Genomic DNA, 127139 nt, shown 5'->3' on the forward strand with positions numbered 1-127139 from the left:
TTACACTGGTTTTGAGTAAACAAGTACTGCTTATGTTTCCTTGTTGGATTATGTTCCCTAAACAGGAATACCTTTCATGTTGTGGGAAAGCACATATGTATAAGGAAAAATAATTGCAGAAACAGAGGCACAGCAGCAAAAGAAAAACCCCAAAACATCTATTTTCAAAATTATTTTTACAAAGTGGATTTTTGTTGCATTTTCTTTGAAATGAAAGAAAAATTTTATAGAATATGGCCAATAGGGAATTTTAAAATTGAACCAGAGATTAGCATCCTTTTCTTCAAATGAATATTCTTCATGATTTATTTATAGTGAACATAATTACATTCAGAACCTGACCTTCAATCTGCTCATTCTCAGATTTTCATTACAGAAGTAATATACCAAAACCTGTGTTCAGAAATGAGCATTTCTTCTTGAATATATCTTCTTGATTTAAATGCTTGAATTCCATTAATTGAGGTGTTGCATACTTATATAATCCAGCTACATACTAAATCAACCTGCCACAAATGAACATTAATGTGAAAGTTACACTGCACAACATAGAGGTGGATGGTTCTGTTTTAAAATTTGGTAGAAGCTGGACTCCTTTGAATATGCTATATACCTAAAAATGGGGATAGGCATCTATTGAGATTTTTGAAAAGCCCACCTTCTCTTAAATTTCCATTAATTAAAAACACAATATGTTTAAAGCAAAGGACATAGCTACATGCTTTACTGAGTTTAAGCAACAGACAAGTGGCCTGAGGCATTTTTTGTTCTCATAAGTATTGAGACCCATAACACTCCATTGAGATCCATTTGAAATTACACTTAAACATAAGTAAAGCTTTTTTACTGTGAGCACTGGCAGAAGGAGTCTCCCTCCTTGGAGACATTAAAGTCTGAGTGGACTCCAGCCAACCCCAATCTGAGCAGGGGTTGAACTAGATAGTCTCCAGAGGTCCCTTCCAAACTCAACCATTCCATGATACTTCTTGGCAAAGGTCACCAAGGGGCCAGACTTAATCACCTCTGGATAAGGTACAGGTTATCCAAATGAGTCTGGCATTCAAATGACTGTTTGAATACACTCTGCTCCAGCTGGTTTTAAGAGAAATGTCTGCAGGTGCTTTCACTTGTGATAGCTTGCCTCAGGTTCAGAGAACAGGCAACTGGAAGCATAGGAATACTATTACACTGGTACAGAACTTCAAGAAGCATTTGTTAACAAAATAGGCATATCTATTTGCTCTTCTTAGGCTAGCCTCATACTTACTATCTGCTTTAATAAATATAGAAACATTAACAAAACTAACCCCTGCCTGCACTGCCTAGATAATGACAATAAAGTGACAATTACAGCTGACTTTTGGAGTTTAAACTTATCTCAAGAAACAACACAGTATACATGCATAGGAAATAATTCTGACTAATATCTGTTGAAAAAGGTGACAGAAGTATTTACAAGGCAGTAAGAGATCATAGAGTTTAATCAGTTTATAATCACAGAGTACGCTGTGAATTAGAAGTGTCATTTGATAGGTTTTTAAGCACTGCAAATTAGCAGAATGGCAAATTAAGTACAGCTGTTGATGAACCAGCCAGAGTCCTTGAAAGTTATTACTTTTTCCGGTATGTTAATGGTACTGCAAGAAATGCAAAAGCTGTTTCATCCCTTCATTTTTATCAGATCATCACTGGCATTGCTGTTTTGAGACAAGACTACAAATAAAATTTTCTACTAGAGATATATGTAAATATTTTAAACTTTGTTTAAATGCATTATAAGAGTAACAGAAAACATAGGTATTCATATTTGAGTCTAATGTAGACAAAGTGAGCATCATAGGATGAATGATTACATTATAACACCCGTGTACAAGAGAAGACATAATCATATTTCTAAAATCTGAGAGATTTTAGAATAGTGATAGTAATATATAAATGATAGTCTTTTTTTAAAATCCCAATTTCTATTCATAGATGTTTTCATGAAGATTTAATGAAATTTTATATGAGTATGGAGTTTCTTCCTTAGTTTAAGATACTTAGGAGAGCTATGTATATTTCACTTTAAAAACTACTAGCTAGCTGCTTCAGAAATCCCAGTATTTCTTTTGACTTTGACATTGACAAAGTAATAAAATGTTATTATATGAATGGGTACTTAGATTGCACTTTTATAAAAGCATTATCCTGAGAAACAATATTAAAAGAACATTAAGATTACAGAGAGCAGAACTCACAATGTAAGAATGTCAGAATAAATGCTGCCCTTACAACCTTATTTCAATATTTTGTGCATGTTGTACAGTGTGTGATGCCATTCCTTGTTGACTACATGTTGTTAAAACACTCTCCTAAGGGAGAATTGGGAATTTATTCAGATGTTCTCCCCTATTACCATAGTGGTGCAGCTAATTCACTGTGGAATTTTGTGTATGGAGACAAGGATTATATCAATTCCATGATACAGATGCAGGTCCTAAGGCATCCAGACTGGATCTATCTGCAAGTGCAGTGCAGAAGCTGCCTGAAGATTGTCTTGAAGACAAATATACTAGCTTCAGATCCACAAACCTGCTGGAATCTTCTGGGGACTGACCTGTATGTGTGATGGGAATACTCAGAGAAAACAAAAGTGGGATCCAGTTGCCCAGAGTAAGTTGGCTGTCTGAAGTATGAGACCATCTTTTGTATTCCCATGTAATTCTTTCTTTCCAAACTCTGCAACAAGTAAAAATCTTGCAAGCAGGCTCCTTCAGCACACATCTTTGATTCATCCTTAGAGCAGGCCTACTTTCTGCCCTGATTAAGATGCCTCATGGATAAATATAGTGTGTGATCTTGCAGTTAATGACTTTTGCATTACTTAAATGGCTAAATTCTGGTTGCACGAACCACCCTACTTCTGAGACCTTGACTTTTCAAATTTAAGAATAATCTTCTAGGACAGGACATGTTATTTTCTAGGAACTGGAGGTGGGGCTTGGGTGTCCTTTCCAGCCTTGCTTGTCTGCAGTACCAAATGTCCCTGGTGATACTTGATCCATGAAGAGAGGGCAAGAGACACAGTGCTTGAGCTGACAGATCATTGGTGGTGAACAAATGTTTTGCCCGTGGATTTGACAAACTCTTTAGCAATGCCAAAAGAATGGTAAGGCTGAGGAGTCTTGGATTTACTTCTAAATTCTGGAGGCAAACATGGAGTAATAGCTGCCAACTTTTCTGTCACTTCTCCTTCTAAGTTGCTTTCTTGGCTCAGACTCTTACATCAGCCCACGATTCCATCAAGGACCTTTTTCTCTGGCCCAGTATTATGGCCAGCCTCCTAACTCTAAACATTTGCAACCTTTCTTCTTTGCAGATCTAGTTTAGGCTGTTCTCTGATGCTTCACATCTCTTTGATCCAGTCTTCTTATGCTTTCCCCACACATACTACACTACACACGCCATCCTTTAGAAGCCTAGTCTGGTGCTCTCAAGGCAAAATTAGCTTCTAACACTCTGGTCAGGGAGAAATTTTCTTAAATGAAACAATGCCAGATTATTAAAGGATGCAAATGTTGTTTCAGCCTGCTCCTTTGGGTGGTTGTCTGACTTCTTAGCACTTAGTAATGCCAAAATGTTTCCAACAGTAGTGCATATTTCCTGCAGTTTGTCCTTTTAAGAAAATGAGTTAATGTATTTGATTTTAAAAGTCTATTTAACCATAATTAAAATAGTATCATATTTGTTAACCACCATAATTAAAAGTTATCATATGTTTTAGTATTCTTACATTTTGAACTATATAGATTATGTTTCAATTTATTGAAATTCTTGATATTAAATGATGGGTTTAAGTCCTTGTGTACAGCAGAACAGTTTATAGAGCAAATTCTCCTCTATGCATGTCATCCTGCGAACAGGACATGCAAGAGATTTTTTACTGGGAAAGAGATAGCTTGACAGGTAAGTGTAAATTCATTTTACTCAAAAAATATATCTTGAAATCTGATACATTATACCATTTGACAAAAGGTATAAACTAGAACAGAAACCAGGTCAGAAAGAATATTCATCACTCTACGGATCCTGAATTGGGTTAAACAAGCCAATCAGTTTTATTCTTACTGCTGATTCATATCATTGTACATTTAAAAGAAATCAGATGAATGGCAAATTTTTGCTGAGATATTGTCTCTATTAAGAAGATAAAATTCAAAGTAGTACATATCACTGTGGATATGCATTTTAAAGAGATACTTTCATATATCCTATGCTATTCTTTGAGTTCTCTAAGCATCACCTAGTTCTGCTTTTAAGCAATGAAATCAAAGGAAGTGTGTAATTCACAGTCTTTGTTGCTTTCAATTTCACCTCATAATAGTGAATGACTTTAATGTGCATGATATTGTTTCCCATCTTGATTCATATCTAGCAGCATTTTAGCAGATGCTTTGGATTTCTCTGGAAACCAAAGAAATAGGAGAACTATCTGTATGAAAAGAAAACTATTTAATAAACTGGTGCTGTTGCTATCCACCCAAACATACTGTCAGAACTGGTTTTCCCCACAACAGACATTAGCATAATGTTTATGGCCAGTGAGATTGTTTAAGAGCACTAAAATCATGAAGTACTGTATGTGCTCTTTAATTAGGAATGTAATATACTCCATCTGGAGTGACTCATTTTTGCAGTCTTCTGTGGAGCTTGAATTTCCCACTTCCCCTTACAATAAAAGGAACTGAAGCTCTTTTACTGATTTCATTTTCAGTTAAAGAATTGAAGCTCTTTTACTGACTTAATTTTCAGTTTGATCCCAGTTATCTGAGTAGTTTGTAGGATTTGTTCATGGACTGTAACCTGAGTTTCCTGTACAACAACCCATGGTTATCACTTCCAATGTCATAATGAATGACAATGTCAGCATTTCAGTGCTAGTGGAACTCTGTAGATTCAATTCTCTCTGTATTGACATGGGGGCATTTGAACACATAATGTAAATAATCTCATCTCACAGACCATATATTCATCCCAGTTGTATTTAAGGAGATAAACAGGGTTGTCTAAGATTTTGTTTGCTTATGTCAATTTTTTTCCCCAAATCGTGCCTATCTAGAGCCTAATCTCATCTCACTGAAATCAATGTGACTCTTAATAGTCTAACGAATAGTTTATTTAAAATCCAGACTTATTTTTGCTTATGCATGCAGAGGGATGAATATTTGCTTTACTTAACATAAAGTCCTTCAGTGAGGAGCAGACTGGGGACCCCAGCCTTCAGGTGTCACATTAATGAAAAAGTGCCTCTGCAAAGACAGACTCAGAGAGGGATGTATTCCCCTCTTGTCACTGGTGACTAGGGAGAGATTCCTGGTTACAACACCACAAACTGGAAAACTGAACACAAATGTGCTTCATCCTAACTCTGATGCATCTGGGAAGTTCTGCTCACTGAGTAGCACCCTTGTTTTATGTCTCCCTGTCCTAGACTGCGTGTACTCAGAATGGCACACAGAAATTTCATCCTTCTAGGTGTTCAGCTGGACAGCAATGACCAACGCACACAGATCTGCCCCTTTTCTTGAATTAGCTCCAAATGGAAATGGAGTACAAAGCAAAGGTTCCTGTTCATACTGCCTTACTCCTTTAGTAATGCTCCATTCTCCAAAACTGACTGACTACATCTGTCTATATGGTCAGTAGGTTTAAACTTTTTGGTAGTATCTGATGACTTTAACTGCTGATTAAGAATTCTAAAATTCTTCACTTCATGTAAGTTTTTAATGTACCTGTAATAACAGACACTATAGATGGGGAGAGAGGGCCATTGCTTTGTATAACCTATCTCTATGTCCTAGTATTAGTTTATGGAACTAAGCTGATTTTCATTCTAGCTGAGAACTTGTCTAAAATGTGCACACATACAGACATTTATTTTTGATTTGTCTGCTTTGAACCCACTATGACTCTTCCTTTTAGTATCAGCTCTCTCTTCACATTTTAATATTTTAAGCAGAAGAAAATGGTGAGAGGAAGGAAGTGGAATAAGAAAGTATTTAAAACCTCTAGTTCTGCCAGAACTGAATTACAGTTCTGAATCAGAGAATTTGGAAGTTCATTGGCATGAATTATGCATCACATTGGCATTTTCAATTAAAAAGATTTTGAAAGTGATTAAGTAGTTATGAAGTTTTCTATTAGCTTTAGCTAACAGTCAAAACCATTGCTCAGGTAGGGATGAAGTGAGGTGTAAGAGGTTGGTGGTGATCCTCTTACTTTTCTAGTAAGAGATCACAAGCAGACACAATCTTGTCCTCATATTTTAAGGGAGGAATTATAGGAAATAGTTCACTGGAAAGCAAGGCAGAGCAAAAGAGAAAAGATGAGGAGCAAAGTGAAAAGGTCAGCTACTCTTCCACAATCCAAACAAACAATTCAAATAGAAAAATCTTTCAGAACTTTGCGAGAAATAACAAGACATGTAGGTTAACAATACCAGCATAAAGCCAGATCTGGTTATAAATGTAAAGTTTTGTTGTCAAAGTGCTCTTCCACAGGTGTACAGAATGTCACTGCACTGGCCCTGAAATGAAACTCACCTTTATAGAAAAGGTCAGGAAGGAAGTTTCACCATCATTTATGTCCTTTTGATGATTCTTTGTACACCAGGGGTTTCATTCTTAAAGCATGTGTTTCTAGGTCAATTTATGTAATCTATAAATCTTCTGTTGAAGAGTAATCATGCATTTCTACAGCTTTCTTTGATGCCTTGTTTTTTTTTTTTTTTTTTTTTTTTTTTTTTTTTTTTGATGGGATTCTTGTTTCCTTTGCAGATTCTGAGAGCTTCAAAACAGGATTTGGGTCACAGAGTGAAAGTGGTTCTATCAGGACACATGTGATAAAGATGGGGCAATAATTGTTCAATTAACAGATCAATAAGTTGCCTCTCACACAAGCTGTTGTCAATGATAAATGCCCAAAGGTTGGTTAAACTGCATTTCCAAATGCTTCAATGTAAAAATCAATGTCCACAGCAGACAGTACTAAGCAGATAAAACAGCCTCTCAAATCTGTACCGTGAAAATGATATGAGCCCAGCAATCATAAAAATATGTCTTGATCCTATTTGTAACTCTCATATGTTGCCATGGGCCATTCCTGTTTATCCATCCGCATGAACTGCAGAACATTGACTGTGCTGAGTAAACAGCAATGATCTGGATGAAGAAACAAAATAGTCTTTCAAATTTCTGATTTTCTTTTATGTTGCCAGTGCAGTGACTGCTGAAAAGGCAAAGAAAATTGTGTTGAATGTTCATTGAGGAGTGAGTGAGACCTGCAGTTGTGTTATTTAAATGCAAAGGATGTTGGTGGGCGCTTAACATGAAAGAAAGGAGAGAGAAAGGAGAAGGATGCCCAGCACCTCCCATCACTGCAGTCTATTAAAAACGTGCTCACCCAAGGAATGGGAAAGTTTTGCACAGGGAAGGGACCATGGGTGATCATTGTTCCTGGAATTTGCTATACATGTAATAAGTGTGTCAACAAGTACACTGTGGAAGGTTTGCCTCCATATTGTGTTGCTGTCTGAATGTAACCATGACAATTGTCTTTTCAATTTTAAACTGCAATACAAAAAACACCATCTCCCTATACACCTATAAATTTAAGGATAGGTGAACTTATTTTAATTAGTTTACATTTACCTATTTCTGTCCTTTTATTCTTTTGGAATAACATTTTGCAACCTACGACTTACTGAAAGAGTTTGGGGGATGTTTCACAGTCCTAAAGAAATGTTGAGTATACTTAAAAGCTATATTAATACATATAATTTCCAAAAACTTCTTTCAGCAAAAACATTCTCTGGCAGCTACATCTTAGTGCCAGCGCAAATGCATCACATGGGCATCTTTCTAATGAAAGATCCTACATGCAATTTTTTTTCTCCATTCAACAAAACATTTGAATGGATGGGAAAATTCCTGCATTTGAAGAAGCCTAATTTTCTTCAGCTAATTCCTTCAAGACGAGAGTTTCATGGATTTTAATATCTTTGCCAAGGGTATCAGCTGTCTTGTCTTCAAGAACATACTGAGCTGGTCTGGCCTACAATTCTTCTAAACACTGCAATGAAGACATAACAATGGAATGACAAAAGACATCTGTCCTGTCTGTCTTTCTCAAAAATGTATTTTTTACTGTAATTTCTATTATTTGGTTTGTTGAGGCTTTTTTGGCTAAAATTAAGCTTGACTTGCTACTCTAACATTGAAATGTTCCAGAATGGTCTGGGGCACTTCCAATACTATTTCCTCTATGAGAATAATTAATGTGCATGTGATTCAAAAGTATGTGGACTAAAGTCTAGAAAACCTTTGGGAGCTGACATAGATAGACAGGAAAAATATAGTTTTACAGAAAAAAAAAACCAACTGCATGAAGATTACCCTTAAGATGTTCTTCAGTAAATAAATAAGCAAGTTTTCAGTAAGCAAACAATGCTTATGAATTAAAATCAGGATTGTGAATGATAGATATTAGGTAATTTCCTGTTGTAACTATCACTCTTAGACATGAAATATTTAATAAGATTACAGTTTGTATACTTTGTAATGAGAGGAAAAGTCCAAGTTCACTTTATTCCTTCAACAGGCTCTCTTGATGTGATGCAACATGAATATCTTTTTGATCTTCAGAAAAGGAGGGGAAATGGCTTTATGTAACAAACTTGAGAAACAGGGCGTTTAAATCAGACTACTGAGGCCACTTACCATTCTGATATATGCAACAGTCTCTGTTGCTATTTTATGGTAACTAGAGAAACACGATGACAAACATAAAAACCAAAGCTCTTAAGAAAAGTGCATGCATTGATTTATTTAGTTTGATGCTGTGAAAGATATTAGCCTACATGTCCCATTGCATCCCAACACATTGATACAGGTTTATATTTCATTTTTCATTTAATTCAAAAATTTATTTATACCTATCAAAAATACACCTCTTCTTGCAGTGAGGGCACTCCAAATGGCTCTATAAAAATGTTCCTACCAGGTAGTTCCTACTCTAAAAGCTGATTTATGTGTAGTTAGTTCAGTGGAAGGGACTTCTCACACAGTCAGTTTTACCTTCTATGGGAAGGAAACTTGCAATGTTTTGGTCTAAATTAATAATAAATTTCAAATCAAAGCTAAAAGGTGAACTTTAAATTTCATTATTATGAGCATACCCTACATTTAATTAAGCTGCAAAAATATAGGGATTTGCCTATACTTTCAAAGGTTGCTGTAGTAAAAATAAGTAGAAATCAGAGAAATGTTATTGCTATAACAAATTATGGCTTACATACACAAATGAAATTTACATTAAAGATACCCATTTACATGTGATGTTATTTATGCTTAAGGAATTTTATTAAGTGTTCCTAGAAAAACATTAAGCATGAAGAATAATTAATTGAACTAAATTAAATTCCTATTAAAAACAGGAGACCCATTTAAAACTGATTCTTTAGGCAATATTCTGTTCTAGAACCACATATGAAACTGAAAACAAAGTAGAAGATGGGGAAAACCTTAAATAAGCAAAGAAACTGATTCTAAATATGTATTGCTAAATCCTCTTAGTTGAGAACAATAAGACACTTTTGCTGAAAGTTAAGCAATTTATTGTCAATTTCTAGTATTGGTAATAATCCATTGATTCAAGTAATAACCTTAGTACTACATTGTTTGCAAAAGGAGTTGGGACTGTAGCAGAAATATATTATTGAATTTGCTTCAAGCAGAAGCATAAGAATTTTTTTAGTGTTTCTTTTAATGCAGCTTTCCTCATCTGCCCCAATAAATATACATGTCTTCTGTCCAGCTCCTACCAATCCTCAGTTATTTAGGATCTGGATGTAGGCAGAAGACTGAACTGAAGGCAGGAGAGTAAGTGGAACTTTCCAAAATCTTAAGATTTTTTAAATGTAGGTTTTTAATTCTATCAATAATAATGATTCTTTTTACATATGTGTAGTAAGTTTTTTCTTATGTCTGTTGGAAATGCATTTCCAAAGACTATATATGTCACCTGGACATAAAAGAAACCTTGCAGTGAGATAATAACAATTCTACTTAAATTAACTAAGAGAATTTTTTTCTGACCTCTGTTGGTTGGAAAACTATGATTTAAAACTATATGATTACTTCCAAATATAATGCCCTAGTAAAAATAAATTTCTTTAGCTTCTTTTATTTATCTCAGTCCAGAGAACAAATTAAAAATTAGTATTAATATATATATTTTTTTTTAGTTTAGCTTGACAGCAATGATTTAAACTGTCATTTCAGCTGTGGTTTAAAAGAAATAATCAGCATTTCTCATACAGTTTCTCTGTGACACTTCTATTTGACAAAAATATCAGTATGTCCAAATGATTTCTTTTTGCTCTCCTCTCTATCAGAAAAGTTGTATCTCAGTCCATTTATCATGGCATTTCTGCTGAGGCGAAACAATGTGCCCACACTAGGATCAGAGTTGGGATTTGTAGATGGGGAAGCTACATCTTGAAACACATTGAATCTTAAAAATTTGGCTATTATGCAAATATCCTTAGTATTAGAGTAAATTGCTCAGAAACTTTGGGAGTAATCAGTTTCTGATTTGAATAACTGAAAAACCCAGCACTCATGTTCTTCTCTTAATGATGAGGTTCCTCATGGTTAATGTTCCTCACAATTAGTGGTAGTATCCCACTATAAGTCATAGAGCAAGACTTTAAGAAGGCCTCCCAACAGGAATTTTACTCTTATGTTAATTTTTCCATTTAAAACATTTGTCGAATCACTTAGATTTCCTTGCAGTGGCTTCTTAGGTACTTTCTAGTTACAGTGGGGATTTTGCTGATTTTTTTTCTCATTACCTAAATATTTATATTTTTCTCAACAATACTTAAATAAACAGCATATTAAAAATATTACACTTGCATTGAAATAAAGTTGTATAAAGAGCAACTGGGTCATGCCATGAAACAGAAGAGATTGTTTAAAGGGTGTGAAAAGTGACATCCTAGATTTCAAACTGTTGAAGAGAATGCTCAAGAGAATCTCCTTAAATTGCTGCAGATTTTTTCCAGCTACTGTAGGGCTCCTTTGAAACCAGGGCAGACAAATTTAAGAGAGATTTTATCACCATAAGCCTCCAACATAAAGCTCTCAGCCCTTCTGCAGTACTGTGGAGCTCCAGACTCAGGCAGTGGAATTGCTAGACATAGCACAGGAAGTAGATTTCTGTGATTAGCAAGCAATTACTGCATAGAACTAGGACATAGCATAGTCTATTAACTAATTAAGGTTCTGATAATGTGATGCTGGACCATCTCCTTGAGTCCCATCTTTCCATCCCACTCATCTTTCCCATTCCATACCAGCAATTTTGTGAAGGAAAATACTCAACTAGATGCTTAGTCTGTATCTTAGCTAATTACAGAAGAAATAAAAAATTACCTAGAGAAATGAGTGTCCTTTGCAGCTACAAGCACCAATTTATTTCTACTACATTCCAAGAGTACCCACATTATCTCTTAAAGCCTGGGATATGTCTTGATTTTTTTGTTCAATCTAAAATATTATTGCTGATATCACCTGGCTTTTTGGTATACCCTGGTAAAAGCTTATGGGAGATGGTTGTCAGCAAGGTGCTATAACCATAGTCAGCATCTTGGCGCTTTTCCCCATTTTCTCTCCTAGTTTGTCCTGAGGAGTATTTAGATTTCTTATGTAATGGCTTTGAAAAAATCACAGCTGTGGAAAGAAATTTTTTTTTTTTTTAAATTCAAACCAGTATTTGGTTGATAGTAAATTAGCATCACTGGCAGGGAGCAGTTTATAAAATAATTAAGAAGATGCTGCTTCACCCGGTCTTATAATTTTTAGACTCTCAAAATAAGATCAGTGGTTTTTAAACCAAAAATTCAATCTAGTGTTTGAGGTAACCTCTGATGAGCCATATACTGGTTTCTGAGCTGAATTTGAAACATTCAACCCAAAGTAGACCTATCTAGAAGGCTGAATTTCTTTAATGTCCCCCCTGTATAGAAAAAATGGAAATTTTTCAAAGCTGATGTGTAGTCAATAAAACAATTCAAAACAAACAGGAAACTGCAATTATGTGCAGTTTAACTTCTTTGCATTTCCTAAGAGTACATTTATTTTTAAATGCTTTTATACATAAAATGGATATGCACTGTATATTTTTCTTCCTTCTCAAATTGATGTATAAAACATGCAAAGTTACAAGGCAGAGAAGTTCTACGTATGTTGATCATGAAGCTAAGGTCTCTATTGGATCAAAGGTAGCTTACATAATTTTCTTCTTCCAGTTTTTTTTAGTGACTCAGTGTGAGCTCTAGGAGTCAAGCTGACTCCTTTCCATCTTGTTCATCCTCACCATTACTAGAAGCCAAATTAGAGCACCAGTGACAGCTGTGCAACAAACTCTCTGTTATTAATCCATTCTCTGATAGCAGATCTAAGCGATTAGGTGCAGGGAAAAAATCCTCTTGAAGATGCACAAAAATTTAGTTCAGTCTTCTCACTGTGATGCTGTTGTAGGGCAAATGAGATCACAAAACATCAAACAGCTATTTTTATTTCCAGACTCAGCATATTCAGAATATGCATAGAGACAGGTTTGGTTTTGGTTGTTTATTTTTTTTTTTAAAGGAGATCCAATTTTTATCAAAGCGCCTTGCAGAACAGGACATTTCTTTAAAATTTCTTCAAATATTGCTTTGAGGAATTTTTGCCCTTTCTGCTTGCATTCAGAGTTACTGACAAACATGTCCAAGTTGCTGCATCGTCAAGTGAAGCCATTTCAGAGCTGTCAGCCCCAGCCTCTATCTTTGGCTCCATGGCCCATCCGATCTCCCCGACTGTCAATCAGGCTGGCAAGAAAGCAACCCTGCTGGGATGGAGGCTGGGGAAATGCACATTGCAGTGACTACCGGGCCAGCGCACCATTGGCATGGGTGTCAGTCAAGCTGGGCAGCCTGAGCCTCCTCATCTGGCTGTGAGGAGGTACTGAGGGCCATGGAAGTGTCCTGATGCAGCAGGGTGCAGGGGGCTCCCCGGGAAGGACAGCAGCACAGGGACACCAGCCCCAGCCCAGGGCAGCAGGGCAGTCTGCAGCGAAGAGGAGGGGCCCAGGTCAATCCACCGGTCAGGATCTGACCCAGTGAGGAAGCCCAGTGTCAGATGGAACCTGCTGATAAACAGAGGGCTTCACAGGGATAAGGTCAAGCTAGGATACCAGTTGTCAGAGCTGCAGACTCTCATTCTGTGCTATCACTGGAGATAATGTATTAAGTAGACTGGGCACGTATCATTAGATAGCATTTATGCCACTGAAATGATTCCTGAGAGAAGATGCTAGGTCCTGCAATATAGTTTTTGTTTGCTGGACCTGTGAGAAGTTTCTTTGAAAAATCTTTATTGATCTGGATGTTTACTTTTTTCCTTCTTATGTGCTTCAGCCCTCTAAAATATATATTAATGCAGTCACATAATACACAAAAATGAACCTATTTCTTTTACATAGTATCTGTTAAGTAAAAGTACTTAGAACTCAATACTAACAACAACACTTTTATGTGTTTAGTTAATGGAATGATTTTACTGGATTCATAGAAAAAACAAGTTAAAAGGCATTTTAAAAAACCAGACAGCTATAAAATGAATACCTGTCATGCCTAATCTTGCATTTAGTTAAACTATTTTCATGTACCAAAATATCATTATTATGCATTTTTTTAAAATGTGTTTGCTTTTGTGTTCCTATTTACTTCTGAACTACTGTTCACATCCATACACCTCCTAATAAAGTGCATATGAATGCACTTTAATGGAGGTGAAATCATACAATATTTTATATTCATGTGTTCTGGACATCTTTATACTCAGCAGATGGAGGTCAGGTTTTGGTAGATACATAAAATCCATGGTGGAGCCATGTAGATTATTTTTTTTAGAGGCAATAATATGACTACACAAATACAAAATTATGTTTATAGGACTTGTAAGTCTTTAGCCTTCTAATTTCTGAATTTTACACCATTTTTATTTTTGGAACTTTAAATACACTTGAAGATTTCTCTAGTTTCTTTTACTCCTTGCCTTGCAGGATTTTTTTTTCACATTTTTTTCTAATAAATGTCTACATTCTTTTCATCATTAATTAATATGCAATCAAGTAGCCATGATAGCATTGACTATTGAATATGTTACATATTCATTGAATATGAATATATACATTGCGTATGTTAAGAGGTTCCACCTATATTCTGAGTAAATCTATTTTTTTAATGCATTTGGTGATGGTAAACCTCTTCCACACCGCAACACTGCCTGAGAGGGAGAAGTGTGAGATGCCCATGTGCTACACCACGAGGAGCGGAGGTTCTGGGTTTAAGAGCGCTGGCAGGTAGAATGCAATCAGCCCTTAGCATTTTCTGCAGTCTCTGCAGTGTTGTTACTTTGCTGTTCCTACATCCAAAAGGTCAGAAATAGTTATGCTTCTTAGGTTAAAAGCTCAAGCAAAAGCAGTTAAAAGTTTTTGTGTGATTAGAGACCATGCCCCACTCACATATAAAAACTGAAACAAGAATGACATAAATGAGTCTTAAAGTGCAAAATTTATTTTTGAAATCACTAATTTGATAAACCAACACTTTGACAACATTAAAGATGTTGGGGATTTTTTTCAAAAAATTAATATATGTTCAGTAGTCACCAGGATAGTTTGTCACAGACCCTTTTTTGCAAAGGTGGCAGACAGACATCTTTCAACAGCAGTCTAGACACAAAATGTGCTTTACAGGATTCTTCATCCATCCGTGAATTGAATAAAAGGAAAAGTAAGAAGTGGGGGGGAGACAGTAATACTAAGGACATATGACAGGCACTTTTGATACATAATTGCTGGATAGCTATTTTCTCTGTTCTATGGTAAAAACTTCTGAAAGTAAAATATTTATTCCAACTAGACAGGCAGGCTGCTTTTTTTTCAATCCATGTTGCAGTGGATCTGCTCTGAATCATCAATCTTATGCTGGGAAATGAACGAGACAAATAAATTAAGAGACTAAAGGTATTTTATTGTTATACCTGAATTTGTTGTTATTCCTGAAGCTGTAGTGTATTCACCCCAGAGTGTTTTCTGAGGAAGGACAGCAAGGTATACAGCAATCAGAGCTTTCTGACAAACCAAGGAAAAAGGCTGATGTAAATTCTGAAATGGTGCCTTCAAACTTGAAATGAGGAATATATAACCAATGCATTTTAAGGTTGTTTACAAGCTGCTTTTAGCAGTGAGCATGATTAATTCCCAGTAAGGACTGAAGTGCATCCTCTATAGCTGGTAACTATCAGGAATATAATGTGCTGAACAGGAGAGGTGCATTAATTATTTTTTCTTTTTCTATTCAGTTGAATACTAAAAGAGATTTTTTATATATTGAAAGCTGAGAAAAATTAAGAGGGTTAGGTGCACTTTGTGGGTCTATGTTACTCTGATATCAGTATTGCCTTCAAGAATGAAAGAATTCTGTATGCCATTATTTTGTTTTTAATAGTCTAAGTGGCAGATTGTGTTCACCCTTAATTTCCATATGTTTAGAATGGTAAGACTCTAGTGGGAAATTCTGTGAGGCTGAAAAGGAATCTCCATGAGATATATTTCTTTTCAAGCACTCAAAGGTTTGTATGGGATTCTTTGAGATGAAACTTTGAATTAAGCCCCAAGGCAGCTCATGAAGGTCAATAGTAAGACTGATGTACACCAACATATTTTCAAAGATACAACAAAAGAAGTGTTTACAGTCCCTGTTCAGTATTTGGAACACTAAAGAATACTGCCAAACAATTCTGCTGTACCTAGTAATTTTTAATATACTCTGAAATTTGTCCTTTTATGTGGCTGTTTATACTTGTTTTGTAACATTTGCAGTGTTCTATTTCTTTGCAAAGACACAAATGTATTTAAAGATGTCACCTCTTGAAGTATAAATGCAAATACCATTTAGAAATGCCCATTTGTTTCATTAGTAAAATGAAGCAAATGGGTGTTTGTCATGCCTCCCTCTTTGGTGAGGTAGGATGAAAAGTGTGTTCTTGTACAAATAACTTAAAATTTAAGAGCTTGAATTCCTCCTTTTTCCAGTGGGCTGTGGGGTACCTGCATCCTCAATGAATTTCTCCTGAGTTTAGTGTTTTGCCTATGATCTGTGCACTGGCTGCATGTGTTATGTATTCTACTTGATGTAAAACTACCAGGCTCTTAGGTTGTCTTCCAGTCAGGCACAATGGCTTTATGGGTGATTTATGAAACTGACCTTGTTTAAAAGGGTGCCATTAGAAGAGAGCAACAGAAAGATCTACCCGCTATTCTGGGAGTCTACAACATGCTATTTTTGGCCCAGGAATGTGCTGGAGTCTGAAAAACAAGAGATTCTGAGTTCTCCCCTGTCACAGATAATTTATTACTAACTGGAGGTGGTGGCTAAAGCAGTACCAGATAGCTTGTAAGGCCTCAGATGCTGTCAGGGAAATGGGATTAGTGGTTTTAGCAATTAAGGCATCAGACTCCTAGAGAAGTGATGTGATTTATACTGTAAACTTGTAGCCAAAAGTTACATCTCCAGCAAAAACTCCAAATCCAGGGCTACTTTCTCTTAATGTGATTCCTCTTATAAGAATTTATTTGTCAAATTTTTAAGTAACTGTGTTTGAGGAAAGAATGAGTGCAATGTAACCCATTCTGGGGGGCTGTGCAGTCTGATGGATGTCCCAGGAATTTAGATTTTTAGACAAGTGGGCTTGGGTGTTCTCATTGAAACTTTGTTGTGCAGTTTTGGTCTTGCTATATCTTGCTAGCTACTTTGCAGCAGTATGTCCAGGAGGCACTCCAATAATACCTGCATTATAAAGAATGCTGGCCTAAGAACAGAGCTTTCAATCTATCTTTTTCCATTTTCAAATGGTTCCTTAGGTTACTTTGTCTCATCATATTGTATTTTAATTTATTATAGATTTTAACTCGCATTCTATATGATGAGGAACTCATTGCTTCCATTTGATACAATACTTTTCAAGCGAAGTCAAAATAGTCACATATGGAGTCCTGCAAGTTGCAGGAATAATTAATGGTCCACATTAATCAGATATTTGTGCCAACCAACCGAGCAGAATGAACAAATAGATGAGAGCAGACGCTTTAATTTCCTCATAAATTGATAATTTATTGTGAAATTTAAAAATCAAATTGAGAAAAATGGGATCCATTTGGTATATCTATCCATCTTTTCTTTAGTCTCTCTAGAAGACTGCAGGACTGTGGAGTCAGTCAGAGAGAAACAGATAAATTATTTACCTAGACTTTGGGAAACTTACTCTTGAATGTATTACTTTTGCCTGTAGTGATGTCATTTTAATAATGACATAGTTCTTCATTGTTGTTTCTGCTGACTTCATCTTTATTTCACTCTGGTCCTTCTAATATTTGCTCCTTTACAGTGTCTTTACTTCTCTATCTGCCTTTCCTTCCATTTAGTTAATTTCCCCTAAGAATCTCCTACTCCTACTTTATATCTGACTTGGATATTCTTTCGCTCTTCCTTTCCAAGAGAAAATCAGCTTGAGAATAAATTGCCTGCCTTTCAGCATCTGTGGATGAAGTAGGTGATTAAGTTCTTAATTGCAATGTCATGCCTGTTCTGTACTGAGTGCAAGATCACAAAGATAACACTTGCACATTAGTATAAATCAATAGTAGGTTTAATAAACTGAAGAATTTGATACTGTTGCCTCCTGAAAGATTAGAATATTTGTACTGGGATTTCATTCATATAGCAAAAGTAGCAGAAACATACTGAATTGGGCAAAAATTACTTAAGGAAGCCAGGCATCCAATAGTATGGTCTCATAGTCATGCCTTTTTCAAATAACTTTAATTTCAACTGCTCTGTTAAATATTCACCATTTCCTCCTGCTAATTTATATGAACAGTTATCTTGGCTTTACCATTTTTTATTCAGCTCCACAGAAGTATCTACTACTGAGCTCTTATTAACTCTCTAGATTTAAAGCTAACAAGCAATTAAAATTAATATGTTGTCCTATATATTTTTTAGGAGTACATTTCTACCATTAATTTGATCCTGATTCTAATATTTTTTCACTCAGATGTAGTAAATGATTTTTAGATATACCATTATTATGAACAACTAAAACTGCATATATAATAGTAGGAGAACAAACCCCCATTAATTTAGAGCTATATTTATCTGTTAAAACCCTTCCCATTGCATCATTAATTGATAAGGAAGTTATAAAAACCTAAACAATTTTAATGTCACATCTTAGAACAATATTCATATTGCTCATTAAATTATGTACATTAGTAACATAAAGAAGGTAAAAATCTCTACATCAGCCTGGTATAAACCTGAGAGAGTAGCTTTTACAGAGCCACAGATCTTGAGCAATTTTAGGTATATTTAAGTCTCTTTCAAGTAGAGATATTTTCCAATTCTGTTTTAGTACAGTACTTTTATTTTTAAAAAATGTACTTTTGGATCAGCCATATGCAATTTACTTTTTTTTTTTTTATGGAATTCAAAAGGTGATTTTTCTCCCCTTGATGTCTTTAAATAAACATTTTTAAATTAAATTAAAATGGATAGATAGGTTTTAGGGCATAAAATACTGAAATGTCTCTAAGCAGAAATTAGGTAGGTATTCATTCAGCTGGAAAAAGCACAGGTACAAGAGTTCTGTTGATATGCATTTATCATTAAATAATAATTACTAATGGGTAAGTATATGAAATACTATACTTATGAAGAGCTACAAATGTTAGTAATAAGCCTAGATGTTATTGAATACCTCCATCATTCAGTCCCTGGTTAAATGGTAAAAAAGACAATCACTGGAGCATTGGAATATTCTTTTTCAGGCTAACAGTGAAAGACAAAATGCAAATAGAGAGCTATTATTAACCTAAATTAAGCAATGATTTCCGAACATCAACCAGAGTTGAATTAATGCAAGGGGAATAATTTTGTGGCAGAAAGCTAAGAAGTTATCCCCTGTATCATACATCTATTTACTATGACCCTTATCCTCCCACTGAAAAATATGACCAAAATTTAAAAAAAATTATGAAGTTACATGGATTTCTATTGATGGGTTTTGCTTCTCAGTGTGGCTAATAGCCAATACATATGGGAGAACAAAGTAACTAGATTTGCTGGACATTTAGAGTTGACAAATGCATTCAGTTGGTCTTTAGTTCTGTATGCAGTAGAGCTGAACAAATAGTTCCTTTCTTTGCCTCTAAATTCTGCAAAGATAATTTTATTTCTTTGGAGTTGTGCAATGGTCCCTAAATATTTTCACAGAAAAATAAAATAACTCCCTGGTGACAATTTTTTCCCCCATTATACATTGTAAGATTGGGGTTTTTTTGAGTATTACCTTATTTTATAGTCTCTGTAGTAGGTTCAGGTATGTGTTCAAGTAAAGAGCTTTAGTTTATTAGTTTAATATGATTAATACTTAACTTTTCAATTCTATTACTGCAATTGATTCTGAACTTTACAAATAGATTGCAAGGCAGGTTTTCTGATGATGTGTCTTCAGCCTTATAATCAATATAGGTTTTTCTAGAGAAGGAAAGTCATGATCATAGGATAATTTAATTTATATTAGTTTGGATATATTTTTGCGTGGCTAATTTATCTGAATGTTGGTGTCAATTCATCTGGAAGCCACATTTCCCTCGAAGGAGGTGGAGACAACTCATGCTTTTCAAACTTTTAACTTTATTACAAGTTATATTATTCCTTTAATAATTTTTTTTGTTTTCTTCTGTCTCTGTGTAGATTTCAAAATGCAATTCTTTTCATGTTAAAGTACAGTGACCCTCTACCTTCTGGGAATTTCCATTTGTAGTTTGCTGTTACAATGCTAAAACCTCTGTAGAACCTGGATAGAAAAAGATGTGTTGAAATGGCAAGACATCTGTAGGCATGGGGTAGAATGCTCTCTGTAAATATTTTTGTCAATCAAAGGCCTCTTTAATGTTTAGAGATATGGAATCTCAGAGAAAGACAGGTGTGGAAGAACTGACAAGCAGGTGTATACTGCCAGAAGCTGTTGCACATAAAAATGTTCACATTCAGCTTTTGGTCAGAGTCTCTCTCTTGATTTTTTTCATTCTTTTCTCTGGATTAGTCTAGGTAGAGCAGTCTCACAAAGAACAGACATTAAATACTGAAAAGGGAAGAAGAAAATTATAACTGTCAAATGAAGATATAAATTTGGGGAATGTTCTTATCAGAAAGGATATGAAATTGCAGCATTCCTTCACAGATATGTAACTTTCTTTTCAAGGCTCTACTGATGTGTGCATTTAATTCTTCCTCCTTTATGTAACACTTGGAAAATGGCCTCTAAGTACTTTTCAGAGCAAATAAAGTGAGATCTCCCAATGTCAGGTTAGTGCTCTCATTCTTAAACCATGTATCATGTGACTGCAAGGATCCATTTTCCTTCTTTGCGACTGATTTTATTTTACTTTGGTGCACTACAAAGAAGTGGTAAATAATCCTCATCGATAGCTAGATGGGTGTTTAGGACTTTACAGTTCACAGATTATATGGATATGAACCCAGATCTAATCAGTAACTCTTCTGGACAGGAGGATGCTGATTCAGGGGAATACTGATGTACAAGCAACCATATATTGCCATATTTCCTGCTGCTCTTTATTAAAATTGAAGTAGTGGACTTCCAAAGACTTCAGAAATACACTACTCAGTTGCAGTCTGTAATACTAATCCAAAGTAATAAATGTTAATTAAGCATTAAGCTATTCCTTCCTGAAAAGTTACAATCAGTTTGGAGAATGCACAGGGGAAAATGTCTGGTGGAAATACAGCATTTCTTCTTAAATTCAGACTAACTCCTTTGCTGCACGCCTAATTTCTTATGCTGAAAGCTTCAACATCCAATGATTGCTGTGGCTGTAAAGGACATAGCTTAAATACACGTGTGATTTATTTCAATCAAAACCTTAGGAGTTTGAAACAATCTGAGCAATTTTAAAAAAGAATAGTCTCAGAAAAAAACACAATTTCCATTCCCAGCTATTCATCAAGTTGCATCTGTATCAGCTTCCAAACTGATTACCTGCTACCATCCAGGTAAATTATTTATGTGGAAAAAGGAAAAAAAAAAAAGATATTTCAATCTAAATTGCCTCAATTTCTGTGTTGAATGTTATGTACAGCATTATATGATAGTTTCCTCGGTGTGTATGTAGCCCACAGAGTTGTATAATGAGATGTTCTTCACTTTTTCACTGTTCAGTGTCATGCCAATCATAGCTCTGCCAGAAGAAATAATCTTCTTCCTCTGTAACTACTTTGGTGTGGTCTGATTTTGATTTTAAATCCAGGTAAATATTGCCTCAGGACACATGTAGGGTGAGAATGGCTGCATGAGAAGGTAACCAGCTTCACAGCACTGAAACAGCCCAAGTTTTGACAGGCGTTGCCACAATGCAGGGTGATGGGCCACAGGCACATGAAGGACCCACAGACCTGCAGCTGTGGAACAAGACAAGGCAGCAGGGCCACTGGGGAAAATGCTGAATTACAAAGTGGATGGGTCCTTCCAGTTGAAGCTGCAGAAAGGATGGGTAATTCTGGGATTGCCAATTACAAACTTCCTGTTCCAATATAGAATATATAGACATAATGGCAGTTGCAGTCTAACTGCTTTGTCAAATCCTAAACTAATTTAATTTGCTCGTTGTATCAGCTCTTTCTGCCCTCCGCAGCAGACTGCAATGTTGCCAGATTCATGCTAGCTATGCTCCATGCAGCAGGCAAAATAAAGGCAAGCAAAACGTGGATCAAAGTTCTCATTCTTGGAAGTTTACTTGAGTAACACTCTGCTACATTTGCAGCTAAACTGTGGACCAACCCTAAAAGAAGGTTAAGGGTATCGTCTGCAGTGGAGTGAAAATTTCTATTCCACAAAAACACAGAGAGAACAGAGGGTGTCAAAAGGGTTGAGAAAATCTGTTTCAAATTTAGGGAGAATATAGCACCTACAGCACTTTAAGTGAAGGCCTCACAAAGAAACAGGCAGCCAATCAAAACAATGCAGAATAATAGATGTATTCTGACTGAGGTATTAAGTCTTGTTTGCTCTGACTTTACTTTAAAAAAGAGTAACAAAAAGTGGTTGCAGGAGCTCAGTGTACTTGACAGGTAATCAATTTATTTCATGTTTGTAGACAGTAAGTACAACATGATCCTTGTTGAAGATAAGGCTCTTTGTTTTGTGTGCTTAACCAAGAATGATTTGATGATGATGCAGGAAAACATCAGCATATGTGGTACCATCTGGATATTTCACTCTAATTCTCATATGTGGGTCTGTGGCAACTATATTTATTTTTTTAAGTGATGCAAGTGGTGAATTGTACTGAATGTTTATTGTCTCCCATGATCTTTCTAGGTCAGAAAAAAATTATTCTGTTCCCATCTCTGTTTAAAAAAATATGTGTTCTGTAGATAACTGTTAAAAAGTAAATAAAACAGTGCGTGGTTCAGGGTATGGTTTAGTAGTGGCAGAGAGATAAGACCTAGAGAAAAGAACGAAAAGTAGACTTCTGTCACTGGTTGATGACCTGGTCAGGAAAGTAGGATACCTTTCAGCTGTGTGTTTACTTAACTGCTGAATAAATTAGTTTGCTGGGCATAGAGATTAGAGAAGAGCTAGCCGGTTCTCCTGAGCTCTTCATTTGAAAGCAAAATATGAGTAGTTTTGTCTGCGGGTATCTGTGTCCAATACCAATAGAGGTTTTTATGACTTTATAAAATTCTAATATATAAAACCAGGTTTTTACTGTTTTTTTCTTACTTATTTGACTGGCTTGAGAAGACTTTTGATGTTCTTTTCAGTACTTATAATTACAAATTGATGATAGTCATCAGTAGTGGCAGCAGAGAGGTCTTTACTGGTCAGTGTTGTGTCATTGCCATAACACTGAGTGGATGTTCCCAAGAGCCTTTTCATTACCTTTAGACTCACTTTTATTGTTTAAGAAGTTAAGTTAAATTCTTTCCTCTTCTGATCTTACATAGCCAGGAAGAGATAAGACAAATTACACAAATTGTTGCAACACTTACAACTTACAGGAGTATAGACTTTTATGAGTCAAAACCAGAATCAAGTCCTGCATATGTTGACTGAGAAAACAACACTGCATGAGAAGAGTGAGGTATATTGACAGTGTTTTCAGCTCTAAGACACTAGGGTCTGTGCTCAAGCAATGGTATAGCTGCATCATGACTGAGCAGGATGTTATCAATAGGACATCACCTGACATTTGAGCAGTTTTTAGGTGTTCTGTTAGGTGATTAGATTTATGAAATTTACATGTTATCCTTATGGTACAGACCTCTGCTCACAGGAGAAAACCAGAAGATTACTCTGCTTGTTTTCAGAAGTGGTTGCTTCTGATTCATGCTAAAAGGTGACTATCTTGACATTTCTGAGTGGTAGCATAAGGAGCATAGGCATATTTTACTGTGCTTTGGCAGTAGACAGATGGAGACAGGATTTTGAGCCTAAAGTTGCTAGACATATCCTCCAGGCAGCTTCCAAATTACTGAATGTTCTTGAATGCTAATACTTGCCTTCTGACCTTTGCTGGCAAACACAAACAGCATATATGTCCATTCTGTGACTCTACATTCAAAGGGGCTGATATGTCCTTCAAAAAAAAAAAAAAAAAAAAGGAAGAGCCTTTAGCTTGAACCAGCATCATCTGAATTTGTGTTAGGAGCCCAGAATCTGAAATAAGGCATGGTAGATCTAAAAGCAGTATCATTTATCACTTGTTACAATGAAATAAGTAGGTTAGTAATTCAGCTATTGAACTGCAACTCAGAGCAGAAGGGAGATCAATAAAAAACATAAAAATTTCCAAGCCTTGCCAAAAAAGTAATAACTATGGCAGCTGACCTGAACAATGCATAATGTTGCCCTCTTTTTAAGATTGATACTTGTGTTATCTTCTAAATGTGATTTAACCATATGAGAACCCAGAACACCCTTTCAGCGCAAACCTCTGTGGAGTACTAATAGCTTAGGCATAACATCTGTCTAAAAGAATAACTAAGGAACAAAAAGTCTTAGTGAAAATCTTAAGAGCAAGATAATACATTAATATAAAACTGAATTGAATGTCTTACATTTTTGTACACTGAGCACCTGTCAACCTAAGATGAAGATAAACCTAAAAAAAAATTACCTTAACTGGACAAAACGTAGGTTAAATTTTCTTGCATTGTTGCAGTTTTTTAACAATAACTATAATTTCACAGTTTAGTCTGCTCTATTAGGAGGGTGTCCTGTGTAAATTTCAAAGGTGAGAGGACTTTTTCAATTGAAGACATTTATTTTTGCCATCTACAGTCATACAATTGATAGTGCCTGTACAGTAGAGGTGGCAAGGAGTTACCTTTCATCTCTGAATTAGTTTAAGCTCTTTTTTGAAGACAAACCCATGTTCAGACTATAAAAACAACATTTTGGTTGTCTATATAACATGACTTCTTGATTTAAAAAAGAAACATGACAACAAAAACCCAAAATCCCAGACACTTCTTAAGATATCTTTTTTTCATTGGCAGTATTATTTAACTGAACAAGTTTTAGGGCTAATTTACATTCTAGTTAAGATATTTTGATCAAGAATATGTTTTTTGTTGGTAGAATTTGATACTAGCTATGAACAGTTGCTAAATTTTACTGAAAACAGAATTAGATATTAATATTGCTTATTCTTCCTGGATTAATTGTAGGTTTAGAGACTGATTCGGTACTATATTAGGGAGTATTTTTGGAATATGCATGTTTGTTAACATTATTCAAAGTGTATAAGCATACCTGAACATTCTTCTTTCTTTCCTTACCAAGCAATATTTAAAACAATGGTTTTCTCTCTGAGCTTGGTAATGCAGTATTTTGCCTTTGACTGGATAGGCTGCCTTTCTTAGACTGGTGTCACAAGTGTTTGTGACCACTCAAGTCAGCAAGTTCATTATGTTGTTTCCTTTAATTGTTCTTAAAGCACTAAATGTATATGGAAAAGTACAGGAAAAATACAATTATATACAGCATTCCTACTGCCAAAGTAGCACCACATGGAGAAAATCAGAAGTGGCAGTCTTGGAAAATAAAAGGAATAGTTAGAACCTTAAAAATTCCACCCATCAGAAATGTATCTCCAAAGTTTAAGAGCTAATTTATCTCACTTGCATTGGGAAAGTGAAGCAGAAAAAAATCAGGGGATTGAAATGGGCTCAGTAGTGTAGGAGGGTTTGGAGATGTGTGAAATTATTTTGATTAGGAAAGTTAAAATAGGAAGTGCAATATACATCAAAGATCTAGGCAGGAGAAGGACTGGAAATTCAAGAATAGTTATTCAAATGGCAAAGTATGATGAAGAAACAAAGGCATTAAGTGGTGATAATATTTTGGCAGCTAAGCTCATGATAAAATTTCTTGATGTATTGCTAGGGATTGCCAGTGTTTGAGCATTTTTTCCAGTCCAAAATCCACTTATGGCCCTGCCAATTGATAATTTAAGTCAGTTCCCTTTCTTGCTTTAATTTCCTCTCAGAGAATGAGGAAAGAAACACGAACCTGAATAATAGAGGATTTCAGCTCTGAATTAAATTTTCAGGGAATTATGTTTTTTTCTATTTTTTGAGGAAATTCCCATGAAAGGGACTGACAAGAGAAAGTAAAGGTCCTTATATAATTTTCTTCTCACATATTATTGACAACAGCAACATCTTTAGGGGAGGCAGGGTTAGGACACTGACATTCTTCCAGAAGACCTTTAGCCCTGACTTCTCATAAGGACAGCTCAGGCAATTGTAGAAAGAAAGACCCTAGACCTTTATTTTCTTTGCTCAGTGATTTCAAAACTTCCCTTGCCTTGTAGCTGCTTCCTCGGTTTTTTTCAGAGACAAAATACATGGAACTTAGGAAGTGAGGGAAAAAACTTTCAACCTTGCTCACCCCCCTCCATACCACGAGAAACAGAAATCTGATGTGGACTTAGAATAGCCTTGGGAATGGATTTATTTAATAAAAGTAAACTCAATTAAGTCACTAGATAGGAAAATGCATCTTCTATGCAGTTTTTCACTACATATAATCATATAATTAGACAACATTAGGTAAAACAGAAAGGCATACCTATATTTAGGAAACAAATACTGATCCTTTTCAGTAATTAAAAACAGATTACATGACAGATGGAGATATTCTGTATGTGAAATATATATGTATATTGGATTACTGATGGCAATTCCATAATTTTAATGGAAAATATGATGTCTGGAAATGTAATATCATAATTGTTGACTTGTAAACCAAAGAAATTACTTATGTAGGTCTCAGAATTAAATGTAAATAGTCACACCTAACAATGTAATTTTGGATTTTAAAACATTGGGAAACTGCAAAATGAATATGCGTTGGCATAATGAATTCAAGAAATTAACTTTAATTTGGCAAAAAAACCACAGAGACTGTAACTTGCAAGTACAGGTTGATGAAATGCAGTGAATTTATTTCCTGTCCTCATTATTTTCAGGAAATGTTGAATGACAGAACAGCAAGATTTATAGTGGCTTTATTAATATACTCTTCGTGTTTAGTTTTTAATTTTAAAGAATACCTATAAATTAAAGGAGAAATTGTTTAAAATAATATTTTTTTACCTCTTTTTAATGATCATATGGGATAGCAGAACCCTCTTGGTAAAGTAGGATGCATTTTAGACAGAGTCTGTTGAAGAATCCACAGATTGATCAAGGAAGTCTTAAAAGAGATTTGGCAGTCAGGGTGTGCATGCAGAATTTATGGGATCCCTTCTGTTCTCCTCGCCAGTGGGAAGGAGGTGTCTACAGCAATACGTTTTGGAAACTGTGAGCTGAGTTGCAGCGCCTTGCTCAGAGTCAGGAGGATCCCACTGCAGCTCATTTCTCAGTCAAATGGAGCAGCAGCCCTTGGGTTTCACAGAGCTGCCTGGCTCCCAGACGTTCATCAGCACGGCTGTTATTTAGCGCCTTAATGCAATATTTGCCACAGGCTCCCACGGAACGGGAGGTGGGAATGGAGGTTTGCTGTGGCACTGGGACGTGCTTGGGCAGCACAGCCCTGCACGTGTGGGAGAACTGAGCCATGGGGCTGCAGCTTCTGCAGGGCAAACTGCGCTGGAATCCCTGACACTGCTTCCACACATCCCCTCTGGGGCATGGCTGGAGCTTGGGTTTGGTTGGGTACATGAATCCGTCAGCCTGAAACAGAAGGACCATGCCCAAGTGTTCAGTGAAGGAGTCAAAGGTGGACTTTGAGGGGACAGTGGTGTTTTCTCCCCATTTTCTGCATTTGGTTTGCATCCTCCTCTCAGATCATGCTTACAGAGGGTTTAGTAATGTTACAACCATAGCTGGTATCACAGTCTCAACATCTCTGGAGTAGGAGAGACAGGAATCTAATACCTTTCTGTGCTTCATTGTAAAAGCTGCCAAGATATTGCTGCTTTTCACCGGAGAAAGACATTGCTATTCTTTCTTTGTCCTCTCTGCCCATACTTTAAGATCTCACTACTTACAGATTTGATTTTTAACCTAAGATTTATAATAAGGTAGCTCATGACTGTCTATATATTCTGCCTGTAATCTATTAAAAATACTTTAAATTTTGTGACATGACTTTAAATTTATAGAAATTGTATATATGTGCACCTGTGCATTCTTGCTTGTTAAAAGAAATGTGAAAAATTTATTCATCAGTAAAGCTCCCTCTCTTGTGTTCTGAGAACCCAAATTCAGCAATGTCAGGAAAATGCTGAGAGAAAATGCAGCTTTTAATAGCTCTGTCAGTGATTGCATTGTAATAAAATTCACTTTCATCCTTATAAATAAACATTATATATATGCTTACGACAGAAGGAAATGACAGAATAAAGTCAACTTCTATAATTGAGAAATGTGTTTCAGCTACAGACAAACTGAAAGAAAACTTTAATCAGTATAATCACAGAGAATTTAAAAGAGGATAATTATAAATGAGCAGAAAATGTCAGGGTTCCTCCTTATATTCTTCTTGCTTCAGATTAGGTATGAATCAAATGACTGCACAATAAAACTGTATCTCAGGGGCTGTTCCAAATATAGTACATTTATATTGTGGCATTAGATAGTATTTAGTTTCTCATGCTAATGAACTCCAGTGAACCCCCTGTTTCTCTAACAGGATTAGATGTATTAGCCATAATCACTGCAAACTAAAGCCATTTCTGGGCATCTGAATAAAGAACAACCTTCTTTTGAAACATACTAAATACCAGTAAATTTTTTTATTTTAAAAAAGGAGTCAAGGTTGCTTAACCAACATGAAATTGGTCATTTATACGTAGTGTTTAAGAGTGGATTATACACTACCAAGTAACCTAAAGCTAATTTCATGACCCTTTTCTGCCCCCATTGATGCAAAACTGTGTTAAATCAATAGATTCACGCTAGGGTAAATGATGTCCGTATTAAGATTGATTCAGACTTCAGTGCTATAGGGAATATTACTGTGGTGTATAATAATCTATTTGGAACAGGGTCAAAGTAATGCTTTCTTTGGTGTCAAGCTTTGCTGCATCTGATTTACATAACCTATGGCTCTGCATTGCATAAGGGGACCTTCTGCATTGCTTCCCTCAAGTAGCAGCAAAACCCAGACACAGATAGAAGGTCTGGCAACAGCTGCTTTTCCACTCACACACACATTTTTTTTCCATAATGCATTTCCTTGGTGCTCATCACTGCAGTATCTGAACATGGTATATCACATGAAGAAATTAATTTTTACATACAAGATAAGGAAAAGTAACTCAACCTGAGGTAGCGAGGTGCTGGAGGGCTGCCAGACAGGCTGTCTGCTGCTCTGGGCTGTGCACAGCCTGACAGTACATCCCACCTCACAGTGAAGTCAGCACACTTGGAGGATTATTGGCAGAGCTTCGCAGATTTAATTGCTGTCAGCATCAAGTATGTTGCTGGAAGACTCTGTGATTTTGTAGCTCAGGAGAGGCGTGAGAAGAGGAAGCACTCAAAATTAATGTGACTTTTTGCAAAGTGTAGCATCACGAACCTGAGCAAAAGTGACAGGATTTGGTCCTTGAAGTTAGCCCAAGAGTGATGCAAACCAATTTTGCGAAAATATGTGTAGGAGTTATGTAGGAGAACATAAAACATTTCAGTGAAGTGTGGTCATTTGCATCTTGGGATCTAGCTAATCTTGGAATAAGGATGTTTAAGGGTAAATGAATATTAATAGTTTTGGGCAAGTACTTCAATAATTTACTAGAGAGCTCCAGGTAAGCTATTATTCAATAGGTTTTTTTTAAAAAAAATTAAATATTCCTTCTGAATTATGTCACATCTATTTGCAAGGTCTCTTACATTGTCTAAAAAGCATTTTAAAATAATGACTATATTAAAATTAATTTATATGTAACTCATATAACAAGGCTTATGAACCTTATAAAAGATTGGGTCATATCAGAATCTTCTCAGGCAACAACAAGTTATCCCTGCAACACACAGGCTCCAGAGTTACCTCTTGTTCCAAATGTGCATTTTCAGCCCCCTTCTCTGGACACACAGAGGCATTTCAGTTTTGACATTGTTGTGAAACTTTTCTTCCCCACAGTACAGGACAGAATTCAGAGCTCACAGAGAAAAAGGAACACAGCAGAACAGCAGCCTGTAGCTTTTTCTGGGTCTTATATACACACTTTGTTCTGAAACACTGTTTCAGCATTTAATATTGAAGAATAAGTTGCATAAAATGAATGATAGAGCCAAGCTCCTAGAGCCCAACTCTCCTATTCTTTTAAATGAATATCAGGTCAAGTCTGATGCATTTTTTCAGCCCACAGTAACCTGAAATTTTGGCAGTGTTAGATTTTCAGCAGGGGAGGAAAGCAGTACCTCTCAAGTCTCAGAGCAGCCTTTTGCCAAGGGGTAAGACAACTTTCCAAGAAGATAGATATGCACTTAAACTCTCTTAAGGCAAGTGAATCTGAATGTCTTGGTTTTGGGTTGAAAGCTGTGGCCCGGCTAATGAATCCTCTTATAAAATTGTTGCTTACTTCATCATGCATTAGAAAGACAGAATCACTTTTTGGGTTTTATTAAATAAAAGGTGTGCTGTTGTATTCATTACATTGAGCTGTTATTTTCTTGCCTTGGGAGTAATATAGAGTGGGTCAAATCTTACAGCTCAGAATGGGCTTGGATTTATTAAACACACCTTTCATTGTTTCCCTTAGTAGTGGAACACTGGCATGGGTGGATTTTATCCTAACTTACACAATAGATCATGTATCCAGAATTAATAATATGAACTTGGTGTATTTCCTCAGATAAAAATGTCATGGTCCGTATGTAAACGAGACATATAGATGTCAAGACATATAGAATCAAATAATTCAAGAATTTATTATGGAAAAAACATTCAGAAAAAGGAATAAAATTAAGGCTTCCAGAAAGAAGGCATTTTCTTTTTCAAGTACTAAAAAAGTTAAGTGATGTCACAGATAATTCTGATGAATCCTTTCATGTCTCCATCTGTCAATGCTAAACATTTTCCTACTGCACTACTAAAAAAATAAAAAGGGATAGAGGAAAGAACTTGGGTCCCTATTTTTACAATCCTTTGTCCTAAATTTTCTCTTTGCTGCTTTTTACTTGGTGCTTTTTTGCCCTCCATTAAGCTAACTAACCTATTTCCTTCCAGAAGCACAGCTTCAGTGTTTCTTCTGAAAACCCATCTCTTTCATCTCAGATAAACATCTGAGCTGCAATAATTATTCTAAACCTCATAGAATTTTTTCAATAACTTATTTGAGCAGAAAAACATAATTCTTTACATCATTTTTACTGACAGAAGAATTGCAAGCTGAATCTCTTTTAGATAGACCATGGTCTCTCTGGTCCATGTAAGCCAGTCCTAATTTGCTAGACTATACAACTCTGCAAACAACTTTGCCCTGATTTTTTGCAGTTTAGTCATTGAGAACACCATATTCTTCTGCTGAGGAGACCATTAAAAACCTTACCCTCCTAGGTCTGCAGACACAATTGTGTAAAAGCAGATGGTGTGACTTTAGCATAGCTGCACAGTGCCTACAGCACTGAGACAAAACCACATCACTCTGTTACTGATCTGCTCTTCCAGGGAGTGGAAAAAGTGTTCAGTGGTTGTGCAGTTAGGCGGGTTAGAGACCAAAAATATTTCTGTCTACTCCAGAACCTGAGGCTATAACCTCCCATAATATTAGAAAGATAATTTTTCAAAAGCCCAGTTTGTCTGGATTGTCCTTCCTGTGGTAGGACCCCAGGGAGATCAAAGCTCAGTAAATATCAAAGCCCAAATCTTCAAAGGCTATCTGGATTCCTAATAACATTGCAGAAACATAATTTGCCATCATGGACCTAATTTTTAGATTTACCTCTGAAAAAAATCTCTGCAAAATTTGAGAAATTTCCCTTGAAAAATAATGAAAAGCAACATAATTGAAGACAGCAGGTGAAGCCATTAATAGGCAGCATGATGTGGTAGTCTAGAAATTTTTGTTCTGACTATATGCTTTTCTCAATATATATCTCAATAGCTTATTACCTGATGTAGATTGATATGTTGTAGATCAAGAAGCAGGGTACCTGGGGCTGATCCAGAATCTTCACATATAAACAATACTTTGATTTCAACAAAAAATTTAGAATATTTGGACTGGGATTTCTGTGGTGCTGCTGTGACTCAGTTTTAATAACACCATATTAGTAATCTGGATACAGGTGCAAAATATAAGCACTGGGTACAAGAAAGAAAAAATATTTCAATTGCAAGAAAATATATGCAAAGAATAAAAGAAGATGACACACATGGAAAAGCATGGTGACAGAATATCTTAAAAAGAGGCAGAGTGGAACACAATAATATCACAAATAGCTCAAGAGAGATTGGCAAAAATTCATTTTAATTTGTAGCACCTTCTGGCTCATCAGCTTGCATAGGTTCATTGGCCCTGCACTGAACTGGTACTTTTTATGATCCATTTTAATTCAGGACACCACAGGCAAGATCACATATATGTCGAAGGAGTGTCACGTCTGGCAGACAGTGATAAATATAATATTTACAAAGCCTACTAATTTTGCAGGCAGACTTGCATTGTGCCTGTTTGGCTTGCATTACTGTGCTGCTATACAACAAGTGGCAGCACAATTAATCATGAGCATCACAGGGTAATTTGTTATGACAGAGAGCCATGTGCTCGTTAAAGACAGCTTCCCTTTTATCCCTTTATATTATGTCCCTCCCTTTGTGATTTGTGTCCAGAAACTGGATTATAGAACACTATGAAGTATTTCCAGGATACTGAAGATAATGGCTCATGGGTGGCTCAAGGGGTTTAGCCCATCTATCCTGCTTAGTCTGCAGGTGATGGAGGAGCCGGAGAAGTTGTACAGTAGCATGCAAAATGAGGATTAAAACCTCAAACAGTGGTGGGGATCAAGTCCGTGCTGTTTGCTTGCGCAGGATCTGCTGGCACCAAGGAGGAGCCTGTGGTGACTCCCCCAAGAGAGAGCAGAACACCCCCACTTCCCTGCCAACCCCACCTGCCAGATGGAGGCCAGTTTAGCAGATGATCTGTGGGATGTGTTCAAGGAATATGCAATTTCCCATGTCATTACCCTGCTGATCAGCCACTGCAATGATCAAAGCCATTGATCAAATGGCTTTTCTGTCCTCTGTGAGGAAATTTTGTAGCAGTTTTTTTTTTTTCCTGGCAATTTATCACTGCAATTCAAGGCTAATGCAAAGATTTTAGCTTGTGCTTTTTTTCCTTATAACCTTTACAACATAGCTAGGATCGTGCGCTGATTCCCTTCAGCTCTCTAATTACTGACCTCATTTGCTAATTAGGCTAAATATATGTTAGGCATAAACCTTAGCAATCTAACCGCTCACCTCAAGCATCATAGTACTAACAGATAAAAGAAAGCACTTATGCCCCTTCATCCTTCTACAGAAAAGTAATTTTTTGCAAGCTTTTTCAACATTAAAGCTTGAATGCTAAAGAGCAAAATGCTTTTGTCAATAATAAAGATGAGATCTGTGATGCAGTTGCATTCTGTAGGTAGGAAATAGCATAGAGTATTTCCATAAACTTATTTTCTGGCTTCAAAAAAAAAAAAAAAGGCAAAGATCTCTAAAAGAATGCACAGTAATTTGATTTAAGAGTATTCAGTAGCATCTTTTCTCTATAGAACACAAAAGAACAGCCTAAAAGCTTGAGTGAGTCAGTAATAAATTAAATTTATTCTAGTATTGTGAGGGACTAAGCTATGACAGAGACAATAAATAATGCTGTCTAATGTCCACTTTATGTCAAGAACTCACAGACATCATAGGGTTTTCTACTTCTGATTCCCCATTTGTGATTTCTGTAAAGCACTAGAATACTGATAAAAATGTCTCATTTTTATTCACTTTCTAAAGAATTCTTATTTTACTACATATGAATAAACATTTTTAGGGGAAAGCTTGAAAAAAATACAGTGGATCCACTTCAAATATGTACAATTATGTAAGAATTAATTTTTAAAAAATATTCTTGCTATTGGAAAAATCCACTAAAAGTAGGAACATTTAAAATTAGCAGACTTTTTAAGACCCATTTTTACACCTTTTTTTATTGCACTTTTTGTGATACATGACAGAGATCTCCATTTGTCTTTCCATGCACAGCTTTTTATTATTTGTTCTTTCACCACTAACCCACCTCCTCACACCTTATTTTAACATCCAAAATGCCTGACAGAGGAGTTTCAAACAGACATGATAAACATAAAAAAAACTCTCATCAAGCTGACAAAAAAAATAAAGTCCTCTGTTAATCTGCCCTTTCAAAAAAAAATATAGCTTCCACTAGTCTGAGACCTTCAGTGAGTAATACCCAACCCTCTTCCCAGAACAGGATCAGCAGAGTGCAGTACAATACATCATGCTCTGCTGGGCTACCTGTGCAAGAGTCCTCCTATCAGACCATCCTCCTCTTGCCTGCTCAGCCTCTGGGTATTGAAATTCTTGAGATTTTTGACAAGCTCTGCAGCAAAATGCATTTGCAGGTAATTTGGAAAGTGCAAAGCAATATTAGTTGCAATTTTCTTTAGCTAAATTGCTTCTCTGTTACAAGAAAAGGAATGAGATCCTAGTTTTAACCCATTTAGCTTCTGCTGCAGGGCTACTGAAGATGAGGAGGAAAACAAAAAATAGCTTATGTTTCAACCTGATGAGAGTAATTTCACTATTTTGCTGCAAATGCTTGGTGCTGGTAATTATCAGAATACTAAGTATTCCATTGCCATTATATAGCCATATATCTGCAGGGCTGTTCCTGGCATGTATTCTTGCTCCTTTTTTTGGCTACAGCCACATTTTTTATTTCCTTTTCTCCTTAACTGTGTTATCCTAGAGGTGCTACCACTATCACTGATGAGTTCAGCTTTGGCCAGTGGCAAGTCCATCTTGGCATCAGCTGGTGCTGGTTCCATCAGACATTCGGAGAGCTTCTGGCAGCTTCTCACAGGAGCCAACCCTGTGGCCCTCTGTTACCAAACCTTGTCACCCAATACAAGGTTCTGCACACTGAAGTATCAGAAGATCTAGAATTTAAAAGAAGAAATATGAGTATTTATATTTTTAGCATTTCCATATCAGTGTTGCGTGTATTTTCCGTTTCTTACTCTGTTAATCTTACATGAACTGGGTTAATTTACCTGACCCATTAGATTAACTCTCTAATCTCCATATTATTGCTATTAATTCCATCTGCTTTAAGACAGAACCATATTTTAATGAACCTCATGTTCCAAAATAGTAATCTGATAATTTTGACTACAAATAATAGTGTATTAATGTATTGTAACTTACAAGTACCAGAAACATACAAATGTACAAGATGTATGGAAATGACACTGCTTTGTCTTTTCTCATACCAAATTGTAATGAAACACTGTCACAAGAGTAATGAGAGTAATGATCCAATTAGACAGGAGTCTGAGAGAGTAAATCCAATCAGACAGGAAAAAATACTGTTGGAAAATAAGTATCTAGATCTCAAATATTTCATGTATGTTTTTTTCCTGATGCAGTTTTGTGCTGCATGAGACACGGGTATGCTTGCAGATACAGGATCAAAGAACAGAAGTGTTAATTTACACTTTTTCAGCAGCTGAAAAATGGATTAAAATCTGATTATCTAAAAATAAAAATTAATCAAAGTGTGCTTTGCAATTAGTGTGCAGATTTATGAAGGGAAAAGAGAGATATTCTCACTCAACATCTTTCCCCTTGCTTGTGGTGAATCTCCATAACACACCATTGACTAATGACAGGGGAGATGAGTAATGGGGTAGGAGGGAGGTATTTGACTGTGGTAATGAAGAAAAATCAAAGCACCAGTGAATGCAGACAGAAAGCAATGGACTTTGATGTGTGCTAGATGGAAAATAAAATAACTTTCTTCCCCTTTTTTTTATTTATTAATGGGAGATGCAGGGCAGAAGCTTTATAGGTGTGTTCTATGCTCCAAATTTTAATTTTTATTTTCTAATTTATTTGTAACAGCTTACTACACTGCACTTGAAAATCTTTTCTTTTAAAACTATGCATTATTATACAATAGCTGTTTCATGCAGTAGGACTAACTGAAGAAATATTTCAGGCTTTTAGTCAGTGTTTTTATAAAAGTCAGTGTCAAGCAGCCACTTTGGCTGGAAAGTAAGAAATGCAACACTAATGCAGGGAATTAGCAACATACATGTACTGCCTGGTACATATGGCTCAAGATATATCATTAATGGTTTTAGGTTAACATCTACATCTTACTTTCTACAGACATGGAAGTGAAGAGCTACAAAGAGATGCTGCCAGCACTCACCTGAGACTCTGAAGAATATCTTTGTTAGCAGGGAATTAGTGGAAAACCAGAAGTAATCATTCACTCCTATTCTTCCTGTATTTTCAACAGCTTATGGAAGCTTCTCTGAAATAGAGGTACCAAATAACATCTCTAAACTAATTAATATACTACAGCTTTTGTCTGGGTAAAACCAGAGAAAAACCCCATTACCATGCAACCTTCAACATCAGAACCTCTTTTTCCCTGGGAATGTAAACTTGGCAAAACTAGCAAAAGAAAAACTTGTTTTAGCTTATGCAAATCCTTTTAGTTCTTTATCATGACTTAAGTATGTTGCAGGAAATGTACACAGAGCATCCACCTATGACTTAGAATTCTTGATGTTTTTTAATGCATGGCTTTGAAATTAATGATGAAGGCCCCTCAAGACACTCTGTGAAACCTGTGCTGATAATTAGCAACATGAGGAACAACAAGCTTCACCTCTGACAGAAAAGGAGAGGTTCCTTTTTCTTGATAATAGCATTCAAATTTTAATGGGTTAATAAATGGCATGGACTGAAAAAGCAATTTCAGCTGAAATGCTGAGAGAATGTCAGCAAAATTAGTATGCCTGACAGTTTAACCAGCAGCACCTGAGAAGGATTAGTGCCGTGACATGAGCTTGGCTCTCTTCTTCAGTCTGATAGGTTATGTTCGTTAAGCTGCTCTTTCTGGGATCATTACAGATTGGGCTTTCTTGGCTTAAAGAGAGGACCCAGGGCTGTTTAGTGCCAAAAATATGTCCACTTTTTGGTGGTCTCTGCTACTTGATGATGTGACTGACTAATCTGAATTCAGACATTTAAAGGAGGCACGTTTTGGAGGAAATGAGCAAAGGAAGCCCTGCTGTCTTGGAAACACTGATCTTTGGCATATAATTCAGTTTTTTTCCATATGAAGGTATAAAGACAAAAATGAAGTCTAAAGCTCAAGCTGCCAAGTGCTCAGCCCCATCCTCTGCCCCACCTACAGGGCTACCAGTGGCTCCAGGGTACACAGCCATTGTTACAGCTGGCCTTTGAGATAAGGGGCATATCTGCAGCAAGTGCCATCAATCTTCCCCTCGAACTCAAGAAAAAAATTTAAAATAATCTTTCACAAGGTGTAATGCATTTAGAAACAAAATTGGTCATAGTGAATTTTGATATTGAGGATTTTGTTTTAGAAAAAAACTTTAGAAGTTCCTAGTTGTCTGTTTGCTGTTTTGCTGCAAACTTGCTCCATCTCAGCTTCTAAATTCCAGTCACTGAATTATTTTATATTGGAGGTTAACTCTCTAAAGATATGGTTACTAAAGTTCATCGTTCTTCAAGATGGATGTTCCTATTCAGATATAAAATATCTGTGTCCCTTATTGCTCACCTGGTTTTCTTTGATAGCAATAGCTATAGGTAACAAAACATTACAGAGGAAATTGATATTAATTTGTTTTTTATAGCTACTCAGTACACAGGGGTTTTCTGCATGAATATGTTCTTAGTTCAATTTCTATTTAAATGAAAGCTTTAATGGAAATCTTACATGAGTTGTTAACATAAATCATCATACCAATTTTAGCTATACCTTGGTGGGATATTTCAAAAACTCTGAATTTGATTGAAAGGCCTTGTAGAAGTTTAGATTTCCTAACAGGTTCTTTTAAACACAGAACCTGTCTCAATTACATTAGGCATTGAAGACTATCTTTTTATGAGGTAAGATTAAAGATTACTTATGAAAAAGAAATAGACATTAAAAACCCCCATATTTTTCTGGCTTTACTACCAATCAGTATGCTTGAATATTTCACCCCTTTGATTATTCATTAAATAGGAAACTTATTTATATTATAGTATAATATAAATTATATATATTTTTTACTTATATAGCACATAAAGTTAGACATGTAATCACAAGATTATTTTTTACAATGAAAAAAATCTTGCAGGTATATAACTTGAAAACTATTAGAAATTCCTTAGAGAAAATGCAAATATCTACTTATTTTTTCCTAATGGATAAATATGCAGATATAAACTAATTAAATTTTCTGTAAACTTGACATTTTTGGTGAAAAGAGAGAAAAAGAGAGCTCATGTAAGACAAGGCTAACAGGAGCTGTTGAATTCTCATGAGATTTTTTAGGCCTGTGTTATGTCTCAGCATTTCTAAACCCAAACTGCAGTTTAAAATTAATTGTTTGTGTTTTAATCCTTTGAATACTTGAAAACTTTTTCTCATATACACAGACCAAACTTCATTGAAGCAGTCATTGATTTCCAATTGTGCATCAAGACCTGCAAAGTGACTTACCTGGAAATGAATTTTGTAATAGTTTTGGAGACACTGACAAATTTGATGTAAGGATTATTATTGACATGAATAGATTAGAAATTTTTCTTAATAGTGCCATAAGATTAATCATTTTTCCAGATACAATTCATATACTCAGTCAGCTATTTATTATACAAGGCAACCAAACATCTGACTAGTGAATGCTCCATTTCCCTGGTATCCATATGTCCTACTTGCTGTCATTGAATCTTCCAGAGGAACCCTATTTCACTTTTGCACCAGCCAAATATAATGTAAAGTCACTTGAGAACACTCAAAGTTTATTCATTAAAACAAACGAACAAAATCACAGGCCTGTTTAAAAATGAAAACCTCAACTTAGGAATGTCTTGAAGTTGTATATGTATCTAATAATTCTCAACAATAGATATCAGCACCTCCAGCCAGCATGTACCTCATTTTGAACAATGGTTCATTCTCATAAATGACTCTCATTTATATGAATAAGACTTCCACAGTGGACAACAGTTCAGATCTTAACTGTTAATGGAACATGAAAAAGTTGTGGAAAATAGTTTTCTAACCTAGCAATAGAGGAAATAGGTTTGGATCTGACTCCAAGAATATTCACTATGGCTTCCAATTACAACACAACTTGATCCTCCTTTACTTTTTCACTACCTGTCCCTAGCCAGATTAATGGAACAAACTCATAAGATCACTTTGCTAAAACTGCCTGTAAAACCAAAATGCTGAACAAGATGCACTAATCCTCATTTTGAAAATGGAAATCAGCCTATTAAACTAACTTCACTGCTAATTGTTGACTGTGACACGAGCTAGTTAAAAGAACAGTTGGAAGCAATCACATGCAGAGAACAACATTTACAGTTTATACTTCTAAGCTCTGGATCAGCTCACATTTAAGTTACAGGAACAATTTGGTTTAGTGGAACTAGAGCTGAGTCTTAATTGGTCCAAGTTCTGTGTAATTCAATGGATTGTCTCTCCCTGAGGGAGCTGTGAACTTCTTTGTAGGAAAACACTGCAGTCAATCATTTACTGCTTTTAAGGTGAGTTACACCTCGTTGTCCTCTTTTGTCAATGCCAGAATGGGATGCAGAGGAAAGGAAAGGAGTTCAGTGATCCTAAGAAGGAGGTTAGTTTCCAAAATTGGGTAAACACATATAATTCATTATTAAGGTTGATATAAAACTCATTAATTTCAGTGGATGTTGGACCAGGTGTTGTCATTGTCTTTTTTATGTAACTTTTGTTGGGCCAGTTGCTGGATCTTAAAACAATGAATACTGCTGTATGTTTTTCACTGGGATTTGTATACTAAGTCACCTTATGTTGTCCTGCATAGTCATCCAGGTATTTTAATATGAATATTACAAATTGAGGTAATCCCCATTGGCATAGTACCTTTCTAACCACTAAAGTGAGATAAAAACTTTGATTACAGAGAAGAAAAAAGACAAAACCATACTGCTAGATAATGAAATTGTTTAATGCCTGTTATTTGAAAAATAAAATAAAAAGTATCTACTGAGAAACTGGGGATTAATCTTGAAGTAAGCTTTTGCCCTTAGTATTCCTCAAGGATAAGATTAAGTATTTAGGTAGAAATATATTGTTACAGTTATCTTGGAGTATGTATATGCTAAATCTCTCTATAGTGCTAAAAAGCAGAGTTTTCATAAGTTGGACAAAACAAGAGCTTTCTCATTTTAGAATGAGGTGAAAAAAATGGTTTAAGAAAGGTCAAACATCTAAGTGGGAAAAAGAACATATTTCACATTCTAATCTGAATATTTCAAATTACAATTTGAATTAATAATTCAAATACTTCCAGAAAATAGTTGTGTCAGTAGATTATTTTACAGGCATGGTCAATGCAATGAAATGTTTATTTAAATAGTACAGTGTACCATCCCTGAAACCAAATGAAAGTGATTGTCCTGGTCTCTATGCTGCAGCTATCAGAAGGATCAGCATTAACAACTAACATCAAGAGCCAGAACTACCTGCAGATTGATGCATGGAGATGTGTGCTGCACTCTCCCATCAAAGGTGTACTGTTGCACAGGAAGAATGAATACATTTCACCAGGCAGATGAAAAGCAAGCAGAGAGCAGCACAGGAACTGTAGCACTTGCTACTGGCTGACATGTTCTCCTTAAAGGAAGGCAGACAGAAAGCCAACAAAGTTTGGAGAAAAAGGTAAGTAAAAGATGTTTAAAAAGACACCTACATAATACAATTAAACATAGCATTCCAGTTATAAACATTTTTGTTTCTAATTTGCAATGTAAACACAGAAGTAAGGGCCGTCATTTCTAACATGGAAGATAAACATCCTCTCATCAGAGTGGCTGTGGAGCCAGGAATACCCCTGTGCTTTAAATCCTAAACATACTGACTGCAGCATCTCAGGACCAACACACCCCTATTCCCTGCATTTCCTATGGATAAAAATCACAATTTATTTTTTTCCCTGTGGGAAGCCTACACTCCTAGGTTCCTACTCTCATTGCAGGATGAAATTATGTTTTTTTTCCCTCTGCACTTCATAGCTGCTTTTCTACTAAAAAATGATAGTAAGCTTTATTTCTTTTATTCAAAATTCTGTTCTGACATTTCCAGTGTCAAGTGTCAGTATCATCAAAGTGACTACTAATTGTGTTTGAAAGTAGGCAGTGAAAATCACGTTCAGAGTATGACTGCAAGGAATGTATGTCTGGCTGACCTGAACCCTCATTATGATGATCCCCTGCTTTTTAAGTATCAGATAATGAGTATTGCCAAATGGGCTTCACATCTTCCATTGAAAGAACCAGTACACTCACAGTCTGATGCTGATTCACTCTAAAATTTTTGACAAGACCTCTGTGATTTGGGTAATGAATGCACTTCTTTGGACCACAGTGTATGCATTCATGAGCATTTGGGAATTCATCAGTATCTATACATCTACTCTTTGAAAACTAACACACTGTAAGACCTCATCAAAAGTGTTAATACATTTTAGCAAAAATATAAAACCCCAAACAACTGGTCAATGCCCAAAATTTCACCAGAAGTGAGGAACAGATCTGCACAGACAGCTTTGACTTTCTTCATCCCCTAGGTTATATTCTGGGGACCACTTGAGTTTTTTGATTTAGGCAGAGCATATCTAGTTCTCATTGAGTAGGGGGATACACTATGTGTATGTGAGGAAATTATACAGGTAAATATTTTTTCCTTGGATTTACCATGCAAAAATGAATTTATAGGGCAGTGACAAAATGGATGAAGTGTCACCTTTGTTCTCAAAAGATAAAGTTCATTATGTCAGGAATTTAACAATAGCACTTAGGAAAAAATAAGGGGGATTAAAAATAAGAGATTAAGCTATAAAAGTAGACTCACTCTAAATTCACTACTTTTGGAAAACATAGGTGTTTTATACATATATATATATATATATATATATATATATATATATGTTGCTGTTCAGAGCTTAAGTAAGCACTTGGGATTTCAAGTGAAGTGTTACTTGGGTATCTCTCATATCTCTCCTTCTACATGTAAAAGAGAGAGATAAAGTTCTTCAGTCTCAAAATCTCTTAAATTTTTTAGCCACACCTAATGTTTTAATTAAAATGTGAATGTTATCTTTTCCAATCCTACAATTTATTTTTTATTAGCAGAAATTAATTTAAAATAATCTCTGCAAAGAAAGATAGCAAAATCTGCTAAACAATGTATTAAGCAAATCTCACACATCCAGAGTAAACTCCTGTTCTACTCAAGTTGCAGAGTTATTTTTCACTTCTTTGCTTTTGAAGAAAGTCTAAAACTGACTGTCTCTTGCAATTGAATGGAAATCATGAGTTCATCAAAACATCATCTGAACACAAAAAGCACAGGTCTGGGAAACATTATAGGTGCAGAACAATAGAAGAACAAAATTAGATAAAACTTTTAGAGAAACAAAAATAAAGCCAACAGTGACACTTCAGCATAAACAAATATTTTCTCCAACAAATGTTTCCATAAAAATGTTTTTTGTTTTGTAGCAGGAAGAGAGGATTAGAATTTGCACTGAAAAACCTGCCTGTTCAGCTCAAAAGCTCTTGGAAGACTAGGAAGCAGAGAATGGCATAGAAATGAAACTACCAGTTAAAACCAAATTGCTTTTAGACAGCGTGCCAAATAAAAAGCCATTGAATCAAAATAGGATGGCAGAGAATATAGAGCAACAGATATTTCATAAACAACTGTCTGAATTATTAAAAAAATTATATTCAACAAAGATAAATTATTGTAAATTAATCTATGGGAAAAAAACCAGACTAAATATGTTGTTAAAAATATTTATCAGAAATAATTTAACCAGGAAAGATTTCTTTGATCTATGCAGCAAAAATCTTGTTTAAATGAATTAGTGAATGGAGGGAGACTTTCCTCAATAATGCAATCAGTTGCTGCAGCTGGGGCTTTCTGTTCTCAGAGATGCACATTCGATACACTTCAGCAATAAAGGTCCAATCCATCCTACATTTGCTATGATACCAAGTCAATGTAAGCATTACTTATTGCTTCAAATGCATCAGGGTCAAGTGCTGCGTTCATTGTGTATGGAAAATAAGCCATATATTCTTCAGCTGAAGCAGACACAAATATGCAGTAATTCTACTGAAGCATTAAAGAATGCTGTGGACTTGAGACTGTTAAGAACATAGAAGTTAGGCCTGCACCTGTAAAAATTGGTGACTATTCCATTGAAGATTTTTCATTACTTGTTTTAAGATAAGGTTTGACTTGCTATCTTCTTCCTAAAGCAATCATATAAATCTGTACAGTCAAAACTGACTTTGTCTAACATGTTCATTTGTAATCAAGAAATGTTACACTGAATTTTGACTTGAAATATGATTTAATTTAGCACATGTGTCTTAGAGTGTTCTAAAGTTAACCTGACTAATTATCTTCAATAAAGCAATAAACCCTAGTATGTCAAACATTGCATAGTTCAAAAGAAATACTGTGAAACTTTTAGGAGAGATCTCAGTGCAAGTTTGAGGGAAATTTTTAGTCAATCACAGAAATTTAAGACGTATATTTAACTTCTCATTTTTGCAAGTGTATTCTTTATTGCCTTCTCTATGTAATAGGCTGAAGCCTATTCAGAACTGTAGTTTTTGGGCTTCCCTAAACACTGAGTTAGTGTGTACTGGTTATGTTTTAATATCTTAATATTAAGAAAGTGAAAGACTGGAATTTTGATTTCCTTGATTACTGTAAGTTTTTTTTCCTTCCCTTCACTAATTAAATTATTAGCATTTATTTTGCAATCTAGAGAAATTTTAAATAAGATAAGAATAAGATAATGAATAAGAATCATGTTCCTTTGCTAGGACTAGATAGAGGGACATACTTTAACTTATAGCATTCCAGGTATAAACCTGGGATGAAATGGCCATTTTAAAAACCTGAACAAATACGTTATTTCGTATGAAGTATTCTGCAGGGTTCACAACAAATGAGCACACTTAACCACACTAAACTGGCTACAAAAAATGGCTACTCTGGCTTAATTTACTTTTGTTTTGATTTTTTGTTTAATCTCTAATCTGGGAAGGTAAACATGTCTTTCTATGAGTAATGATATCTGAAACATCCCTGGGTGTTGATAAAGATCAATACACTGTTGTTTCTCATGGGTGGTTCACTCTGAGATTGTTTTCATTTGGTATCAGCCGCACTCTTCTCTTTTTTATTTATTTCTCCTGTATTAAAGCAAAAGTAGAGAAAAGCCCTTTGATCTCTCACCACAGCACCCACTAATCAGTCCAATTTAAGAAAAACCCCTTTATCACACATCTTTTCAAACGTGGCTTCTTTACTTGGCTCAGACAGATTAAACTTTACGTGGAGTCTTTTGACTGCTAATAGCAGCATAACTTCCCACCACTTCATGAGCCACGCACACTCTCCATTTGCTTGTTGTTATTCATGTGTTTGTACTTCAATGCTTACAAGGTTAAACAACAGTTTTGCTAAAAATGCCAGACGGTAGTGGTTTGAATTGGTCCACCACAAAACCAAGCTGCCATCACCACTGTGATTGTCTGCTTTTAGTCATGCCCCTCAAAAATGCTCTCCTGAGGATGCCTTAGCCATACCTCAACTTAAATTGCTGGTTGCTTTCTTCTGATAACTTTTCTTAGATGCAAATTCATTACACAGATACTTTCATATATGTGATGGGCCTCCTCAGCCCTTCTGTTAAAGCCTTGAACTGGGCTGGATGGTATTTAAAGAGCAGATTCCTGACCTTTTAATTTATTCTTACTCTTTGTTCTCCTTAAGGCTCCACTTGCTTCCCTATTAAAAAAAAAAAACCAGAAAAAACACAAACCAAAATGAAAATAAAAACAATAACAACCCAAACAAAACCCCACAAACCAAATGAAACAAACAAAAACAACAAAAAAGGTATTTTCAGAGAAAAGTAGTTAAGAAAGAAAGGCAGGGTTGGCAGCTGTGAAGAGATCTCTGCAGAATCCAGCTGTGCAAGAAGCTACATTGCAGATGTCACCTTTCTCATCTCCTACTGTGTACCAAACTGGAAAATATGTGTCTAAGTGGAAAGAAATGGGAAGAGGTGGTTCCTTTTTCATGCACATTTACTCCTTTAACTTTGAAGGTTGTCAAATACGAATGCTTAATGCTACACACATCTGTTCTCTAAAATCTGGTAAAAAAAAAACACCTTGCAAGCCACTCCTGTCAAATTAATGGCTACTGTGCTCTGAAGGAAAAAATTTCAGCATAGCCAATGCACTCTTAGTCCTTGGTATTATTTTTTGCACATACTGTACATTACAGTTCAATGTGATCTATGCTGATTTTTCCCTAGATATTGGAAGAATATTTTCCAACAACTGTTGGCTTAAACCCAAAAGAACTCCTTCACTGAAGCCACCCTGTAACACCACCTCCTTTTTCGGGGGTGCTCAGTCATGTTCTTCCTGAGGTCAATACTAAAGCAATCATTAATATTGTCCAAATTTTAGACAAATTTGTTTATTTGCTTTCTTGTGAAGAATAGGACTATATCTTCAAAGGAATAAGAAATTAATGGAATTTTTTACAACTTTCACAAGATCAGGAAGGGTTTTTTTAAATATGTTTTTTAAGTGTTATACATTAGGAAGTCTACTCTTCATTAGGGGAAGCCTAGCAACAAAGTAAAACAAGCCATGACTTGCTTTAGTTTCTTCATGAAATCTATTTTATTATCCCTAGTTTAAATAACTACATCAATATTTTCCTGTTAGTAATAAAATGTGTACACATCAATTGATCTTTCTTATGGTGATAATGTTTCTCATATCAATATATACTCACCAAGAAAAAAAATAATCCAACATGATCAGGTTTCATTAAACTGTTTGGAGCTTCCTAGTAGTCCCTGAAATCCGATTTTCAAATGAACACTGCTAACACTGAATTGAGCTAAAACATTAAAATCTTCCTGGCCTGCAATTTTTACATATATTAAAGGATTTGTACATGCAAATCACAATATGCTTTCTTAAAAAAACACACAAAAATGGTGAAACAAATGAGAAAGAAGCATCATATTAAATGATGTGGTGGGCCTGAAGTAGTTAAGACTACAATTATAAAGTACATCTAGCAATGCTTTAAAAGAAAAAAAATAACATAAAAATTATATAAATTATTATTATTAATAATTAAAGGAATCCTGCATCCCTTAAAAATGGCAAAATGATGTCTGTTGGCTACTACATGTTTACCTTAAAAGAGGGATGACAATTACTAAAATATCCAAAGAACATTTCTGTTGTTTTCTTTTACTTTAAAAAACCTAACCCTATATACAAGCTAGAAGCTTTTTCATTAGCTTCAGAGAATACAAGAAGAAGCTGGTTAAATGTTATTGTATTTTAGCACCAGCCTCACCTCCTTTTCCCCTTTCAATCACAGGATAGTCTAGTTATTTCTAGATACTGGATAATTAATTAAATGGCCACAAGATGTTTCAACACATTTATTGCAGTGTGTGTTCTGAGCACATAACTTTCCTTATCTATCAATACCTAAACATTCTGGCCATATTCATGTGGAAATTATAGTGCTAGCAGTGCTTCACTGGAACTTGTCTAAGCCCATATGGCATGGAAGCTTTGCACCTAGATAAGGTTTACATTTCATGCTCCCACCCAGCACAGAAGAGCATTGGCCATTTGAAGCCCCCCAAAACACTCTTGATGCCCTGCCAAGCTCTCAACAACAGCTTCCTGTGCTCCAGGGCAAGTTTCATCCCCCATCACCCCAGCTCACTGCTCTCAAGGGTTCTGACAAACATGTACCTCCCCAGGCCAGAAGGCACTGACTTGCTTTTAGCTCCAAAGCCTGTGGCTACAGAATGAGAGCTTGTCTGATGAAAATATGCTACATATTAGCATAATATGAAGGTGTACATAAATCCTCTATTCAGCTCTAAGTGATTTTGTTTAGAGTAGATTAGGGAAGAGCAGAGGTTAAAAGTTACAGGGAGCAATGTTCAGACTGGTCTGACTTAGTAAAGACACTTAGGTAAAAGCCGATACAGAGAGGACATTTTCTTGATATAAATACAAAGATTATTTATACTTTGATATAAATGTGTAGTAAACAAGAATATCATATCCACTAAAAAACCCAAATTGCTTTGTAGAATACTCTTCCCAATCATCTGTGTCTATCCACATTTCTGTTGCCAGTCAAGACTAATCTCTGGGGCAGATATTTTTAATTTTTATTTGCTACATGTTTTTCTCACTACCAAGAAAAAAACAGCTAATAGTAATGATTGAGAAACTATTTTAATCTGAAACATAACTCTATTTCTACTGAGAATTTATAAATTATCTGAGACAAAAATTTCTGAGTCAAAATATCCAGGACTTCTCCTACATAAAAGAGTTTCATTTGCTAAGATAAATAACTTTTTAAAAATTATTTTAACTGGAGGTATCAGCTATCTGTCACACTTTTGTAAGTGCTCAACTAGAGTAGTATGGTGTTCCATGATTCAGTTATTATTTTGTCTTTACCCTGAGATTAGCTATTTTTTTTAACTTCAGAAACCTTGATATTTGGTAGGTACTAAGTGCTTTCACTTCAGTGGCTTTGAGCCTTTAAGATACTTTTGGCTTTGCAGATTATGATCTAAAATATCCAGGGAATAGGGAAGACTGTGGTGACAGCTATAATTATGAGACAGACCTCATGTAGGCTTCATTATTAGATACTTTCCAGAACGAAGAGAAAAAGTAATGTGTAGGCTGTTCACATAAAATGCTGCAGCAGCATTCACCAGTGAAAATGTAGAAAGATAAAGGTCTTCTTTTGTAGACTGGCCACCTTCCAGGCAAATGACTCCACCTCCAGTATGCTGCTTCCCAAAATATATATTTCATTGATCCAAGTTAATGCAAAACGTAGCAAATATCACAGTTGAACACCACATGGAAAAAATATGCCAACCTAGTCTGAAAGTTAAACTTCATCCTAAACCAAAACCTAGGAAAATTTTTTACAGATATGCCAGAGAGACATTTCTTAGTAGATGAGACTGAAATTTAATTAGTTCTTGCTGTGGTTTTGGGCTGAATTCTTCAGAGAATATATGTCCTGTGGAGTAAATTACTTAGGGCATAGTAGAGGTTAAGTCTTATCTTAACAGAACCCTCAAGAGAGTGCACTAAAAAAAGTACCTAAAGCATTCACTTCACATTTAGGCACTACTGCCCTCTGGAATTCAAAGCCTCCTGATAAACACACAGGCTTCATATATAATGTATAGACCAACTTAGAATGAGGTACACAAGACTAGCAGAAAGTTGTGACAAAAGCAAATGGTTAAAGGAAATTAAGGGAGTGTTTTAAACTACTTTTTTTTTTTTCCCTTGGAATTTGAAACATGACTCTGCACTTCATCTGCACCCAGCTGGAACATGATTACCACTTCAGCAGACAAGAGTGCACAATTTACATATCCTCTTTGCTACACATCCTAATTGCTGCCTGGTTGAGTCAGAGCTGGGGAGGTTTAACCAGTTCTCTAACAGGATTTCCATTATCTCCTACATTTTCTGCTACACCCACAGTAGCAAATTTGCCTAGTTTTGGTTAATATGGTGTTTGCTACTCCTTAAAGAAGCAGGACTCTTTCTTGAATTTCAGACTAATTTGGCATCATGATCTAGGTACCTTTCTTAATATTTTTAAAGAATGAATGCCTGCATGGTAGTCTGATGAATTAATTTGTATAGCTCTGTCCCTTGGATGCATACACTTGACTATATCCAACATTTTTTTAGAAAATTTTCTTTAATATTTTTCAGTGCAAAGCAGTGCACAATATAAAAATCTTGTTACTATTTTCGTGATTTATTTGAAGCAGAATGCCTCTTGTGTCATGTAGATAGTTAAATTGTGCTTATCCATCCTTTTAAATATCAAAAACTCTGCACAGAGTTATTCTCCCAATTCTACAATTACTAATATGGATTCACCATATGGATATCTACGGATGGCTATTTTGGCATAAAATTGAAATTTTAAAAATTTACCTTATCCTGCTATGCATGAGTATATCTAGAGAATAAAATACATAAGCAAAATATGATGAAAACTGTGATTTATGGCCTTTGTGAAATCTTCCTCTCCATTTGCACCTCCCAAGTGTCTCAAACACTGACACTTTATACATCAGTGTATCCAACAGCACATATCATGTAACAAATTGTGCTAAATAAAATAATTTCTCAGTATAACCTGTGGTTTCAGTTTGTCCTTTGCTGTCTCCAAAGTTATTTGCAGCTTGATCTGAACCCAAAGATGATTTCCTCCCAGGCAAGTTGTAAGAGTTCTGCCTCTTATTTGCACTGTAATTGCCTGGGGAGAAAAATCCATCCATCCCCATCTTAAGCTCCATGGTTTTGTTGAAATTAATCTTTTTAAAGGATTAAATTTCAAGATTTTGTAATTTGAAGCCTCAGAGGGGAAAAACAAATCAAGTCAATTCTGGAGAACAGTTTCATGGCCTGATTTGTAAGGATGTGGGTAAACCTTTGCATCAACTTAGGCAGGGACATAGGATCTTCTAACTACTGGGAATGACATGGGCCAGCATGGAACATGCCTTTCTATCTTCCTGTGCTTCCTCATGTTCCACACTTCAAGAAATGTCCTAATACTACCAGGTCCCTCAGCTCTCTCTCATAGGATTTGTACTCCAGACCCTTCCCCAGCTCTGTTGCTCTTCTCTGGACACACTCCAGCTCCTCAGTGTCTTCCTTGTATTGAGGGGCCCAAAAACTGAACATGGGATTTGAGGTGCAGCATCACCAGTGCCTAGTACAGAGGGACAGTCACTGCCCTGGTCCTGCTGGCCACACCATTGCTGATCCAGGCCAGGATGCCACTGGCCTTCTTGGCCACCTGGGCACAGGCTGGCTCATGTTCAGCTGCTGTCAACCAGCACCCCTACATCCTTTTCTGCTCTGCAGCTTTCCAGCTGCTCTTCCCCCAGCCTGTAGTGGTTGTTGAGACTCAAGTGCAGGACCTGGCATTTCGCTTGGGCCCCTCAATACAGCTTGCCAATCCCTCTGTGGAGCCTTCCTGCCCTCCAGCAGATCAACACTCCTTCTCAACTTGTCACCTGAAAACTGACTGGAGGGGCTCAGTCCTCTCATTCCAATCATCAATAAAGATATTAAACAGGACTGGCCCCAGTACCATAGCTTGGGGAACACCATCTGTTTGACTGAGTCAAACTGAGACCTGTGAAGTTGCTCTCTGCTTTGCAGTTGGATCCTTTAATGTTTTTACAGGCTATGAGACAGAAAAACTTGTTGATTTGCAGACAGCTTAATAAATTAGTTCTATAGAAGACTTGATTGCTGAAAGAGTGTACAGTGTACCTTCTCAATATAAAGATGCATGAAAATATTTATTAATTTTTAGATTGCATTACTCTTTCTAGGATAGTGAGAAAGTTTCTTAAAATCTGAGAGACATAAATAAAATAAATGTTTTTTGGTTTACTCTACAAGCTGTTCCCTGAAAACTTCAATTTGATACATTACTGACGAAAACAACACTGACACAAGTTAGTGACAGCTGTAAAATAGGCATTAAAAAGCCTAGGTGCAGCTGGTAAAGTTGCCATTACACTTATTTTAATCAGTTATGTCAGAGAACTAACCTGGCCGTTTGAAAGTAGTAGGAGAGTCATTTGCATGAAATTATCAGGACTTGTAAAGGTCTTTAACGTATTTGGAAGTGAAGAGTTCCACACATATTTTTATAGTTGCTACTTTAGCAACTATAAAATGGTGACTGTATACATTGTATACAGTTACCATTTAAGCTTCTCGCAAAAAAAAAACCCAAAACCTCAAAAAAACCCCAAAAAACAAAACAAAACAAAATAACCTACTTAGAAATTAGTGTTGAAATGAAAAAAATTGATTCTTATAGAAAAAGTCAATTAGAAAAGATTTTCTACAAGGACTTCTACAAGATTTTCTACAAAAGCAGTGATGTTAAATCTTCCATAACCAAGCTCATCCTCTCTACCTTGGGTGAAACACCTGTTCAGCATACACAGGAGGGCTTCTGTGCCAGGGACCAGGACTGCTCCATGGAGCTGGGAGCAGAAGACCTTGGCACTGAGGGCAGCATTGGCACAGGCTGGACTTCCACTTGCCAGAGCATGCAGCATCCAAGGTGAGTGCCAAAAGACAAGTCCATTGACAGCCTCAGGAGCAGCACAGAGGACAAAGGTACATGGCAGGCCCAAAGGAAAAAGTGGGTAAGCCTGAAGTCCATCTAGGAAAGAGTCAGAGCTAAAGCCAAACTCACCTTCACCACGTCTCCAGAAGGGAAGGTGGAGCAGTCCAGCGCTTAAATGATTCCCAGGGCCTGTGGGCAGTGGGCAGGGATCCCAGGTGAGACTGCTCAGTGCAACTATGGAATCTTGGTGCTTGCCAGCAGTCGTGGGAAGATTGGTCCTTTTCCCTGCTTGTTTGTCCTGAGCTTTCTTCCCACCTTTAGTAAAAAAAGGAAATAATTCCCAAAATGATTTTTAGAATCTGCAGTAGCACACATTAAGCCAGACATTTTTACCTCTCTGGTAGATTACATTTTCCACCCATCTAAAAATGTCACTTTATTTACCTGGCAGTAGCTTTCCACCAAAACTGATGGCATCCAGGGACAGTCACCATTGACAAGTAAGACTCAAGAGAGGTAAAAATATTCATATCTTTTTGATTATTCCATTTCAGCACAGGTCTACACCTGCTTCTCAATCCTGGTCTATAGGCACTCCAGTCATTTTTGATAGACTTACACTTGCAGCATTCATTTAAAACAAAGAAATACTAGTGATATGTTCAGACTGGTTTATAATCCATATAAGGTCCTACAGAATGTCTGTGACAGGGAGGGGACATGAATGATGCAGGGAAAGCACATGACCATATCACTTCTTAAGCAGTAGATCAAGGTTCTCAAAAATAAGCCATCTCCCTTTTATTGGCACTTTTTTATTATTTATTGCTGTGAGAAAACCAGTCTGAGTCATCAGTGTTTACTTGCTGTTTAATTGGAGCTACAGCTCTTTAGGTTTGACTTAAAATTTTCTGTGATACTTATGATGGATTTCTTAATTTTCTGTCTTGGGAGATTCATATGTGAGCTTCAAAACTGTAAAGAAATGTATTAATGTGGCTGAAGTTCAGATACTAACGCTTTCCATACCCTTTACTGAAAGGTCATCTTGATTGCTGCCCTAAATTCCAAGACTAGCCTTTTAAAGAAGAAGGATTGCCAAAACACAGGGAGACATACCAAGAGAAAACAAAATTATCCCTTTCTAATAATTTTTGAGAAAATGGTTAACATTTCACTGCCTGAACTTCTAATCTACACAGCATGAAAAGTGCAGCTTGCCTGTAGCATGTGTGCCTTTCCTGTGACTGCCAAAGCATGGTGAACAGAAAAGGAGGAGACTGATATGTTTGTTATTTCCTATATTAAAGAAAATTAGAGGAAACTGGAATTTTCTAAGATTTACTTTGTACTGGCAAATTCCTGGTAAGAGACCCACACAGTAAACTGTGAGGAAGACCCTGCTGGAGGAGGATCACCCCTTGCTCAGTTGCTTGGTTTGTAGGTGGAGTCCTGTATTTGATAGCAATACTGGTGGTGCTGTGCACCATAATAACTCTACACTGTTCTTTACAGAGTCCAGTTTCAAAAAAATACTCCCCATGTTCCAGTACCAATCAAATTTCCCAAGCTTAGCCTTGAGATGCAGCAGTGTGTATGCAACTGTCACACGTCAGCTACAATATTGCTGTGCTGAAGGGCATTAACTCTGCAGCAGCTCTGCAGCCTGTTAGATGAGACAGAGTGTTTGTCCCATGATCTCAGTCACTGTGAGCCAACACAGAGGGCAGTTTTGTGCCTGATGCCCCTTCTCTGTGTTTGGGGTGGAAAGAGTGATCGTGAGAATTCTGTTTCACTGTCTGCGACCATTTTACCTGTCCTTTTATAATATCTTTCTATATATATTAGCCAATTTCAATCACATCTGACAAAAGGGGTGAGGTCTCATTGGGATTCTGTTCCTGATCTCCTGAGAGGCAGAAAATAAGGAAAAAGTTCTTTTCATTCAGATATCAGCTAGCTGATTAAAAGCCTCATGCCTACCCACTGTGAATAATTCTAACCCAGTCTCAGTACAACTCAGGGAAAGATAAATAAGGAACAGAAGAGGAAGCAAAGAATCCTGGTATGAAGCTGAGAAAAGGTGACAACAAGCATCAGAAGGTGACCTGAGATATTTATTTCCTTTAAATGAGAGGAAAATCACAAATATGTTGGAAATGCAGCTCCATTAATTCCCCCACTCAAAAGTAGCTTGTTTTCCATGAAATGAATTACAAAATATTCTCATCATAATTAATAATTAAATTTCAATTAACTATTGAAAAATGTCCTTTCCTACAATGTAGTTACATGAAATTTATTTTTATTGAGACTGATGATCTCACAATGAAAATGCAGGGGAATTTAATACAGATATTAATTTGTGCAGCTGCAGCAATGTATGGGTGTTTTGTATGTTTATGATAACCCTTCTTGCTATTAGTACCTTCTGTAAAGATGGATGAAAAAGTCCGAATGACAAATCTTGCCTCTTTTACTCATTGCAAATGAGAATTGCAGGCAGTTATCTGCTGTAACCTTGTTGTGACAAGGATTGTCACTCAGAGATACACAGATCCTTCTGGATACAGTGCTTTGAACAGTCTGCTGAAATAAATGACAAGAGTCTCAAAGGTTTTCATAGACATCAATTTTATCAGTGCTCCAGCCTTAAGGCTAAAGATATTTTCTGCAGTTCTCTTACTTTCAGTAATATTAAGAATGTGGAAAGAGAATAAAGAGACAATTTTATAAAAGTATGTTTTTAATACCACTAATACAGATGTTTCTCAAAATGGTGGGAAAAACTAAACAGAGTGGAAAGGCTAAATAACTTCATGCTTTTCTAAACAGTATTATTAAACATAGCTGGTACAGGATAGGAAATTCTGTGATTTTCTCAGGAAGGTTGGAAACTTTAAAATGAATAAAAATCCCCTCCTTCATTTAAATTGCTAATATTTGGAATTAATTGCCCCATGATCCTGGCTGGCAGAGTATGTATATGAACAATTTCTGAGCAGAAAATAAAAATCAAGTTTAGTCATATTTACAGAACTGGCAATTTTTTGGTTTTGTTTTTGGGTTTTTTTGGGTTTGTTTTTGTTGTTATTAATTGTCTTGTATGGGTCTTGGAAAGTCTATGCTTTTGCTTACCAAAAATATCTCTACATTTAACACAATATTATGCCCATATTCTTTACCAAATAAAACCATCAAATATTTTCTCATCTGGATAAGCATATCATTACACAGCATCTTAAAAATTATAAGTGAAGGAACAACATGAAACCCTTAAACGCAACCAGCATTCCCTTGGCAGGTCCAGTATCAGATATGAACTTAAAAAAAAAATCTTTTTTTTGTAAACAAAGAGCTCTGGGGCCTCTTTATAGTCTGTTTATAGTTTGACTATTCAGTCTTTAACATTTGCAATAAAGAGGCTCCATCATTCCGCATGTCACTGCATTCTTCTGCTCTGATTTCTCTAGGACTTGTACACATGTACTAGGTAAAAGCCTAGTGATTAAGAAGAAGAAAAACAATTTTGAGGCATAGTTCTTTATTTCCTTTCAATTTTTGTAGAGATAAGCAGAAAAGTAAATAAAAAGAAGTTTAAAGCCACCAGAGTTACTAGGAACTAATTTTGCTCAGATCCTTCAGCTACTGGATGTCCAGTGCTGAGGCATGTTGCTGAGTTGCTCAACTTCATTTAAACTTTCATATAATGATATTTGAAATTTCATTATTCTATTTTTCATGCAATTTTCTTGGTTTTCCTTCCTGATTTTTGTATATTTATATATTTGTTTGTTTGTTTGTTTTTATTAAGAGTGGGAGGCGTGACCTGGATATTTATGTTTTTTTCTGTACAGGATTCTTGCTCAGGGGATGGTACCAGTTATTTGCAGGTATTTAAGTGGTAACTTGCTTGAGGTCAGTGAAACTCAGGAGCCAAGTAACCATCAAATCCTCTAGAAATGATCAAGCACTCAAAATGGTGTACTGTCCTCTTCATTTACAGATCTTTGTGACGAAATATCTATATCCCATTGACCTATGTCTTTTGTGATCATAGAGAAGAGCGTTTTGTGCTTTCAATGCCCATGCCTAATATGGTCCAAGATTGAAAGCTTTGAAGATTTAACTTACCTTCTGTCTGGGACTCTTAAAATTTGTCATTCATGTTCTATGTTCTTTGAAACTCCTCCACATGGGAATCCCATGGGATAGGTTGACTCCTTGAAGAACAGTAGCAATAATACGTCTAGTAAAATAAAAATAAAAACCATTTTCACAGAGGCATTAGACATCATTTTCCCTCTTTTGCATTTTACACAATTACAGCATAGATATTAATGACTAGCCTGACTATAAAAAATTCAGAGGCTGACTTGAAATGAAGTCTGATTCTTCTCATTTTCAGGCATCTGCCCTCTACAGTGAGCCATTATCTACATGAATCCAGGTATGGATTTTGTTATTGCTAACATGAATATGAGTTGCATGAGTATAATATGGTGTTAAATTCAGTGTATTGTAAAAAGAAAATAATTACAGTAAGGCTTATTGTTGTGCATGGAAGGAGTTATTACTTGAGATTCAGCCATGCATTGCACATGGATTGTATATTAGATTCATTTCCAAAAGATGAGTGATATTTAATGGAGCTGTTTTACATTAAATGTAGCTTTGGGAGGTCTAATGAGCAACTACAGCAGACTCCATGGGAATTTTGAGACAGAGAGCAGAAGTAACAGATGCTGCATGCTTCACAAAAGATATTTTAATCAAATGTGATTTTCATTGTGAAACAATGATGTGGCTCATCACAGAAAAAAAAATCTGGCTGGTTAACAGGCAATATACATAAGTACCAAATATGCACAGTGTATATGTAAGTACATAAATATGTATAATAGAGAAAAGTTCTGGTTATGCTCACAGAGATTTGACCCATAGATTCTGCTTTATTCCAAGGAAACGTGGGATTGAGATGCTCTAAATCAGCTAATGGCATAGCTAAATATAACATGCTTCTTTTTTCTTTCTGTTTGTTAATTTGGACAACTGCATTATTAATTTAGACCTCTACATTCAAGAAAAATAAAACCACCAAATTTTTATGTATATGCCATTATTTCCTCATTTTATTTCTTAGGGAAGAAAGCAGCTGTCTTCTGTAAACTACACTCACTCTTTAGTTTCCTACTTCAGTATCCAAAATATTGTAGCAAAAGACCTGAGAAGATGAAGTTCTGAGTAATGGGTTTTTATAGACCACTGCAACAGTTTGCTTTTACTATTGTGTTTCAGATATATGTTTGAACTTCAGCTGACCTCAAATGAATCTCAAAGTCTTATAGCAGTGACCTTCAATTTTAGTGTGGATTAATGAACCACTTGCTTTTCCTAAGCTGCTGCCATAAAATGCAGCACTTCTGGAAGAAAAATACACTAGCTGATAATGAGGACACAAACTCTATGTCTAGATGAGTGCCAGCCTAATAGGCAAATAAGGGTACTACAATTTTGACTTTCCTGTGTCAAATATTTGCCTCTTACAAAGACAATCAAAAGATAATCTGGCAATAAACTATTATTTCTTTTGGTCCTTAGCAAAACAGAGGAGGCTTGAGAAAGGTCTTTATTTTCTTTGAGATATATATGTTTTAAACTGAGAACTACATATATATTACTGAAAGTGTTTTTCATTTGGTTAGATTAAGAGAAAAAAGAAACATTCAGACTATAAACACACCTCCAAGTTTGTAAATTTTATTTGGTGCACTGGCAATACTTTGAAATGAGTCTTATTTTTATGAGTATGACTTGCTGCTGTGTGGAAAACTAAATTGTTGCTGGAACTAAATAAACACCACATGAATCTCTAAATACAATTTCAAACACACTGTAGTGAGGTAAATAAATTTCATAATTACCCTGAAGATTAGCCATAAAATCTTGTTAGGATACTATTTTATACTCTTACAGAAACCAACACATTTGGTTTTGGTTTCAAAAGCAGTTTTCAGGGACTCTATGGAAATCTAGGTTCCATAACCACTTGCATTCTGAGCAATAGGTGGAAAGAGGGTGAAAATAATTTCCATCTGATATTTACATTAAGAAAATGGGGTTGTCTCCAAGAACCATGCAATGTTGTGGAAATGCAGTGCTTGCTGAGTTGCACACTGCTCTGAGACACAGGCACTGATACAGAGCTCTCGATGGAAAGTGTCTTTAAAACAACTAATGCAGTAAACTGAGAATAAAGAAAATACATCATCATGCAGTTTAATGCTCTTTTTCATTCTGGTGGCCACTAATGATGCCTTCAAAGCTGCTACAACATCTTTCCATGAAGAAAAATGGACAAATGCAAAAAGATTTCTAAGATTAGAAGTTAATGCACAGGAATCATAGAATGGTTTGTGTTGGAAGGAACCACAGAGATCAAATAGGTCCAACCTCCTGCCATGAATAGGGAATCTTCCACTAGACCAGGTTGCTCAGAGCTCCATCAAGCCTGGACTGGAACACTTCCAGGGATGAGACATCCACAGTTTATCTGGGCAACCTGTTCCAGTGCCTCACCACCCTCCCAGTAAAGAATTTCTTCCCAATATCTGATATAAACCTTTTAAATCTGATCTAATCTTATTTAGCTTTATAGGCATTCCCTCTTGTCCTATCACTGCTTGCCCTTGCAAAACCTCTCTGTCCAGCCTTCCTGTAGGCCCCTTTATGTATTAGAAGAATGCTCTAATTTCTCCCAGACCCTTCCCTTTTTCAGGCAGGGCGGCCTCAACTCTCAGCCTGTCTTCACAGGAGGTGCTCCAGCCCTCTTACCATTTTTATTGCTCTTTATGGACTTGGTCCAACAGGCCCATGACTTTCCTATGCTGGGATCCCCAGAGCTGGATGCAGTACTTCCAGGTGGGGTCTCGCAAAGACAGAGCAGAGGGGCAGAATCACCTCCCTTGACCTGCCTTGGATGCAGCCCAGGACGTGATTGTGAACACACCTTGCCAAGACATTGAGCTGCTTGTCCATCAACACACACATCATGAACTCACAGATGCTTCATAACAGTCTCTCTCCTCACCAGAAAGAGATCTGTTGATGTCCCACACCCAAAATAATGGAGGCACATGTGATGTGACCATAATGGACTCCTCCTAAAAAATACAGTGGGAGGAAGAGTAAGAAAATTGTGATACAAAGCTTTTTCTGGTTTCACCTAGGATTTCTGCATTGTAGTCAAAGCTGTAACATGGTGGGACAAAAAGACTCTTCTGGTGGCAGCACAGAATGGGGGCAAATATGTGCAAGTTCCTAAGGGTACTGCTGACAGTGCTAGCTTAAAGGAAAGGCCTTAGATTCCAAATGACAGCTAAAATTTAAGCCAAAAGAACACTAAAGGTGGCCCAGGAAAGCCAAAATGAGTGGAATTCTGACTGTGAGAAAGCAAAGAAGTTGCTTCAGGTACCAAAAATCAGTAGAAACCAATATTGTCCTTGTAGATACTGTTCTTTCCCAGTGACACAAGGACTTGACAGGACTTGTACTCATGGGGCCATAAATATGTTCAGAAGCATTTCCAGAACAACCCCTGCTGCACATGCACATGGCCCCCCACACTCACATGTAAAACTCTGCCCTTAGATTTTGATTTGAGCCCTTCCCATACTGTTAAACAAGCAGCAATCAGGGTAAAACAAGGAGTACTGCTTGACTGAAAGAGAAACTCTTAGCCAGCTGCAGCCCAAAAGATTAATTGAAGGGTGCCCTCTCTTGAAATTGTTCCCATTGGACCATTTTATTTATTTTACTTTGTCCTCACTGAATTACAAAAATAAACATGTTTATAATTTCTTCTAACATAATCCCATTGCAAATAGCACTGACAACTGATGCAGTAGAAAAACTGTTCCCTTGAGGAATAATTACATAAATATTACCAGAAAATATTGCTTCCTCATTTTGCAATGATGCTAGATAACAATACATTGAAGCAGAGGAATATGATAACTAGCTTTAGGTATCTAAAGGACAATTGAAAGGAAAAAAAGAGTTATTAAGCTATTCTCTATCTCCAGAGAGGGTAGGTAAGAAATAATGGTTTTAAACTGTGGCAAGGGACACTTGGATTAGACATGCAGGAAAAATTCCACAAGCAAATGTAGAATAACATGAGAACAGAGTGCCTTGGGGTGTTGTAGAGTCACTGTCACTTGAGATTTTTAAGAGCAAGAGACAAACATCTGTCAGGAATGACACAAGGTATAACTTGCTCCTGCTTTGGGGCATAGGGGAAGGACCACAGGGCTTCCTGGAAGTCCAGTCAAGATGCAGTATTTGGCAATGCCTAAACAGAGGGAGAAAATATGATGATATGATGTGTTTAAAATCTATTTCAAAGTATTTGAACTGAGATTGGGTTAAATCTGTAATTTTTATTTTAATTTGTATCGTAAATGACCTACAAATTATAAAACAAAATAGATATGCAAATACAATGTCTCCTGTCATCTACAATCATGTTTCATTACATCAAATTCAGAATATCTTTTGCAATAATATGATTTTAATACAGGTTTCCTACATCTGAAGGAATAAAATACAACTTTATAATGTAAAACGCATGTGCTATACTAAATGAATTCCTATCCTTAGAAGAATTTTGCAGTCACTGGGGGAAAAAAAGTGACATTTACTTTGCTTTAAGCTCATAGAAGGTACTAGGAAGGATAGATAGTTCAAAAGCTTTTATAAGTATTTCACCTGTAGACTGCTCCCTTGGTAGTTAATGTATGTGGTTCACTGACTCATTTGGAATTACTTCACAATCATACTTGGATATATGGATGAAACTGCTTCATTAACACCTGAGTTTTAAATGATGCATTGATCCAAGCACTACTATGAAATGGTTGCAGCTACTCTTTCAACAAGCTGGAGAACCTTTGCATGGCATGACTGAAATTGTCTTTGAAATATGGATGGGCTGCAAAACCAGAAAAAAAGGTGCATGAACTGTTACAGATCTTAGTTCTCTGCCTCTTAGGTAAAAGCATGAAGGAGAAGTTTCTTTTCAATACAGACACTCTATTTTTTTTCTTAACAAATATCTAAAAAGATATCATGCCAGACATGATGTCTTAGTTACATCAGTATTAAAACAACCCAGAGGATCTCTGATGACAATGATGCAGACTTTCTTTTGCCAAAAAAAAGAATACAGACCAATGAGAACTACTCAGATGCATTATCTGAGACATAGGTTCTGCTTTCTTCTATGAAAAGCAGTGAAGAAAATCACACAAAGTCAGGAAGAGCAAGACAGAAAAAAAGAGCATGGAAGAGAAAAAATAAGGGCAAAGACAATGAAAAAAAGGCAAGGAAAGAAGGAAAATAGAAAGAAATTAAAGGATAAATTGAAAAAGAAAAGTAGAAAGATAAGGAAGAAGAGTGAGAGGGAAGAGAAGAAGAGAGGAGAGGAGAGGAGAGGAGAGGAGAGGAGAGGAGAGGAGAGGAGAGGAGAGGAGAGGAGAGGAGAGGAGAGGAGAGGAGAGGAGAGGAGAGGAGAGGAGAGGAGAGGAGAGGAGAGGAGAGGAGAGGAGAGGAGAGGAGAGGAGAGGAGAGGAGAGGAGAGGAGAGGAGAGGAGAGATTAATAACAGAAAGGTGGGAAGCGATGAAAGAATGGGAGGAAAAGGTCCTTAGGCAAGACAGACAAAGAAAGTAGGAAAGAGAAATGAAGGGACCTTATTAACAAATTTTCTCCTCTCAGAAATATAAAAGATTTTCTGTGTAAGTCAGAATGCCCTGAGCTAAAACATGAGCCTATAGCTGTATGCATTTAGAGTACCTGCAGAACTTTTTATAGAGGAACACAGTCAAGCATCACAGTGTCTTAGGAAACTACCAGTCTCTCAGGTGAGAAATGAAATTACTGGTGATTGCTTCAGGAGAGCTCAGTTCAGTGGTAATAACTGAGGACACACTTTTAATATGGAATAATCATTATATTTTGTGAAGACCAGTGTGTGAAAAATTTTCTGTCAAGAAAACATACCCCTTAATTCAACTCTCCAACCAACATGAGATCCCTCTTATAATGGACAGATGCACTCTGGCTCAATATAATTTACAATTATCCTGTATCTTAGCTGGAGAGAAGTAGCAGAAGCATGAATTCTGAAAATAAGACCATGGGGAAAAAAAAAATCAGATTTAGGGTTTTTCAATATTTGTTTAGGGGTTGGAATTAATCTGTGCTATTTGGCACTTCCTTTGCATCAGCTTTGCCAAAGTTATTATTTCTATCCACCGTCTCCTCTACACCCTTTAAATGTCTCTCAAACATGTTGTTAATCCAGACTGATATCTATGAAAACATCTCAATTTTCCTATTTTGCTCAAAGCCTACCAGTAAAAACTTGTTTTGCACAGAGTATATAGTTCTTTGGCAGGTTCAAATATTCAGGCCAATTATAGTATGCCCACAAATCTCAGAAATCCTTTAGGATACGACTAAACCACTAAAACTTTAGGGAATCCTGTAGTTATGTAAATAGAGAAAGTACATATGCTTGTGAAATTACTAAAGAACACTATCTGTCATGAAAGTAATTCCTAATAGTGAGATTATTCTTTTGTCCAATTTATTTGAAGCAAAATATTATCATTATATGAAATCTGTTGAGGTACACACACTTCATGTCATGATGTGTCTGCATTTCAATGAGAATATGCTTTCAGATAATTAAGAAAGGTATAATTTTTTGCATACTTTACATGTTTTACAATTATTATTGTTGTGGTGGATATAGAACAGAACTCTTTATATTTTCACAATCATTTATTAGCTCTACAATGTAGCCTAGGTTTGGAAACCATATATTATACTTTCTGCTTACTTAGGCATTGCCAATGCTCCTTGAAGAAATTTTTTCCAAGAAGATTGGTTATTTTCAAAATAGCAATTGTGCTACTCTGACTGTACCATTCATTGTCTTGTCAGAACAATTTGAAACGTTATCATAAAATGAGGATTGATGCTAACATCAGGATTTAACCCCATACATAGATATAGCAATATAGAAATCATTAATAATAATTTGGACAGCCATATTTTTTAAAAAAACTCATGAAATTAGTAAATGGCATGTTGCGATGACAAAGTGACCAATTTGACAGCTATGACCCATTTGTTGCATAGTTTTTTATTCTTCATTCTTGTTTCCACACACTTAAATTCTTGCCACTTTGGATAAATACTAATACTAATACTAGTACTAATACTTTACCTCTTCCTATCCTGAATTAACAGAAAAGAAGATTAGAAGAATGTCTGGAAGAAAGAACTGTAGAAAATTAAGAAAACAGCTATTTCCTTATTGAGAAGAGCAACATTTATCAAAACATGTAGGACTTATTCTTCTTCCATTAGCTGTAAGGGATACCTATTAGCACCCACTATTTTGCTGCTTGTTTTTTCCAGCTCCAAAGTCTCTTAAGTCAATATGAACACAAAGTGCTTGCTGGTTGTTAAACATAATTCCTTCCACTTATACACCTCCTCTCCAAACTTTCCTCAATGGGTGTTAGTGTAGGGTCCAGGTGGACCTGGTGGCACAGCCTCCTGCAAGATGGGCTTTGATTTGCTTCTAACCTTGATAAACACTGAAATTAGAGAGGAAAAAGCTTAGCAAATTGATGGAACCTTGATGAGATAAGGGAGACAAGAGCTATGAATACATATTAAATTGAACTATTGTATCAGCATAGTCATAAAACAAGGAGAGAGACCTATTAAAATCTCTCCAAATAATAAAAAAGATCCAGCTGAGCACATGGTGTAATATGAATGTGAAATAGGGATCTGCTTGTTTATACAGGGAGGCTCTTTTTGATCCATTGCTCCCTGAACAGTTTGAATGTTTTTTCCCTCTGCACATGCTCTCCACGCAAACCTCTCTGGGTGCCAGGCCAACAGCAGGAATAATATCTGGATACAAAGTCCAGTGGAGATGATGTGCCTTGAGCACAGCAGGCTAAAATAAGAGAAAAAAAAATATTTTACTAGCAGCAGTGCATTTCACAAAGCGCTCCTTGCTTCTGTTCAGTAAAAACAGTTATCCTTTTGATTTATATTAAAATCAAACAAGATGTATGGAAAGCAGATAACTGTGATGTTGATATCATTATTATTAGAAAGATATTTACTGGTGCTTGATTTTTACTTCAATGGAAATAAGAGATAATGTCACTAAAATCTGTGAATTATAGTAAATTTTCGTATATAGCTGTAAAAGTACCTGTTTTCCTAAACAATTTTGCTCATGAAATAAAATATAGCTTTTGAATATTCTGATCCCTAAGCAGTGAAAGGAAAACACTTAAATGCTTGTGAAGCATCACATTGTACATCTTGCCATTTTAGTATTTGTCCTTAGGCATCACCATGGCCAGTGTTAGAGACAAGATGCTGTGTTAGATGTGCATTTGTTCTGATTCACTACTGATGTATGTCCTTATGTCATTGTGGCATTCCTAACTTCGAATATCTGAAATATGAAAAAGCATAAGAAAATTTTCGAAGTAATGTAAAGAGCTTTTCCTTTGCTTTTTGACCTGCCTTACCAACACATTTTTGTTTTTCTTTCTAAAAAGTGAACATTACAAAAGATGATCAATTTTTGTGATTCTTATAACCTATTTTGTCTGTCAACTATATTTCCTATGTCTTAATAGTATGCAGAAAAATAATTTAGTTATTTTTCACTAAAGCAATTGGTTTGTTCCTAAACCATTACTTGTATTTACTTCTTAATACAGTAGTAATTCTTCTTTCAGACTGTTTGTACATTATGGTAGTTCTACAGACTTCATTAGAATAATAGAAATGAGCCAAGGCCCTAAAGCTCGATTTTATCTCCAGCATAACATATAGTTTTAGATAATTTTATAGAGTGTATGTGTGGCTTTAGTTCTATGTAAAAAATAGACATTGCATATCCTTTTTCCTTAAAAATAGTATTTTTTTACATTCTCCCAGCTCTAAGACAGACAATTCTGAATTTCTCCTGAGGTCCTTATATAGGTCCAGTGCTGAAATCTCAGTAAATGTCAAGTCATGTTAGCATAAAAATGGAAAATTTCCAATGCAAACTACTTTTTGGCAGATGATTAGTGGACAAGGCAAAGGCAATGGCAATTTTTTTTTTTTTTTCAGTTAGGGACATAGTCATTGAAGACATTTCATCTTCCACACATCTTGATTGATAACATTTTGCAATTACACTGAGTCAGTGTAACACAACCAATAAGTACTTCTTCATAGCCTGGACATTCTCTTGCAAACATGGAAGTTCTCATTTTAAAAAAAAACCTCTCCCACCCCAAAGTAGCCAATCAACATTCTGTGTACAGTGAAATTCCATTTTTAAACTTTCAAAAAGCAAGAGTGTCTGCTTACTTTTCTCCCACTTCCTTGTACCTATTTATCCCACCTTGAGCACCTTTGCTGTTGCACAGCTCCATCTGTTCTAAGACTCTACCTTGATGTACTTTCTATAGTAACCACCAATGTTACTCCTTGAAGGATTTATTGTTCTTTCTCATTTAGCAGACAAGGAAAACTATAAGAGTTGATAAAATGGTGGACAGATTGAGAGATCTGAGCTTGATGTTCATGAGGAATTTGGCTGGACTTGCACAGTGTGTCACTCCCATTGCTGAGGCCTGGCAAGTTATAGGCAACTGGTTTGGCAATATGTCTTTTTCTTCTTTACTTCATGTGCACTTAATTTCCAGGAATCTTTAATCATCTGGTGCTGTGTGGATCCTTCTGCCTGTCCTGATATTTCTAAAACACCCAGGGACTTTGTCTCAAATATCTCCTTACTATGCTGGGTGTGGGACTGAAATGATCATACTCTTACATCAATAACAGACAGTTCTGCAAAATCTCAAAAAATTGATTATAAAATCTGTTGCTGATTCATTCTTCTCTTGCTTTTGATACGATGTTTGCTAAAAAATCACATTGCAGCAAGCATGAAATATTAATCTAGTCCTTTATTGTACTCAGTTTCATCTGTGTAGCTGTGAGGATTCTGGGCAGGATGATATTCTCTTTGGCAGGGATTTCGTTGGCAGATGCTGGTATCCAAGTGCTTGGGAGCATAAGGGAAATTGAAGGAAGGAGATGGGGGCAAACCTGGCTGCCCATAGGGCTCATGTGGTTGACACAAGTGATTCCACAGGCATTAACACACCCAGTGTAGTGCATGTCCCCTGATTCTCTGGGACACAAGCTAAGAGAGCACAAAGACAGATCTGACATCACATCTTGGGTGCTTGAGTGCTCACCAAGAGTCCACATTCCCTATCGAGTTGTCAGATCCTCATGGGGGCTCTTTTGGGAGCACCTGGGCCAGATATACCTGTTCTGACTGTTTCTTGGTCACTTCTGTAGGCACTTCCAGGTCATGAGCAAAACTTTGAAGTGAAGCTGCCTGAGGATGCTCTTAGGGCACTTTGGAAACTGATAGCACCAGAGTAAGGCTGAATTTAAAAGTGAAGTCCCTGCTCTCCTTCAGCAAATTTATGAGGGACCAATATATAGATCCCTCAGAAAAGATATAGATTAAAAAATATATAATAAATCAACATCTAAATAATCTAGATATATTATCTACATCTAAATTATGTATTATATATTTATATTATCTGTATCTAGATATATCTAGATATATCTCTATCTATATAAAAATATCTATAAAATATACAGATTTTAATCTTATATATTTTTTAAAAGCCTCTTCAACAGGAATGAAATGAGAAGTTGTAGAATGGAAAATATTATTACCTTAGGCCATCCTAATCTAAACAGGGAGGGTTTACATGTTAACACCTTTCTTTATCTTAGTGCCAAAATCCAAAGAAGAAAATGACAAGATAAAGGGATCAATTGAAGTCACAGTATGAGACTTTATTCACCATATTTTTGCTGATAATGACTAAAAGACTAAAATCTTATTTATTTCACATACATATATTTGGAAGCTCATCTTTAATTGCTGCCAGAATTGTTCACTGAAGCTTGGCTTGGAAAATGGAGTAAGTGCTTTGCCAGCAAGCAGTCATAAATAATGCTTACACAGTGATGCTAGAAGCCAGCAGATATTGTTATTGATTACATGATTGCCTTGTAAGAATTACAAATGCAGACAATCACAATTCCTTTATTAAGCTGAGGTTACTGGAAGTCATCATTGCAATTAATTTCTATTTAAGATTTGTTATACAAGGAGACTTATTAAATTCTCTGGTACATTTAAATCATCACTGAAATTTTTATTTTTGTGCACCAATATTTTAATAACAACAACAATAAAATGAATAGTTATTCCTTTAACAGAAACAGTATTTTACAATACAAAATTATTAGAGAAAATTGATAGAGCAATTGTTTCTTTACATAATGCAAGGTAAATGGACAAGACATCACTGTTAACAGTGACTCTGTCCTCTTTAGTTAGTCTTTCTAAAATTGTCCAAGATTCAAATCTTTCTTTAAAGCATGTGTAGATGTGTTCCGGCTCTTCAAGAGTGATGGAGGTATTTATGTTCTCCTGTCTAGGCTTTAACTATTTTTACCTAATGTTGATTTCATGTCCGTGCTGTTTGTAGGTTTGTTTCTGAAATATTGCAAAAAGTGGCAAAGAATGCTAGAGATGAGACAGAAAAATATTGCAGTGGGAATGCACACTCTGTGACTAATTGGTCTTACATGTGAACTCTCTAAGGCATCCCTGTAATTACGCTGAGATGAATCTCTGGATCTCCCTGAAGGGCTTCTCAGGCTTCCCATGAGGGAGGCAGCAGCCCACTGGCTTTTTGTCACGTGGCCTGCCTCTGCAAAAAGTAATTTTGATAAGCATGTATTATACATTGAATCCTAACTATTTAGAAATAAGGAGAAGCTCAGGGCCAACCTGGCAGTGCTGATATGAGCAATAGGTTAGTTTAAGAGCACTGATGCAACTGGTAGGCTTCTGAATAACTAAGTGTTATAAATTAGATTATTTGCAATGTATATTGCTATATAAATTTGGAGATAAACTAGGTCTAAATCTGGAAAAAGAAAATGGTTTTGATACAGCTTATTCAGCTGTTCTTGGGAGCCTGTATGAAAGGGCAGCACAACTGTTTTGCATCAAGAGAGAACTAAATGTAATTTTAAAATAAAAAGGAATAAATGTGTCACTGATTTTTCTCATGGCTCCATATTGCTCTCTTGGGTAATGCATTTCACTTCTGCTGCTCCTCAAGGAATAGCAAACAACAGAGGCCAGGATTTAAATTTGCCTAAACACTTTCAAAATTCTTTTATATTTCAAAAAGGGCAAGTATACCAGCATAGTCTTATTATAAATTAATGCATATTAGACAGGTCACCTGTTTCCTCCATCTTATACCTTACACAAACAACCTGCAATTCTAATAAAAAAGAATATTTTTATTTGCTCTTTAAATGGATTTTGTCACTATTAATGAAAAAAATAAAGGTAGTGAGATGTAATTAGTTATAGAATAAAAAGCAGTAGCAACATATTTAGAAAGCATGCCAATATATAGTAATGCAATATTTACAGTGTAAATATGTGTGGAATAGCTGCTGATTTATTAACGAAACTGTCAAAAATATGATGTAATGCTCTCTGTCAATAGTTATATTCCATCTAGCAGAGGGATGAATGTGGTCATTAGCAATTAAATACAAATCCCTGAACATAAAAATGAAACCCTGTTTGAAGGTATTGGCTGAGTGAAATGAACAACAAAATCTTAAGTGATCTCTGTTATCACCTAATATGCTTGAGAACTGATATGTGTCTGAAAAGCTGCATCTTTTCATCCCCACCCCCAGCTGCTTAGGGAGATGCATCACCTGAGAAGCACAAGCACAGCACTTCACAGGGGATGTCAAAGAAAAGGAAATATCTGCCAAAGTCTGCAACAAAATATGGAAATGTATAGAAAAAAAACATAATAGTTCATGTATTTCTATCATGTCAGAAATGAAATTGAGTAAGAATACCACACATTTGAGCATGTGCATGCTGGATACAGACGTGTGGCATCTGCCAATAACCTACATATCATGAAAGGGAATTTTTACCATTGTCAAAAAACAATCATATTCTTTCTGTCATCTTTTTTAACATCACATTTTCATTTCTTTTCCCTTCTATACTCCTCCTTCTCTGTCTTTCATTTCTCTGCAGCTAAAGAAAGAGCTAAGAAATAAATAATGTATGAGGAAGGAAAAAAAGGAATTAGGATTTATTTATAAAGAACAATAGCTTAATTCATGAAGCAATCTTTAAAATGCCCGAGTCTTGCAGCTGGTGGTGAGGGTAAAACCTTATCAGGGTTAGGCATAGAGCCAATATAATAGAGACTCCAGAAGTGAACCATCAATAAAAGAGGATTTTAAGACTCAGACACTTGCTGGGCTTGCTTTTCTCCTACAGGAAAAGTTCCCTTTTCCTTCATTAGCCTGACTCTTCAGTATCTCCAACCCACATAAATCCCTGCTCCAGCTCCCCCCATCCTGTGTGCTTTGAAGCTTCCACATGGAGGATATCCTATTGACACTACACCAGATATGCCAGCCTGCCAAACGTTAACCACATAAGGAAGGCTGGTTCCCTTTCCTTTGTTGGTCACTTGCATAAAAAGCAAATGGATGCAAAAGCTGTGTGTTCAGCAGATGTGCATTAAAAGGTGGCACACTGCAATATTTCTTGTGGCTCATGTAGATTTCTTTGCTCCATAAATTCAGTATTGCTCTACGAAAAATGAATCCTAAGGGGTTGCCATCCCTTAGAGCCACTAAATCCCTTTCTCGATGGGAAATGACTCAGTATGTGCATCTCACCTGCCAGGATATGCCAAGGCCAGGTGCTCACCACAGCTAAGCTTTTCCTCCCCACCCCCCAGCAACAGCTCTATATTTATACAAACCAAGGGGGAATGGTGTCAAGAATCAATTAGTGGGGAATTTCTGAATGCAGAGTTACTTGTTGCCTAGCAGCAGCCCAGCAAGCTGGGCTTGATTTTGATTCATTTAACCCCTAGATAACCTGTTCTGACAAATTATTTTTCATCATCAACTTCCAATACTTTCTCAGTCAGTCTGGAGGGATGAAATGCCTGGAACATTCTGCCCTGTTTACAGTGGGTCCTTGCCTCCATTCAGTTGACCAAAATGTACAGTGGATAGAACCTGGGGTGCTTCATTTCAAATAAATCCTGCAGAAGACTTTCCATGATACCAAGCCTCCTTTTTGGAGGTAAGGAGTGGGACTGAAGCTCCTCTGTCTTCCAGAGCTGGGCACTGGCCATCGAGAGCACCTCACAGCCACAGGCTGGGATGGACATGGCTTCAGGAGGACAGACAGAGTCTCATCAAGGCTCAGAAAACATTGAGCTATACTTCTGCTGAAAATTCATGTCTCAGTCTCTGTTCTTCTTCCTTAATAATTAATTCAGCTGAGAGAAAAAGATTGTTCATTTGCATAACTAAATTTTTCAGTCACAGCAATCAGCCTATTAATAGAAACCCATCTATTTGTCTGTCTATCAACTTACATAAAACACTGTGTTGTCTTTTAAGACATGATATTTTGAAGGTCAGTAGCCCATAAACAACAGATTTAGAGGCAGAGAAATAGCTTGATCCTCAAATTCAGAATACACTAAACTAGATGCTATAAATAATATATATCAGCCATGGAGAATAATTCTGTGCTTCACTCTTCAGCACTACATGAGGAAGAAGTCATAATAGATATTCACAATAACACCAGTACAAAATGGGGGGGAAATTGCAAGGAAATTTTTAAAAGCCACAGTATTATGTCTTTGTAGTGAAGTATGGCTCTTTAGTCAAGTTACTAGGGTGCCATGCTAAAACATTTTAGTAATGCAATGGATTTGTGCCAAAAAAGACCAGATACACCATTTCTATTCACAAGATGTCTGGAGACAAACATCTCTTTAATGCTCTGTTACCTTCACAAATATTAAGACTTCAAACAGAAATGTTTCCTATATGACTCCATTTTCGATTGCAGTTTTAAATAGTCAACTGTTCTACCAGAATGTCCATGCTTCTTATTCTCATAAAGATGATTTACTGACAGAAAAAAGTCTTATAGTTTCCTGTTCATAGGTTTGAAGAAGTTTCCATACTATTCAAATTACACTTTTGCTCATTGTAAGCTTATTTTCACAAGATGACATCTCCTCTTATTTAATTTTCACCTCCAGCCATCCTATTTAGCTGCAGCTCTGTGTACAAGAGATCTGGTCCTATTTGGTTCAAATACATAGTAGGTTTTGCTGAAAATATGACATTTTTACTTAGGGAAGCACTTCCCAAAGCTACTCTGGTCTCTCCACAAAAGAATAAGCCAGTTGAAACCAGCCTCTTTCCTTATTCCTGCACAACACCACCTGTCTCCTCCTCCCTTCAAAGCCCAGAGCCAAGCATTTATTTAGACCTTTGCTATGTTCAGTTTGGCTTACACACAAGGTGACAGACAACAGCAAAACTAACAGGATATATATAGGAAAACAGGCCAAAGCTGGAGAGTTGAAATCTGAAATGTCTTAGGAACACAGCCCTGCCTGGGGAAATTTTTACAAATAAAAATAAATATTAGGGGTAGGGTTAGGGTTAGGGGTTAGGGTTAGGATAACACTACTTACAAGAACAAGGCTGTGAGGATTTATTAATAACTGCATTTATTTTCAAAACTTGGAAGTATTATATAAAATGGAAAGTGCTATTTAATCCCTCTTTTTTCTTCAGTCTGCTGCCACAGTTGTCAGCAGCAGTTATGAAAAAAATCTCCATGCCTTCATACACCCCTGTTCTTATTGAAATAAGAAAAATACATCTAGATTTTACAGAACTTTCCTCATAGATGTATTTCCTGCTTTTGAGTCACTCTTCACATTTCAGATATATTTTGAAACTGCAGGCCTAAACAGACATTTCTAATTTGAATATTTATTTTTTAACTTAAAAAATAAAATTAGTTCCATATTTTGTTAGTTCCCTAACTGTGTTGTATATTTGGCTTTAAAATAAATGGTCCGATGAGTTTGTTCTGGTTGATAGGTGAACACATGATTTTAAGTCTAATATGAAAATGAATTAATTTGGTTTTTTAGATGTCACTTGTTTGAGTAGCAACTATTAAAGAAGTAAAATCTGTACTGCCAATCTACAAATGTTGTATATGTTAGATGCATTGTTTTCTTATCCTAAAGTGATGGCTATCTTGCTGCACTAATATAAGTGATTGCAATACATATGGGTTTTTTGTTTTGTTTGTTTGTTTGTTTGTTTTGTTTAGCCATAATAAGACAATTAGAAATTAAGATTGCCAGGAAAGATAATAATAAGTTGGCAAAGAAAGTTTGGTGTGGATGATATTAATTTTCATGTGTTCTCAAAATCTTTCCTATGGATTTGTATCTACAGCACACAATTTTGCTCCATCAATATGTTTTTGATCTGAACATGTGGAATTACACCCACTCTTTCTGAGTCATCTTTAAACCTAAGCAGCATTAATTTCAGCTAACTTGAGGAGGACATGTGCTTATTAATGAAGCCCAAGTGCTTGCACTAAGTAACAAGTTAGCAAGAAACATTTCTTTCAGGAGCTCTGTGTTCCTGGTAGGCATTTCCTGCATATTCAGTTAGCAATAAAATCTTCAATTAGCACTAGAGGGCATTGGAAAAGAAAATAGTTAGTATGCACTGAGATGCAAATGCTTTCATCAGTGAAAAGGAACAATTTCATGCCAGCCTGCACCAACAACAAGCTTTTTTTTTTCCTGAGATTTGCATTTTTTCAGTGGAACTGTTAGCCACAGTGTTACGTTACTTATTTTTAAAATGTTTCACTAGCCTGGAGCCTTGATCATCTCAATGGTAAGAGGAACAGTTGTATTTCACATTTACACATCATTTTTCTTCCACAAAATACTTCACACCTGTATGTATTTTAGATCAGGAGTTAAATATTAAGCACATTCTGATGAAATCAACCATCAGGGTTTCTGCTTTCTTCTGCTGACTTCTCAACAGAACTTTCAAAGGGTATGTTTCTGGGTTTTATGCATCATTTAATCCAGGAAGGAAGAAAATAATAGAACAGAACAAAGTTTAAAGATATGCTGAGTATGCTTGGTAAGGAGGGTCCCATATTATGTTAGCCTGGATATATATTTGTCCTAATTAATGATGTCAGGACAAACATCATGATATTTTTGTTCATCAGGTTAAAGTTTGGAGGAGTTTCCCGAACAAGACAACAACTTTTGCACCTGGCAACCATATAGGACTGTGTCTCAAGAGTGTGCAGAAGCTAAGGGCAAGTTTTTTCGAGGGCTGATCTGTATGGATAGTTATTCATTTTATAATCAGATAATTGTGGCATTAATACTGCAAGACTTGGTCCTGCAGGACAAACACATGCCCTGCTTCTACTGACTGCACTGACCATTCAGTGTCTTCAGCACTTCACAGAAGTGACCTGTGAGTTGGACAGACAGCAGAAAAATGTGACAAATGCATCAAAGTATAAAAGTCAAATGGGAAAATAACTTGAAATAGATTGTGATCAACACAGTTTTTAATGTATATATGAAGCTGATACTCAGCTGAGTGGCTTTGTCACACCTATACTATTCATATTACAGTTCCATGCTATTGCATCCTTCTTAATAAGTACATCAAGAAATTGTAGTAAAAATGTGATAAAACATTTGAACTCTCAAGGTCTTACTTTTTAAAATTTATCTTTATGTCCCTGAGAGACAGCATCTATAACTATCTCTTCACATTTTTGGTAAGGGTCTTTGAGCTTGATAAGGGTCTTTGCAAAAAGATTAGTCATAAGTGATTGTCTTTGTATGCTGGGTAGTTGAAATGCTTTTAAAGTAAAGTTATGGTTGTTTAAAGTAAAATAAGAAGGGTTTTGAGAATTTAATTTCATTTAGTTTTGAGTTGGAGTTTTATTCATCTGATTCAGTGACATGAATGAAATTTTATTTCAGAGCCCCAGCTGAACTAGAAAGGTTTCCAGGAGAGTTAGTGACTCACACAATACATCTGCAATAAATAATTTGGTTTAGCACCCAAGATAAAGCTTTAAAAATTAATTTCCATCTGGCCATGATATATCCTGGAGGTAGGTTACAGAGTGTGCAAGTGGGAAGCAAGTTATCTATTAGAGGATTAATGAATCATATGGTAATAATGCATAACAGTACTTAAGTAGTAATAAAATTAGCAAACACCTCACATATTTTTAGTTTCTATCATAACACTTACAGAGAGTAAATGTGGGTTGAATACCACTTCCACCTTACAGGATGGAAGAGCAAGAGACTAAGACTCTTGTGTCAGGCAGTAAAATTGCAGTTAAAGCTCAGGGTTCTCACACATTCTAACCATAACTGCTTGCACTGCAACATGAGTAGCTAAATTTCTCTTAATAACTAGTTTGTTTCTGGAGGATTTCAGAGAAAATAAGACAGAAATTTTGATTCAGTATAAACCTGTGTTTGTCACTGTCTAGCCTGACCTATATGAGGTGCAGCAAACTTGTATTTTAACAGCATATGACCTTTTATATTAAAAGCATCTAAAGTCTTTTTCTTATTCTTAAATGGTAAGATCATTACATAGATACAGTCCTTTGAATTTTGAATTATTTTATCATGGCTACCCCAGAACAGTTAGAGGGTATGTTCTAACCATTCTCATTGAGACAAAACTTCCACTTCAAATAACATATTGTCAGAAATCATGTGGGACCATAAAATTTAAGGAAGTTGACATTTTTTAATCTTTAAACTGCTCAAAGTTCTTTAATAGAAGCAATCAATATAAGTTAACAAACTTTGGGTGAGTTTGGTGTACAAGTAAAAAAATAATAGAAAAAATGTCAGCGCGACACACATGCACCAAAGGTTTCACATGTAATCACTGCAATAGGAAAGAAACATGCTACAGATGATGATTTTCTGCTTTGAGTAGCTCAGCATGGGAATCATCTTACATAGTGAACTCCACTGCCTGGGCCTCTGATTCAGCTTTTCCAGGCAAATACTGATTCTGGGCTTTCCACTTGACTAGAGCCTGCACAGCAGATTAGCGTTAAAACTTGAGGTCATATCACCCAATCTCAATGTGCTTGGGTGACCAGCAGATGATTCAGGAGAACCTGTACCTTTTCCTCAGTAGCTACTGCAAGCACATGTACCCATGTATATCCTGAAGTTGCTCTAGCTCAGAGTGTTATTTCTTACAGATGTGAGTATTGATCAAGAAAACCTGGACAAAATGGACTTTTGCTACAAATAAGGCACAGACCCTTCTGGCTCAGCCTTCCTCCTCACCCTCATCGTGTGGTTGTGCTCAGCTCCTGTCCCACGTAAAGCCTTCACTTTTAATGCCTGCAAGCCACTTGTGGGTGACCCAGTACACCTCAAAGGAAGAGTCTGGGTAACCTGAAGGCCATCAGAGATAAGAGCAGTGATTTTCACCCTTCACACAACATTCCATCCTTGGGCTCTAAGGCTCTGGAAAGGAATTATGTGAGGCAGGCAGGTCCCTAAAACCTGGGCCATGTGGTGCAGCCATGGGCTGCATGTGCTGCACACACTTCAGCTGCTGCCTCAGAGGGAGCACTGGAAGGACCTTGCTGAAATATCCCTAATATCCACGTAATATGCCAAGGTAATGCTATCTGTGGGAGGAGGAATATGGGGATGAAATGAATTTAATTATACAGCTGCTTGACCCTCGAAGGGCCTATCCCTCAGCAAAGGCCACTTCACCTCCAATAAAGCATCCTTGCAGAGCAAACTGAGTGGAAAGAATTTCATCTAACAGAGCAGCTTCCAAAAACCCTGAGACAAATAGGCATGATAGAAAAAGCTCCCTGAACAGTTTATTTTGCTGATATTTCTCTGAGGATACCTTTCCTCATTTTTATCTCCATGGAAAATATATCTTTGTATATTGGATGAGGCATGCATAAAAACACATTTATATATAAGCCTTCTTTACTGAAACCTATGGTTTATGCAGAATTTTTTTACTTCTCTGACTTTTTTCTTAACTTGATTTTCTATTTTGTTCTTGGAAGAAAAAGCAATACTATGTTTATCGAATTTCAGTCTTGATGAGATTTGTATGTTACAATCTCCTGTGTTAGAGAAAGCAGGTAATTTAGTAATTGAAAGTTTAAATAAATAAACAAAAGAATATTGCCTCTACTGAAATAAAATGAACCAAACCTTTTTGGTGTTAGTCTGTCTCTGAAGGAAATGCACAATAATTTTTAGTATTCAAGAGATTTATTTCCCTGTGATAAGGAACAAACATAATATTTACACTTTTGACCTTGGTGAACATTCTGTCTCATTTTATAAACTTAAATTGTCCTAGTATATAAATCCTAAATGTATTGCCTCCTCCTTGCACATTAACATGTTATTTAGTAAAATAGATGATTGCTTATGATTTCTAAAGGAAAGAAGATTATTGGTACTTTTCAGGTTTGGACAATTGCCAGTTTATTAACTTCTCCTAATGTAAACTTTTTCTACATTCATAGTTTAATCTATTTTTTCCCTTCACTTGTGTTTTGCCACTCTATTCTTTCACATGCATCTCCTTTAAGATGTCTTGAGTAACTTATTCAATAAAAGTTTTTATAAAACTTTTTAGTTTTAAGGTTGTATTTTCACGTCAAATGCTTTATTTATGATTTTTATCATAAATAAATTTTATCATTTATCATTTTATCATTTTTTATCATAAATAAATTTTACCTCTTTTCCAGATCAATAATACTATAAATAAAGCTGTTTTCAAGAGTTTAGTTTAAATCACATCAGCTTCACACTCCACACATGAATACCTAGGATGAGGACATATAAAATCCTTTTTGTCCTTTAACATTTACTTACCACCTAAAGCAACAGCAATTGATTATATTTTCCTGATCTTGTACTAAGTTTCTTTTAAGAAAGTGCCACTATGATAACAAGTTACATGCCAGCATAGCTGAAGGCTATGTATAGGAGATCTGAACATGAGATTTGATGGCCACCTCTGTTTCCAGCTGGGTCTCCCCTCAGTGTACTCCCAACACAGCTAAATGCACGTATTGCAGGACCCTGACTTCCCAGTTTTTTGAATGCAGATGGTTTGCAAGTGTTTATTTTCCAGTCCTCTGGAAATTTGGCCTGAGTTCTTAACACTGTGTATTCAATCAGGCATCAAATATCCAGCTTTGCTTTTTTTTTTTTACTTTTCCAAAACTCCCTCACTTGAGTGAGAAATGGCAATATATTAATTCTATATGTTCATTATTATGTATTTGGTAAGATGAGGAATCAGGGGCTTTTGTTCCCATATCAATAATTTAGAGATAAAGCCCCAAATTTATTTTCTTACTAAGCCTGCATTTAGTCAAAACATATTTGATATCAATAAAGACCTATGTCTATTGTGAAATTAGTGTAGTAATTCGAAAAGGATTTAAAAATTCACAAAGTATTAAGTATTATTTAATTAACTGATAAGATTTTACAGGAAGAAGGTGAAAGACAATCCCTTTAATTTCTCATATTTGAGAAAAAAACACTGCATAGAGGCTCAAGGCATGCCTTAAAGTTCAAAAATAGACTTTCAGACAAGATTTTGGAATAAATTCCGAATGTATGTCTTTTAGTAAGCTCTGCATTTAGTTTCTTTGGAGCTTGTTAGTTCATATGAAAAACACGTGAAAACATAAAAGAAATAGCTAAAATTGAAGCTATATGGCTGTCATAAAATCACCATTTTAGCCATAATTTTCCTATACTATCAAGAAGCTGAAACTAATTTTGTTGTGGGAACTTTTTTCTCCTGTATTTGGAAAAGAGTTCAAGACTACTACAAATAATAAATTACTGTCATAAACTACTAGAAAGAAATGTTATTTTGTGTTTATCCAGCTACACACTATAATGCCCTAAGTTTTCATTTGTGCTAACATATTCAAATCCCAAAAAGGTAATTTGTAACACTTGTGTCTTCAGAGAGTGTGGAAGGCTACAGAAACCACAAACTAAATGAGAAGTGGCTGAAGATATGTACTTGAATTTCTTTTTTTTTTTTTTTAATTTTAGCTAAAGAAATCTTTAAATTAGGGAAAGACAGAAATACCTTACACCACTACACAATCAATTGCAAAAGTCAGATTCTGTGACAGGATCTTCAAAAACAATTTACAGAACAAACACAACTGATGAGAAACAAAATGAATTTCCTAAGTTTGTGCATCACTGTAAACAATGTTTGGGTTTAAGCTTCTTAGTTGTAAATAAACAGACATGATCTTGCAACCCCTGTCATCTTCATCACAATATTATATATAACTGCTAGACCACAAGCTTCCAGAGCAGAAGATTTTTCTGTTTAGTATTTGCGAGCTGTCAGTCTTATTAACAATCATGGATGTGAGCTGCTTTTCTCTTCAGGACCAACAACACATCATTGTCCGAACAAAAATGCAGCAACATTCAGTTTGTAAGTGGCAAAGTGGCTGTTTAAAAGGCAAACATTTTATAAAAAACTAAGGTCCAACAGAGGCAAAAAGTTCAAGTTGTTTTGAACTGATACAAGCTGGGAATGAAATGGTTTGAGCAGGGAGGATGGAGTGCAGGATTTGTACCAGAACAGAACAAATAGCCATGTCCCAGATTTTCATCTTCAAGGTTTGAGAGAAATACGTGTTTCAAATCACATATGACCCTGGTTTTTCCTCAAGCAACCTTCCTAGGTACAGGTCAGTACAACATAAACTCACCATGTTGTGAATGGTTTGGTTGACTAGAGGAACAAAGTATGTAGGGTGCCTCAGTCATACAGTAACTGAAAGATTTGCGTCCTGATAAAACACAAACTGCATTTCCTCAATCTCTAATTCCATCTCTTATAAGTGTAAATTTACAGTATTTTTTCTTAATACAGGGCTATAATGCTGACTGTAACAACAGCTTCATGTTTCAGTGAATATCAGCTTTGTTTTGTTACATATTCAATCTCTCTGGATGATGCTTTATTATGCACATTGACAGAAGTCAATGTCTCTTTGTTATTTCAGTTTTATATGTTACCAAGCTTGAACACAGAGAATTAAGTTGTTAGCTCTTTTATGATGCAGTTTGGATTTGAAAAAGAGAGGAAAGTAAAATGGGCCAAAAAACCCACAACAAAAATGTATAACAACAAGCAATAGGAGAGTGACTGTAGCTCAAAGAATGAGCAACATTTGCAACACAATAGAAATTGGAGGAAGCTTTATACAGGCATTGAATTTAGGAAAAAAGCCCCAACTATTTACAGAAGGAAATAAATGTTCTGAAGAACTTCTGGGACAAAATAAAGAGGAACAGTGAGTGCAAAGTCTTGTTAGATTCAGGGATGTATTCTGAAGGTTCTGATGTAAACTGAGTTCTTGGGGAAAGACCTCATCAAGAGGTTCAGTCGGGTCAGCGGTGAGCCAGGCAGAAGCAGCCTGTGGAAGGACCACATTGGGAAATGCAGCAGAAGAAAGTGTACCACAGAGCTGGCACAGAGTACTGTCTCATTGACAAAAGTTTGGGAGCCAATACTGGGACACAGAATCTGCAAGTGGCTCTTTGAGAACTGAAATTGCCAGGTGCTGAGCCATGAGGTTGCTCCTCCGTCTGCAAGGTAAGCAAGCTACAAATGACTTCAGCATGTCCCAATCCTCAGATTGTCACAGCTGGTCAACTCAATGCTGCTAGAGAGCATAGGATCACTCCAGGCAACATTGAAAGAGATCCTTTCCTTGTTTGAGAGAAAGTTAATCACGAACTTCTAGGGCATCACACAATTTGTTGTGCAATTAAGATGGCTGCAAACACAGTCACTTTTAAAACAAACTAGCTACAGTTATCCCTTTATGACCTCCATATGCAAGGAATAAAATCTTTTCTCTTAATTAACCCAGTTACTTTCTGTTTTTCAAATGCAAGGGAAAACACTTGCTAAATTAGCTTAGATCATGTTGCATTTTATTGGACTTTTAAAATGTTACTTTAATAACTGTTTCTTCTGAAAACTGACTATTTCTGCAACATCATCTGAAATGAATGGGAAGACAATGCTAATGGAATTAATTATTTTCTCTTCAAAGCACAGTGAATTTTTTCTAAACAGAAAAGTTGCTGCCCAGAAGCAACTGATGGGTAAATGAGAAGCTCAGCCTCTAAAAAAGTGACAAGACAAGCAAGACACAGTGCTTGATGAAGTTTACCTGCCAGGGCATCCACATTCTGTTTCCTTCAGATTATATCATACTTATAGTTAGTTTTATGAAGGAAGCATACTCAGTCATACTAGTCAGAAAACTTGCCTGTTTATATGTATGGCATAAACAGAACAGCTCTAAGTAGTAGAGGGATAAGTACTAATTTGTATATGCTTTGCAAAGATTTAACTATTTACTGAATGGCAGTGAAGACTTCTTGGTAGCCTAAGGTCCCTACCAACTGTTAAAATGTTGCAGAGTAAAAGGAAGACTCATACTATGCTGTTTGCTGAAAGTCTTATTAATGACATTCATTAATAGAGAAGGCAATAACCCATAATTTACACATTTTAAAATGCAGCTGTGAAGCCTGAGTTTATTTTTCATTCTGTCTGGTGTTTTATCAGGAAGAGAATTAAGAGGATTTGAAAATGCACCAATACTTCAACACATGACATAGAAGAAAAGTCCCTAGAAAGTATAGATCTCTCAGGTCTTAACTGAGTTTTAGCAGACATTGGGATTGCTGTTATAATTCACCTCCTATACTTCTCCTTAATGAAGTGTCACAGGACATAGAAGAATATCAACTATCAGATACCAATGGCATTCAAACACTACATTTACTTTCATAAAACTCATTCTGTAATATACTCTATTCTGTGAAGTCTCTAAAGTATAAAAGATGGATATTACTTATGCACGAAAGGAAACACATTTAGAAATTAAAATTCTGCTACGTGGCAGAGAAAAGTTACAAAACCACAAAAGATTTATGAAAGAGGAATAAACAAAGCAAAAATTAGCATTGCTCTAAAAATTTAAAAGTATCATATATTCAATAAAGTATGTTGTAAAACAAAATGATCCAACATCCACAAAAACCACTGAAGCTCTGATACTTTTACACAATTTTTTTTTCTCTTAGGCCTTGTAGTTTGATTTTGGTACACATTTTCATTTCAGTGGTATTTTCTGTTGAATCTTTCATTGAAGAAATATTTCAAAGAGCTTTTCACTTTCCCTCTCAAGAGCAGAATGAGCAACAGGAGCATTTTTGTGACTCATCACTTTTTTTGCTAATCTGCAATGGTTGCTATTTTTTTCCTGGAGACAAATGAAAAATATCTGGAAGAATGGAGCATAGGCAGGAAACATTTTATGTAATAGATTAATGTTTTTTCTTTTCTGATGTCCTTTATAACAACAAGTGGATTAAAACCTCTATAAAGCATGCAGTGAAAATCAATTCATGCATGCAGATAAAAGAATGACACAGAACATAGCTGGAGTGAGAGGTGGGTCATAATATAGTAACCCATTCAGAGACAAAAAAATTTTTACTGTATGGATGCAAGACTAAGTGTAGGACTCTTGAGAACAGGCAGCCACCCTACTTTCTCTAGTATGGTCTGTGTTAGTAAGAATTTTGAGATATTTTGTCTTGCCAAGCACCTTTCTCAAACCCAGTGTTCTCAGGTTCATAGCTAATATTTATCACTGAGGAGAGGATGTTGACTAAGATAACTGCACTTGTTATGCAGGAAGAAGAAGGCAATACCTTCTTTTGTTATGAATAAATGAAAAGGATAGAGCTAGGGTGGCCTTGACAGAAATTTTTGTTCCCTTAACCTGGGTGGATGGGTATCTCATACCATATAATACACCTCATGCAATATAATATAATGACCATCCTGGGAGCCAATGACAAGGAAGATGCGCTGCCCACTTAATACCCTTGTTGTAAAAATCCAGTGTTGTGTCTGTTACCCCACATCTTCCAGTGTCTGCAGGTTCCAAATAATTGTCATATCAGAGTAGTACCAGAAAAGGCTACATTTGGGTTCCTTCCTGCTTTAGCTTGGCATACAAGTCAAACCACACCCCAGACTTCACAGCTCACTACAGAACCAATGGCAAAATAAAAATTTTCTATTCCCACACAACACTCCTATCTTCTTTAATCCTCAGAGTAGTGTTTTCATCATATATCAAGCTCTTTATTAAAATCAGTTCTCAATTGGTTGGGTTTTTATTTGCTTTCCCCTCTCCACTCCTCTCCCTCCCAAGCTAATTTTAGGCAACTGCTATGCAAGGCTTCTGATGTGATGCTATTTTTCTGACAGATAGAAGTCCAAAGAGAATTTTTGGACGACTTTAATAAAGGCGGATTATTGATACTGCGCTGTTCAACTGAGTCTTCTTTCAGGGATATTGTGGATCTCTCTCATCACATAGGAACAATTCAACAGATGTGTCTGAGAAGTTTGTATGGCTAAACCCACTTCAGATGTCATAAGAAATCCTAAGTTACAGATGGAGGTCTGGTGGCAGAGGATGGAATATCCACAGTTTCTTTCATGATGACAATGGATTGAGCATGCAGGAAGAATTGCAAAAAACTCTTCAGAATCCTAAAATCAAACCCAGAAATGTCAAACCCCACATAAAAGGGAAAGTTTATTTATTTTTATTTTATTTTTCAAAGAATATACAAATGGAAAAAAACCCACTGCTCTTAGAAGTCCAGTTATTTGGTTATCACTACTGTAGTGAGTTGTACAAAGCACAAATGTTCAGCAGAAAGTTGGATTAATAGCTATGCTGAAAAAGAAACTGTAACTTCTGCACCCTGATCTGCAGCCTCTCTGTGTCAGTCTGTCATGAGATTTAAGGAAACAGAACATTCAGAAGCAGCTGCCTTGAAAAATTGAAAGATTGAATTGAATGATTGAATTTGAAATGCTATACTATATTGTAGACTGTGTACTGTCATCTGCATATGGTTATTGAGAGAGAAATATCATAATCTAATAACAATAATTTGAATTCTGCCTACAGCTATGGGATAAATAAAAAAGAGTAAAAAATAAAATTTGTAAGAAATTGATATTGGCTTGCAGCAACTAATACATATTTCCTCTACTACAACATTTGATTAAATAGTGGAGAAAGGCTACATAAATCAATCAGAGAATACAGTGAAACCTTCACAGGTCCTGTGATGCAGATGACTATTGACCTATAGTTACAGTGCATTGTGTTTATTTCACCTTCCAGCCTTACTTGGTCGTTTGAACTTTCAGAATAGATGAATCTGAGCACAGAAGTCATTAAAAATTGACAATCTGGAAATCTACCATCACTTCAGTTGTGTGTAATGTAGGAAACACAGCAACCTGCTGTTTGGAACAGGTTTCCAAAGTCTGCAAAACATTTCCTCCAGAATTGTTTGCAGTTCTTGATAAAGAAATAAATGCCAGCAGAACAAAAGAAATTATGATGAAAGCTGTAAGTGCCACTGAAAAGAGATGGGTTTCTTCAGACATTTAGAGTTACCTGTCACTGCAATTTAAGACAAAAGCATCTGCATGGCACAACAGAGTTCCAGGATTCTGTAAATCTATGAGTGTTTACTTTGGGAAGGTTAGGAGGAGGAAGATGCTTTATGGAATAAGAACATATGTGAAATAATTCCTGAAGACTATGTCTAAAAACTTTTTTATTGTTATTTATGATGGTCTATACCCTGCCTTCAGGCTTTGGAAGGAAATATATGGAAAATCTATGTATTCTGAAGTAGTAGCTCTGGTTTGTCTTGGTGTAAAGTGAGAGCAGAATTTTGTCCTCTCTTTTCAGGCATATGGCTGTATTTTCATTGTTTTAGTTTCCATCTCCGTAATACTCCATGAAAGCTGTATGGAGTGGCTTGAAGCTTTGTGATCTGGTTAACAAAACAATACAAGGAAAAGAAAAGATAAATATAAGTATGAGAGAATGGTTTCCTTTCCTTTGTGTTTCTATTGTTTTTCAGAGAAGAAAGAAATTTTCTTCCACCAGGAGGGAAATTGCTTTGTGACTAAAATGGTATTAGAATGTCTCCTAGGAATTTTCTGAAAGCACAGAAAAGTAACAGCAAGAAAGAACAAACAAATACTGCTGTGTGAATAGATTTGAAAATAAACCTTATTTTACAACATGTATTTCAGAAGTCTGGAGCCAGAAAGAATTGCTAGATATTGTGCCTAACATCAGACCTTGGAGTTTTCTTTAAGAAAATCGTGTTTAATTAAAATTTAATAACAATTACAACCCAGTCTTAGAGTATCAACAATTCTGTAGAACCTGTTGCACTGTTTCACAAGTGGCTCCAAAGTCAATTAGCTTCAAAGTCAGAACTCCTCTCTTGATTTCTAGCTTGATTTGATCTAGCTTAAATTTCCAGGTACTGGATTTTTGTTTCATTTTGGATTTCAGTAAAGGTTTTGATGCCATCTCTCAGAGTATCCTTCTGGAAAAAATGTCCAGCACTCAGCTGGATGACTGTGCTACATGATGGGTGAGCAACTGGCTCATGCATCAGGCAGGAAGGGTTATGGTGAGTGGGGTGACATCAGACTGGTGACCTGTCACTGCTGCAGTTCCACAGGAGCCCATTGTAGGGGGCTGGACTTCAATGTCTTCAGAAGTGACTTGGACACTAGGCTGGATGGGATTACTAAGTTTTTTTCAATTACACAAAACTGGGAGGAGCTGTTGACTTGCTTGAAGAGAGGCCTTGCAGAGAAACCTGAATAAATTAGAGAGCAGGGCAATCACCAACCATTAGATGTTCAACAAGGCAAGTGCTGGATTCTGGACCTGAAACAGGGCAACCCTGGATGTATGGACAGGCTGGGGAATGAGAGGGAGAGCAGCACCATGGAAAGGCACCTGGTCAATGTCAAGTTGAACTTGAGTCTTTGTTCCCTGGCAGCCAGGAGGACCGGCCCTGTCCTGGGGTGCATCAAGCCCACCATCACCAGCTGGGCCAGGGAGGGGATTGTTTCACTCTGCTCTGCACTGGGGCACAATCAAGTGCTGGGGCAGTTTTGGTGATGCAATGTAAGAAAACATTGAATTATTAGAGAGTGTCCAAAGCAGAGCAATGAAGATGGTGAAGGGCCTTGAGGGAAAGCCGTGTGAGTAGTGACTGGGGTCACTCAATCTGTTCAACCTGGAAGGGAGTGTGGGAAGACCTCACTGCAGTTACAGCTTCCTGTGAGGGGAAGAAGAAAGACAGACACTGATCCCTTCTCTCTGGCAACCAGGGACAAGACCTGAGGGAATGATCTGAAGGATCAGGGGGAGGTTTAGGTTGGATATCAGGAAAACGTTCCTCACCCAGAGGGTGATCAGGCACTGGAACAGCTCCCCAGGAAAGTGGTCACAGCACCAGCCTGACAGAGCTCAAGAAGCATTTGGACAATGCTCTCAGGCTCATGGTGTGATTCTTGAGGCTGTCCTGTGCAGGGCAAGGAGCTGGACTCCTTGTGGGTCCCTTCCAACAAAGCATATTCTGTGATTCTGTGAAATATCATATAATTTAGTATGTAATAAAGAGCATCTGCTTATTACACCATCATAGTCATACTGACAGAAACAAAAGCATCACAGTGATAGCCATCCTGGGCATACTAAGTGAAAACAATAAAGTGGGATAGAATTCAAACCATGCTCCTGACTTTTTTTTGAGACTATTGAAGAAGGTTTTAATCACCCATCACACAGGTGTTCATGAACTATATATAACATTTCCTAAGACATGATTAATTTTTAAAGTACACAATAAAAACAGAGGATAGAATGTTTTACAAGGATGCCCTTGCATACAGGATGTGATTAACACATGATGAGGGAATCGGTTGTCTCTTTGAATGCCCAAACTGGGGCTTCCTGCAAATGCTAGTGCTGGCAAGGGAAAAATTAAGATTAATATTACTTGAAGCAGAGTATTTGACTGTAGTAGATAGCTAACTCTGCCCTTGTCTGTATTGATAAAAGTCCTCTGGACCTCAAAGGATCCATACAGTCAAGTTCAAAGTGGATGCTGATATAAATAAGGATCCTAGACTCCTAATGTCTGTCTCCATATATGTGCCCATGACAGCACAAACACCCAAACTCATTACTGGGTTTGGGTTTTGAGTAGAAAAATGTATTTTGCAGGAAACTGTGATCTGTGCTTTTTAGCTGGCTGCCTTTGTCACTGTGACAAAGAACTGCATATTCAAGCTGGTATATATTTGATTCAATAATGATCCTCAAGTTACCTAATGTTTCAAGATAACTCTTTGGAATTCATAGTAGCCAGTTCAGTCAGGAACTATTTATGTGCTTTTTATGTTGCAATCAAGTAGCATTGCTATAATATAGTATTGACATGATAAAAATTAAAGTAGTCAGGGCTTTGGATATACTGTCTGAACCACAAGTAAATGTACAATTTAAACTACAGACAGGATATGAAATATTACACCAGACACCAAGTTCCACAGATGACTATTCCCATGCTTTCTGCTTAATTCTCGTGCAAGGCAACAAACTATTAGGGAGATATGATCACAACTGGTACCCTAGGGCTATTATTATGAGAATCTTGTCCCAGGCAAAAGCTGACCTAGGAAAAATATGCATCAGGGGACATGGAGAATAGTCACCATGGTAGCAATAAGAGTAAGCATAATCAGGTATAGTAAATACTGAGAGTCAAACTAGAAGTTCTGCCCCAGTGCTGAATGTCTACTATGGAATAAATAGGGGCAAAAACCCAACAAAAACCCCAACTGTTTGGAATCTATGTAGGAGAAGAATTTTATAGAAGTATTGCAGTTAACTAAATTCATCCTCTCTTATAATGCCTCAAAATGTAAGCTGATATGCATTTTAAGCAGGTCTTTGTGGGGCAAGCTGTTTCTGCAAGTAAAGCAATGTGGTTTGAAAAGCCTTCTCTTTCATACACTCAAGATTTCTATACTTAAGACTTCGAATGCACCTTCAGTACCATGTGACCAGCTTTGCACATTGATTGAGTATAAAAAATCAGATGATAACCATCTATGTCTCTCCACAGTATGGTGAACACCAGGGCTTTTGGAGACTTGTATGAATCCAATACTATTAATAGGAGCAACCATTGTATAAGTTTCACTTCGATGAGAAAATGGACGCAGGAGCACTTCTAACTTGAACTGCTGTTACCTGTGCTAGGGTGAGATGCATAACAGACCTTCCAAAGTACTCACATATCACAATTCTCTGTCAAAGGAAAGACAATACTTCAGCACTTTATCTCTTATCACTCTTTTACACTGAGAAATGAGTTTGCCTCCTAATCTTCTAACAAATACATACGGAAACTCTTGGGCAAGTTATGGTGTGAGTTTGAGGAATGACCAATTAGGAAACATAAGACTAAAATGATCCTACTCCTGAGTGAAGATGCTAGCTTTTCTTCTGAAAAATGTAAAAAAGAGGGTGTTCGATATTTTCCCATTCAGAAATGAGTTCTGCTCCCAAAAACTTGTCAAATAAGGCCAAGATTTTCTGTTCAGTGTTCATCCTCTTTGGAGAACCAAACCAACACATTCTGCTCTTCTCTACATCCTGTTTGGACAGCATCCTGTATTTTGTCCAGATAACATGCAAAACAACTTTGCAGTAAGGAGAAGCAATGGTATGAAGATACTGATCTGCAAATAGTCCTTCTGACAAGATTGAATAGACTTGGCTGAAGCAGAAAGACAGGAATAGTTTTCACTTAGAATCTAATTTTTTTCCTTTTCTTCTCTCCCTTCCCTTTCTGTTAATGGATTAGATATGCACATTTAGATATGCACCTTTATTGACATGAATAAATTATATAAATGGTTTGGTATCCTATCAACATCATATCACAGCTTGGTATTATCTGATTTTGTGAATTTCTTACCCTTTAAATCAAGAATTTACCTATGAATTGGTACCCTTACACAAATAAAAATACAGTCATGAGTATGTGCTACAGTCATCAATTTAGTAAAAAAAGTTATCATTTACTTCTACATAAATTTATAAAATATTCTTAGTTCTCAATCAGTACTTGTTTGTCAACTGTCTTTGACTGGCTTGGGTGAATGCATGAAAATGAAAAAACTACTTTATTTGGACCAAATCACATGTCACATTAAATTAGGGAAATGAGCTGCTGTGGAGGAAACATTAATTAAATCAGGAAGAACTGTATGCTCAAACTTTGAATGCATTTAGGACTGCTCTAGGGTAAAAAAAAACAAAATGAGAAAACAATCCCATCCTAAATTATATTCAGAAAGCTATAGCTAGAAGCATACACAATCACAGGCAGAAATCTGCCAGCTTGATACCAGTTAGACACCAGCATATTACTAAATGGATTTTGTGTTCAATTCCCCAAAGTTTTTATAGTTGCTTGATTGCCAGATGTTCAGTGAGCGTTTGTGGCCATATGAAAGAAAGACAAAATATTTATTAAATATATATATTAAATATATATATTAAATATATATATTAAATATATATAATTTATGCATCTTTGTAGTAGGATAGATCAATGTGTGTCTTTTTTTTTTTTTAATACTGTCAGAGAGTAAGTAACAGAGGGCTCTTTCCCTAATATTTTTGAACTTTTTTCTAGAAATAAAACTTACTTTAAAGGGAAACATCTCTGAAAAAGCCATAGGTTCCTTTCAAAAAACAGTTCAACCCCATTAAAGACAAGTGTCTTGATTTCAAGCAAGTTCCTGCTGTCAGCATCATGTAAACAACATAACTCAACAGGACCAGGGGGTTATGGCCAGTGTAATGAGGAAAGACCATGATTTATAGGACATGAAGAATGAATGACTCTGTTGCTTTACAGTGATACCTGTGGAATGAAATATAAAAAAGGAAGCGTAAAAAACCAGCTTGAATTATTGCAAGTGTGCAGCATTTAAGTTTTCTCTTAATATATGGGCACAGTTCGATTGCTAAAAAAGCACATTATGATGAAGGTGGAGGTCATCAAAGACTTCCATGCAAAGGCAGCATGTAATTAATTCTGTGAAATTTTCAAGTGATTTAATGCTGTTCATTCATGACTAATAAAGGAATTTAACTGTATTTATTTGTCTCCCAAATATTGTTTTTGCACTTATGACTTTAATTTTTCTTGTTCACTCTCTTCATAGTAAAGGGTTATATTGACCAGAGATCATATTTAATCAAAAAACAAGAAAAAACCTCAAAGAAATACCAAACACCAAACCTTATATATCAGCTAAGAATTTCACTCTGAGCACAGAAAAAACTTCTCAATACTTTGGGACAATATAAGTCCCCCTTGCCCTATTTTTTTTCTTTTTTTTTCTCTTTTTTTTTTTTTTTTTTTTTTCAAGTAAGGGATTTTAAAGACAAGTGTGAAAATCAGGTTTTCATTGTATTTTTTGGTATTAGGCAAGTCAGAATTGCCAGAAAAGAATTTCAGATCATTTTTAATACATTGAAAAAAGATCAAACTTGTGTATCTGAAAATGTATTTTAGCTATCATTTTCACTAAACCTTTAGGTTTTTATTTATACTTCCCCCCGGCTTTCATGAAATTTTACCATTAAATCCCAAAACCATCATTCCTCCAGTAAAATTTGTGCATTACAAGAGTACATTCAAAAAGACTATGATGCTAAGATATTGTTTTGTGCAAATTATCTCTGAAGGAATCACTCATACAAAACAGGTTTTAAGAAGAATAGTAAAAAATATTTGGTATAGATAATTGTTATACATCGTTGTTAATTCATGTGTTCTTGCTCATTATGACTAAGAAATAATCTCTCATAGTCCTATATTGCTAAGAATAACTTTCTCTTCTAAAGACTTGCATTTGTTTTTTCAACTGAATATTTTTGAATGAAAAAAAAAAAATCAGCAGATGAGACATACATTTTTAATGGGCATCTGAGAAAAACATACTTTATACACAAACCAGGAGGAAAATAACAGGTAGAACTACCTCTACATATGGATTTTTTATGTTGTCTTACTTTCAGCTTGACATATTTATATGTTTTTGTACAGAGGCCATCACACAGTGTTAGCAAGAGGTGTTACAACCTGACTCTGAAGGGAAGGGTAAGCCAGGTTCTTGTCAATAGATGTCTTGAGATCAGAGTGGATTAGAGTGAAATGACACCGAATGGTGTTTGTAAATATATGTATGTAGGGTTTATTTTAAAACAATATGGTTGCAATAGAAAGCAGGTATGTAGCCATGTTGATTATTTGTTTTATTTTTCCTATCAGAAAGAAAAGGATTAAAAAGGAAAATGCATGCTGTAAAGTATAATAGAAAATAATTGAAAAGTACTGTTCCTAAGGCCAAACTGTTCCTGAATGAAATTAATAAAGCAATGACAAGAAGTTAGCTATCTTCAGGACTCAGGAATAATCTAATATTTATGAAATGAAAATTATTTCCTATTTACAGCCATAAGATCTGCAAATCAAAAGCTTGAAATTCATAATGTTTTAATGAGTACCAAAATGGTACTTTTTGCTTCTTCATAATGAAAGCTAAGAAACAGTTAATAACAGGATACTTTTTTTAATAATTAAATCTCCTATTAATTGGAAAATATTAGTGTGTCTATAATCATTTTGGAAAAAGCTCATCTCTGCTTCCTTCAATATTTGTTGTTCAAGATAAATGTTGTTCAAGATGATACAACTAAGCAGAGATTCTATCTTGATTGGGGTCTCCATGGTGAAGGAGGTTTTAAACAATAATACTTTGCAGATGTTACAAAGCCATGGAAATATAGTGGCATAACGCCTCTGGCAGTAGTTGAAAAGTCCAGTGATCCCAAAAAAGCAGTCTGTGTAATGAGCAGAGTTGCCTCAGTTCAATAGGGAGTGAAATCAGCACCCTGGTACTGGGAGAACATCTCTAATGCCTGTAAATCCTGTATTGCCACATTACTCATCTCCCTCCCTAAAAACGCTCTTGCAGCTGCTTCATTCACTCTGCAGAAAGTCTCTTCTCCAGATGGTGTGGGTGGCCTACCAGAGGATGTTGCCAAATCAGATTCTGTTGCAAGAGGTCCAGGGCTGAGGAAAGCATGAAGGAAAATTTGGTCTCCTCTGAAAATGTGGAATGCCCTTGTGAAGGACACAGCATTTCTTTTTTTTTTTTTCAGGAAGGGAGTTACTATTCTAGTCTGGAGCATAAAAACATCAGTGAAGGGTTACAGCAGTTAATTTTCTCCTTGCTCTGGTTTCTCAAAGTTTGTGTAACTACTTACTCCCATCGGGTTAGATGAACTGGAGCTGAAATAGATGGAAATTATCTTGTTTCTTCAACATCAGTTGGTCTGTGGGGATAAAACCTTTCAGCTTCAGTAGAGATATTGAAGCCAATTCTGTGCTAACCTGCACCCTGTGCAATTGCACTGATGCTAACAAGACCAAGCAAGGTGCCTGCTGGGGAAGACAGTGATGTCGATGCTGGGTTATGCAATACTTGGGGAGGTTTTTCACTTGCCATAGTGCATACAGCTGGGAAGGCTATTCATTAACACTATTTCTTTCAGAATCCCTCTGAACTCAGGATGTCTCTTCTTCTTGGAGTGGTGAAAAAACAAGTGCGCTATTCTTACAGTTGTTGACACTGTCTTTTATTGGCATGAATAGAGATTATTTGGACAGCAGCAGTAAATGATGTGCAGTAAATCCATCAGGCCAAATTGGCAGAGGTTATTAACTAAAGAGACAAGAGAGTTTTTCATCTGAAAATAAATGCACACAATGTGGTAGCTATTGTTGTTGTTTGCATGGGGAGAGCCTTTTCATGGTTTTGATCCCTGAACATGAGTGGGGGAGCATTTAATTGCGGGACGCCTTTTACAGAACACACATTTTCAAACAACAAACATTTGTCCTGGTAAAACAAATGACAGTTTCTGTAATTATTTCTTCATATGCCACTGAATAAGGAACTCCTTATTTTCTACTACAAAACATTCATCTACTGAATGTCCCAGCTCCTAGACTTCAGGTCATAATGTTCTTTAGTATGAGGAGCAGTGTCCTATCATTTGTATATTAATATATTGCTGGATTTTACTGATCTTTAATATAGGGGGGATCTTGCTGCAGCACTGGGACTCTACTTCCAGACGTCTCCTATTAGGAAATGAAGTCACTTGATTAAATAGAAAAGAATCTGCCAGCAACTGGGTCTATTATTCATTTAACTGAAAAAGCTGCTGGATTTCCCTCTTTTTCTAACTTCCTCTGGGTTTGGAACCTGCTTCAAAAACCTTGTAGTTCTTCCTATGACTTGAGACTATATTAATTACATAATTTTTGGAATACTAAGGATAAAAATAAATTTAATTTTTTTTTTCTGCACTTAAAATAGACATAGAGGAATAGTTAAATTTCACTGTTAATGAGGTCAAATGTTCATGATATACCATTACATCAGTGCAGCAACCTCAGCTTGATCTTGTTCCAGCCACACTCTGGCTACTGACACTCCTACTAGAAATAAGGAATAATTATCTTTGTGGCTTAATCATATCTTCAAGTATAGGAAATCACACCACAACAGAGACTTTATTGGAAATACATTTATCTTTTGTCAATATATAGGTGACCAAATTTCTCATTTTGGTCACTCATCTAGCTACTCTGGCAAAAGATGTACAGAGCAGGTCCGGAGAATCAACACTACAGCTGGGGAAAGAATCCCAAGGGAACAGAGCTGCTTCTGATGTACAGAGCTGACCTTTCTGCCAACAGTTTTTCTGCAGGATCTAGCAAATTGCCTTCAGAAGGTGATTCAAGGAAAAAGTTTGCTTAATTACATTTACCACCCTTAGGTAAATGTATATATATTATTCATTAGTAAATAACCCAACTCTCATTATAACATACTAACCCTGAGATAAATGGTTACTCTGGAGTCTTGATGTGCTACCTCATTCAGTGACTGCTCTGTAAAGCCTCTTTTAATTTTCCCCTGTAACTCAACTTGATAGCAATTCATTCTGAGCAATTTTCTTCAATCCATTTTCTGTTCTAGGAAACAAGTTTGTATAATAGTTCTCTTGTTCTTTGTGTCATTCAGACACTTGAAAATGTCAATCTGCTAATGTTCATTTTTTAGTCATTAGATTCTTTTTTCTCTACCATTTCTAATCACCAAAAATACTTCTTTCATGCAGCTCAACACCTATTTAAGTGCTACCTCTTTTATTCCTTTGGAACAGAAGGAATGAGTGATTAGAAACACGTATTAATTATCCTTGTACAGATGAGAGGGTAAAACCAAACATAGGGTTCAGAATAGCAGATGGAATTATATTAGAACTTATATCACTCATCCTTCCATTTTAAATTGCTGTCTAATACTAAACAAAATAAAATTCAAGTCATTCAAGGCAAAGTTTTAGGTTTTTTCTTAATATGATACTTGCTTCTAAATTTTTATATTGCATTTTAATAAAACATGTTAAGGACATTGATTTTTTATGGAGTTCAAAAAGCATCAAATCATCCTGTGATGCTGGCCATCTCTGAGTAGAAACTAACACAATAGACACAGATGTAGGTATACAACAAAAATAAAATATCCACTTACTTCTGAACCCAAGATTCCAATAATAATTGGCTTCCTTTCATCTCAACAAAGAACAGAAGAAAATTATTTCAAATCCAAAACTATGAAAAAGTCATTTCCCAATATTAAAAAGTTCTTTAGTTCCACGGTAATCAAGAATAAATCCTGGAAAAATAACGCACAAAATAACCTGCTCAGTAAAATTCCGTTTCTCATTATCTTCCTCAGTAAAAACCCCAATAATTAAACCCACATCTCATAAATGTAGTATGTAAGTCCCCACTGGTCGTGAGCAGAAAGTTTCAAAGAGTTTACTATATTTAGGATATCTGAGGCTGCAAAATGAGCATTATCAGTAGGCTCAGAATATTGTGATTTTCAATTCTCTTGAGAGTGCTCTACAGGAGGGGCAACCCGTAGTTTCTCCTCCACTGACATGTGCCCAGCCTCCTATGCTGAATATAAGATTTACTTTTTTCCCCCATTCAAGTCTAAGCCCAACTGAATGGAGAATGTAATTAATGTGTCTTCAGATACAAGAGAAGCAATTAAGCCCACCATTGCTTGACTCATTACTCCAGAACTATAATTTCAAGCTAGAAAATGAAAAGCACAACGCCAAAACAAAAATGTACAAAGCAGGACCTTCACTTCATATACTGAGTTCTCCCTGAAACAGAACTAAGTCACAGAACTACAAAGGTAAGCTTACATCAACCAGCTTGATATCAATGCCTTTGCAAGGTCACAGAATCACAAAATCACTAGGTTAGAAGAGACCTTCAAGATCATCCCAGTCTTTTTTTTTTTTTTTTTTTTAATTTATTTTGTCTTCCTTTTAGACAAAGTCAGTAAGTTTTGTATCTCCAGAGCTACAGGGTACTAGGCTGCTGCTGGCAACACCAGCGGAGGCCTGAAGGTCTCTGGCACAAGGGATGCTCCTGGTTCCTGGTTCTGCACACCAGCTGACTGCTACCACACATCACCACACAGGAGAGCTCAAAGACACATTGCTCTTCATACAGCAAGATACTGCACCTGCATGTCTGCACCCAGCATCTGTTTTCAGCCCCCGCTGACATAACAGAAATGTTGCTGCTGACAGGTGTTTCCATCCTCTCCCTCCTTACACCCCAGTTTCACATGTTGAATAAGTGGTTTCTTCAAGGTCTCATATATTCTGTGTTTCTGACTCTGTACAGACTCTAAATATTTCAGTTTAGTAATCAGAATTTTTTAGCATAATTCCATTATACTCAAAATCAGGTTTTGGAATATCTTGTAACTGATCTTTATTTTCTTTTAAGATGAGGTCATTCATAAGCAAAAAAGACATCCCACTTATTGCATCTTAGAGAGGAAAATTACCAGATGCAAGGAGTTTCTGTTTAAAGATAAACAATTTAATTAACAAGTTATAAGATACACCTAAATATCTTAAATACTGAGAAAAAAAAATTAAAAAAATCCTATGCTGACTATTTAGAATGGAAATATCTAGAAAACCTATTGTTCATAGTGAATTATGTCCATTAATATTACCAGATGATGTTACTTCTTAAATGCAATGGCCCCATAAGTTATCTGAATGAGTGTTCCATTTAGTTTGATCTAATTGCTGCCTCCCATCCTAGGACGTTCCTTTAAGTTCTTTGGAAGAATGTCACAATGTTAACCTGCACTAATCAAGTTTCCAAAATTAGAAATCTTTTAGAAGTGAGGTTAAAAGAAACAAACCATCACAGAATATATTTGTCACAGTATTTTTCAGTCCATGTGTAAGGAATTTACCAGCTACAACTTGTTTCCAAGTTTATACAAACTCATCAGAAAAAAAGCATCTCTACCAATCCTTAGAATAAAATATTTCAGAATTTCTTCCAAAATATTTCCAAAAAACACAGCAAATGTTTCATGAGTTTCTATGTGTTCATCATCCATTAAGGTTTTGGGGACTCAAAATACTTTAGAGGGCTTTTTAGTATTGAAAAAGAACAAAAAAATGCACCTGGTATTTTGAGTAAGTACTGACAAATTTAACAGGATAAAAGCCAAAGCTGGCATTTCAACAGCTGGTAGTAGGATGAATTTGAGCTGTTATAGTACGTGATGTCCAAAAAGCTTCAGGATGTTAAAAGAGTGAGAACAGGAGTAGGCAAAGACAAACTAAATTCCTCAACCAATAGAGAATTCAGCCTGAAGAGGTTCTCTTTAGCTTCTTCCAGTACTTTAAAAAGTGGTTATTGTGGGGGTTTTCTAGCTCATTTTTTTCCTTTGTAAATGAAAATCATTATTGTTTATATCTTCTCTATAAGGAAAACTCTGTCTCAATCACTTTTTAGTATAATTTTACATTTCAAAATAAGGTAATGAGATAATGAGTAAAAAGACTATTGATAATTTTATGGGGTTGAAAATCCTGACTAATTTACAAAGCAATTTATTTATTTTTGTTATTATTTTCAGATTATCTAATTTTCACTGTAGAGTTTTTAAAAAAATTATTATTCTCTAGTACATTTTCTATTGGTTAGAATATCTACTTTCTCATTCTGTGAACTGATAAGAATCCATGAACTGAAATTCTTAAAAGAACCTTTTAGCTTTTTAAACAACTTTATTGCATTTTTGTGTTTTCTTCTGTCCAACATTTCTAAGTAAAACAACTTCCTGTGCACTTTTAAAGTGACCTAATTGAAATTTAGTGGGGTATGTTAATGTCCAGATTTTTAGAGTGAGACAAGTCAGTGAGTAGACTAAAAGGGCATATTCATTAAAAAAGAGAGAAAGTTATTCCTTAAGTAGCTCTTTCAAATGGGAAGGAAAAAGCCCTTGCAATCTTTATAGAATTTTTTTTCTAAAAATGTCTGATTTTAGTAATCTTTAAGGATTTTCAAGTCACCCATGAATAAAACAATACTGGAAAGAATTTAAGGTAATTTTTAATAATAGGCAAACAGATTGCATTATGTATTTGAGGAAGATTTAATAGATAAGAGAATGAAAATTTATGTAAACCTTAATGATGCAGAGAAAGTGCCATGTCAGCTGGAAATCAACTGATTATTATTGTATGCTAGGAGTAACTAATTGATACTGTATATTTTTTATTCAGTAAATTAGATATTCATCCTGGTATAAATCCAAACTTACTTCGTGAACCAGGAACAGTTAATTAAAATTTTATGGTAACAGATTTCTGTGCTATATGCATTTTTTGTGTTGAAAGCTCTGAGATGCTTCGGGAGGATGAGGAATGCAGTGGAATACCTTATGGCATGGATCAAAGCAGCACACTCCTGCAGTTTGTGTTGAAGGACAAACTCATTTTAATCCTTCACTATGAGCTAGACTACTGGGAATGACAGACAAAAACCTCTCAACAATCACTTTAATTTGACAGCTCTTTTATTTGTGTACTTCAAAGACTCGAGGTGTGGACCAAGATCCAACTGCAGGAGAAGCTGTTCATCAAAACCAGATATTCCTCTTAATCAATTTCTCATGTAGGTAGAAGGCAAGGCACAGTGCATAGAGCACACTGGGGGCAATCCCAGGGGACAGTGAACTTGAGGTGTCCATTAAATAGCTAATGTGTTCTTTTCAGTTTACATCAAGAAACAGAACAGTGCTTGAGCAAAAGTAATCTGATGAACAAGGTGCTTTTTTTCCCCTCACATGGGAGGTACAGCCTAGGAGAGGTATGAAAATATAGAAACTTAAAAAGTGAACAACGCAAAAAGTTCTAGTTCTTCAAAGAAAGGCAATAAATACCTAACTAGAGGAGAAGAGATCATTCAGGTGTCTTGTATAAGTATACAAGTTTCACACGTTTAAAGTAATCAGGTTGTTTTCTACGAATTCTGAATAAGTATGAGCAGCACAAAATTTTATTTATGGAAGTCAAGGGAAAAGGAGGTTGTTAAAAATCAAAATGGCCAGGATATGGATAGTTTTAGCTGGAAATGTGAATATTTCTCTAGGGAGACTACTGTATAATTCATATGTGGTTTACATATGAGGACCTACGCTGTATAGGAAAGTGACAAATTGTCTGCAATCTTGACTCACAAATAATGAGTAAGGAATGTGGTAATAAGGAGAGATTTGTTCTAAAAAGTTCAGACCTTTGGGGTGAATTTGAGTTAATTACAAGATGGGAGTGGCAGATGTGTGATTCATGCTCCTAGAGGCAATAGCTGAGATTGGCAGTGGATGAGAAACAAATTTAAGAAAGACAAAAAGATCGAGGACAGAACTGAGTGAGAGCCCACAAAACACCTAGAGGAGCAATTATTGTAATAAATCCTGAAGGAATGCTTGCATATAGGAAGAAAAACAGCAGAAGGCCACAGGCTGAAAATGTAAATATGCCAGGCATTTTGAACAATTCAACAGCAAGTTCTATTATAAACATGGCTACAACTAACATGGAGAAGTTCAGATGGCAATGTGCTGAATGTGAAGTCTGCATTGGCAGATGTGAACCGGGAGAAGTCAGCATGAGAATTTCAACAGGCATGTTTTGTACCCTGAGCTAGGAAACCCTGAAATCAAGAGCTACCAATGGAGAAGGCAAGGGAAGCAAAAAGATGAAGAGAACTAAACATAAGGAAATTCACAAGGAAAGGCAGAGAGCTCCTGAGGAGCCATCAGGACTGGTGATGGGTGCCTGGTGCTGGGAGGACCTTGGAGATGATGCAGAAACAGAACAAGCAACAGCTGGGAGCAGAGGACTGAATTGGTACCAGCTCCCTTTCCCCACCCCAACTAGCCCAACTTCAGTAGGGATCCTATCTTAATCTTCCATGTGTACAGTATTAAATGAAGCTTTCCAAGTGGAAGAAGAAAAATACCCGCCCCCCCCCAAAAAAAAAAAAAAAAAAAAAAAAAAACCAAAATAGAAAGGCAACAGGGAAGTAAAATAATAGGGCTAAATAGGGATAAGCAAGCCTGTGGATTTGCCAGTTTTCAAATTAAGGAGATTAGAATAAGAAGCAGCAATTACAAGGCAAATGGCCTAATATAATCTATAATATCATTCATACAGTCAGAGAGTTTAACGACAAATGACTGCAGTTAGATTTAGATATTAAAATCTGTAGCATTTCTATGATTTTCTTTTCTGTGTGCACAAAGGTAATTTTCTTTATTTTGTTCAGGGCGCTCTCTAAATTGCTGCTGTTACAGTTTGCTCCTTCAGACACAGATATGTGGATGCATTGGATCCATGGCCAGATCTATGGATCCCATGCATTCATGACAGAATTCCCTTCCCACTATTACTGCTGGAGAGAGAATGGCCATGATGGAGAAAAATGCTGTGAAAAAAAGCATTCATCATCTCTTCAGCCTGTGCTCAGATTTACTGTGTTCAGGGAGTCAGACTTACACTAATGCTGACTCTCTCAACTGTGTGCAGACCTCTGGCAGTCTTGGGTCTGTTTAAATTTATTTTCACATTAGTTTTATCAGACACCATCCTTTATCATGCTTATTTCTGTTTTATGCTTTTGCTTAATGTCATGGGTTTTTATTTGCAAAGCCTAAGATAAATTTATTTAAAATCTCCACATATGTACACATACACAGGGAAATACTCCACAAAATTTGTCTTGCTGAATTAATTAAATATTTGTTTGAGTTTCTTTCTTAAAAGTTTGCTAACAGACTCTTGGAAAGGTACATACAATTTTATCTTTTTTTTATCTTAACAAAAGCATAGCCAAGTTTTATAGTTGCTTTTCAATCTCATCTTCTCCAAAGGACTTTGATATTGAGGGGTGAAAGTGTCACTTAGGAATTTATCCTCTCCTCCAAAAAACTATTTCCTCTTTTTTTGGTGTGTTTTCTCCATTTCTCAGGCACTAAAATACATAATTTACACTAAATAAATGTCAATTTAGTTTAAGTAAGAGTGTTTTCACCTGAGATCTTATTTCTTGACCATTCAGGATTTGCAGTTTATTTTCCTGATGAGATGAGACCTGAAACACTGTTTTTAGTTTCCATTACAGAGTTACATGGATTTCAAAGAAGAGTGACCACATCATAAGTGGAATATTCTTAAATGAGCTGAATCCCCTTGTGAAGTACCAAATTCCCACTGCTAAGTCGTAGCTACCTTATCTCACCTCTATCAGAGCATGATCCAAGTGAAATAAAATGAATAAGCTCACATTGCATAACATCCATCAGAGACACTTTTATGTGTCCATGTCATACTCAGGTCTCCAGTAAGACTGATTAAGAAAATTTAAGGCCCTATCTTCTTCTGGGTAATTGACATTTTAAAAATAGGAGAAAAGTGAAGTAACTCTCAAAATCAATACATCACTTAAATTGCCATGATGTGAAAATACCAAATGCCCAAACACGAGCATGAAGGTTATAATGTGTTGGAAATTTGCATCCTGGCACAATGAATAATGGCAGGCAGATATTTCAAATCCAAAGTGACAAACCCTTCCCTGGCAATTTGCCCTCTACCCAACCAGCACCAGTCACCTCATACCCTTCTGCAGGAAATCAAATACTCTGGGACTTGTTCTGTGGCTGTATTGGAATTCCTTTATGGGCTAAGACTTCTGATATCAGTTATATAATTGTAGTGTTTGTTTATAGGGCATTTTATGAAGCCATAAAACAGACTGCGGGTACTCTGGCAGGGTTGCCAAATTTCACTGTGACAGCTAATGTGCTGCAGTGTGATCCACAACTCACTTCTGGAACAGGCTTTAAATGAGAAGGAAAAAAAGTCTCTGTAACTTAGTAGAAAGTTTCCTAAGATTAGATTTTTATGAGACTAGAAATTTAAATTGTACATATTCTAACTGCTATTTAAGTTTTCAAGCCATTAATCAAAGATGATATTTAGAATGTCCACAAGCCATCATTTAAAATTGTTATTTAGAGTAATTATCTTATTTTGCATTACCTTTCAAGTAATTTTCCAGAAATCTTCTCCAAAATCTCCAGAAATCTTCTCCATCAGGCAGAAGTAGTATTTACTGGAAATGAAAAATGCCATACTTTCAAGAAAAAAGAGTTGTGATTTTATTGACAAAATAAATGGCTGCTAGTGGGGCAGCACTGTGCTAGAGTGGGACTGACTTCAAGGGGGGCATTAATCTGGAGCTCAATGACATAAAAAGACATAAGCCAGAAATACAAGGATGGCTAATTGATTTTCTGTGCTTTTTAGAGGAATCTCTCAAAGAAAATGGCCTGCCACTTGCAGGAATAGATTTTCTTTATAGTTACCCTGACACTTTTGCAGTAAATCCATGAGGACAGAACTGCAACAAATTAATTTCCAGGATCTTCAAAAAGTGGCAGCTGCATGTATGAAATGCAGGGGAGATCATTATTACAAATTCCACAAATGAGGTCTTCAATCTCTTTTCAACCCTGTTCTGCATGAGAGGAGGGCTGGATACAGAGCAACATCACCTGGCTGGTGTGCCTGTGGCTGGAATGTAGTGAGGCTCCATTTGACACGGAGGTTCAATTACAGCTTGGGAACCATATTAAAAGATTTGAAAGATAAGAGAAGGTAATACACACACTCTCAAGGGTTGCAACTAAGAAGAGTTTAATTGAATCAGTTGATAACCTGCTGCACAGTGCTGTGGTAACAGAAGGTTCACTGAAATCTCCTTTGAAACAGACTGTATATTTGCAGCTGATGCATGAAGGGAACTTATAAAAATTATTTATGAGACAGCAGGAACTTGGATTTGCAGTTAAGACATCGGATATTATCTTCCTCCACTACCATCACCTTCTCTTCATTTTATTAATAAAAAGCCTGAATCCCAGCCTCCATCAGGACTAAAGAGATGAGTCAGAGTACCCTGGATGCTGCCACATGGTTACAAATACCAGCCAATCACAGAGAAAAAAACACCCTAGAAAATCCCAAGCTTTCCACATTTAGCTGGATTACAGATCCATTATTACAGAAACAGAACCACAGAATTACAGAATCACATTTGGATTGGAAGGGAACTTAAAGGTCATCTAGTTGCAGGTCCCTCATCATGGACAGATGCTTTCCACCTGACCAGGTTGCTTAAAGCCCATCCAGCCTGCCCTTGAACATGTCTAGGGATGGAGCATCCACAACTTCTTTGGGCAACATGTTCCAGTGCCTCACTAACATCACAGTAAGGAATTTCTACCCAATATATAAATCAAAAGCACGTTCTTTCAGTTTAAAGCTATTCTTTGTGTCCTATCACTATCTGTCCAGATAAAAATCACTCTCCAGCTCTTGTAAGCCCCTGGCCACTACAAGGGCTCCCCAGAGACTTTTCTTCTCTATGTCTGCTCTATGCACAGCCCAGCTCTCTCATCCTGTGTTCACTGGGGAGCTGCTCAAGCCTTCTCATTATCTTCTCATTATCTTCATGGCCTTACCCTGCATTAATTTCAGCAGCACTGAAAAGGCAGGAGCTGTTGTTTTGTATAGAGTGGCCCAGGATAAGGCTTTGACTTATGAATACATTCTTTTCACTCACCTGCAGGAGACAATTTAATGACAATACCACTGAGAGGACTTCCAGACAGCCAAACCACACAACTGCCTGTCTGTTTAACTTCTCTGAGTGGGTTCCTCACGTGCAAAGCCATCAGGGGGCTTGCTGCAGAGAGTGACAGAGGTTTCTGCACAGTGGTGACACCAAAAGGCATCACTAAGCACTGAACATGCAGATTTCCTTAGCAGGAAATGTATGCATTTGTTACTGTGCTCCTCACCTGTGAAAGCCACAGAGGAGAGATAAAAGGTAGTTAAAAAGAATGGCTTTCCATGAATGCCAGGATGAAGACATTATTGGATTATTATTGTTCACGTAAATAATTGAGCAATCTATTATTTCCTTTTTAATGGTTAAGAAGTCACATCACACTAAGTACACCTGCAGTTACCACCAGCCAGTTACAGGCACAGCATGCCAGAAAGTCCAGGCCCAGGAGATGTGCATAGCAATCCAAATTTTAGAGGTAACACCAGTACTTTATGGGCTAATTCTTTCATGAGGTGGTAGACAAAGAAATCTCCGTTGTCCTTAGGAACTTCACAGGAAAAATGTGCTGAGCTGCTGCTGTTGATGAAGGATTTTGCACCAGGTGGGGCAATGTAGAAGTGTAATTTTCCTACATTGGTACTTTCAAATGATGTAAATCAGAAGAAACTCACATCAAGAAGGACAGATATGGTTCTGTCCTTGGTGTATGGAAGATTCAGACCATGTCCAGAAATTACCTGTCAGACTGAGTTATCAATAACCTGTAAATCAGTAAGCCAGTTAAAAATTTCATTGCACTGCAGAGAAAATAAGCTAGATATAAAAACTCCAATTGTTTGGCCCCAATTTGAAAATAAATAAGCAAAAAAATAAAACTGAGAAAGCTACTTAAATTCAGTTTATAGAAAACATGCACAGGCAATGAAAATTTAAGTGAGGTTTTAAACAGCCTTTGCTTTTTTTCTTCTCCCTTTGTTACAGAGGAAGGAACTAACGCAGAAGTGAAATGTATTTAATGTATCCATATACTCTCTAATGACAAGAAGTGCAATGCTCTAAAAAGGCCCATATGAAAACTCTGAAAATCTTTTGGAAAAGCAGGTGTAATTAATATAAAAATGATATTAGGGTTTGTTGATAAAATAAAAAATACAAACACTTCAGTGTCTTATGAAATTATCTTAAAATCAAATAAATTACTTGCCATGTCCATATTTTCTTGCTATTTCTTTTGACATATTTCATTTTTAAATACTAGGTTCTGTGTATAGTGGGGGTTTTGAAGACTCAAACTACTAGCACTCCAATTTCTAAAAATAGAGATTCAGGATTTTGAGTGATAAGTAAATTTCTTTCATTAAAATATATTATGCTCCCTTATATTTTCTTTATTTTTTTTCCTTTTCTTCAGGCATGAACTCTTGCTAAGAAAATATTTGATCAGGATAACAATAACTTAATTTTAAACTTCACAGCTTAAAAAAAAAATAAAAGGAGGAACTTAATACATTCATCTAATTCATATCACATAATACCCTCCGTTGAAGAACTGCTTTTATGTAGATTTCTGCCAACTTCACCATTGAAAACCTACTTTTAAATTCCCGTCAGGTGCTTTCTGCTTGAAGGGCTCCAGTGTGTGGGTGGCTGTTTTTTCTTGTATGTGCCATGATGAGTCTCCTCCTCAGAGAGCTGGGGGAGGAGAGAGGAAGGAGTGTTTTTCCTCTTTTCGTTTCACACCACATTTGTAAAATGAGAGACAAAATGTCCTACCTCCTGAAAAAAAAACGTTCTGGAAAATTTAAATGTTCCAGGAAAAAAACCTTATCAATCTAGTTTATGTGCTGGCAGTTAATATCATACTACTAATCTTCTATTAGTGTTTTGGTAATTTGGATTATTGTGTAATAATCTGTAATCTGAATCTGTATATGTTTTCTTCTTCTAGATTAGATGAAAAAAAGTAATTTCATTTTATCTGCCTGGAAATCACGAGGCAATTTTCCCTGTCTTTGGGCCTAAATGGGATTGCAAAGATTTTAAAGAACATATTGACAAACATGAACTTTATAAAACCAGATCACACACGGTTTTCTAAGTAACACATGTTGCCTTTTTATTTGCTTTATTTTATCTTCCAAACAGATTATATGTCCTGGTAGCATGCAGTGTGAATTCCACTTGGCAGAAGTTTCTGCAATAACGTACCCTTTAAGGGGAGACATCTTTCTCTATAAATGAGTGTGCAATGGAAAATATGCAACTGGAAATTTATTAAATACTTCCCTTGCAAGCCAAGGGACATCCCAGCCCCAGTTAAAATTCATGAGCAGTTTGCACAGTGGGCTCTGAGAGGGAGTCACATCAGGGTATCCCAGCAGCAGCAAGGGTGCAGTTTCAGGAGCCACCCAGTGCTCCCCCTGCACTGAATAAGGTTAGAAAATGTCTCAGTCTGCCACTGCTCCTAGCCAGGTCATTGTGTTTGATCAGTCATTAGTCAAAGAGCCCAACACTTTTAATTTGTGTCATGCATAATGCTTGCTGAAAGAATTAAGCTTGTTGCATGATGGGGGGCATAAACTATACTACCATCCCCTTAATGAATTTTCTTCTGGTTTTCTCAATAGTAGAGAAAGCTCTGTGATATGAACTCATATTGCAGTAAATGCATAATATTATTATCCCTTATGAAGTTACATCTCAAGTTTCAAGCTAACAAGTTAACTGTGTAGAAGGAAAATGAGTCTCAAAAAAGGTCAAACTTAAGAAGGTGAAAATCACATATTTTTTCAGTTTTCCTGTTTCAGAAACTGATGCCATGTTAATCACTCTGTGTTTACTGTGCTCCTACCTTTACCTCAGCTGATTCTGAACAGTGGGTACTTGTTTATCAAAAGAGATGCTGTTGAGAATTGCCTGGGTGTGAAGAGCTGTCAGCACAGCCGAGGGTAAACGCACAATTCCCTTCTGCTTGTCAATGACTCAGAGCTGGATTTTAGGTCATAATTTTAAAAAAAAAGGGGAGTCTCGAGTGTCACCATAGGTAACCTACTGCTACTATCAAAGGAAAGTAGTTTATGTGGGTCAGCTTAACTAAGTCTTCTTCCCACTGTATTTCACTCCATTGCTCTTTTTGTCTGACTGGCTCTTTCTCCAGAAACCTCCCAGATAGAGGGCTGGGCACTGCCTGCAGCTCCTTCTTTATCCCCCTCTCCCACAGTCTGAGCTCCTTCCTGGTTTTACCAAGCACCATGTACCCTCAGCCAGGCCTTATTTATATTTTATTGTGTGATTTTCTATTTGTTTGTGGTGTGCTTTTGAATGCCCTTCATGAAAATAATGAGAAACAGTCCTTCCTCATTGTCTCTGTTCCCTAATCACCATTGAAAAGATGCTGAAAATCTCATGGGTTAGCTACAAGAAGCTGGGCCAGCAATGTGTGCACTTTCTTATAGTTGGCTCGAGAGTTGGGGACATTCTCCTCCTAATTAAGGAACATAAACTCTGCTACCTTAATTATAGCAAGATGCAAACTATAAAGACGTAAGCGCCTACATACTGATATAGTTTTGTGCACCTGAGGGAATGCATTTATGTCATTGGATAGAGAAGAGAAAAAAATCATACTTTCTAACAAAATGTGCTGGTGCATAATCTTTCTGTAAATGAAGCCTCAGGCTCATTCTTCCCAAACAGCTGCCTCTGGCTCTCTCTGCTTGATACAAACTGCAGCCTGTCAGTGCGAGGATTGGGCTCCTCTAGACAGCACCTGCAAAGCATGAGAGTGCTGCTGGATGCATGTACAGGCCCATGTGACCTGGGGATGGTGATTCCTGGGTTAAGCCAAGAGAAAAACACTGAGACTTTTGAGCTTTGCTGTTCCCCAGTAGGGAGCAACAAGAGAGATATTAGCAATTCTGTCTTGAAGTGAGCCTAAGGGACTCACTGGAGCAGATAAAATTTTAGGTGCTTCATACTGCTGTATGGAGGCTGCAGTTAGGGGTGTTGCAGGAGCTCAGGTTCAGCCATGCACTCCTGTGCTCCTTCAGTGAGAGCCCCCAGGCGCACAGGGGAGCACTGATCTCACACATCCCCTCTCACCGCAGGACAGAAGATGCCCGACCTGGGCACACCCAGACTCAGGTGGCCCCAGCTGTACCTGCCCCCAACTCAAAGCTCAAAGCAGGGAAACTCCCCATCCCATGCAGAGGATAAGTGCAAGGACAATTTTCCCTGGAGTAAATGCCATGAAAGTGTGCTTGGGGAAGTCAGGTGCTTCTTTGCACAGTTGCCAAGGGGGCCAGAGCAACTCCTTGGGGTGCTGGGGTGCACTGACAGCTTTGGTGCTCTCCTGAACTACAGTTTAACATAAAAGCAAATGGCAGGTACTGGTTTTGTGTCCCTCCAGGCACAGAGAGCTGCATGGGACAGACCAAGCTGACCACCAAGGGAACTTCCTTCCCTCTCGTAGCCACAGCTGGGCTGCCTGGGACAGCTCAAGGGATGCCCAAGGGACAGTATCTCGTCAGGGTCTGTCCCCACACAACTGCTGTGCTCCACATAGGCCAGCACATATCAACCAAGGACAAGAACCCCCTTCCTTTCTGGTAGCTGAGGGAGGACTTGACCAAATCCAGATATGTTCAGCACATCAGAGGATTGCACCCATGGGATGCTCAAGATCCCAAACCTGATTAAAACTGATGTTATCCTCTGTTTGTGGCACTGACACTCTGGAAAGGATATTTCATTTGTTATTTCATTTGATACTTCTTTCTTCCCAGCTAGAACAGTGTTTGACAATCCCTGCCAGGGATTTTAACACTTACCTCTCCCACTACATTTTACCAGCCATTACATTGCAATATTGTTGCTGTAATAGCATGGTGTTGTACTTCAGTATGTTTTGAGATGTGTCTGAAAAGTGGGTTATGGGGTTAATTGTATTGTAGAAGTGTTTTCTTCAGCTACTTTCAATTGACGATACAATATTTCTCCTACAAAAAATTTATTCTCCCCTCTTCCTCTCTCATTTTCTGAATAGCTTGTTCAGAGGAAGTACATGTAGAGTTCTCATGCACCTCACCAGAGCCTTATCCCAAAGTAGGGATTATCAGTGTTTTGAGATTAATGATAACAGTGAGAAATCCTTTAAGCACCAATCTTTATAAAACAAATCTGGCATATTGCAAAAGATATTCTAGCCAAGGATTTTTGGGTAGAAGAATTAATGATGTCTCACTGTGAAAAAAATCAAAATGGCCACTCTTAATACAGCAGGACTCTGAAAGCGGAGGGCAGTGACAGCAGAATCTGGCACACAGAGATATGCACAGAAATGGGCTCTTTGGGATTTCTCAAACTGAATTTTGGGAACTTTAATCTACCTTATTTGTTATTACTGTTCAGGAGGATCTAGATGGTATTAATGATAAAGCAAAGTTTCACATGGAGAAATAATGTAGAACAATAAATGTGCTTCTCACCAGTGCCATTAGACCCTTTTTGAATGCAGAAGCACCTTTAAAATATATATTCCCTATTGTGATGAAGTCATCTACTTCAGTATATTACTCACATAACTGGTTTTGAACATACACTCACAATGAATCTCCAAAGAGATATTTATTTGAATGTGTTTTCTTAGCTCAATGATATTTTTGGAAATATGCTTAGCACATTTAATATTTATCTCAGTAAAAAATATCTTCTATATTTCAAGGCAATCACAGATATTGTATGCAGCTGTAGTTCTTATTTTAAATAAATATTTCACCTGATGCTTCAAATATTAAGATAATAGATAGCCATGAAAATGAAACTTGTTACAGGGACTAGGCAGGTCAGCTTAAGCATGCCAACTACACGAATTCATTTTCTCCTGACCACCATCCAACACTGGAGATTCATTGGTGGATGTTAGATATGATTAGGCACAGCAGATTCTATATTACTGTGTGAGTAAGAAAGCTGTGGCACCAGGTTAATAGTTCCTCAATTTGATCCTGCCTGGAAAAGCATAATTAAAATAGAAACCTGTCATAAGTCCTGCTAGAGGAGTTTCCCAGGTGAGTTGAGTTACTGGCTTCATCTGCACATTTTCATTATTTCTCCGTCTTTTCCAACTTAAGGCAGAGTAGAGCCAGGCCTGAATTTTCACTATTGGTTGCCTATAGCTGTTCTCTTATGTGAAGGAGCATAGAGAGCAGGACAATCAACCCTCTCTATATTTTACAAAGTCAGATCAAACAAATTCCCTTGTTCTTGGGATATTCCCAGCCTGAGAAAAAAGCAGATAAGGCATAGTCCAGGCTTCAGATCTTCTTTTTGCCTTAAATGCAAGTAGGGTTTATATAAACCAGATTTATTTTATGTATTTGTATCTATATCTATACACCTATCTACACCTACATAGAGATGCATATATACATATATTTACATATATAAATGCATATTTGTGTGTCCGTCTATTATCTATCTATATCTATCTATCTATCTATCTATCTATCTATCTATCTATCTATCTATCTATCTATCTCCATCCACGTTTCTCCTCCTGAATTCCTCTCTTCCCCTGCAGTATAACAAGCAGAGAGCAGGGGATCTGCTAAATAGCTGTTCCTGGTCTGAAATGAGTGTTCAAATACCATGTTTCAAATTAAAAAATCAAATAAGACTTTATTTCTCCCTGGAAGAGACAGAATATCTACCCTGATATGAAACATATATCAAGGTACAAATTGCATGCAGACCACCTGGACTGGTAATACAAGAATTCCTGTGGAAAGTTCAATTTATATAGTTGTTCAGTTCTGAGTGATTTCATTGCTACGATGATCCTTAACTAAGCCATGCTCTGGATAGCTGCCATTGCCTGACTGGTTCCCCTTTTCTATAGTAAGACATCTATGGAGTAAATTTTATCGAGCAGCCATTTAAATTAAAAAAAAGTTAGGACTAAATGGTTGTGTATATTGCCAGAATTTACACTTGTATATACTTGTAGATGCCATAAATAATTCTGCTTCTTAGTGCATATAAATGTAAATGTATAAAATGTGTTTATGTATATCTTGAGATGAAAAATTCTAAAAATACTGTAAGAAGAGTGAAAGAGGAAAAGAAGTTGTTACCCAGGAATCACAAGATGAGTGAATGTGTTGTTTGTGCAATGTTTAAGGCTAACTGAGTACAAATCTGCAGTGTATTTAGCATTACAACAAATGAGATTTATGTGTACAAATCAGTGCTCTTTAAATGCTGCCTAATTTCTAACAGGTCTCACACATCCTTTCCCCGAATCATCTCGAAACACATTCAAAAAGCTGGTATACTCTAGCTAGATTTGACCACTGGAAGATATTTCAATTTTAGTTGGAGTGTCTCAAGCCAAAACCATCAGAAGATGGGGTCTAATAAATTTATATTATCTGGAGGATAGACTAAGTTTTATTTAAAAGCTCTTTTGCACAGCAATCGACTGAATATTTCATTATCTAGAACCTCATGCTGAACCTAGGCAGATTTCCCGAAACATTATCTTAATGCTTGCACAAATGTAATTACTACTAAATCAATATTTTGTATTCAAGCCTAATTACAGTACATGAATTAGAACACTCCTAAAGAGATGTGTAGTTGGCTGCTTAGTAGACTTTAGCTGGCTGATATTTAAACTGAAAGTATCTCAGCTTTGGCTGCCCCACTGTGAGCACACAGTGTTAGCATCAAATTTTGCTGGCTTTGACAATTGTCATATGCGTAGTGCATCTGCAAAGAGCTACCAGTCTTGCAAAGCCAAAAGAGGTTCTCAAGGAAAACACGACTCCTCTTTTTCAGATGACATTCACACTTCTGAAAGGCAGAGTTTTCTCCACAATATTGCAGAGGAGGATTTAGAACAGCACTTTTATTAAGGGCTGAGATGACGTCAGTCAAATGAACTAAGGCATTTTAAGGACTCTTTGCTTTGACAGTCTCCCCAGTTTGAGTTATTTCTTCCTCTCAGTGGTCAATATAGTGTCCCAATTCTGGGAACTCAGATCTGAACTATCAGAGAGGAAAATGCAAATTGGAAAGGCCAGGTAGGTCTCATGTAACTTCCCAGTAGTTTGTCACCAAAGGGCTACAGGTTCAGTGCTGCACAGAAAAATATATTGCCTTAAGAACCACACCCAAATTGTTCTCTTGTACAGCTTCTGACACAACAGCCAGCAGATGTGTCACCTTCCCATCCCAAGTCCTTAAGAGTGAGTAAAAAATGTTTATTTTCTGGCCTAGTAATCAGACTTTATCAGAACTAGAAATTCCACTGTGCACTATTTCCCCACTGTTTATCAGTAATCTGCTTGGTATGCACAGCTCCTGCAGGGTTCTTCTTCTGATACAAAATATTCATCTCAGAGTTTACTCTGACTGTGTGCAATGAACATTTATACAAAGTAATTACAGCTGCAATTTGTGCACTCATTTGTTTTTCCCACAGAAGTCAAATGTATAAGGCCTACTAAAGATGCTGTCTCCAAATGGCAGAAAGGAAACATGGAAGTTTCCAGTGAACCTATGCAACCTCACTGTCTTCAGCAGAATTTTAGTGAAATTATATTGGAAGAGATGGAGAAATGGAAGACACTGAGACTTCTTTGCTTTTCTTTGCTTTGATTTTCTCTGCTTTTCTTTGCATCCATGTGAAAATACTGAAAAATATGAGGTATCCCACATGTATTAAATTTGTTCACTGGAATTTCATCACCTGCAGAGGACATAAGAAGATCTAAGAAATGAGGTTGTTTTTATTACTATCAATCAAGAATGGAGAAATGGCATCATCTGTGCAAAAATCTGAAACTGTTTTGAAAGCAACGATGACAAACTAATGTATATTGTATAAAATACAATCGAAGTGCAAGACTGACCTTGAAAATGACCTGATTCTGTCCAGTGAAAGACTTAATAAAAGACTAAGGCATCTCAAGTGAAGAGGTTTAAGAGGGAATTGAGTCCTGATCCATTTGTTCCATATGAAAGGAATAGATCTCACTTCAGCAGACCTTTCAGCCTAGCCAATTTGGGCTATCCAAGAGGCACTTGAGTGCTTGAGTAAGGATTCGGTTGCATTTTCTAAGATTATGTTTTTGAAATGAAATTAACAAACTGCCAGAATAGATTACAAAGGAATGTGATAAATTTATGCTGAATTGGCCCAATATGGAAACCTCCAAAGATGGTTTCCTGGCATGCAGGTCAAGAGTAAGCAAAAGTTCCTTTTCACTTGAGATGCATGATCCTATGATATACCATCCTTCTGGACTGAGGTATATATTTTTAGTACAAGTATAGAGGACGGTTTCTTTCTGGTTTTGGACTCCAAAATCAATTCCAAATCTCACCTCTCTTTAAAAATATATCCCATGAGGTAAAAGGGGAAATGTGGATGAAACACTGTATATCTCAACATGCATTTCTATTTATTTGTATTTTTGTTTGGGGGGTGGGTGGGTGGATTTTGATTGGGTGTTTTTGTTGTTGTTCTGATTCTTTTTCTTTTTTTCTGACTCCAGGAATAGTAAGCTCATTCCTGTTTGGTTGGGTGAGTAAATGCTCTCACATTAGAACTTTTTCTACTTTCTCTCACTCTTGACTAATTCATAGTTTACTATGGCAGAAACTTAAAATAAATATTAATTTGTTAAATGTCAGTAATTTGATACTCAGTGGTCTATTTCTATACTTCTCTGACTTAATTATGAGTCACAAAATGAAACACATGCACTGGGTATAATTTTTGCCAAAGTATTTGAGACTATTTTATGCCTTTCATTAAACATGCCCTCAGGACAAAGATGATTATTAAATCTAAAATAACTGGTTTATTCCTCTAGAAAAACTAGTGCATACTCTTGTAGAGTACTGCAGGATTTCAGGTCTTCGTTTTTTACTTCATGGACTAGAAGCACTACTTAACAATTTTTTTTTTTTACTTTTAGAGACCAACCTATATCCTAAACTCCATTGGTTTGTTTAAAATCTAGTCCAGCCTGCGCCATAAAGCAAAATGAAACTCCAGAGTTGTTACGTAAAACAACATCATTGTTAAAATCTATTCAGTGCACATCCAGAGTAGCCTGAAGCATTGTTTCTTCAAAAAAGCACTGATTCTGCTCATTCTGCAGTGAATAGCATAACAGATTGACAGCAAGAGCCTCTGGGCCTGCCCTGCAGAGCTTTCAAAATCATGTCTTTCTTGGCAATAGTATAATGAGACATCTAAGCTTCTCTTTGCCAGCTTAATATTTTTGGCAGTAACAACCACATTTAGCATAAAATACCAGTAATCAAGGTTGAGCAGCTTGGGTTTTTACACATTTTCCCTCTTCCTATTAAAAAAAACGAATCAGAAGCTGATGATCAGAGACCTTAAAAATTTCTGCAATGCCAGCTCACATGTCTTGGCACAGGCCATTTAAGATAATTTCCCTTAGACCTTCCTATTCTGCAAGTTTTATACTTCACCACGTCAAATACATTGACTTTTGAGAGAATAAGAAAACCAGACTGTAAGTCCCTACCAAGGTTATCCTCATGGACATCAGTACTAAGGCAGAGGTTACACACACCTCATTTGTAACTTATCCAGTCAACTCAAGGTAATTTGAAAGAATTTATAAAGAAAATCTCTCAGCTAGATCTGTGAAAGGTATCTACATCTAAGATAAAATGCTTCAGCACCTTTCAGCACTCACTATAACCCACTCCTAGGACCTGTCCAGGTTCATGAAGCATCTTTCACTGGGAACTCCAACATCTGGCATGGGACACAGCACAAAGCATGTAAATCTGAATTAACCTGAGCTTCCAAACTGCCAGCTTGAATCTGTCTGTAATCATTTACATCCTCTCAGTGTGAGTCCAAGTACCCTTCTCAGATTACCATCACCAAGTCCAGCCACTTACAAAACATTGGCAACAGCAGTGTAGTTTTGCCCCCTTGTGCAGATAGTGGGAGACCTGAACCATGTTCCTCTCTCCCCTGGGGAACTCTTTCTTAGACTATGCCTTCTGCATGATTATGGCACTTTAGTGCACACCTATCCCCTCCTGGCAGCTTGTGCTGAGAATCAAGGCCTGATCCACATTTAAACTCTTCAAAGCCACCACCTTTCAGAGCTGCCTAAATAAGTACACAAAGCAAGGTCTGGTCAATGCTGCATCTCTACTGTCTGTCTGTCTGTCTGTCAGGAACTGTGCGTCCAAGGTACCTTCTGAACAAAGCCTTTTGTTTTTGTTTCAGAGGGAGTTCTTTGGCTTGTAGACAAGATAAAAAATGTGTGTAGGGGTTGGGCAAAGAGACAATTAAAGCTCCAGAGCTAACCAGAAAATAATCCAAGTCAACAGGATATGTGCTCCTAATGCAGCTGCTCCAGCTCCCATGGAGTCAACTCTCTGGTGGGAAAAGCTGAAGCCTGATGACAAAAGGAGACAAGCAGACTTCAATTCCAGTTCTTCATTTGCTGACTACATGAGAGTTTTCTGTACTGACCTTAGAGCCACTGGAACAGGAGTGAGTCTAGCTTTGTTTCAGTGCTGGTTACCAACCCTCCTGCACTTACCCAGCAGCTGTTTAGCTGTTTATTGCAAAACAGAGCTGATTTTCAGAAGACATTTAATTTCTGAAATCATGCAGTAAGCACTAGTGATGAAAGTTTCAATTGCAGGGTAGAAAAGGGATTTTTCACAAAAAATCTAGTTTGGACAAGAGATTTTTTTTGTTTGCTGTTGTAATTTTTTCTTTTTTTGTTTGTTTTGGTTTTGGTTTCATTAAATCACTTCCAATCACTGAGCTAGGAGATAAAAGCACACCACATGCATTTTTATCTTTCTGCAAAAATCTTACATAGACACCTAAATCCAGGAGATGACACAGGATTATGAATCTGGATGAGAACAAAGTGCATCTCTGCAGCCAGACCATGTAGGAGTGTTCAGTGCAAAGGGATCTCCTGCACTGCTGACTCCCAGTCATTGATTTTCACACATAAAAATGCATTTTTGTGGTTTTGCTAATAGAGTAATGTGAAGGCATGTTTCTGAATGCTTGAACACTTGCTTTAGGTGATTAGCTGTAAATGAGGAACTGATGGTCTTCTGAGGGGTTGTTTCATGTAAAAATGGCTCTTCCACAACCACACTGACCAAGGCAATGTCTTTGCAAGGTGCAGCCTTCTGACCTGACTGCCAAGAGGATCTGCTGCTCTACAGGTAGAAAGGTTCACAATTCACCCTAAATTTATGCCTTGCTCATTTTCTCAATTTGTTCCGCTGACAGCTTTTATTTTATAGGTAGCTTTTCTCCTTGGGAAGAAGCTCTCTTCCACTTGCATTTATTAAGCACAGTCACATAGGACATCGACTTTCATTTTGTTGCATGAAAGAGGTTTGGGGTTTTTTAAAGTTTTCTCCCACACAATAGATCATGAGCCTCTCAATTCAGAAAAAGGAATTAATGAGCAACTTCTAACTATGTTTCATAGTATAAGAATGAAGAGACAGCAAAGGAAATTAAGAGATAACAGGCTTAAGGCAAAAGAAAAAAAAAAGGTGATTCTTAACACAGTTTTGAGTTCAGCCGTGACAATTCCTGCCACAGGATATTATGGCTGCCAAAGCTGAGATGAGTTCAAAGTGATTAGATAAATTGCTGGAAAGGATATGAAATGCAAAGATCATCCATGTCTGAGGGAGTCCCTGATCCACAAATTGCTGGAGGCCACAGCAGCACCCCAGCAAAATCCACTGTAGATGCAATCTTCAGGCTTTGCAGGGCATTCACTGTTGGACAGAGTTGGAAGAAAAACAATGTCTTTGATCTGCTGCTCTCCTAAACTTTTTTCCAAGTGACTTTCCTTTTATGTTGTTCAGACTTACTCCCAATCCACAAGGACATCCAGTTCTTACACTATCTCTTTTTTATCTTAACCTCGAATCATCAAGTTAATTTCACCAGGCATTTTCCACTCCTTGTGTCAGGGTCACTATTTGTCTATAAAAATAGAACTGGCCCTAATACTGATCACTGAAAAATGCAGTTTTGGGCTTACTCTTGCAGTATAAAATTTCCTTGGGTTATGCCTTGTCCTTTATCCAAATTCCTGCTTACCAAACAGCTCCTTTGCTTTAGGGAGGAAACCATCTGCAATTTATTTACCTGACTTCTTGTCAAAGCAGAACTAAAATATGCATTGACTTAATGAGTTACAACTAAACTGACATTAATGAACCACATCTTTATGTTTGGTATTTATATAGTTATACATGAAAAAAATTGGTCTTTAATATCTTTGGAAAATCTACTGCAGGTTTATTTTTCTTAAACTGTTCATATGTTCTGAGTCTTTCTGACCTCTCTTGAAACTTCTTCAGATAAGCACTCTCATTATTTCGTGTATTTCTAGTAATCTCTTCACTAATTTCAGATGTCTTTCTTAGTGTGAGTATTCCAGCAGCGGGGATAGAGGCAAAGACTTTTAATAAAAATCTCTGCCAGACATAACTTTTTTACCCAAAGAAATCTCATGATCTCCTGTAAATCCAAGACTTCACTCCTGCAACTCTAATTAGTTCCCACAGGTGACATCCACACTGTAACAAAATGTCCCCAAATATTCCTGTGTACTCAAGCTAATGAGAAGGCAATATTACCTGCTTATGACAGCGAGCTTTCCTAGCCACCAAAATGTTGTGACAACTTACAAAATGCCAGATGCTGGGAATCATCACTGGGACATCCCTAAACTGTCCCTGGGAACTGCCTGGGAACATCCTTGGTTAGCATCAGCCAACAGCACACCAGGGATGGCTGCAGCAGCTTAATGGGATAGATGATGAGTCTGGTGCTTGGGAACATGCCAGGCACTGCTGGCTATGTATGAGTACGGAGGCAGCCTTGCTGTGTCACAGTTTGAAAGAGAGACCCTTAACTATAAAGTTACTTTCGTTTGTTCTTACTCTAAATTTATACTGAATCAACTCATAATCATCCAGTATGAGGCCACTTTCTACAAACTAGTATTCTCAGAGCTTTCATTGCAGAAATCTTTGCACAGATATCATCATCTAATGGTGATCCATTGTTCATGGAAAAGCCTCATGGGTTTAAGGTGTTTTAATGCTAATCTGGGTTTTTTCTTTTTTTTTTGCTAGATACCACTTTTGTATCCTAGACATATTTTAGCCTTTGTGCATTTGAAGCCTTGTTCTTCTGTCTCCTCCTATCTCATTTCACAGTGACTGAAAAATAAACTCAGCAGATGTCCCAGAAGACTGCTATGCTGCCAGTCATTAGTGGCATAGATAGTCCTGTAAGTAGGGAATCTCAAACATCTTTATGCCAGTTTAACTTTTTCCTTTGTAAAAATCTTTTTATGGGACTTGGAAATCACCAGGGAAATCTTAATTGACACAGGCATGTGGAGTAAAATCTGATAAATGGCCTATAAGAGATTTTCCCTGTTTAATACTAGGCACATCAAACAATCAAAAAAACTAAGACCATTCATTGTAAAAACTCTGCAGAATGCTTTCACCAACCTGATCTGCTTTTATAGGCCATGTCTGGTGTCTGAAGTGAGATGGTGGTCTATTTTATTTTTTTTTCCAGCATAAGAAAATTGATGATTGTCTTTTCTATTTTTATTTTTTCCTGAAAAAGAGTGAAATGGAGAAATGGATAGAAAGGAGGGTACAGGAAAAGCTACAATTTCCAATGTCTTACTGTTATCACTCTGACATATGAATGTTTACATTTTGGGAGAGTTAATGGTCCAGCCCTAGGCTTTGTACTGTTTTTATAATCTAGTATTTCATATATGGATCACTCTGCCTTTAAATCTGGTGTCTGGAAGCAGGAAATCTCTTGAATTCTGTGCCAGGACATTTTCTGTTTCAAAAAGGACTTGTGTTTATTGAGGTCCTTTATATAAAAACTGACAGTCATCCAACCCTGCACAAATACATATGGCTTACTTGTGCAAAAGTACATTTCCATCCAAATTGTGAATGCAGGCATTTTAAGTAAAGAACAATAGACCTTTTCTGCAGCTCTACATACTGTAACCCACAGATAGAAATTATTCTTCCTAACACAATGATCATTATTTTATTATAGATCAGGTTAGAAGTAGTTTTGAAGTGAATGTGATGCAGATTATGAAGCAGAATTCACAAGTTTTTGAGTTTGTACACCTTTTTGTTTATGTGAGCTTAACTTATTTTTCCCAAAGTGACATTTAGGTTAGATAGACAGCTAAATGGCTGCCATCCAAGAGGAATGGCAGTACATTATCTATAACTTCTATCAACAACTCCTCTAAAGAATACCATGATTAAAGCAGGTTTCAAGTCTGAATCAACTTGAAGGAACAACAGAAAGATTAACTCCATGTTTAGTGAACGCTACATAATTTATTCAATAAAGTCTCCAAATAAGCATGGAAATTACAGGCCTGACTACAATTGAATGTATCTGAAATAAGACACGTCACATGGCTGATTGAACATGAGCACACAGACAAATGGAGCTGGAAAGTTTTTTAACACAGAAAGTTTAAATTTTGTGGTTCCTACTAGCATTTATAACAATCACTAACATGTAAAACAACACAAAGGGCAATCCATATTGCAGACAACATAGACGCTTCTAAGCTAAGTTGTGGGAAGAAACTAATTTTAGGATTAATTTTCATGCATCTAGGTATCATAGATTCATTTCAGAACTCAAATGCTATCATAATGTACTACCTCCTCAAGTTCAGAGTAGAAACATTAAAAATTACTTATTTGGCAAAGACAGAATGATTCAGCAAGTTCTAGGCACTTGCAAAACAAGCATTTTATGTTTGCAGCTGCATGTGTCTCTGAAGGATGAGCTTCCAAAAAGAAATAAATGAAATATTTTAAGCAGCACCAGTGCTATGCTAAATAAAATCCATAGCATAAGATGCTCAGAGGAAAAAGTTTTATTTTCCTCAGTTATCACAATCAGAGTTAAAACTCATTTAGTTGGAATAAGGATCTCCAGATGGAAGTCATAAAATTGTTTTTCTATATCTTACACCATTTTTCATTAAGACAAATTAGAATCAAATATTAAAGTCTTAGTATTAAACACAAACCAGAATAAGTAGAATACATATTCACATCAACAACTGGTCTGCCACATCTCACACTTTATTTTTCCTATAAATTTCATAATTTGTCATCTCTTATCCTTGGTATCCTAACTTGCATGCTTAAATCTTCACTTTAGAGTACTATAAACATTAAATTATTTGTAAAACACCGTATATGCCCTGAGGTTTTATATAAATTAAATGTTGTACCTGAATGGCATCATTAAATCAGTAGTTAATGACAACTGAGGAAATGCAAGAAGGTTATAAAACAGGTTTCCAACAAAAAGACATATGCACAAAATCTGGAAGATTTAAATATAAACAGTCATAAAGATCTCAGAGGAATTAGGATAAGTAACAGCCAAGCACCTATAAATAAAAATGGCAGTATCTGTAGAGGGTTTCAGAAATACACCTGGGATATCCTATTCATCACCATTTTGTTCCTAAGAGGGAGAAAAACAGCATGGAGGATGTTTCAGACAGAAAGACAATAATGGATGAAAACTCACATCAAAATAAGGTAGTAACAGCATACCATTTCCAGTGACCATGCAGGCAAAGGACTCTACACGACTTGGTGACACTTCTTTGTGATGAGAAATGTCATAGTCTATCACAGAGACTGTTATCAAAATCAATTCTTTTGCAGGCACTTCAATTATGTATATGATTAATTCTTCAGAATCTGACATAAAACACAAGTTAAGCTCTTTAAGGTGAAGCCTTTGATGAGGCCATGTACTGTAGATGAACTGTTCATACTAGAAATCACAAATGATATGTAATGGTGATGGAATTATGCAGGAGGAGGACATAGTGCTTTAACTCGTGCATTTGGTACTGATCCAAAAAAAAAGCCCTGACAGTGCTGGGTTGGAAGATGTAACTGAAAGGAAAAAAAATCATGACAGTTACTTGAAAAAAAAAAATTCTTTGTGTATTTCATTCTCAATACTAATCCTGACATCTTTAAATAGAATTCAGTCACTTAGAGATGATTCTGCAAAAATATCTCTGTACACTCTTGACCTTTAGAATAGGATTTTCTACTCATGGGAATACAGTTGCAGGACACAGAAGACACTTATTTTTCTCCCTCATTAAGGGATGCTCAGAGGCAAGTCAGTTTTTTTTTTAAATAACTTTTTTTTTTCAAACATCTTTCTGCAGATTCTTCAGGACTGCTCTGCCACTCTGCACTACTATTTTAAGAAAAGTATGTATGTATTTACTTTTTTTTTTTAATCTGCTGACCTCTGTATCTGTAGCTGCACCAAAACCAAAACTGTACAAAACAAGTGAACAATTACATCCACAATGAAATGAAGTCAGACAGAAGACATCTATTACTACATTGGGCAGTGCTACCATCTATTTACACAAACATGGGAATATTTTCCAAGGTATCCAGGTTGCCAACTATAATGTCATCAGAGCATGTAATATCAAAGGGAAGTTATAGAGAAAACCAATTTTTTTTTTTTTTTTTTTTTTTTTTTCAAAAGCTGTAATGAAAGGAAAACAAGCAAATGGATTTTTTTACAGAAGAACTAGACCAAAAAAAATCTCACCTAAATTCTCTAGCAACAATTCCTTGTATTTTTCTACTTTGCTATTGCATGAAATCTTATATGTATTTTCAGGATAAAATAGCCAGTGTCTTAAAAAAAAATACTGGCTTGACTGATAATTCACATTTTCCTTCAGTATAAGGGAAGGGAACACTTCCCAACACTTTTTAAACCAGTTTTAGTTAAAAGCTTTAAAAAACCCCAAACCCTGATAGTAATGTCAGCAGGAAAATAAAGAAGAATAATTAGTTGTTGAAATATTGCAACTAAAACGTAAAGAAAGGCAGTTGAAAATAAACACAGACATCTCATTTGGAAAGAAAATAGTTTACCCTCAGATTGGACACCCCAAAAACTGAATTAATGCCAGTAGACAGAATGGGATCTAGATTTCGCTAAGCAGTAGGTCTGGCTGTAAAATTTCACAAGGTAGCCTAAGATAGAGAATACCTGGAAGCTGGGTAGGTCTAAATGTGAAATGCCAAAGGCTATATCCAGTGTCTTACACTCATTATGATACATTCCTGATGCAATTACATCACAAAAATCTACTGAACCTCTTCTAATTTTCTAACTTAAATTAGAACTAAAGTTCTAATTCAGCATTGTAGTTTTAAGTCATGGCTTCAAAATCCCACCCCACCCTCCATCCAACCCACGGAATCTTGGTTTACATTCTCTTACCAACCATTTTATTGCCTATTCCTTCTAGGAAGACACTGGGGTTTTTATCTACACATATTTTTAAAAGAGAGAAAAAAAGGATGTAGTGTGGATCAGGTGATTTTGTCACATTGAGCAATTTTGCTTCACACTGCAATAATTTGTATTGCTCCTAACTTAGATTTGTGTAAGTGATGAAAGGATAGCCTTTAAAAAAGTAAAAATACTTCTTTAATTATAGTATTTGTATGTGTGCATATATATATTTATATACACATACAGTATGACACCACAGAAAAACCACTTGGCAGACCCATATTTTCACAGCATATTACAACATGCGTAAGAAAGGTTGTCCATATAATATAATCTTAACTAGCATCTTAGCAAAAGAAGGAAAAAAATCTACAATCTCATGATCCTGTCTATTGGGAAGCTCACGTTTTATGACAATATATGATGTCATAATTCATAAAGCAATGAATTTTTCCCCGTGGGAAAAATCTCCATGACATTGTTCAGCCAGACAAGATGGCTGTGCTTATTTCTCTTGAGGGTAAATGCCAAGTTTCCTCTATGCTAAAAAGAAAATTATTATTTTATATTAAAGCAATTTTTTTCTAAAGTTACATCCTGAATTTGCTAAATATGGATGGCTGTAGTTCAGGGAAGGAAAAAAGCTTTTCAGACAGGGGAAGGAGGGGGAGAGCTCTATCCTCTCCACTCTGGCATCACGTAAAGAGCAGAGAAACAGTTTTTGTATCATGACCATGCTAACAATTCTGTATTGCTAGCATGACTGCCAAGTGTGGTGATGCCTGGGGACATCACTGTGAGTGCACACAGACAGGTGGGAGGTTTAGGCTTGGTCTTGACACCCCAGATTCCCTGCACTCCAGCAAGGCAGGGTCTGACCAAAGCATATTAAATTAATTTGGTCCCTGCAGAGCAGTTGCTGTCTCTGCTGTTTGAGAAAGGTTCTTTAGGAGGTGTGAGTCACGGGACATACTTATCAGCTGAATCACTTTGAAGGACTTGGGCAGCATCTTACATCAGCAAGCAGGGTATGCAGTGTTACTTTTTTTCCTCAATGTGCTAAAATCTCCCCAATGACAAAAGATCAAAAAGTAAATTACAAGAATAAAAGGACAAAGATCAGCTATAAAAAGCAGCTTAGAAGGTGGACTCATCATAAGTGATTAACATGTCCCAATATAATTTTGGATCTATAATGATTAAAAAAAACATATATTTTTAAGTCTCCTGAAGTAAACAAGTATGTTAGGCAAGTATACCCATCAGGATAAGGAAAACATGCCAGGCAGAATCCTGCTTTCACTGAGAATAATGGCTTTATAAAAAGAGTTTATCATGTTTTTCTAATATATTCTGAAGGTGCAGATTTAAAAAATGTGGTAATGCCACAGATAAAACCAATCAATAGAAATTGCCTATAAATTGTCTGTCAAGCCTACACCATGAGAATTATTTCCTACAGCTTATACTACTCATTTGTCTATGCAAGTAAAATGAAAAAAAACCCCAACAAAACCATATAAAAGGTGGACAAAATTCTGCCACAGCACCATAGCAGTATATTTTATTGCACAGTGTTCAAAGTAGGTAGCGTAGTATCCAGCCCTGTCAATGTCCAGCATTTTGTTTTTGAGGCATTAGGTCTTATAGAGGTTTTGCTTTAGAAAGTCAAGTAATAGCTGCAAAGAGCACTGTTTTGTTTGTTTGTGTAATATTAGATTTAACTAAACCTGAACCTCTCAGAGCAACCATTTGGATTTTTAAATAGCAAAGACTGCAATTTGAGAAACTAAGCATATACATGCATATACACAAACCCATCAAGCTTGCTGCTGAAGTGAGAGGCAATGACAAATGCAACAGCCTTTCTGTGTAGGCCAAAGGAATTGTGGAAGAGCCTGTTTATTTTGCAGGAATTCCATAGAAATTAATCCCACCAGTGAGATGGATTTACATTATTACATCATTACATTAAAGGAGTTACCCCAGATTTTGAAGCTATAGGATTCACTGAGTCCCATGGGGACTCATATTGTTCTACGGAAATGCAAAATTCCATACTTAACTCAAACAGGAGGTGGTAAGGCACTTGCTTATGAACCATCCTGTTGCTACTGGCCCTAATATGAATTATTGCTGTGGTTATCATTGCTCTTGACTATGGCCTTATCAAAATCAGCACTAGTTTTACTATTGCATTGTGTAGGGATATGTATACATACATATACACTGGAACACCCACCATCTTCATTTTCATATATTAGCATCTCTGCCCATCTATTCACACAAAGTAGCTGAAGCTGAATTAAGAATTCCACCTACAGGTAACTTGGTTAAGTTGCCAAAACACTTAGTTCCAAATTTATGAAAATATTAATCTAGCAATCTTGTGAAATTATTAAAAACAACAGCAAGAAACACAAAGGCAAACACTTAAGAAGAAATCACTTTTTCTGTATTATTGTGTCTTTAGTCATTGTGACAATATAAAAAAATCTTCTCACTAAAAACCAGAAAAAAAAAATTCCGTGGGTATTCTGCTATTTATGAGTATGAGGTAACCTAAAATGTGTTTGCCTTTCATAGTGAAACTCATAAGGAAACAAACTACTGAGAAATACTATGTTATTTGTAAAGCACACTATTAATTGAAAGAACTATATCTTGACCTCTCTAATTACATTTTTCTCTAAACTCACAGAATATGGTGCTGAAGGGTAGGCAGTAACAACATAACTTGAAAATTGGGTTAAAATTTATATAATAGACTCTAGTCCAGTACATTTTTAACAAGATGCTCTTGATGCTTCAGTAAAGCATCAACATGCCTCACAAGCCTCTGGGCTGTCTCCTTCTAAGAAACATGAAATCTGACCTAGGGGAAGGTGTCCCTGCCCTCAGCAGGGGGGGTTGGAATTTTAAGGTGATCTTTCAGGTTCTTCCAAACCACAGCATTCTATGATTCTATGATTACTAACAGTAAAGGCTCTGAAGGAGATTTCATTCCCGAATTTTAAGATGCTTACCAAAAAATGAAACATGACATTATCTTTTCAAAACTGCACAAACAGTGAGTTTTTAGGAAAAAAAAAAAAAATCTATCCTTAGAAAACAGGTATAAATCCTCTCCAGTGTCTCTTTTGAAGAGACCTTCACATTAAAGGATTGAGGGGGAACAGAAAAATGTCATAAAACTACCTCTCCAAGTCCTATTTTAGCTTATTCCACCTGCACATAGAAAGAGGAAAAGGAATCAGCATGGTCCTGCACAGCTCATGGGATCCACTGGAAGCCCTTTATATGTGCTTCCAACACCTCCAGATAGGAACTAGTTGAAGAAAATTCCAATGGGCTGATCTAGGCACTAGTTTTGCAGCCCTTTCCTACTCTATAATTAGAAACATTTTAAAAACAGGTTTGGGATATTTAAAGCAAATAAAAAAACCACAACTTAGACATGTATTTTAAATCTCATTCTGCAGTTGGAAGACTAGTAGGATTAAATGCTTTATTTCACACAGATGAGTCAGCCTTAAAAAGTTAGCATTTGTTAAAAATGATGACAAATTACATATAAACTTTTTCTCTATGCCCAGCATGTAGTAATGGTCCTTTCTTGTTGAGTGGGAGTTGCAAGTGTAAAGGGAGGAAGAACTTTGGGCAAATGCTACAAAGTCATTCTCTGGACAGCTTCATGAAATTAAGTGCTCTTCTTCTATGTATAAAGAATTTTCTCATCACTGAGGTAAGTAAAGCACTGACCTGTTTACAGAGGTAGCTAAATTTTTATTAGCAGTTAAGAGATGCATAAAGGAGACTGACAGAAGAACAAGTTCTGTGGATGCCACTTTAGGGTTTAGCTTAGATAAGCTTTCCTATCTTTAGCATCACTGCTGCTGTAATACAGAGACTTATGCCATTACCTATAGTAAATATTTTTAATGACTACCAAAATAATTATAGCAAGTATTATATACAATAATTACATTTTCTATTAGCCTACCAAGCTAAAAAAGTATGCATTAGACTAAATGCATGTAGTCAGGCAAGAGGAGAGAGAGAAAGAGAGAGAAGAAAGAAAGAGAAGAAAGGAAAAGAAGAAAGGAGGAAAGAAAAATAAAGAAGGAAGGAAGGAGGGAAGGAAGGAAGGAAGGAAGGAAGGAAGGAAGGAAGGAAGGAAGGAAGGAAGGAAGGAAGGAAGGAAGGAAGGAAGGAAGGAAGGAAGGAAGGAAGGAAGGAAGGAAGAAATAAAGAAAGAAAGAAAGAAAGAAGAAAGAGAGAAAGAAAACATGTCATGTAACATGCCCCAACAATAAGACTGGGGACTGGCCTCATGACACATGAAAGCTAGAAGTCTTAAATTTTTTGTATTCATCTTACTTTTTTCCATTTTTTGCCACTTGTTTACAAAAAAAAATTATTTTATTCAATTCTCTATTGTGTCTCACACAGGTGTACAGTATTCTCTACTACCTACAGAAACTGATGCAAGGCAAAATGTTCCAAATTAAGTCCACAGCTATGTCACTTGCTTAATTTCATTCTAAGTGCTTAATATAAATTTCAAATATAATTTAGACTTGATGCATCTCTCACAGCAAATTTTTGTGATCCTTTGACAGCTTAAATGAAAATATATTTAATAAATAATAAGCTTTGATGCTGTGAAAACAGATCTGAGTAGGCTCCAGGAATATCATGTGCAACAGATGCTGCTGATTCTATTTTGCTGGTGACTGCTGTATTCTTACAACTAACTGCACCAAAGGATAGATAAAACTGTCTATTTGAATTCTAAAATACAATTATTTATAATGTAAAGATATTGTCTGTATCAATCAACCAAATAGGAGGCTGACACTGCAGAAACACACTCTGTTAACAGGTGAAATACATGTTTACATGAAAATGTTGAACTTTTAACATGCTGAATCTCTTCACTCTGTTTGCCATTACAGTAAACTCTCTGCTGTACTACATCTCTTCCCGTGACACCTGAAGTACTTGCCATTTCTTAGGTTTTTCTCTGCTTTGGACACATCAACAATCTGTTCAATTAAAAATGTACTGGTTTAAACTCAAAATTTTTTTAGGTAGTGTTACTGAATAGATACTTAACCCCCTAGCTTTTTGAACCTATCACACTGCCATTGTAATTATTATCAGGAATGTTACAGTCCAGAGATACAATTATGTTGTTGGAAAAAAGTTTCATTACTTCATTTAACAATAATGAAAACTGCAGTAAATCTATCCTTGAGTGACAAGATGATCTGGGAGATTTATACTCTTCATTGAAACTTAATTCAAGAAAAGAAGAAACTCCATAAACTCTTCAAGGAAATTTCATGTCTGGGGGACAAACAGGTTTGCCCTATGTAAAATCTTAGAAAAATACATTTAAAATAAATATGAAACCAGATTTCAATAATACTAAGCAGACATTAAAGGTCTTTTACCTTTTTTAAGAAGATTTTTTATGTATGATTGAAGTTTATACAACACTCCAGAAAAGCCATGTGTTAGATTGAAAAATAAAATCAGAAGCATTTTCTGTCATATAAGTATACATGAAAAAACGAGAACGTTAATGTCTTAGAAAGTGTATGTCCAGCTTTGTACCGTTACTCATTTAACAAAGCAGAAAATAAGATACTGTACTGTAAACAAAAAGCTACAGTAAAAGGACAGTTCGAAACTTACACAAGTTTGAGTTCATAAACATTTTGGTTGCTCCATAACAGTTTTCATAAAAAAAGGAATAAAAAACCCTTGGACAGCTTTCATCACTCTTGACTACTTTTCACTTAAATGCACACAGACATACTTTATATAGCAATATACTGATGTATTCTTAACATGGATATTAAACTACTATTACTGCTTTTTTTAACTGAGATGTGTATTATCCAATCAATATTATCTGACTTGAAATACTCATACATTATGTATTCCCATCATGTTGTTAAGTATAAAAACATGAAAATATAACTTTACATTATTTCAGTTATATACATCAGTTCAGGCTTGACAAAGACTTTTTTTTATGCTATGATTTTTAGAGGAATGAGCCCAGAGGTACAATAAATAGCTTTCCACTGGATACAGTAATGCATTTCTACTTTTTTTTAAAAAATAAAATAATTCCCATATGAATATTGTTTTAGTTTGGTCATTCTAGCATTGAACATTAAAAATCCGAATGCATTCCCCAACATTCCTGATGAGGAGTAATGCACAGAACACTTAAGAATTACAGATGTGCCAAGAAATTATTTCGTTTCATTGGGGAAAAGTATTGGTAAGACAGACATTGAAAACACTGTGTACACCTCTTTTGCTGATCACACTGAGAGTATACACTGTGTTCACATTCTTGCAGAAACAGGCTCAGAGAAGAAGGGACTTCAAGTTTCTGATAAATGATCTGCCTTCTCCAATGCTCAGCAAACATTATACTTGAGTCTAAGAAATGGATTCCAACTAAAACTGCAAGTCGTATTTGAATTTTTATTTAATTCCAAAATAAAAGAGATTTACCGATACTGCATGAGGCAATGTATCCACAATGCAGAAAAATGTAAGCTTTTCAACCAAATGTACAGAATTGTATCTACAGGGAAAGCTAGAGAAACACGATGTTACTTTGATTTGCATTAGCATTTAAATTAATATTATTGCACCCCTCCTAGGATTCCTTTTTGCTTTTTAAGTAGTTATTGTTTTTAAATACACACAATTAAAAATTATGGTAACTTCAGCTAGCAAAGAATACTCATAATCATTAAGATTCAGGAAAGTTTTCATCAGTACAGACTTGCATCTAATTCAAGTTATCAATCTTAATTCAAAAAGACATTGCCAAGGTTTTGGGTTTTTCTTTTCATAAAAGCTTCACTAGCAACTGCTTAGAATTACCTTTTAACAGTTTGAAAATGGCTTCCTTAAAGAAACAATTTGAAAACTCTCTTTTCATTCTTTAAAAAAAATACTTCACACTGTTTTACTGCTTGCCATTTATCAGCTTTTATCAATACACTTCTCTCTCTGTACACGTACTTACGAACTCAACTG

The 127139-nt window shown here is 36.3% G+C and overlaps 1 protein-coding gene and 2 long non-coding RNA genes across 3 annotated transcripts in view; 1 reads left to right on the forward strand and 2 right to left on the reverse strand.

The window, feature by feature from the left end:
* Nucleotides 1-33860: 33860 nt before the first annotated feature.
* Nucleotides 33861-95437, reverse strand: LOC110475431 (uncharacterized). The gene is made up of 5 exons (XR_002466272.4): nt 93114-95437; nt 55369-55483; nt 51364-51549; nt 36130-36234; nt 33861-34852 (listed from the first exon to the last, which is right to left on the reverse strand). It is a non-coding gene; the product is annotated as an uncharacterized LOC110475431 (long non-coding RNA).
* On the forward strand, nt 78965-83427 carry LOC146767605 (uncharacterized). Its single transcript, XR_014955143.1, has 2 exons — nt 78965-79073; nt 81780-83427. It is a non-coding gene; the product is annotated as an uncharacterized LOC146767605 (long non-coding RNA).
* Nucleotides 95438-125515: 30078 nt separating the features above from the next.
* The window catches only part of GRIA2 (glutamate ionotropic receptor AMPA type subunit 2), an 88131-nt gene continuing 86507 nt past the window's right edge, over nt 125516-127139 (reverse strand). Inside the window, exon 16 of the mRNA XM_085578865.1 lies at nt 125516-127139. This exon is cut by the window's right edge and continues 1221 nt beyond it. The gene's annotated coding sequence lies outside the window, so the exon portion shown is untranslated.

Source organism: Lonchura striata, chromosome 4 (assembly GCF_050655825.1).
Source record: "Lonchura striata isolate lonStrDom1 chromosome 4, ASM5065582v1, whole genome shotgun sequence".
Taxonomy (NCBI): Eukaryota; Metazoa; Chordata; class Aves; order Passeriformes; family Estrildidae; genus Lonchura; species Lonchura striata.